Source organism: Carcharhinus amblyrhynchos, chromosome 23 (assembly GCF_965287045.1).
Source record: "Carcharhinus amblyrhynchos chromosome 23, sCarAmb.v2.hapA, whole genome shotgun sequence".
Taxonomy (NCBI): Eukaryota; Metazoa; Chordata; class Chondrichthyes; order Carcharhiniformes; family Carcharhinidae; genus Carcharhinus; species Carcharhinus amblyrhynchos.
Window position 1 is genome coordinate 12,893,057 of NC_137346.1, and position 104,203 is coordinate 12,997,259.

The 104,203-nt window shown below is 43.1% G+C and overlaps 1 protein-coding gene and 1 long non-coding RNA gene across 2 annotated transcripts; one reads left to right on the plus strand and one right to left on the minus strand.

The window, feature by feature from the left end:
* Window positions 1–1,912: 1,912 nt before the first annotated feature.
* Window positions 1,913–21,123, minus strand: LOC145357427 (uncharacterized). Its single transcript, XR_013889291.1, has 3 exons — window positions 20,732–21,123; window positions 3,703–3,850; window positions 1,913–2,513 (listed from the first exon to the last, which is right to left on the minus strand). It is a non-coding gene; the product is annotated as an uncharacterized LOC145357427 (long non-coding RNA).
* A 1,670-nt stretch (window positions 21,124–22,793) lies between these two features.
* On the plus strand, window positions 22,794–98,958 carry spata22 (spermatogenesis associated 22). The gene is made up of 10 exons (XM_080210729.1): window positions 22,794–23,039; window positions 23,888–23,969; window positions 32,276–32,407; window positions 35,570–35,729; window positions 40,626–40,724; window positions 47,315–47,404; window positions 51,430–51,724; window positions 58,029–58,158; window positions 84,388–84,485; window positions 97,967–98,958. The coding sequence occupies exons 2-10, from the start codon at window positions 23,927–23,929 to the stop codon at window positions 98,156–98,158; spliced, it is 1,239 nt and encodes a 412-aa protein (XP_080066855.1). The 5' UTR covers window positions 22,794–23,039; window positions 23,888–23,926; the 3' UTR covers window positions 98,159–98,958.
* Window positions 98,959–104,203: the final 5,245 nt, after the last annotated feature.

The window sequence follows — 104,203 nt, forward strand, 5'->3', positions numbered from 1 at the left end:
TTTCAGATCCAACTTCTAGACCTGTTCTCAGGCTATACTATACTCCCCTATACTCTCTCTGCCTGCAAAAATACCAGCAAATCCAAATTGTGCTGCAGAAGACTGTAGGTGGGGCCGAATGCATCCAAAATCCTGCAGCTCCGATTGGCGCCTCCAAATGCACATGCGTAGAAAAAAAAGAATGCGGCTTCCTTGCCACATTGTCCCGGGCCAGATAATGCTTTCCCCTGGCCCCCACAGATATTGTCCCATCCCCACAACATACTGAGTCGCTTATTCCCCCCCTTCTCCCCACTGATCTCAGGCAGAGTACAGTAAGAAGTCTCACAACACCAGATTAAAATCCAACAGGTTTATTTGGCAGCACAAGCTTTCAGAGTCTCAGGCTGCTTCATCAGGTGAGCGAAGAGCTGTGTTCACAAACCGGGCATATAAAGACACAAACTCAATTTACAAGATAATGATTGGAATGCAAATCTTTACAGGTGATCAAGTCTTTAAAGGTACCGACAAAGTGAGTGGAGAGAGGATTAAGCACAAGTTGAAGTGCTGTGTATTGTCTCCAGCCAGGACAGTTCGTGAGATTTTGCAAGCCCAGGCAAGTCGTGGGGCTTACAGATAGTGTGACATGAATCCAGGATCTCAATTGAGGCCATCCTCATGTGTGCAGAACTTGGCTATCAGTTTCTGCTCAGTGATTCTGCGTTGTCACATGTCGTGAAGGCTGCCTTGGAGAATGCTTACCCAAAGATCACAGGCTGAATGCCCATGACTGCTGAAGTGTTCCTCGACTGGTGACTGTTGAGTGATGTTCATTCATCCATTGTCGTAACATGGTCTCCCCAATGTACCATTGGGATGCCTTGGGACATCCTTTCCTGCAGTGTATCAGGAGGTAACGTTGGCTGAGTCACAAGAGTATGCACCATGTACCTGGTGGATGGTGTTCTCACATGAGATGATGGTATCCATGTCGATGATCTGGCATGTCATGCAGAGGTTGCTGTGGCAGGATTGTGTGGTGTCATGGTCTCTGTTCTCCTGAAGGCTGGGTAGTTTGCTGCAGACAACGGCCTGTTTGAGGTTGTGCGATTGTGTGAAGGCAAGAAGTGGGGTGTGGGGATGGCCTTGGTGAGATGTTTGTCTTCATCAATGACATGTTGGAAGCTCCGGAGAAGATGTCATAGTTTCTCCGGGGAAGTGCTGGATGACGAAGGGTACTCTGTGCGCTGTGTTCCGTGTTTGTCTTCTGAGGAGGTTAGATCAGTTTTTCGCTGTGGCTTCATGGCATTCAGGCAGAGTAGCAGTGGATCCCCCTTCCCCCCACTGATCTCAGGCGGAGTGGTAGTGGATCCCCCTTCATATCACTGATCTCAGGCAGAGTGGCAGCAGGCCCCCCCATCTTCCCCACCGATTTTAGGCAGAGAGCCATCGGATCACCCCTTTCTCCCCCATTGATCTCAAGTAGAGTGGCAGTGGATCTGCCTTCCCCTTACTGATCACAGGCAGAGTGGCAGCGGGCCCCTCTCCCCATCCCCTCCCCCCCAATTGATTTCAGGCAGAGTGGCAGTGGACCGAAGAAGGATGAGGGGGGATCTTATAGAGACGTATAAGACAATGAAAGGGATGGATAGGGTAGAGATAGAGAGATTCTTCCCGCTTAGAAAGGATAGCAGGACAAGAGGGCACAGCCTCAAGATAAGGGGGGGGGCAGTTTAGATCAGAGTTGAGGAGGAACTTCTTCACTCAAAGGGTGGTGAATCTCTGGAATTCTCTGCCTGTTGAAGTGGTGGAGGCTACCTCGCTAAATATATTTAAGTCACGGGTCGATAGGTTTTTGACAGACAAGGGAATTAAGGGTTATGGGGAGAGAGCTGGAAAGTGGAACTGATCCACTTCAGATCAGCCATGATCTTATTGAATGGCGGGGCAGGTTCGAAGGGCTAGATGGCCTACTCCTGCTCCTATTTCTTATGTTCTTATGATATGGTTTCTGGAGTTTTAGTTCAGTCGGGCAAGGTTTAGGGGGGATTTGAGGAAAACCATTTTTACTGAGAGAGTAGTAACAGTCTGGAATGTGCTGTCTGGAAGAGCGGTGGAGGCAGGATGCCTCACATCCTTCAAAAAGTACCTGGATGAGTACTTGGCATGCCATAACATCCAAAGCTATGGGACAAATGCTGTTAAGTGGGATTAGGTGGGCAGATCATGGCCTTTCATGTATCAGTGCAAACTCAATGGGCCAAAGGGTCTCTTCTGCACTGTGGTATTCTGTGATTCTGGGCAGAACGGTCAGTGCAGGCTTGGAGGGCCGAAGGGCCTATTCCTGTGCTGTAATTTTATTTGTTCTTTGTTCTTTTAATTACACTCGCAAAACCATGACCAAAGCACAAATTCAAACCACATGGATGGCAGTACTTTTAGAAGGTAACTCACCAGCACCTGTGCGAGTTCAATGAGGGGGGTGAGCAATAAATATGACTGGCCTTGTCAGCAACACCCGAATCCTGTGACTGAAAAAAACTGAAATTGATTGGAACGATTACGTCATAATTTTCTCTGGTGTGTTAACGAAATTATGAACAGAACAGGAAAATCTCTATGTCTGAAATGTCACACAGGAAGGCCCAGTTTCAGGGGCAGGGGACGAAAGGGAGAGAAATTCTATTTTGAGAAGGAAGAATCTATTGCTTCATTCTTTCTGTCCAGGAAGAAGGATTACTCTCAGGGTTTTCTCATCGCTGGCGTATATCCTCTGTCTCACCTTTGTTAGTGTCACAAGGGTGCCACTCAATATAAATGTGAGAAATACATATCTGCTATTAAATTTTATGTAACCAACTTTTTTATCACTTATTTTGAAATTTGTCCAATGTTATAAAGTTGTTTTTCCACTATACCTTTAAACAAATATACCTTAAGTTGGAGCATTTCGAAAGGAAACTTTAAAGATTCTTTCTCCATTGAGAACCTCTCTAAACTGAACCATTTTTGTTCATCAAGAACAATTTTTTTTGATTACACTCCAGCCTCTACTTTCTCAGGAGACTAAGGAAATTTGACATGTCAGCTACGATGCTCACTGACCTTTATAGATATACCACATAGAAAGCATTCTTTCTGGTTGTATCACAGCTTGGTATGGCTCCTGCTCTGCCCAAGACTGCAAGGAACTACAAAAGGTCGTGAACGAAGCCTAGTCCATTATGCAAACCAGTCTCCCAACCATTGCCTCTGTCTGCACTTCATACTGCCTCGGAAAAGCAGCCAGCATTATTAAGGACACCATGCACCCTGTTGTTCTCTTTTCCACCTTATTCCATCTGGAAAAAGATACAAATGTCTGAGGACATGTACCAACCGACTCAAGGACAGCCTCTTTCCTGCTGCCACCAGACTTTTGAATGGGCCTATCTCGCATTAAGTTGATCCTTCTCTACACACTAACTCTGACTGTAATACTACATTCTGCACCCTCTCCTTTCCTTCTCTATGAACAGTATGATATGTCTGTATAGCGCGCAAAATTCTGGCACAACTTCCCAAATAGCACAGTGGGTATACCTACTCCTCATGGACTGCAATGGTTCAAGATGGCAGCTCACCACTACCTTCAAGGGAAATTAGGGATGGGCAATGATTGGTGGCCCTGGACAGTGATGCCCACATCCCAAGAGTGAATAATAGAGAAGATCCACTTACCCCACATAACCTCTCAGCCTGAGTCCTGGGAGCAATAAATAAGCTTTTGCAATACGAATCTGCACTGCAGTAGCTGACTAGTTGCTCCATTGTTGACAAGTACAATTACTTGCCACAAGAGTTGCAGATGGGTTAACACAGTTGTAAGCTGTTGAATGAAACGTTATGCAATGAACGCAATGATTTACGTAACAGGAAAATGTTACAGCCCGGGAACTACAATCCTTGTTTTTGTTATTTGTTTTCTCTTAATGAACTAAATTCATTAAATTTCCGGCCAACAATCAGCTAGATGCTAGGCAAGCCTTTGTAGCTACACTGACCCACTTCTCATTTGTTTATTGTCAAAAAACTCGACATTCTATTAGTTATTGTACAATGTAGTGGTGCAGTGTCTCGAGTTAATGTTTCCTTTTAAGTGGAATTGCACATACCTTATGCATGATAAAAATATGGTACCTTAAATCTAGATACAAATAGAACACAAATGTAAAATTACTTTTCAAAATTTTAATTAAAATCATTGAATGATTGCAGCACAGGAGAAGCTTTTTGGCTTGTCATATTTAAGGAAGATGTGCGTGGGGAAGTTTCTCACGCAGAGAGTGGTGGGTGCCTGGAACGTGCTGCCAGAGGAGTTACACATTAGCAAAATTTAAGAAGCATCTTAATGGGTACACGAACAGGGAGGGAATAGAGGGATACGGACTAAGTAAGGGCAGAAGGTTTTTTTCCCTTACTTTAGTTAGAGCATCATGATTGGCACAGGCTTGGAGGGCCAAAGAGCCTGTTCCTGTGCTGTACTTTCCTTTGTCAGATCTCTTTGAGAGTCAATCATCAAGTCCTATTCTCCGTAGCTGTGCTTTTTTTTCCTTTAGGCAACTATCCAATTTTTTTTTTGAAAGCCGTGATTGAATTAGTCTCCACCGCGCTCTCAGACAGCACATTTCCAGATTCTAACCAATTATAGTGCAAATAAGACTTTTCTCATGTCACCATTGCTCCTTTTGCCAATCACCACAGCGCCTTCTGGTTCTTGATCCTTCCTCTAATGGGAGCTATTCTGTTCCAAATCAGCACGATTTTGAACACGTCTATCAAATTTTCTCTCGACCTTTTCTTCTCCTAGGAGAACTGGCCCAGCTTATCCAATCTGTACACATAACTGAAGTTCCTCATCCCTGGGACTATTCTCTAGAATCCTTTTGGCATCCTTTTTAATTTCTTCACATCCTCCCAAAAGTGGGGTGCCCACAGCTGGATATATTCCAGTTGAGGCAGTGTTTCATACAGGTTTATCGTAACCTCCTTGCTTTTTACTTGATTCCCTTTTTTTATAAAGCCAATGATCCCATTAATCACTTTTTCAACCTATTCTGCCACCTTCAGTAACTTGTGAACATACATCTCCAGGTCTCTCTGCTTCTGACCTGCACCATTTTACAATTGTACTCTTATTTTATGTTGTCACTCATCATCCTTCTTACCAAAATGAATTTTCACACTTTTCTACATTAAATGTAATCTGGCACTCGTCCACTCATTCCACCAACGTGCCTGTGTCCTCTTGGAGTGAATCCTCCTTATAGTTTATAGTACTCCATGAGTTTGATGTTACTCAGAAATGTTGAAATTATGCTTCTCATGGCCGACTTCCAGTCATTAACATACACCCAGAAAAGCCAAAGTCCTAACCCTGACCCCTGTGGAAATTCCGTTATATATCTCTTTCTAGTCTGAAAAACTATTGTTCAGCATTACTCCCTGTTTCTGCCACTCAGCCAATTTTGTGTCTATGTTTCCAACATTCCTTTTATCTCAAGAACTCAAACTTTCCTCACAAGCCTGATGTGTGGCACTTAATTGGTACATATTTGAATGATCAGTTCTTAAGTGGTATTGGTGTAAATTAGATTGAGCTCAGGGGGCAGCACGATAGCACAGTGGTTAACACTGCTGTTTCACACTGCCAGGGACCCAGGTTCGACTCCCGGCTTGAGTCAATGTCTGTGTGGAGTTTGCATGTTCTTCCCGTGTCAACATGGGTTTCTTCTGGGTACTCTGGTTTCCTCCCACATTCTGAAAGATGTGCTGATTAGGTGCATTGACCTGAACTGTGGCGGCTAGGGGAGTTTCACAGTAACTTCATTGCAGTGTGACTAATAAATAAACTTTAAACTTTATAATGCTGACTGTTTTCCATATCCAAGAATTTGCATTACTTAGGGAACAACAATACCAATTCCTTTTGCTGAATCTGTAAGGACATGCATTTCATAGAATCATAGAAACACTACACTGCAGAAGGAGGCCATTCGCACCATCGTGTTTGCACTGACAATAATCCCACCCAGGCTCTATCCCCATCACCCTACATATTTACCCCACTAATCCCTCTAACCTACACATCCTGGAACACTAAGGGACAATTTAACATGGTAGATCAACCTAACCCACACATCTTTGGAGTGTGGGGGGAAACTGGAGCACCTGGACAAAACCCACACAGACACGGGGGAGAATGTGCAAACTCCACAGAGACAGTCACTCAATACTGGGATTGAACTCGGGGTCCCTGGAGCCGTGAGGCAGCAGTACTAACCACGGTGCCACCATGCCACCCTGATCTGTTTTTCTGATGTTGATTGAGGGATGAATATTGGCCAGGATACAGGGATAAACTTCCTAGTGTCATGGGAACATTTACGTCCACAGAAGAGCAGACAGGCCCTGGGTTTAACATCTCATCTAAAACACTCTGTCAGTAGACATTTTCTCAATGATTGAATGGAGTGTTTGCTTTGAATTCTGTGTTGATGTCCTGGGGCTGAATAATAAACACCGCAATCGGGGGCATTTGCTAGTTTGTGGAACATATTGTGGGACCATGGTGACATTGCGAGCCATTCACAATGTTGTCTCACCTGTTTACAATAACACTGTATGCAAGCAGATCAGAGCCAGGAACCTGCCTGACTCTGGGGGGATGGGAGGTATCTCAGGCAGGGTCTCCCTGGCCCTGAGGTGGTCTAAGTGATTCTTTAGGCTTTTACCCTGAACTTTGAGCCTGTCAGATACTTGTCCTGTTTTCTCCATAACGATCCCAGGAACTGACCCATTTGGGACCATTCCTGAAGTTCCTTACAAGAGCCAGACCACCTGTTGCAAAATTTATTTCAGTCCTGATGGAATCAAAGTTTCTTCTTTGGTTTTCCTGTTGGATCTCCACTCTCCCTGCCAAGTTGGGAAATAATAGGCTCAATCAGTTATGAGGCTGTTGTCCCATCAGCAGCCCTGTTGGAGCAACACTGGTTGTTGTGTGTGGTGCAGTCCTGTAATTGAACAAAAGTCATGCTAGTTTAGTCTCCAGGGATGCTGCCAGTTGTTTCCTCACACCATCTTTAAAGGTTTGGCTTGCTCGTTCCGCCAGTCCATTTGACAGTGGGTGATAAGGTGCAGTCTTGACGCATCAGATACCATTCGTTAAGACCCAGGCCAGAAACTCCAAGGTGTTTTATGAAGATAGTCTAGACCCTCAGTTTTTACATTTGAATTTGGCACAGGTGTTTCACTCCAGGTATGATTCAAGTGACCCACTAAGAAACCTTTATCAAACAAAGTTTATTTAAGAACACAGTTCTTAGCTCAGCGGGCAGCACGGTGGCACAGTGGTTAACACTGCTGCCTCACAGTGCCAGGGACCTGGGTTCGATTCCCTGCTTGGGTCACTGTCTGTGTGGAGTCTGCACGTTCTCCCAGTGTCTGCGTGGGTTTCCTCCCACAGTCCAAAAGATGTGCTGGTTAAGTGCATTGGCCATGCTGAGAAAAAGTTATCCCTCTGTGTACCTGAACAGGTGCTGGAGTGTGGTGACTGGGGGATTTTCACAGTAACTCAATTGCAGTGTTAATGTGAGCCTACTTGTGACACTAATAATGAAACTTAAAAAACATTAAAATATAATGAAAAGAATTCGCATAACTTTTACCAATTACAAAATTCAGACATGATACAGTACATGATACAGTACAAACCTTAACAGCTAGCTATCTCTGTTGTTCCAAATTAAACACCATCCCAGAGACATACAACCAGACTTGGCACAAAAAAAAAGTATGCCCTTATGTGATGCTGGATTTTCAGCTTATAACGCTTGCTGTGAATTGGTCCTTTGAATGTTGGATTAAATCTCGGAGGCTTCCCTGTCCAGGGACTTGCCAGAAAGCCTCTGGAGACAGAAAGGGACACTGCCTTCTTCCAACAGCTTCCAACAACAACTAAACTGAAACAGAGAGAGGGGAAAAGCACCGTTACTGCTCTCCACTTCAGGCTACACTGAAAAGCAGAACTAAAAGCTAGACTTTTTTATGAAGCATAGCTGTACCTATTCACATGACATAAACTGCCAATCAAACTCCACTCAGCTTGAAAATCATTAAAAGCCACAGGACCCTGCATTAGGCCAGATTAAAATCAACTTGATATCAATTGTACTGCTACAGTAACAATTAGAGACACCGATCACAGATATCTCAGTGTCAATAAAATTGCTATGTCCTGCTTGAAAAATCTACAGAGAAACTTGATTAAAACACGTTTCTTAAAGGCACAGTCTTGTCACACATCAGAGAGCCCGAAATTCTGGAAATCACCACCAGTGAAGGCCATAGCGTTACCAGAAACCAGGACTTCCAGTATTCCGTGTATGCTGAAGCTTTGCTACAATTTCTCGATCATAGTCTGAATAGTCATGGAGCCCATTTGGTGCATTTGGAGTGTGGGTCCACCATGATTAAAAACATGGAACCCATAAAGGGATTTACAAAGTCCACATGCACATGCACCCATGACCTGCCAGGCCATTCCCATGGGTATTGGGAGGCGGATGGTGGGAAGTTTTGATTTCTCTGGCACATATCACATTGCTTTACCAAGTCCATGATGTCGAAATCAAGACAGGCCCACCAGATGTAACTCCTGGCCAGCATATTCATTTTTGATATTTCCAGGTCGTTCTGTTAACGTTGGATGTTATCCTGGAGGTAGAACAATTACTGGTACCCCAAAGAACGATCCCATTCTCAACAATGAAGCAGGATTTCATTTCTTTGGAAGATCTTCCTTGGAATCCACTATGGGAGGGAAGGTTGTTGACGAAGCAATTTAAGTTGGTTGGGCCTAGGACACTGTCCTGAGGAACTCCTGTTGTGATTTCCGGGGACTGAGTTGATTGACCTTGAACCACCAGAACCATCTTCCTTTATGCCAGGTACGACTCGAATGAGTGGAAAGTTTTCCCAGATTTTCACTGACTCCAGTTTTACTAAGGTGCCTTCGTGCCATGCTTGGTCAAATGCTGTCTTGACTTTAAGGGCTGTCACTCTCTCATCTCACTTCTGGAGTTCAGCTCTTTTGTCCATCCTTTGGACCAAGGTTGTAATGAGGTCAGGAGCAGAGTGGTCCCGTGTAACCTAAACTGAGCGTCAGCAACAGATTATTGCTAAGTTAATGGCACTTGACAGCACCGTCCCCTTCCATCACTATGATAATGATTCAGAGTAGACTAATGGGGCAGTAATAGGCTAGGTTGGATTTGTCCTGCCTTTTGTGGATAGGACACACATGGGTATTTTTCCATATTGCTGGCAGATACCAGCTTTACAGCCCTACTGGAACAGCTTGGCAGTGGACACAGCTAGTCCTGGAACACATGTGTTCTGTACTTTTGCTGGAATGTTATCATGGCCCACAACATTCTCTGGGCCATGATAACACGCCTTCAGCTGTTTCTTGACATCACATGGAGTGAATCGAATCGGCACAGGACTAGCACCTGTGATGTTGGGGATTTTAGGAGGAAGCCAAGACGGTTCTACTCACTTGGCACTTCTGGCTAAAGATTGTTGCAAATGCTTCAACCTTATCTTTTGCACTGATGTGCTAGGCTCCCAATCATTGAGGATGGGGATTTTTGTGGAGTCTCCTCTTCCTCCAGTGAGTTCATAGAATCCTATAGGGCAGAAGGAGGCTATCCGGCCATTGAATCTGCACTGACCGCAATCCCAGCCAGGCCTTATCCTCATAACCCGATGCATTTGCCCTAGCTAGCCCCCCAACACTAAGGGCAATTTAGCATGGCCGATCCACCTAACCTGCACATCTTTGGACTGTGAGAGGAAACTGGAGCACCCGGAGGAAACTCATGCAATCACATGGAGATCCACACAGACAGTGATCCAAGCTGGAATTGAATGCGGGTCCCTGGCACTGTGAGGCAGCAATGCTACCTACTGTGCCACCGTGCCGCCCCGCGTTTAATTGTGCACCACAATTCGCAACGGGATGTAGCAGGACTGCAGAGCTTTGATCTGATCTGTTGGTCATGGGATCACTTAGCTCTGTCTATCACATAAGAACATAAGAAGTAGGAGCAGGAGTAGGCCATCTAGCCCTTCGAGCCTGCCCCGCCATTCAATAAGATCATGGCTGATCTGAAGTGGCTGAGTTCCACTTTCCCGCTTTCTTCCCATAACCCTTAATTCCCTTGCCTACCAAAAACCTACCTACCCGTGACTTAAATATATTTAGTGAGGTAGCCTCCACCACTTCAACGGGCAGAGAATTCCAGAGATCCACCACCCTTTGAGTGAAGAAGTTCCTCCTCAACTCCGTTCTAAACTGCCCCCCACTTATCTTGAGGCTGTGCCCTCTAGCCCTGCTGTCCTTTCTGAGCGGGAAGAATCTCTCTACCTCTACCCTATCCATCCCCTTCATTATCTTATACGTCTCTATAAGATCCCCCTCATCCTTCTAAACTCCAACGAGTACAGACCCAGTCTATTTAGTCTCTCTTCACAGACCAACCCCCTCATCTCCAGTATCAGCCTAGTGAACCTCCTCTGCACTCCCTCCAAGGCCAAAATATCCTTGCGCAAGTGGGGCAACCAAAACTGCACACAGTACTCCAGCTGTGGCCTCACCAGTGCCCTGTACAGTTGCAGCAAGATCTCCCTGCTTTTATATTCTATCTCCCTCGCTTTAAAGGCCAGCATCCCATTCGCCTTCTTGATCACCTGCTGCACCTGCAGACTGGGTTTCTGCGACTCATGCACAAGGACCCTCAGGTCCCTCTGCACCATAGCATGCTGCAGCTTTTCGCCCTTTAAATAGTAATCCCTCCTACTATTATTCCTGCCAAAGTGGATAACCTCACACTTGCTAACATTATACTCCAACTGCCAGGTCCTCGCCCACTCGCTCAGCCTATCTAGATCCTCTGCAGACTTACCACACCCTCCGCACAATTTGCTTTTCCACTCATCTTTGTGTCATCAGTAAGTTTCGACACCCTACACTCAGCCCCCTCCTCCAGATCATCTATATAAATGGTAAATAGCTGAGGCCCCAGCACCGATCCTTGCGGCACTCCACTAGTTACCAACCACCAATCAGAATAGCACCCATTGATACCAACTCTCTGCCTCCTATTAGACAGCCAATCCTCTATCCACGCTAACACCTTACCCCCAACTCCATGCCCCCTAACCTTCTGAAGCAACCTTTTGTGCGGCATCTTATCAAATGCCTTCTGAAAATCGAGAAACACCACATCCACCGGTTCCCCTCTATCTACCGCACCAGTCACATCCTCATAGAATTCCAATAAATTTGTCAAACACGACTTCCCCTTAATGAATCCGTGCTGCGTCTGCTCTAACAAACAATTCTTCTCTAGGTGCCTCGCTATTTCTTCTTTGATGACGGATTCCAACATTTTTCCAACAGCAGACGTTAAACTAACTGGCCTATAATTCCCTGCCTTTTGCCTGCTACCTTTTTTAAACAGCGGCGTGACATTAGCCGTTTTCCAATCTTCCGGCACTTCCCTGGAATCCAGCGAAGTTTGGTAAATAATCACTAAGGCATCTATTATCACCTCTGCCATTTCCTTCAGAACCCTGGGATGCATTCCATCCGGTCCTGGGAACTTGTCCACCATCAGTCCCGCTAGTCGATCAAGCACTACCTCTCTAGTGACAGTAATCGCATTCAGGCCCTCAACTCCTACCATCCTTCTATCTTTAATATCTGGCAAACTATTTGCGTCCTCCTCCGTGAAGACCGAGGCAAAAACTTATTTAAGGCCTCAGCCATTTCCTCATCTCCCACCACTAAATCCCCCCTCTCATCCTCTAAGGGTCCAACATTCACTCTAGCCAGCCTCCTCCTCTTTATATATTTGTAAAAACTCTTACTGTCCTTTTTTATATTTCATGCTAGTTTAGCTTCATAGTCTATCCTTCCTTTCTTTATCAATGCTACTTTCAGTGTTTGGAATGCAAGTAGTCCTGAATTGTAGGTGCACCAGTTTGATACCTCATTTTTAGGTATGTCTTGTGTTGCTCCTGGCATTTCCTCCAGCTTTGAACCAGCATTGACCTCCTGGTTTGATGTTAATGGTAGAATGCAGGATCTGATGGGCCATGAGGTTACAGATTGTGGATACCTAGTTTTGATTTGCTAGATCTGTTTGAAATCTATCCCATTGAGTATGGTGTTAATTTTTTTTTAGTTCACATGTAGGACTTGGGCATTGCTGGCGCCAGCATTTATTGCCCATCCCTAGTTGCCCTTGAGAAGATGGTGGTGAGCGGCCTTCATGAATCGCTGCAGTCCATGTTCTGTGGGTTGACCCAAGTGCCATGAGGGACAGAATTCCAGGATTTTGACTCAGTGACTGCGAAGGAACAATAATATATTTCCAGGTCAGGATGGTGAGTGGCTTGGAGGGGAACTGGCAGATGATGGTGTTCTCATGCATCTGCTGCCCTTGTCCTTCTAGGTGAAAGTGGTCGTCGGTTGGGAAGGTGCTGTCTAAAGATCTTTGGTGAATTGCTGCAGTGCATCTTGTAGATAGTACACACTGCTACTGAACACCGGTGGTGGAGGGATTGAATGTTTGCAGATGTGGTGCCAATCAAGTGGGCTGCTTTGTCCTGGATGATGTCAAGCTTCTTGACTGTTGTTGGAGCTGCACCTATCCAGGCACGTGGGAAGTATTCCATCACACTCCTGACTTATGCCTTGTAGATGGTGGATAGGCTCTGGGGAGTTACTCGCCGCAGTACTCCTAGCTTCTGACCTGCTCTTGTAGCCATTGTGTTTATGTGGTGGGTCCAGTTGAGTTGCTGGTCAATGGTAACCCCAAGGATGTTGACAGTGGGGGAATCAGTGATGGTTACACCATTGAATGTCAAGGGGCGGTGGTTAGAATGTCTCTTAATGGTGATGGTCATTACCTGGCATTTATGTGGCACAAATGTTATTTGCCACTTGTCAGCACAAGTCTGGATATTGTCCAGATCTTGTGCCACACAATACAATGAAAGAGATCCTCAGTATGAAGCTGAGACTTTGTCTCCACAATGACTATGCAGTGGTCTGTCCCACCACTACTGTCATGGACAGCTGCATTTGCAACAGGTAGACTGGTGAGTGTCCAGTTGATTTATAACTGGACGGAATATCTCTAAATGGATCAACATCTGTAACTTTTACTTATCAAAGTTCGAGGAACAGTGTCACAGGATTAGTTTTAACAACAAGAAAATACATTTATTACACGTGAAAAAAACAGATTATAATACAATATTCCATTACTCCCCATTCGGCTTCACAAATCACATACAGGTTTTATGAATAATACAGATGTCAAAGTGTGCTTGATGCTACCATGGTCTCATTAGCACACAGTTCTCCTCAGAATCTCTCCAGATGATTGTCTTAGAGAGTTTCCAAACTCCACCCCCAAAATACACTTTAAAATCTCCTCTCGTAGCAATACTTCACTTAGTGATTTTGCAATCCAGACTCCAGTCCAGATTTTACAAATGACATTTTTAAACAAATATCAAGTGGGGGGATCAAGAGAGGTGAAGTTGAGTCATTAGTGTACCTGTGGATCCAGAGGAATGGTATTGGCACATTTACTTTATTTAATATTGTCACAAGTAGACTTACATTAACACTGCAATAAAGTTACTGTGAAAATCCCCTAGTCACTACATTCTGGCGCATGGAGGGAGAATTTAGCATGGCAATGCACCTAACCAGGAGTTAGACCATGGGAGGAAACCCGCGGAGACATGGGGATAACGTGCAAACTCCACACAGAGCCAGGAATGGAACCCGGGTCCCTGAGGCTGTGAGGCAGCAGTGCTAACCACTGCACCACCATGCCACCCGTACAGTGATGTTTATAAGATTGATGTTTGCCCTTCAAGCCCAGGGACTCTAAATTGGTGTGGTTGGTGTGATCAGATCTAGAAAGGAAAAAAATTGTTGGTTTTTCAGCTAATCTGTGTGCAACATTGGTTTAAAAAAATTTACTAATACTTGTGGGAGTGTATTTAGTCCAGTTAAATACAATCACTTTGCAACAACATCAAAGCAAATTCCATTGTTTGAACTAGTGCGCAAATGGTGCATAATAAATTAAGTGGCTGGATAACTCTGGTATCTGATATGCAAGTCATGAGTACAAAGTACCTATTTGCTGAGTAAAGTGGTTAACTTCAAGTAAACAGATCCCTTGCAATTCTTTGTGACTGAAAAAAGTAGGCATCTGGACGACACCCATGGTATGACTTTGGTAGTTTGCAGAAGAAAGATAGTGGCCATTTGACCTACTCTTTGCCAGAACAATCCAAACTAAATACTACAGCCCTGCTCTCAAAAATACTACGTCCCTTCCCAAAGCTTTGCATCTTCATTCTATCTTAATGGATACAACAGTCTCTGTTGCAACAAAAAAGGATTTTATGCTCCAACAAGTCTTAAGTGAAGAAATTTCTCTCAACATCCCTCCTTATTTCCTCAGTGACAATCTTAAATTGACGGTTCCTCATTACAGACTTCCCACACTTTCTCTGCTGGATTATATAGTGTTGCTGGTAGACACGGTTCTTCACTGGGAAATCAAGCTATTCCCCTTTGCTATAGACTCAAATTCCCTCTACACTGTTTGTTTAAATATCTGTATTACAATCTGACATTTTTTTGAACAGACTTGCCAATTTTGTGCCAATTTATGTAATATTAGGCAGTTTTTCACCATAAGCCCACATAGAGTAGAAATATGCAAAATAAATTTTATATAGGACTCATAGAATCATAGAATTCTTACAGTGCAGAAGGAGGCCATTCTGCCCATTGAGTCTACACCGACACAATCCCACCCAGGCCCTATTCTCGTAACCCCACACATTTACCCTGCTAAGCCTAACATTAAAGTCAGTTTAGCATGGCCAATCAATCTAACCCGCACATCTTTGGAGTGTGGGAGGAAATTGGAGCACCTGGAGGAAACCCACGGAGACACAAGGAGAATGTGCAAACTCCACACAGACAGAGACCCGAGGCCAGAATTGAACCCAGGTCCCTGGTTCTGTGAGGCAGCAGTGCCACCATGCTGTCCACTCTTACAGACAGGATGAAAGACTGTCTATGCTATCAGTAGGCTGGATTTTGATTTCTTAAGATTAAAGTCCAACTCAATGCCTTATCAGTGTATGGCATTTATTATTTAACTCATCATATCTGCTTCCTATAATATTCTCCTGCTCCATGCACTATTATCTTATAAAAGTCTCAATGCAGACGGAGTCCTTCATCCTATTGTACCTCCTCCAGCATTAGCTTCACATTAGAATGGTCTAATTCAGTCTCGGTGGCTTCCCTGATATAAAGGCAATTACTGCGGATGCTGGAATCTGAAACAAAAACAGAAATTGCTCGAAAATCTCAGCAGGTCCGATCCCAACTGTGGAGCTCTGAGGAAGGGTCGTCCTGACTTAAAACATTGGCTCTATTCTCTCTCCCAGGTTGCCAGACCTGCGGAGATTTCTTAGCCTTTTCTGTTTTCATAGAATCATCGAATAAAATTACTGCAGTGCAGAAGGAAGCTGTTCAGCTTATCGAGTCTGAACTGACAACAATCCCACCCAGGCCCTATCCCCGTAACCCCACATAATCCCCCCTGACACTAAGGGACAACCTCACCCAGACCAGTTCCCTGTAACCCCAAGTATTTACCCTGCTAATTCCCCCAACCTATACACCTTGGGACACTAAGGGGCAATTTATCATGGCCAATGCACCTAACCCGCACATCTTTGGAGAGTGGGGGGAAACTGGAGCACCCGGAGGAATCCCACACAGACACGAGGAGAATGTGCAAACCCCACACAGACAGTGACCCGAGGCCGGAATTGAACCCGGGTCCCTGGCACAGCAGTATTAACCACTGTGCCACCATGCTGCCCCAATTTTGTTTCGGTGGTTTCCTTGTCTACTTAAAAAAAAATTCCTCTTGAAGTATGTGTCTGATGTTGTGCTTGAACATTCCGCATTCTAATAATAGCTGTGTGGAAAAACTGTTGTCTCGTCCAGAGGACAGGAAGGAAAATATATATCTACATCAAATTTGTTATTTTATAAAATGCTTTTGTTTTACAAATGGACAAAAGGCTTTATCCTGATAGGCCTGGCTGCCCATGACTCATTCTAGCCTTCAGAAAACCAGCAAAGACCTCATTATAGTTAGAGAGGCTGTAATAGAATCCCATTCAGCCCACTGAGTACTGACCACAATCCCGCCCAGGCCCGATTCCCAGAACATCACACAATTACTTTGCTAATTCCCCTGACACTAAGGTAAATTTAGCATGGCCAATCAACCTAACCAGTGCATCTTTGGAGTGTGGGAGGAAACCGCAGCACCTGGAGGAAACCTACACAGACATGGGGTGAATGTGCAAACTCCACACAGGAATTGAATCTGGGACCCTGGTACTGTGAGGCTGCAGTGCTAACCACTGTGCCACCGTGCTGCCCTGTTAGCAGTTCTTGGTGGCTGCAGAAAATCAAAATTCAAACAAATGCATAAACATTTCTAAGGCAGAGTTCTGACCAAAAGATGGGGACCGGAATTTTACCACCTTGCTCACCATAGGAATCGGAGCAGGTGAGAAGTGGACAATGGAAATGTCCGCTGACCTTGGGCGGGATTTTATGGTTTTGGGGTGAGCGAGGCTATAAAATCCCACCCAGTAGGTCTACTGAGACAAAAGGGACCCTGACTGCTCTACTAATCAACTCAAGATTCCAGACCTAGGCGAATACACCCTCTTATATCGAACTGTTCTTGGGGCTGTGGTGGCAAGGCTAGCACTTATTGCCCTTCTCTAGTTGCCTTTGTGCAGGGTGTTGGTGAACCACCTCCTTGGACTGTTGTGGTCTATGTGGTGTTAGCATACCCACGGTGCTCTTAGGGAGGAAGTTCTAGAATTTTGATCCATCAACAGTGATAAGCGACTTGGCAGTGGACCTTGCAGTGTTCCTATGCATCTGCTGCTCCTTTTCTAATCTAGGTGGTAGAGGTTGTGGGTTTGGGATGCGCTGTACCTCTGGATTCAAGTCCAAGAAACAGGTTAGATTTTCAACACAACCAAGCTGTTGTAGAGAGGGCCCACATAGAGTTTTGGTGGAGTTGGCAAGACTGGGGTTGGGTTAGGACTGTGCAACTTATGAAATTGCACCAAACCCATTCATCAAATATCAGGTAAAGTGCCCTTGTTCTACTAAAGTATTGGGAAGCTTTTATGAATTACCTTGCTAAAAGGGCAGCATGATGGTATAGTGGTTAGCACTGCTACCTCACAGTGCCAGGGTCCCAGGTTCAATTCTGGCCTCAGGTCACTATCTGTGCAGTTTGCACTTTCTCCATGTGTCTGCAAGGGTTTCCTCCAGGTGCTCTGGTTTCCTCCCACAGTCCAAAGTTGTGCGGGTTAGGTTGATTGGCCATGGTAAATTGCATCTTAGTGTCAGGCGGAATCGGCAGGTTAAATGCGTGGGGTTATGGGAATTGGGATTGTGGTTGGTGCAGACTCGATGGGTCGAATGGCCTCCTTCTGAACTGTAAGGATTCTATGAAGATCATTGAGAATGATTTATGAGGAGCATTGACAGAGCTTAATCATTTGGTTGAGACAGACATGTAATTTGGGAGAAGAGGGAAATGGAGAAAACTATTAGTCAAACTAAATGTGTGTACTGATTCATCTAGTGAATCCGCAGCTGACCAGCCTCTTGTTTGATTCCATAGGTTTTTGAGAACAGCCAACAGTTAAACAGGCAATTCAATTTGGTCAAAGATCAACACAGATATGACTGCTGGGGATGCCATACAAGTAAAGACTGGGAAATCTTTTTTCTTTCACAGATTTATCAATAAGGGTGGATGATTTGCTGTCTAATTTGAACAATGTCACTTGACTTTAAAACTTGGTAGTGCTTAAAGTGTAGCATTTCCATCCTGATTATTTTTCACTTTAGGAGGGTTTTTTGATGCTTTTTTCATTTCATTGATGTGAGAGCAAAAAAAAACTTCTTTAAAAGAATTTCTAAAAGGCAGCTGTGCTGAAGGAAGGGTGATCCTGTTATCTGGCGGTTGTACAATTGAGTTCCTTATAATTATGTACAGCTGTCAGACGCTAATTGGAGTCACATTGCAGAGGTGTTTGAATAGAAACCAGGTGTTTCCTCTTAATGAGACCTCCCATCCCTGCCCTCACACCCCTCCTTCCCCTCACCCTCCCCCCCACCCCCATCCCCTCCCACACCCCCCTTCCCCTTCCAGCCACCTCTCCCCTTTCCCCCACAACCCGCCCCCTTCCCCCATCCCCCCACTCCTCCTCCCCACCCCTCCCACTTCCACTCCCCACGCCCCTCTACCTCCCCAAATGCAAGCACTGCTCGTCGACACACTCACCCCGCCAGCAACCCCCTTTCTCGCCCCCCACCCCTCCCACCCCCTCTGCCCATCCCCTCCCCCCAAACCCCTCCCCGCCCACCCAACCTCCCCACCACCCCCTTCCCCTCCTTCCCCCATCCCTTCCCCACCCCACCCCCTGTTAAAATAATAAGAGATTTTCCCTCCCTAACAGCACTGTGGGTGTACCTACACAACATGGCTTGGCTCTCCAGCAGCTTCTAAAGGATAGTTAGAGATGGACAATAAATACTGGCCGAGCCAGTAATGCCCATATCCAGTGGAGGTATAGAAACAAATACTGATCATGGGAATTCAGCATTCTTGGATATTATTCAGGGTCTTAACATAATTTATTTTAACCTGGCTACAACTTGACTGCACAGACTGTACCTCTTAAATTAAACCCAAAAACCTAAGAAGCGTAGTTTCGCTGTTTTAAGATAATGTCTGACTTGGCAGTGACATTTGTAATGAGGCTGATTCCCATTGTAACAGATTCTATCTGCAATGTTTGTAATTTCAGATATTAAATTGGATGCTATGCACATGTTCGAATACTGAGTTATGCTTTTTGCTTCCATCTTGTGGTCATTTTGATAACCCATTTATAGATTACAATGCCTTTCTCAGTTTATGTCTAAATTTAGTGATATATTCTAAAAAGAATGTTACTAACAAAAGATTGGAAATATTTGATCTAAGTATATTTCACTGAATTTTCCTGGTGCACAAGTGATTTAGTAGAACGAACATCGCTATTTAAAGGGTTAACAGAATGTTCATTTCCAGCCCAGCCATCTGGAACCTTGACATTTGTTCTGATTTATATCAAACCTGACAGGCATTTGAATCAAACATTCTTACTGGTCTGGATGTTGTGAAATTGCACGCCATTGAATAATTGTGATTTTAAAAAAAATTGGTGAATCTTTGCGCTCATCAAGGTTGGTGCTGGGGCATGTTCGAACATTAATCTTCAGACAACGATCATCACTCTCAAGCAATGCCAGATGAAGAATAGAACAGGCAACTGCAACCTAAAGCATGTTCTACTCTGTCCCATCAATATCCCTTAGTTGCAAAATAGAAAAAAAACATAGAAGTACATCATTTCTATTTCACGCAGCAACTATCTGAATAATAACCAGCCTTTCTGTCAAAGTCTTGCACACTTTTCAATATATGGAAAACTGACATCTTACATTCAACTTCTATCAGACTTTCAGTCAGTTGGTTTTGACCTAAGTTCCCAAAGGTAAAGATCCCTGTGTACCAACTTACTCCCTTTAAAATCCATTTGTGTGCAACCCACCCCAGCCTCCCCTCAAACCAGATTGTGCCGCTACTAACAGATGGTTGCTATGGCCCTCACTTTTTATTCCAACTAATTTGCTATGTGGAAGTGCCTGACTCTTCCTCAGTAGAGCTGGGCATTGAGGATTTGCGACGCGTCATGGGGGGATCACAAGTGTAAACACTCATCCAATACAATGGCAGACACAATACAATATGCTGCAGCATCCATAGAATCCCTACAGTAAAGGAGGCCATTCGGCACATTGAGCTTGCACCAACAACAATCCCAGCCAGGCACTATCTCTGTTACTCCATGTATTTACCCTGCTAATCTCTCTGACACTAAGGGGTCTTTGAGTGTGGCCAATCAATACAATCCGCACACATGCCCCATCTATTGAAAAATATTTTAAAGTTTAATGATTAGTGTCACAAGTACATTAACACTGCAATGAAGTTACTGTGAAAATCCCCTGGTCGCCACACTCTGGTACCTGTTTGGGTGCACTGAGGGAGAATTTAGCATGGCCAATGTACCTAACCAGCACATCTGCCAAACTATGGGAGGAAACCAGAGCACCCAGAGACATGGGGAGAATGTGCAGACTCCGCACAAACAGTGAGCCAATCCAGGAATCGAGCCTCAGTCCCAGATGCTGTGAGACAGCAGTTTGCTCTAAAAAGGCAGAATGACACCTGAAGTATTGCCACCGTATAGGTGCTGACAGACCAATTTTGAACACTTCCAGATTATTTTTGTTTTTTTGTTGTAGTTTTTCATTTGATAGTCAAGCTTTAAAACAAGTTATCGCAGGAACTATCTACAAGGGTGGCAGAGTTGTTACACAAGCCTACTCGTGACACTAATAAATACATTTTAAACTTAAATAAAGAGAGCTAACCATCAGGAAATGTTGACCTTCAGGTAGAGCTGGCCATCAGGAAGAGCTGACCATCAGGAAGAGCTGGCCATCAGGAAGAGCTGGCCATCAGGAAATGTTGACTTTCAGGCAGAACTGGCCATCAGGAAGATCTGGCCATTGGGAAATGCTGACCTTCAGGTAGAGCTGGCCATCAGGAAGAGCTGACCACCACGAAGAGCTGGCCATCAGGGGGATCTGTCCATCAAGGAAGAGCTGGCCATCAGGGGGATCTGTCCATCAAGGCAGAGCTGGCCATCAGGGGGATCTGTCCATCAAGGCAGAGCTGGCCATCAGGGGGATCTGTCCATCAAGGCAGAGCTGGCCATCAGGGGGATCTGGCCATCAGGGGGAGAATTCCAAATGCAAACATTAGCTCCGGTAGCCAAGGCACCAGCAGTTGATTGACGTCACGTTTACGTCACGCGCACGCTCAGCTGTTGTGTGACGTCATCGCGCAAGCGGGACGTCGGCTTCCCGCGCGCTGGCATCGCGCCGTTGAGCTGGGCGCCATGTTTTGCCGAGAGCCGGGAGGAGCATTCGAGGAGCCGATTCCCCTCAGCAGCCTCTGAGGCACCGAAGAGCAAACTAGCACCCCCTCACTCACACTGAAAGCGATCATTAATCAGGATTTATGCCCACATCTGTCGCAAAAAAGTAGTTTGTTGCTTCTGTACTTGGCGGCTTGGTGCCCTGCATGAAAAGGTAATTCGGGAGTGACTCAAGCAGGCCAGAGGCCATCTACTTGAAATGCTAATTAACTCTCCCTTTTTACCCTTCTGCAGATGCTACCTGACCTGCGCACCATTTTATGTCCTTTAACAATTTCTCACCTGGCCACTTACAGCGTTGCAGCAAAATGGACTTTTATTAATGTCACAAGTGGGCTTGCAATAACACTGCAATGAAGTTATTGTGAAATTCCCCTAGTCGCCACACGCAGGCACCTGTTCAGGTGCACTGAGGGGAGAATTTAACATGGCTAATGCGCCTAACCAGCACATCTTTCAGACTGTGAGAGGACCCCAGAGCACCCAGAGGAAACCCACGCAGACACAGGGAAAACATGCAGACACCACACAGACAGTGACCCAAGCCAGGAATTGAACCTGGATCCCTGGTGCCATGAGGCAGCAATGCTAACCACTGTGCCACTATGCACTTGGCCAGCTTTGGTTCCAGTTTTCAGAGTGTATTAGAATCAGAGTTATACAGCACAGAAATGGGCCCTTTGGCCCAAGTCGTCCATACCAACCTGGTTTCCTAAACTGAACTAGCCTCGTTTTCCTGTGTTTGGCCTTATCCCTCTAAACCTTTTCCATCCATGGGAAACTGATTCCAGGTAACTGACTTCACAATCCGGTTTCCCCTCTGAGGGGCAAAATTATACGTCCAGGGCTAGTAAGTGCTGCTCATGGGAAAACACAAAAAAGTGACTATATAGTGTTTGTGTTAACAGGCTTACTTCCATCTATTGGGGTTTTCCACACCATCTGATGCCCCATGCCAGGATGACAGGCTGCCCCTGAGTCTCCTCTGAAAGCTGGCTTTTCAAAGTGCTGTATGTATTCAGAAGTCAGCAGGTGATCCTCCAGGGGCACTATTCCATGCTCCAGAAGTCTGTGGTGGAGCACATTAGTGGTCTGCATTGTGATAATGAAAAGTCAATATTTCAGTTCAAGTTGAGGGTGAGCTACCCAAAAATATAGAGATAGAGCTGGTAGCCTTCTGTTTGTAACTGAAATATCTGCTATTCCACAAACTACTGCAATATCAGATAGAATTTAGTTCCCTCATGGATGTTTGCATGTTTGCCTGAAGTACAGAAACTCCAAGTAGAATGTGGACTATAAATGGAAAAAACATGACAAACACTTTATTTTGTAACCTCTGACATTGAAGGGTTATTAATTATCTCAGCTGGTTTCAAAGATGACCATGTGATCTGGACCTTGGATTTCACATAGCACGTGTCATGATCAGTGAGCAGAAGATATGTACTGACAGTGTGATTCAGTGTCTTAAGTTAATATGACCCCAGGAATAATGGGCAGAATAGTGTGACAAATAGCCCTGAAACTTTAACTGGTTACAAAATGTTTTGGATATTGTACACCTCTCCACTGCTATTTTTAACTTTGTTTTTATTTGTTCAGGGAATGTGGGCATCATTGGCGGAGCCAGCATTTACTGCCCATCCCTAATTGCCCTTAACCTGAGTGTATTTCAGGGGGCATTTAAGAGTCAACCACATTGCTGTGTGACTGGAGTCAGATGTAGGCCAGACCAGGTAAGGAAGGCAGATTTCCTTCCCTAAGGAAATTAGTGAACCAATTGTTTCACGGTTATCATTAGACTATTAATTCAAGATTTTCAAATTTCACCAATTGAATCCAGGTCTCCAGAGTATTGCCCTGGGTCTCTGGATTACTAGTTCATTGATAATACCACTATGCCACAGCCTCCCCGGGTAAGATTTTCCCAAGGGCAATATTTAGCTTGAAACTATTTGCTTTAAGTTAAGAAAATGCATCATTATTATTGATTAATATTTGTGTAGGTACCATATAAAAAGGTAATTTTGATATGTTTGAATCTTTTAGTTTCTGGATACAAATAATTCCTGCAAAACTTTATGTTAAAGTAAAGTTTATTTATTAGTCACAAGTAAGGCTTAAATTAACACTGCAATGAAGTTACTGTGAAATTCCCCTAGTCAGCACGCTCCAGCCCCTGATTGGATCAGTGCACCTAACCATCATATTTTTCAGATTGTGAGAGGAAATCAGAGCATCTGGGGTGACCTGCGTAAACATGGGGAGAACATGCAAACTCCACACAGACAGTGACCCAAGTTGAGAATCAAACCCAGATCCCTAGTGCTGTGAGGCAGCAGTGCTAACCACTGTGCCACTATGCTGCCCTGTACTCAAAACCTTGATTGTGTTTCATGACCGTTATTGAAGGAGGTCAAACTTGTAACAGTATGGTTACAAGTTAGTAATAACCTGAGTTAACTGTTAAAATTAATGTACATAAACATTTTTATTTATATTTTATTATAACTTCAAGTAAAAAAATTAATATACACAACTTTAATGTTACTATTTTCTCCTGTGTTGATTTTACATTATATAGGTTGCAAATATACTATTGAAGTGATACAGGAATTTAACCATGAAAAGGAATATTACAGAAAATTCAACACGGACTACAGCAGGTACCTTTGCCTAGAGGGGGTGCTTTTTTTTGGACAGTTATCGTATTTGATGCATTCTATTAAATTGTATGTTTTTAAATTTATTTACTAATTTCTCCAACATTAAGTTCTAATTTCCTGCCTCCATTTTTGCATCTTCCCCTTAGAATTGGCAGGGAAGTTATCGACTGTAAAGAATTTGCCAGTGATGTTCTTTGTCTAGCTATGGGAAAGTTTGTGAAGTTGTGTGCTGGTTTGTCCAGCACCCCTGTAAAGAAATAATCATCATTGACTTTTGTTCTTCTTAATTGTATGGTCAAAATTGGGAAGCAGATATGTAGCAACCCCAGTGGGAAAGCTACACTAGCACTCTTTGATACAGAACATTGGAGACTTCACTGTTACTATTAACTGTGTTTTACCACCTAAATGATATGTTTATACACACGGTTTAAGACCATTCTAATTTCACCATTAAAGCCAGGTTTACATACTCCTTAACTAAAATTACAAACAACACAACAATCAACAAATCTATGATCAATTTACTTAATTATTTCTGATTCAACTATTATTTGAAGCAATAGTTTACAAACTTTTTGATGCGGAATCCCTTGCAAATATTAACACATTCCAGAGACCTCTGTAAACATTAATATATTCCCGAGGAGCTTTATCCTAATTAATTAAAGGCAAGGATGGCATTGTGGCACAGTGGTTAGCACCAAGTTCATTTCTAGAAGGATAGAATTGGTAAGCAGGGAAGTTATATGAACAGTTCTGGTTTCCATATTATAAAACAGATGTAGAAATTGTAAATCAGTTTACTACAACAGAGACCTTATTGGGAACACACACGCATATACGAATATACGAATTAGAAGTAGGAGTAGGCCACTCAGCCCCTCGAACATGCTCCACCAATAAATTACATTTTGGCTAATCTGATTGTAACCTTAACCCCACCTTCCTGCCTACTCCTGATAACCATGCACCCATTTGTTATCAAGAACCTAGCTAACTCTGCCTTAAGAATATTCAAAGACTTTGCTTCCGCTACCTTTTGAGGAAGAAAGTTCCAAAGACTCACAACCCACTGAGAGAAAAAAAATTCTCCTCATCACTGTCTTAAGAGACAGTGAGCAACCCCTTATTTTTAAATAATGATCCCTAGTTCTAGTTTCTCCCACAAGATGAAACATTCTCTCCACATCCACCCTGTCAAGAGCCCTCAGGATCTTAAAGGTTTCAATCGAATTGCCTCTTTTTTAAACCCCAGTGGTACAAGCCTAACTTGTCCAACCTTTCCTCATTAAACAACCTGCCCATTCTTGGTATTAGTCCTGTAAACCTCTCTGAACTGCATCTGATGCATTTACATCTTGGACACCAGTGCTGTACACAGTACTCCAGACGTGGTCTCACCAATGCCCTGTACAACTGAAGCATAATCACCCTACTTTTGTAATCTGTTGGCTTTCCGAACACCACCGCCTGCAAATTCCCCTCCAAACTACTTATCGTCCTGACTTGGAAATATATTGCCATTCCTTTGCAGTTGCTGGACCAAAATCCTTGGGAGAATTTCCCTCTCTAACGGCATTGTGGGTCAATCCACAGCACATGGACTGCAGCGATTCAAAAAGGGGGCTCACCACCAGCTTCTTGAGGGCAATTAGGAATGGGCAATAAATGCTAACAAGCCAGAGACATCCATATTCCATGAATGAATTTTTTTTTAAATTTGCTGCACTAGCCTTTTATACTAGCCTTTTGTGATTGATGGACTAAGACACCAAGTCCCTGTGAATCTCAGACCTCTGAAATTTCTCACCATTTAGATAATGAAATGGAGAATTTCACATTTGTCCATCTTATATTCCGTTTGCTAGATCTTTACCTACTCACTTAAACTATCTATATTCCTTTGTAGCCTCCATATGTCCTTTTCACAATTTGCTTTCCTACCTATCTCTGAGTCTTCAGCAAATTTAGCAGCCACATCTTTGGTTCCTTCATCTAAGTCATTCATATAAGTTGTAAGAAGTTGAGGCCTCAGCACTGATCCCTGTGACACACCACTCGTTACTTCCTGCCAACTAGAAAAAGACCCATTTATGCCAACTCTTTGTTTCCATGCCAATATGTAATCCCCTACACCATGATCTTTTATTTTTTGCAGTAATCTTTGGTGTGGCAACTTATCAAATGCCTTCTGTAAATTTAAGTATAATGTATCCACTGGTTCCCCTTTGTCTGCAACATATGTGACTCTTTCAAAGAATTCCGATAAATTGGTCAAGCATGATGTCCCTTTCCCAAACCATGTTGACTGTGCCTGATTGCTTGAGTTTTGCTATATCATCTTTAATAATAGCATTTGACATTTTCCATATTACAGATGTTAGGCTAACTGGCCTGTAGTTTGTTGCTTTCTGTCTCCCTCTCTTTTTGAATAAAGGAGTTACATTTGCTATTTTTCAATCTAAAGGAGCCTTCTCTGAATCTAAGGAGTTTTGCAAAATTAAAACTAATACATCAAGTATCTCACCAACTACTTCTTTCAGGACCTTAAGGTGAAGTCCACTGAAGGGAAAGATTGAACTGGCTCCAAAAGAGAAGGCTAAGAAATGACCTGATAGGGACCTTCAAGGTTATAGAAGAGGGTAGACATAGAAAAGAAGTTACCACTTTTCGGTAAGGTCGGAAGCAAGGGTCATGACTCCACGCCGGAAACCTCAGATGAGCCTGTATTCAAGATCACCATTACAGAATCAGAGCAGCCTTCTGAAAATCAACCCACAGAAAGCGACTGGCACGGATGAGGTACCCAGACGAGCACTCAGATCCTGCGGTGGGAATAGTCACAGACATCTTCAAGCTTTCTTTATGCCAATCTGAAGTCCCTATCTGCTTCAAGAAGACGACCGTCAACCCGGCACCAAAGAAAAGCTAGGCAGCATGCCTTAATGACTATCGTCTAGTGGCTCTGAAATCAATCATTATGAAGTGCTTCGAAAAGTTAGTTATGGCAAGAATCAATTCCTCAGTTCTGGCATCCCAGATTGCCTGGATCTACTACAGTTTGCCTACCGCCACAACAGGTCCACAGCAGACACCATCTTCCAGGCCCTACACTCAATCCTAGAACACCTAGATAACAAAGACACCTATGTCAGACTTCAATTTATTGATTACAGCTCAGCCTACAACACCATTATTCTAAAAAATCATCTTCAAACTCCATGGCCTGGGGCTCGGCTCTTTGCTCTGCAACTGGATCCTAGACTTCCTAACAAATAGACCGTGATCAGTAAAGACAGGTAACAACACCCCCTTCATGATCATCCTCAACACCGGTGCCCCGGAGTTGAGGGGGTTGAGCTATGAGGAGAGGCTGAATAAACTAGGCTTGTACTCATTAGAGTTTAGAAGAATGAGGGGAGATCTCATTGAGACGTATAAGATGATGAATGGGATGGATAGGATAGAGGTGGAGAGACTCTTCCCGCTCAGAAAGGACAGTAGGACTAGGGGGCACAGCCTCAAGATAAAGGGGGGGCGGTTTAGAACGGAGTTGAGGAGGAACTTCTTCACTCAAAGGGCGGTGAATCTCTGGAATTCTCTGCCCGTTGAAGTGGTGGAGGCTGCCTCGCTAAATATTTTTACGACGCGGGTTGATAGGTTTTTGATAAGCGAGGGGATTAAGGGTTATGGGGAGAGGGCGGGAATGTGGAACTGAGCCACGACAGATCAGCCATGATCTTATTGACTGGCGGGGCAGGCTTGAAGGGCTAGATGGCCTACTCCTGCTCCTATTTCTTATGTTCTTATGTTCTTATGCCCCACAAGACTGTGTCCTCAGCCCCCTACTATACTCCTCATACACCTGTCACTGTGTGGCCAAATTCCCCTCCAATTCGATTTTCAATTTTGCTGATGAACCACCATAGTGGGTCGGATCTCAAACAATGATGGGACAGAGTACAGGAAGGAGATAGAGAATCTAGTGAACTGGTGCGACGACAATAATTTTCCCTCAATGTCATCAAAATGAAGGAGACAGTCATCGACTTCAGGAAGTGTAGTGAAGGACATGCCCCTGTCTACATTAATGGGGATGAAGTAAAAATGGTCAAGAGCTTCAAGTTTTTAGGTGTCCAGATCACCAACAACCTTTCTTGGTCCCTTCATGCTGATGCTATAGTTAAGAAAGCCGACCAACTCCTGTACTTTCTCAGGAGGCTAAGGAAATTTGGCATGTCCATGGTGACCGTCACCAACTTTTACAGATGCACCATAGAAAGTATTCTTTCTGGTTGTATCATCACTTGGTATGGCTGCTGCTCTGTCCAAGACCACAACAAACCACAAAGGGTCATGTGAACATAAGAACATAAGAAATAGGAGCAGGAGTAGGCCATCTAGCCCTTCGAGCCTGCCCCGCCATTCAATAAGATCATGGCTGATCTGTCGCGGCTCAGTTCCACCTTCCCGCCCTCTCCCCATGACCCTTAATCCCCTCTCTTATCAAAAACCCATCAACCCGCGTCTTAAAAATATTTAGCGAGGCAGCCTCCACCACTTCAACGGGCAGAGAATTCCAGAGATTCACCACCCTTTGAGTGAAGGAGTTCCTCCTCAACTCCGTTCTAAACCGCCCCCCCTTTATCTTGAGGCTGTGCCCCCTAGTCCTACTATCTTTTTTGAGCGGGGAGAGTCTCTCCACCTCTATCCTATCCATCCCATTCATCATCTTATACGTCTCAATGAGATCTCCCCTCATTCTTCTAAACTAACGAGTACAAGCCTAGTTTATTCAGCCTCTCCTCATAGCTCAACCCCCTCAACTCCGGTATCAGCCTAGTAAACCTCCTCTGCACTCCCTCCAAGGCCAAAATATCTTTGCGCAGGTGCGGTGCCCAAAACTGCACACACTACTCCAGCTGCAGCCTCACCAATGCCCTATACAGCTGCAGCAAGACCTCCCTACTTTTATATTCAATCCCCCTCGCTATGAAGGCCAGCATCCCATTCGCCTTCCTGACCACCTGCTGCACCTGCAAGCTGGGTTTTTGCGACTCATGCACAAGGACCCCGAGGTCTCTCTGCACTGTCGCCTGCTGCAGTTTTTCGCCCCGTAAGTAATAGTCCTTCCTACCATTCTTCCTACCAAAGTGTACCACCTCACACTTGCCAACATTAAATTCCATTTGCCATTTCCTGGCCCATTCACCCAGCCTATCTAGATCCTTCTGCAGACTCTCCACACCCTCCGCACAATTTGCCGTTCCTCCAATCTTGGTGTCATCAGCAAATTTCGACACCCTACACTCGGTTCCCTCCTCCAGATCATCTATATAAAAGGTAAAAAGCTGAGGCCCCAGCACCGACCCCTGGGGCACTCCACTAGTCACCATCCGCCAATCCGAATAGCACCCGTTGACCCCCACTCTCTGCCTCCTATTTGACAACCAATCCTCTATCCACGCTAACACCCTACCCCCAACTCCATGTCCCTCGACCTTCTGCAATAACCTCTTGTGAGGTACTTTGTCAAACGCCTTCTGAAAATCTAGAAAGACCACATCCACCGGCTCTCCTCTATCCACCGCCCTAGACACATCCTCATAGAACTCCAGTAAATTTGTCAGACACGACTTCCCTTTAATGAAACCGTGCTGCGTCTCCTGTATCAAGCAATTCCCTTCAAGATGCCTTGCAATTTCCTTCTTAATGACAGATTCTAACATTTTACCTACCACAGACGTTAAACTAACCGGCCTATAACTCCCCGCCTTTTGCCTGGCACCCTTCTTAAACAACGGCGTAACATTAGCCGTTTTCCAATCATCTGGCACTTCCCCGGAATCCAGCGACGTCTGGAAAATAACCACCAAGGCATCCACTATCACCTCCGCCATTTCTTTCAGAATCCTCGGATGCATTCCATCCGGTCCTGGGGACTTGTCCACAATCAGCCCCTCCAGTCTGTCGAGCACCGCCTCTCTAGTAACAGTAATGTCATTAAGACCCTCCAGTCCTACCACCTTTCCTTCGCTAACACCCGGCAAATTATTCACGTCCTCCTCCGTGAAGACAGAAACAAAAAGTTATTCAATACCTTAGCCATATCCCCATCCCCTACCACTAGGTCCCCTTTCTCATCCTCTAAAGGACCAACGTTCACCCTAGCCAGCCTCTTCCTTTTTATATATTTATAAAAACTCTTGCTATCCTTTTTTATATTAAGCGCTAGCCCAGCTTCATAGTTTCTCCTACCCTTCTTTATCAACTTCTTTGTCAATCTTTGTTGACATTTAAACCTCTCCCAATCCTCTTCTCGCCCACTACTCTTAGCTACTCTAAATTCCTCCGCTTTTAATTTAACACTTTCCTTCACCTCCTTCGTTATCCACGGCTTATTACCTCTCCTCCTACGGTCCTTTTTGACCATCGGAATAAATTTCTGCTGAGCACCAAGAAAGATCTCCTTAAAGATCCTCCACTGCTCCTCAGCAGACCCTCCCTCCAACGCGCTCCCCCAGTCCACATTCGCCAATTCTTCTCTCATCCTACCGTACTCCCCTCTATTCAAACAAAGTACGCGTGTCCGGGAACCCACTTTCTCCTCCTCCATCTGCACCAGAAACTCCACCATACAATGATCACTCTCCCCAAGAGGATCCTTCACCGCAAGGTCCCTAATTCTACCCGCCTCATTACATAGCACCAGATCCAACATAGCTCGCTCCCTCGTCGGCTCCAACACACACTGTTCGAGGAAACTATCCCGGCAGCATTCCAAGAACTCCTCCTCGAGCCCTCCGCGTCCAACATGGGTTGACCAATCAATATGCAGATTGAAATCCCCCATAACTACGGCCGTCCCATTCCTGCACGCCGCACTTATTTGCGCGTTAACAGCCCGCCCCACCTCCAGATCATTATTCGGGGGCCTATAGACGACACCCACCAGCGTCTTCCTCCCTTTGCTGTTCCTAATCTCCACCCACAACGATTCCACCCTCTGCTCCTTGGCTCCAATATCATCCCTTGCTACCACCGTGATGCTATCCTTAATCAGCAGAGCTACGCCCCCCCCTTTTCCTTCCTGCCTATCCTTCCTAAACACTTGATAGCCCTGTACATTCAGCTCCCAGTCCCTGTCACCCTGCAGCCACGTCTCTGTAATGGCCACCAGATCGTATTCATTTGTGTCGATCTGCGCCACCAGCTCATCCACTTTATTCCGAATGCTTCGTGCATTCAGATAAAGCGCTTTCATCCTAGTCCATCATCCAAACCAGCCTCCCATCCGTTGACACTGTCTACATATCCCGCTGCCTCAGAAAAGCAGCCAGCATAATCAAGGACCCCATGCATCCTGGGTACACTCTCTTCCACCTTCTCCTGACGGGAAAAAGATAATAAAGTCTGAGGACGCTTACCAACCAATTCAAGAACAGCTTCTTACCTGCTGCCATCAGATTTTTGAATGGACCTGCCTTGCATTAAATTGACCTTTGTCTACACCCTAGCTATGACTTTAACTAGACACTCTGCACTCTCTCCTTTCCTTCTCTATGTACGTTATGCTTTGTCTGTATAGAACACAAGAAACAATACTTTTCACTGTATACCAATACATGTGACAATAATAAATCAAATCAAACCAAATTAAATAACCTAGTCACCAATCCAACATGGGATTCAGGAGAAACCTCTTTACCTGGAGTCTGGTTAGAATGTGGAACTTACTACCAGCAGGAATAGTTGAGATGACAGGTAAGGATTTAGTTAAAGATTTATTTAAATAAATCTTTAAAGATTAGTCATAAAGGAATCGTGTTCGTTTTTGAGGTCATATAAAGTGTCGGAGGAGGCTTGTTTGGAGCATTCACACTGACGTGGACCTTTTGGGCTAAATGACCTGTGCTATAAAATGGCCTACGTGCTATAACTATAACATTATAGAAGGTTTTTTATTACTGGAATGTTCTATATGTTCACTTATTTGAAACCTGGAGTTGCCCTTTAACCACTTAAAGTACTTGGAAATGCTAACAGATAAAAATCTTTTTAATCCCAGAATTTCTGGAGTCTTTTCAAAATACTTTTTGTTGGCTATTAAATAACTCTTTGGGCTTGTTAATAAGTTTCTTTTGATTGATTTTTGTTCCATTCATTTTGTTCAGTAAGAACATTTTTTAAAGCTGTTTTGGCCATGTTTGAAAGGTGTCTGCCTCTAATTGAGCAGGTTGATTTTTTTTCTGGTAAATGTGATTATGGAGATACCATTATCTGCTTCAAATGGTATTTTTCAGGATGCCTTCCTGTACTGCTGTTTAATCAAAAGAAAAGAACCCGAATGCCATTGACTTCAAACCCTATGGAACATGAACCAGGCTCAAATAATCTTTTCCCTACACCAGAGAGTTTTGATTCACTGCCAGCAGGTAATCAAGATAATTCGCCTCCGCTCTTTCACCATTTTGGTACTATATTTTTTCCTCTTTTTATGCCCTATCTTCATTATGCTGTTTTCACCATTCCCCTTTTTTATTTTCTTGCATTAATGGAAACTTCTTCAACTAGGACAGTAACTGAACAATATCATACTGGCTTACAGGTCTCCATCACAGCTTCTGTAAGTTCAACTCAAGGAGAAATGTAAAATTGCTTTGAATGTCACTGCAGCATCTTTCCCTCCTATTCAGTGGGAAAATGTAAAGGTTCCTGTTATGGCTAAGTGTGAAAATTCACCAGATTAATAATCAGGGACATATTTCAACATGCTATGACATAGTTTCATGGTTTGTAAATCTCTAGTGTGCTGACAAACATTTCAGTGTTGACCATCATACAAAATATCACTGCAATATCATTTCAATTGAAAGTATTGTAGATATGGGAGGCTTTCAAAAGTCTGTTAACCAGGGTTCAGAGTAGGCACATTCCTTTTAGAGTGAAGGACAAGGCTGATAGAAGTAGGGAACCCTGGATGAATTGGGATATTGAAGTCAAAAAGAAGAAGGAGGCATATGACATGCATAGGCAGCTGGGATCAAGTGGATCCCTTTAAGAGTGTGGAGGATGTCAAAAGAAATCAGGAGGGCAAACAGGGGACATGAGATTGCTTTGGCAGATATGGCAAAAAATAATCCAAAGAACTTTTACTAATACATAAAGGACAAAAGAGTAGGAAGAGACTAGGGCCTCTTAAGGATCAATAAGATCATCTATGTGCTGATCAACAAGAGATAGGTGAGATCCTAATTTCTCATCAATATTTACTATTGAAAAGGTCAAGGATGTTAGGGAACTTGGGGAAATAAATAGTGATGTCTTGAGGAATGTACATATTACAGAGAAGGAGGTGCTGGAAATCTTAAAACGCATCAAGGTACATAAAGCCCCAGGACCTGATGAAATGTATCCCAAGACGTTGTGGGAGGCTAGGAAGGAAATTGCGGGTCCCCTGGCAGAGATATTTGAGTCATCGACAGCCGCAGGTAAGGTGCCTGAAGATTGGAGGGTAGCAACTGTTGTGTCTTTATGAAGGGCTGCAGGGAAAAGCCTGGGAACTACAGGCCGGCAAGCCTAACATCTGTAGTGGGTAAGCTGTTAGAAGATATTCTGAGAAACAGAATGTACAGGCGTTTAGAGAGGAAAGGACTGATTAGGGACAGTCAGTGTGGTTTTGTGAGTGGAAAGTCATGTCTCATGAATTTGATTGAGTTTTTTTGAAGGGTAACAAAAAGGTAGATGAGGGCAGTACAGCTGACATTCGCATGGACTTTAGAAAGGCCTTTGACAAAGTATGCATGGTAAGTTGTTGCATAAGTTAAATCTCCTGAGATCCACTGGATACAAAATTAACTTGATGACAGGGTTTTTCTTTTCAAACTGGAAGTCTGTGACCAGTAGTGTGTGTCAGGGATTGGTTTTGGGTCCACTGTTGATGACTGAAAGTCATCGACTTCAGGAAGCATAGTGGAGGGCATGCCCCTGTCTACATCATTGAAGATGAAATTGAAATGGTCGCGAGCTTTCAAGTTTCTAGATCACCAGCAACCTGGTTCCTCCACGCAAACACTATAGTTAAGAAAGCCCACCGACACCTCTTTCTCAGGAGACTAAGGAAATTTGACATATCTGCCACAACTCTCACCAATGTCTACGGATGCACCATAGAAACATTCTTTCTGGTTGTATCACAGCTTGGTATGGCTCCTATTCTGTCCAAGACTGCAAGAAACTACAAAGGGTTGTGAATGAAGCCCAGTCCATCACTCAACATTGACACTGCCTACATTTCCTGCTGCCTCAGAAAAGCAGACAGCACAATCTAGAATCCCATGCACCCTGGATATACTCTCTCCCACCTTCCTCCATTGGGAAAAAGATACAAAAGTCTGAGGTCACGTACCAACTGGCTGAAAAACAGCTTCTTCCCTGCTGCCATCAGAACTTTGAATGGACCTAACTCGCATTGTTGATCTTTCTCTACAAACTTAAGCTATGACTATAACACTATATTCCCCACTCACTCCTTTCCTTCTCTATGTATGCTATGCTTTGTCTGTATAGTGCACAAGAAACAATATTTTTCACTGTATACAATACATGTGACAATATATCAAATCAAATCAAACTGCTATTTGTTATTTTTATTAATGATTTGGATGAGAATTTAGGAGGTTAGTCAGTTTGCAGACCAAGATTAGTGACATAGTGGACAGTGAAGAAAATTATATAGGACTGCAATGGGATGTTGATAAATTGGGCCAGGGATCTGTTAAATGGCAGATGGAGTTTAATTTAGGTAAATGTGAGGTGATGCATTTTTGTAGATCGAATTGGACCGGGACCTACACAGTTAATGGTAGACCGCTGTGGAGAGTTGTAGAACAAAGAGTTCTAGAGGTACATGTTCATAGTTCCTTGAAAGTGGAGTCATGGGTGGACAGAATGGTGAAGAAGGCATTCACATGCTTGGTTTCATTGGTCAGACATTGAATTCAGGAGTTTGGACATCTTGGTGAAATTGTACAACACATTAGTAAGGTCATAACTGGAATACTGTGTAGTGTCCTGGTCACCCAATTATAGAAAGGATATTATTCAACTAGAAAGATTTACTAGGATGCTATCAGGACTTCATGGTTTGAGTCATAAGGAGAGGCTGGATTGACTGGGACTTTTTTCTCTGGATTGTAGGAGGTTTAGGGGGATCTTATAATGAGGGGCATAGATCAGCTAGATAGTCAACATCTTTTCCCAAAGGTAGAGGGAGTCTGAAACTAGAAGGCATAGGTTTAAGGTGAGAGGGGAGAGATACAAAAGGGTCCAGAGGGGCAATTTTTCTCTTAGAGTGTGTATGTGTCTGGAACGAACTGCCAGAGTTAGTATTAGAGGCAGATACAATTTTATCTTTTAAAAAAACGTTTAGAGAGTCACAAGGATAAGATGGGTACAGAGGGATATGGGCCAAATGCGGGCAATTGGGACTAAAAAAACTGGGCAGCATGGACAAGTTGGGCCGAAGGGCCTTTTTCCATGCTGTAAACCTCTATGACTCTTATTCTAAATATTCTTTGTCATTTTTACATTTTAAGGCAAGAAAGAATTAACACAAAGCAGAACACAAGGCAATCAGACGGCAGTGCAGAACAATTACAGGGCCCAGTTTCAATATCCCAATATAAGGAGTAATATGGATAACACACGTAGTGCGATGGCACCAATGTCAAATTTCACAAAATCTATGAATACTGGGTAGGTCATGCAATACTGAACAATGTGTTAATTTTGAGGTTATCTTTGTGTTTTAACCCTTTTGGATCTAAAATCTATTCAACCAAAATTTTGGAAGTATCCTGAGAAACATTTATAAGGTGTTATAAATATTTTCCAAATCTTTTGGTTTATTTCTGCTTTCATTTAAAACAAGATGCTAGGAATTTTTAAAGTTAACAAGTTTAACAGTTGAAGTTGAGATGAAAATAAAATAGCAGACAAGTAACAAGATTAACAGGTGACTAGATATGATATGCCCTGTAATAAGATGAGCAAACATCTAGAGAAATTGAATTGTGAATTGCCATTTCAGAAACATTGTTTACCAGAGATCAGTGGGGCTATACAATTGATAAGTTCTAAAGGCAAGGAAATTGAGAGTCATAGACAGCTGAATCCACAGGATGGCATATCAAAGAGGCTGAACAATATAACTGCTAGCATCCTTATGGGGAAGAAGACTAGTTTCCATTCAACAGTCAGATATGCCATCTCCATCTAATCTTCAGAGAATCTAGTTCCAACTACTAGCTGGATTTGACTAATAGGATATTGTTTGGGAAAAGGGATGTTTCAGTGGGTTCAGGGAATGTGGGTATATTTGGGAACAAGAGGTAATTTCAGATAAAACTGTAAAAATTAGTTATTAATACTAGCCCTCCTTGGAGTTTTTTTTTACTTTAATAAATACTCTATTAATTGTTTTTACAATGACTGGACTAGTTACACACTGAATTCAACATTGTTCCTCACAATATTCCAAATAAATGTGCACCACTAAGAACCAATGTTTCAAGTTACCTCTTGGAGCTTTGAGACACTCGTAAGTAACAGCAGTGGGGTTCTTAAGTGCATGTGAGACACCTTTTCTCAGACAGCATCAATTTAGTAGTTCTGTAAGTCAAATCTAATTAATAGTTACCACACATTACAGCCTAGATGACCAAATCTGGGAAAGCATCTTTTTCTAGTTCGGCAAAGGCACCAAACTGTGTCTTTTAGAGGAGAATACCTGCACAGTAGATTGCATATGTTCTTATGCAATCTACTGTGGCTGTACATGTTAAATGGAACAGGCCTCTATGTCTTTCTGATCGTAGATGAAACTGGCCAGCCTGACTGTTGGATGGAAAACTAGTCTGCTTCCCCATGAGGATGCTAGCAGTTGTATTCTTTGACATTCCACACTGTGGATTCAGCTGTCTATGTCTCTCAATATCCTTGCCTTTACAAGTTATCATTTGTATAACCCCACTGATTTCTGGTAAACAATGTTTCTGATATGGCAATTCACACCTCAGTTTCTCTGGACACTGCTAATCTCGTTACTGGGCAAATAGCATCTCATCATTCCTCTAGACATCTCCTAATCTTGTTACTTGTCTGTTATTCTGTTTTAATCTCAAATTCAACTGCTAACATTAATTTCCCAAATGCCTAACAACGAAATGTTAGAATAATTTGATTGTTTATATCATCTGGGAACACAGGTAGGCCAGCTTGGATTTACTCAGTCTGTTAACATTGTATTAGGTCCATCATAACCTTTTTGCTATATAGAAACATAATTTTCTCAGTTGTAGTGACAGATGATATTGAATATTGAATATTTAAATGTTCTTTCCAAATTACATACTGGCAAATGAGTGAGAATGTGATGGAGTGATTCACAGGGAGTATAATGGGATGATTCTCCTTATTTTCTTTTCCTCTGTAGTCTGTACCTGCTATTTTCTCTTTGTGGCATAGCTGTAATTGGGAACTTAGCAGGTTTGAACCATACACATCTTGATTTCCAAAGCACCAAAACTGTGTTAACCAAAGTCACAAATGACATTTCTGTGACAATAACGTAAGACATGATTCCACCTCAGCTATACCTGCTATCTTCTTGATCTCCTGCTCTTCTTTTCGGTGCCAAATTGGCTCCAACCCTCCTCTTTTACTATTTATTTGCCTGTAGAAGATTCTTGGATTCCCATTTTTGTTAGTTGTCATTCTCTTTTCATACTTCCTTTTTGTTTCTTCACTTCCCCTTAAACTTCCTATTTTAAGCCTGGTTCTTACATATTATCAATCTGGCATCTATCATACACACCCCTTTTTTGCTTATTCTTACTTTCTTTCACATTCATCATCCAAAGACTTTCCCTTTCTACCTTTCCCTTTGTTAGGAATGTAACCTCAAACTGTACCCAAACCATCTTTAAAGACAGTCCTTTGTTACATTACTGATTTGCTTATCAGTCTTTCATTCCAATTTATCTGGGAGAGGTCTTGTAATAGCGTACAATTGAAGCAGTGGCATGATGGGAACAATGGTCAAGTAATTGGTATAAAGGAGAGCTGACCAAGCTATTCCAAATTGCCAGACCCCTGTAAAACTGACTCTGAATAACCTAAGACATGACGAACATCAGAGAAGGTCAAGACCTGATAAAGCTGACTCCACATAACTTAGGGCCAGAGGAGTGAGGCAAGAGACGGTCAGAGTCACAGAACCTTCTATTACATCAGAAAACAAGATATGGTCAGAGATCACGGAACCTTTCTGTTCCTTCAAAGGACAAGATAATGATATTCTTGATGAGACAGAGGAGTCTCGGAGGTCACCAGATGCTAATACAATTGATGATGTATTACTGCTTGTATTACTAATTGAACATGTACACTGATAAGAAAAAGGTAGAACTATGGAACTGATTCTTGTAGCTGGTGCGGTCTTGGGATAGAATCAGCAGTTCGTAGGGACTGCGTTCTGTCTCCAAGACTCTGCCATATACTGCATGCAGTTTTGTGATAATAAAAGCTAATTGTTTTTGCAACTTTGTTTAAGTTTTACTATCACAGCTCAGAAAACAAGAAATTCTCCACTATAACAGTCTGTTTTCAACCTGCTGATATTAGCCCTTTCTTCAATTACATATTTTTTAATTGCTAATTAATTCTTAATAGCTTGATCAGGCATTCAGTATACTAAGCCAGTTGAATGAGGCATGCTCTTGGAATGCACAGGCATCCTCGCACATTCAGCTGAATCAGTTCTAAGGTATCTTTGTTTTGTTATTTTATCTGTCTTGTGTGTTGTCAGTTTTGTTCAGTGTTTCTCTCTTTAGCTCTCCTTTTTTAGGGGCTTTAGAATACAGGAGAAATCCAACAAATTAAACTTTGCACCCATCCTTGAGCTGTTCAAAAATTTGCAAAATATTGCATGCCTTTGAGTCCGTTGGCCTGGCTACACCTGAACATATAAGACAAAGTAACAGTCAGGGTTATATAAATATGCTGTGGACAAAAGCACACAAATGCAAAAGCTAGCCAAGTGGGATGCATTGTGAAACCAGTAAACTTATTTGTCCAATCAGATTGTCGGAATAGAGAGAAAGATTGCATTGGGAATTTAAACTAGAAGTAGAAAGTTCTGGATAGGATATCCATTATCATCATTCATGAGAAATAATGATGCAGAGTTTTGTTTAATTAAAGAAAAACGTTTTTAAACTGTTTATTTTTCTGACATTGTTATGTTTTTCTCCTGCACTTTCCAGCAGCTTCTTTGCCCATTTCACCATTTTTTTGGTTTGTTTTTTCTTTGCTATTCTCTTATGCCATTTTTTATAATGGGCATGGCAACTTTTTGCCTTCCAATTTGGCTTTGGTGGTCAGGTTCATTGAATTATTGCTACACCAACAACAATCCCACTCAGACCTACCCCTAACCCCATGTACTTACCCTGCTAAAAACAGGGTACAAAGAGAAGAATACCTCACAACAGAATGTGCGTGATTGTGATGTGAAGCAAATGCAGATCAAACTTTACTTGCTGATATCGTTCTGGATATTGTGGAAGATGTATATGCTAGTGTAATCTGCATATTTGTTGTTCGCTGCGTGCTTTCTTAGAAATGCCAGCATATTTTGAATGTTGTGTAGTAGCAAGCAAGTTATACAAATCATAATTGTTCAGCGCTTTCAATATTATTTGCTGGCAACTACACATCTAAATAATTTAAAAGGCAGCTAAGATGGATCACTGTGGGTTAAGGTGGGCAGCACAGTGGCACAGTGGTTAGCACTGCTGCCCCACAGCGCCAGGGACCCAGGTTCAATTCTGGCCTTCGGTGACTGTGAGGAGTTTGCATATTCTCCTCGTGTTTGGATGGGTGTCCTCCAGGTGTCCTGGTTTCCTCCCACAGCCCCAAAGATGGGCGGGTTAGGTTGATTGGCCATACTAAAATCACCCCTTAGTGTCAGGGGGATTAGCAGGGTAAATACATGGGGTTAGGGGTAGGGCTGGGTGTGATTGTTGTTGGTGTAGGCTCAATGGCCTCCTTCTGCACCATAAGGATTCTATTGTTTACAATGCAGGCAGAAATGTAGGTTTTTCTAATTAGAATCCATAACAATATATGCACATAATAAGTTTACCTTGAATGTTATCTTTAATGGCTAGAATTTTCTGGCCGTTCACGCCAGCGGAATTTTCTGGTCCTGCCAGCAGCACACCCCTGCCCACGGGTTTCCCAGTGGTGTGAGATGCCTTCAAAGGGAAATTCCATTGATAGTGACAGGACCAGAGAATCCCGCTACCAGTGAATGGCACTTTGCTTTCCACTGCCAAGAAACAAATGGCTGGGAGGTTGGAGAATCTTGCCCAATGTCTTTATAGTCTGTTGGTATTAGCAAACATTTGATGAAGAAATTTGAGTTGTCAGTTTATTTTTACAAATTTGTGTGATAGCTTAATTTACTGTATGCCTAATATTTGAAACGTTAATAATTAACTGAGGAAAAAAGGTGAATGACTTTGTGAGCCTATTCTCTCTTCTACTTTTTCCCATACTTGAATGTTAATTATTCATGTTACTTTTTAGCCAACTTCAACAACAAGTACGCCAGCATCAACAAATTCAAGAAAGTAGGAAGTTTTCTCATGGATCTAACATGGGGCAAAGCAGTAAAAACAGCTGGAAGTAAGTGAGTTAAATGTTTATGATAAAATTTGAGTGTTAAACACTGATAAGAATTTACATTTTCAGGTGTAATCAACAAACTTAGTATTGAATATGTACATCTTCCTTACAGCTTCATTATAGACCAATCTGTCATTTGGTTAGAAAATGGGCCCAGAAATGGAAATGGATTTGACTGTTTTCTGTTAATCTTTGGATTTTGTTTTTCAAACAAGAAGGAGGAGCAAGAGGGGAAGAAAAGCTCTCAACAAGAGTCTGGCATATTCAGGAAGTAGTTCTCCTACTTGCACCTCAATGACGAAGAATGTTTCATATGTCTGCTTCAGTAAGCATGTCCTCTGAAATTTGTCACCTGCTGCAATGTCAAAACAGAAAGAGGACAGCATCACCATTGTTTGTGAAGGCGACTCGTATGCGGTGCTACAGTGTTGGCTGCAGCATGACTGGTGGAAGGCTACAGGCCTTCAGTGGGGGAGACAGTCAGAAGGCCTTGGAGGTCAACTTCAAGCAGATGTGGTTATAGAAGGCCAAGCTTCAGACTGCGCCGTTACGGGATGGGTGGCAGCCGTCTGGGCTGGCAGGCTGATAGGCACAGTAAGAAGTCTCACAAACCAGGTTAAAGCCCAAGAGGTTTATTTGGTAGTAAACGCCACTAGCTTTCAGAGCGCTGCTCCTTCGTCAGGTGAGCAGGAAGTTCTATATATGCCCTGTTTGTGATCAGAATTCTCCACTCACCTGATGAAGGAGCAGCGCTTTGAAAGCTAGTGGCGTTTACTACCAAATAAACATGTTGGTCTTTAACCTGGTGTTGTGAGACTTCTTACTGTGTTTACCACAGTCCAACGCCGGCATCTCCACATCAGGCCTGTAGCCTTCCACCAGTCATGCTGCAGCCAACACTGTAGCACTGCATAGGAGTTGCCTTCACAAACAATGGCGATGTTGTCTTCTTTCTGTTTTAACATTGCAGCAGGTGACAAATTTCAAAGAGGACATGCTTACTGAAGCAGACATATGAAACATCCTTCCTCATTGAGGTGCAAGTAGGAGAACTACTTCCTGAATATGCCCGACTCTTGTTGAGAGCTTTTCTTCCCCTCTTGCTCCTCCTTCTTGATAGGCAACAGCTAAGGCCCTGATGACATGGTTCAGCAATTAGAGGATGAATGCTGACAGAGGTGACTTGACTGAAACGTAATGAACTTGAGATGTCTCCACAGGGTTGATAGGGAGAGAATGTTTCCTCATGTAGGAGTATCTAGGAGTCATATTTTAAAAATAAGGGTCACATATTTAAGACAAGTGATGAGCAGGAATCTTTTCACTCACTCTGAGGGTAATGAGTGTTTGGAACTTCCTTCCTCAAAAGGCAGTGGAAGGAGGGAATGTTTTCAAGGCAGAGTTAGATAGATTTTTGACGAACGGTGGCGGGGGTGGGGGTGAAATATTATTGGGCATAGGTGGGAGGTTACAGACAGATTGGCTTTGATCTTATTCTTGCAGGTTCAATGGGCTGAGTGGCCTATTCCTGCTCCTAGTTTTTATGTTCATATCCTGAGAGAGGGCAGCGGGTTTGTGTTCCACACAATCACTACCAATCCCTTGGGATGGTACCTCAGTAACCATAGTAATCTAAGACACCTTGCAAAGTCCTTTTGAATACATGATGGCAGTAGTATGAGCTCGCATGGGAATAGCAAGCTGATTTTGGCAGAGCAGAAGTGTGAGCACCCTTTGAAGCACATAGTCATTGAGTGACTTCCACTGGTGCTGCAATGGAAACTGAAATGTTGGCCATCAGATGCTGCATCCACAAGTATGGTAAAGGAGTTAGACACTGCTTTAAATCTGAAAAAGCCAGGCTCTAAATTTTGCACAGAGCTGTGTGAAAAGTTAGTACTGGACTCCTCTATGCTCCTTAACATTGTATATCAGCTTTCTGGCAGATCCGCCAATGCATCAAGTTTTTCATTGTTTAGCTGCATCAGCCTTCTACTGTAGCCTGCTCTGTTGGAGTGCTCATCTGAAGACTCCTCAGCAGAACATGTGTGCAACTTCGTGCACTGGGGAGCTGGAAGATATGCTACTCTTGCTGTTTGCCCGGGCTGCAGACGACTCATGTCTTACTACATGTTCATACTATCTGTAAGCGGTCCACTAAATCAACTACCATGTCAGTGTCTGAGCTGGTGGCTGCAAGTGTGAGATCAAGTGATGATGATTCTTCATCCTGACTGTCCTCTTACTCTTCCACCGTTATTTCTCCCACCATTATCTGGTCTGGATACAGGGATAAATGAAAAGAAAAGGGAACTAGTCTAAGGTTGTGGTGAAGTCGGGGGGGGAAGGGAGGAAGTAAAAAGTGCATGCATGCTCTATTTGCAGCTTCTGAATCAGAAGCAATTTATAAGTGGAATGTGAGAGAAAGATTAGGTAATACCATTATCTTCCATGGTTTCAACCGTGCCTCTGGACACAGCCTCAGCAATTACACTCTAACAATGGGGAGCATAATCTCCCCAATGGGAGGAGGGTGTGGCTGCATATCTGTGTCTTGCTGGTTAGTACCTCCTGCTTCCAATTGTATGCACTTTGTCTTGCAAGAAAGAAGGAAGTGTACCAGTGAGTATAGTGCAACCAACCCAGTATTGGCAATCCAATACTTTTCATAACCTATTGAATGTGCAGCTTAAATCAGATAAACTTTTCAGGAGCTCTGTGAATGCTTTGAATGTTGCAAGTTTTGACACATGGTGGAACCTCTGGGTTGACACCAATATCAACAACAAAGATCTGATGAGTGGTCTGACAGTAGAGCATCCAGGATTCAATTGCCCTCAAGAACAGTACATTCAGCAGGATTTGCACAAAGACATGGGGGACAGAATTCTCTCAAAAGAATTCTAACTGTTGAATTTACAGGAAAACTGGAGTAATTCATGCTTTTTTTCCAGTGGGAGTTCACACTAGAATCTCCCACACTTTGTTTAATGCAGAGGCCGCCAGTGTGAATATCATTAAATTTGCACAATGGCCCCGAACTGTCAGCCTTCCGTTTGCTGGCCAGCTCAGTCGCTGGTCAGCCTAGGAACTCCACAGTGCTGCCCCCCCAAATCCCACCCTGGTCCAATTGCGGTTTCCACAACCCATTCCTGGGCCAGCTTCGACCCCCACCCATCCCAGACTGCCCTGATCTTCAGCACCCCTCACCCGCAGTGCCAATCCCCCCAACCGCCCCTCCCTCTTGCCCCCTGCAGTGCAGATACCCCCGCAGGTTGCCCGCCCTGATCGCTGGCCTCCCTCCTGCTGCCATCCATTCCAATGGCAGTGGCAGTGGGATCTTTCACTGCCACCAATTGCCCCCTATATGTCCTGCCCCATAACACTACCCCATGCCCAGTGGAGAGTGCCAAGGTGCCCCCAGGCATGGGCACTGTGGCCGTTGGGCAGTGCTGAGGGCACAGACTGGCACTGCTGGGTGCCCATGCCCTGGGGCATCACCTCACTGCCATCCAACCCTCAGGGGGGCCCTGATTGCTCCCCTTTCACTCCAGCAGAATCAGGTCACCAGCTCCCCAAAAATGGGGAGCTAATCTAAACCCCACTGGAGTGAAACACTTTGGTGAGGTGGGAGAGGCTAGTGGGCCCAGATAATTCAGTCCTGGGCCTACTAATAGCTTTTAAATGATATTAGTGGTGCGCGAACGCTTGCGGGAACCCTGTGCATCACCCCCACGCGATTTTCCCAGCCTGCTGCGTTTTTTTTAGCACAGTGGGATGGGAGAATCTCGCCCCACATCTCCAAAAATTGAATTTCAAACCCAGCATGTGACTGAGATTACTCATTCAGACAGTTCACTACATTGTGAATGATTTGGTGCAGGAATCAAGGCAATACACCCAACAACACTGCTATGATTTGGCTATCCTACTTGGACTTAAATTTTTATAGCTGCAAAATATCATTGGTAAGAAGAATTCGTTCGACTAACGTCGCTTTCATAGCTGGCAGAGTGCAAACTGTGTTATGTGGGCAGTCACTGACTTTGACCATTCATGTGAGGTCATTGATCTTTTTGGTCCTTGGGGCTTGACTCTTTACATTGGCTGTACCAGTCAGTTGATACCACGGTCTTCTATGGGTTTATCTGGACAGCCTCCTGGCCATTTGCAGATAGAATTCATCTCTCTTTCTCTGTACCTGCTTGACCAAGATTTCTCAATGCAGTGTTGGAAAATCTTGGAGCTGTTCTCCCCTATGTTGCACTTTTTGGTCAAAATTAGTCGTAGAAATATTCCCAATAACCTTGATTTAAGTAGTGCATGCTCATTAACTGGTACTAACCTCTTATGATTTCAGGCTGCCCGATTAAAACATGAAGTTATCTTAATGGGAAGCAACAGGAGTAGACTAATTTAGCTTTGCAATTCCTGCTATTGAATTTTACCCCGGATCTTTTGATAGGTGGAATGACACTCAACGATTACTTTTTGGATGGCTTTATTTCACTTGATTTAATAACAGAGCTAAACCTAGCTCTTGTTCCTTTTGGAGTGTGTTATAAAATGGGCCATGACAAAGGGCCTATATTTTCCTATTGGCTTTGGGACCAATTGAGGGTTTCAAGCCCACACATGCTGACAGTGCACCTGTCAGTGCACTCTTATCAGAGGTGGCCTCATAATTAGCCCCCTGTGCAATAGTTGTCCTATTAAGGGCAGCAAGTGGGCTGTTGATGCTGCCAGCCTAATCAGAGGGCTGGCAGCTTTGGAGCCTCAGCAGCACAGTAGTTGACTGTGAGAGTGCCTCAACATGGAGGCATGCTCAAAGGCATGGAGGCAAATTTTCATGTGGCTAAAGCTGTTGGGTCTCACTGGACAGAGAGGTTACCCCCTCCTCCCCTCCCCCAAATGAATCTTTTGGCTTTCTTGCTTACGGCCATGTCACCGGGGCTCAGCAAGGCCACCTTCACTTTCAGTGAATTGTGGCTTCTGCATGAGGCAGGGGGGTTGCCTTGCAGGTGATAAAATGCCAGTGTGGCAGTCAAATCACCCCCATCTGGTGCCTTAATGAAGTTAATTGACTGCCTGCTATGACAAAATAGGTAGCTGATCCTAATCCTAGCCTGCTCCTGTGAAAAATCCCTGGTGGCAGGAATGTGTTGGGGAAATGTCCTCATGTGGCTCTCTATTTTTCTGGCCTTCCTATCTCCATGCCTACTGCGTTGGGAAAATTCAACCTAAAAGCTCATGCTGCTCTATTATATGATGCTCACTGGTTGCCACTTTTACTTGTTTTGTTCTTGCAATTACGTGTATCTCCATGGGATTGGAAACTGTTAGAATGGCGCTACTTGACATGAATGCTAATTGAGCAGCCTACATGACGTAAACAGTAGAAGGGTGTTAAATTGCTTGTGCAACAGATGGTGGACATTCTTTCTGTCAGTATCATGTGGCAGCAATATAGGGTGGAATTTTATGGCCCGGTCACGGGTGGGGGTAGAGGTGGAGCGGGGCTGGAAAATGCACTGAGCCGTTCAAAAGTTCACTGACTTTGGCAGCAGAGGGCGTAAAATTCCACACACACAGTTTTCCTGAAAAATTTTATTTCCTGTTCTACTGTTTGTTCTTGGATTTAGATTACATTGCAATAATGGCATCTGAGAAAGCACATAGCATGAAATGCGTTACACAATAGTAACCAACTTGGTGGGTTAAAATGGTATATAATGCAAAAGAAATTTTGCATTAGTTTCTGAAATGTGAGATGCAGTGATGCCTTGGAAAAATATGAGTATGATATTCTAAATAACATGCAAACATAAGTACTTCTGCAAGTTTTCAGTTCCTTGGTCGTAAGGTAGATTATGACAGATAGCAAACATTCCCTTCTGAATGTTTCAGTTGAACCGACCTCTACCATATTCTCTGGCAGAACCTTCCAGACCTTAACCACACACTGCTTGAAAAAGTTTCTCCTCATATCACTATTGATTCTTCTACTGTGCCCTCTCATTTTTGATTCTTTCACAGTGGGAGTGCTTTCTCGACATCTATTCTATCCATATCATTCATTGATACCTCTATCAAATCCCTTTTTTTCTGAAAGGAAAATAGTCTTAACTTCTGCAATCTATCTGGCTAAACATGAGATTTATAAAATGGTGACTGCAGGACTATTTCAGCTGATATAGAAGTATATCATAGCTTAAAGCACGGTGGCACAGCGGTTCGCACTGCTGCCTGACAAGGACCCGAGTTCAATTCCAGCCTTGGGTGACTGTGTGGAATTTGCACATCCTCCCTGTGTCTGCATGGGTTTCCTCCGAGTGCTCTGGTTTTATTCCACAGTCCAAAGGTGTGCACGTTAGATTGATTGGTCATGTTAAAGTTCCCCTTAATGCCCCAAGATGTGTAGATTAGAGGGATCGTAGGACAAGTACCTAAGGTTAAGGGGACAGGGGCTGGGTGGGATAGTCTGTTGGCGAGTCAGTGCAGACTTAGTGGGCCGAATGGCCTCCTTCTGCACTGTAGGGATTCTATGATTCTATGATACAGAGATAATGTACAAAATGCTTATTTTACAGTCGACAAGTACCTACAGCACAACAAAGTCAGGGACACAGACCGTTTTCTGGATCCAGTACCATGGGACAAAGTGAAAAAGCAGGTTGGAAGTAAGTGGATTGAATAATATTCAACTATTTTAGTCACTTTTCTGTGATTCCATTCACATTTAGTTACCTTGTAATGTCAATGAAGGCTTATAGATTACAGATCCTTTTCACTCAATGAAAGTAATGTTCTGAGGGTCTACCAACTGGCAGTGTCCATAATGATAACTAAAAGTCTCTGTTTTTTCCAAGATTTGTAGGATCCTACTCTGCATCTCTTCTGAGAAGTAATTGAACTCAATAGACTAAAAATGGGCTTACTTTGTTTTGTGGATAAGAGGGTTGCGATTCACCCTCAAGGGCCATGCTTAGAAGGGAATGGGAACAGTTGGTCAAAGAGTTTAGCTCCCAAATTTGTCTCAGCGGATTTGTAAACAGTGCCATGAGAAGCCGAATGAGCTCAGGGCCAGAGAATGCATGTTTAAGTGACATCTCTGGCCTACCACATCAACTTCTCATGTTGTTCAATGCACCACATCTGCCTGCACTGCCTGGCATCAGGATTCATGCATATTATCCAGATATTCCACCTCTCCTTTGCACATCTACCAGTGCTTTCTGGCTCACACACTCCACTCACTGCCTCCACATACCTTCAGCTATTCAGCTGTGGCTAGCACCAGTCGACACCCAAATAAGTACAATCACTGGCAGTCCGCCCTCTTGCAGGATGAGGTGACATATTAAAAGGAGGCAGAAGCAGCAATTAATCCAGACATCTGTATATCCTAAACTGAGGGGAGGAGATGACACTCAACATCATTGGGCTGACTGTTACAGAGCTCAACACCTGCTGTTGCTGAGAACACTGAGAATATCAGTTTGTTTCTGCCTTACGACCCTTTTTAACTCAATCTCACGCTCAGCCTGAGATCTCGCGTGATGAGCAAGCTGGAAGTGCTGAACCATGTACTTTGTGTTCCCACCCATCCCTCTTCCCTTGCACCAGCTTCCTGATTTTCTGCTTTGAGGCACCTAACAACTGAAACTTGTCCAGCCATACCAGCCCAAAGAGGAACTGAGAGAGCAGAAGAATAGTCCTGATGAAGAGGCCCCATTACTTGATCTGACACCCAATCACTTGGACATTATTATAGAGCTGGAATTAACCACATGGTTAATTAACCAACCAAGTGAAGGTTAAGGGATGTTTTCTTGCTAATCACCTGAGAGTAAGTTCGCAGACAAGTTCTGCTAGGATTCACCACAAAACCTCCAAAAACACTCCAGAGTATTTTTGGACATTTGAAAAAACAGGGATTTTCCTGCAAGTTGAATGCCTGGTCCTTTAACTTGCACTGGTGCAGTGTCTGTCATGGAGCTTAGTGCTTGATCATGGTAAAATGACATGTGAATTTATTCAATGGACCCCTGTGATCCAGCTCAGAAGTCTGGTGTTATATCAGCTTGTAAGGCTGCTTGACATCAGGAAAATGCAGACTTAGTTGATTCCAGTACATGCAAGGGCATGCCAGAAGCACTTGGTTGTGCAGTGTCCCCCGCAAAAGGATGAAATGCTATCAAATCCATGGCCAAATTGCTGTTTCATTATCTATCATTTTGGGTAATTATATTTTTATGTCATGTAAGAAAAGTTAGAGTTTAAAGTTTATTCATTAATCACAAGTAAGGCTTACATTAACACTGAAATGAAATTGCTGTGAAATTCCCCTAGTTGCTAATACTCTGTCACCTGTTTGGGTCAATGCACCTAATCAGCATGGCTTTCAGACTGTGGGAGGATACCGGAGCACCAGGAGGGAACCCACGTAGACAGGGGAGAACATGCAAACTCCACACAGACAGTGACCCAAACCTGGAATCGAAACCAGATCCCTGAGGCTGTGAGGCAGCAGTGTTAACCACATTGGTTATCAACCACAGGCCATCAACTTGAAAAGCAGTGCTGAATTTTATGAGAGGCATCAGAACCCTGTTGTCAGGGTATAAAGTATGACCTGACTTCCAAACCGGCAGTTGTTGGGAGCATGACATGCTCAACAGTTTTGTGAGTGAAACTTGTCCAGCCATATCAACCCAAAGAGGAACTGAGAGAGCCAAAGAATAGCACTGACGAAGAGGCCCCATTACTTGATCTGACACCTAATCACCAGCTCAGATATTGGCACTGCATTTTTCTTGGAGCGTATTATAGAACTGGGATTAATGACAAGTGCCTGGTCATTAAGAATGGCAGGCAGACTTTCCATGTTACTGGCCTAAATGCAGGGCTGGTAGCTCTGAACTCTCAGCAGTACAAATGGGAGATGTCTACTGCTGAGGAATGCAAGAGACCTTAGATTTGCAGCGTGTAGGTGAAGAAAAAGGTCACAAGGTCGCATATTGGAGGGTAAACCCCTCTAGGAAGGAAATTGTGGCTGCAGTTGCTGTTTTTCCTGCCTGTGACTTTGGCCCATGGCGGATGGAAGACATCTGTCTGGATTTTACTGGAAAGCTGACTCCATTTAGCTGGTACGTTCTCCAAAAGGCAGTGAGTCTTCCCGCTGTTGGCAAAGGCCCTAATTGAACCTTTACATGTGCAAATCATCTGCCACTCTCCTTGGGGTGGGCAGCACCGTTTATCCAGTCCCATTGTCATAAAATTCCCTGAGTGCGGGACCATATCTCTTATCCTGCTCCTGGGATTCAGTAATATCATGGCTGTTAACTCTGTTCCTGTCTTTACAGATGCTACCAGACCTCTGTTGCACATTTCCAGCATCTCTGTTTTTTATTTTAGATTTCCAGTACTTGCAATATTTTGCTTTTGAAAATTTTCAAAGATTTGTGTAGGTGCACCTTTATGTCTCTGCACCCCATTTTTACATGTTTGTCCAAAGGCATGCAAAACAGAAATCTAAATGTCATTAGAAATTAATATTTCTCTAATAATTCAGTTAAATGGAAGTGAAAATCTAAGAAGAGTGTACATTTAGTTCAGAGTACTAAGAACGTCTGGTGATGGTCTTTCATTCCATAGGGCTGTTCTGGATGAGAACATTTCTACCTATCCTGAAATGGCCCTATGTCAATGAGCAAGAGTTGTGATTTTGGAATGATGTGAGAACTACCCTTGAATGGTTTTCACTGGGAAAAATAGAACGCTTAACTCCCAGTCTGCTTTCCCTCATTAGGCGGCACCATCATGGCTCTCAGGTTGCTCTGCCATCTCTGCTTTGGAAATGTCTCTGCCCCAGCTTTTCAGATAGGGTGACTCCATTTGAGGTAATCCATGCTGGTCAGAAATAAGCGCCTGTTTTTGAAAAAGGTCAATCAAAATTCCCCAAAGGTAGTATATTTTATAATAAGGCAAGTTTGAGCATGAAGGCCTCAGCTTTTCCTTTCACTGCAAGTGATAAGATCCAAAGTTCAGTATAATAGCATGCCACAGGATTGCAGGATATAGTTAATAGATGTGATCCCCTCCTTTTAAAAGGATGATGAGACAATTACCTTTAGAAAGGGGAGAAAAATGAAATGGTTGCTCTTATGCATAATTGTTGGGCTGGCCACAGAGCAGAATTTGAGCAATATATCTAAGAACTGTATGTGGCATGGGGGAACAAGAAAGAGAGGGAGAGAAATATGTGAACAGGAAATATGATTTAGAAAACTGCTGTTTTTATCACTCTGGCACTGGAAAGGAGCTAGTGGGAGTGTGATACTTCAAGCAGTTGGCTTGTTTATTTCTACCTCCCTCATAAGAGTGCTGTTACATTTATCATACTTTGGACTTGAGGCTTGAACTTTGCCTATTTTGCTTCAGATTTATTCTTGGCTGGTTTGTTACATTGTGTAATCTTCTAGTTAGTCAATAGTTCCTCTGTTTGTTTATTTAGTATTCTGTGTGAGGCAAATTCCATTGATTTTGTCTGTAAGGGCACACAAAGATTGCATTGAGATGTGACTGAAATCTTCTCAAGATAATATTTTCCCCTCTAGCAAATTTAAATTTGATCACATTTTACTGCAAATGTATTTGCAATACTCATGTTGCGCTCTATTAACTTGAGTTGTTTAAATTTTAGCACAGGCATTAGACAACAGTCTGGAAATACTTGGAAAGAAAATACTAGGCCTGTCGTGAATGAAAAGAAAGAATTTTCTTCTACTATTGGGAATAATCGTACTCAAACGAAAATCACAGGCACTTTCAGATCATGTGTGCCATCTGAATCTTACAAAGCACAGGCAAAATCTCAGCAAACACATCAGTGGCCCAAGAGTTCATCTCAAAATTCAACAAGCAATGAACGCATTGGTCAACCAAATCAATTTTTTGAAATCCAATCTGAAAGTAATCCAAGTGATGGTGTGGATCAGGTACATTCATAAGTGCTGTTTTAAAACGAGTTAGTCTTTGTTGAATTTGGACTTTGGATATTTTATTTTACCTTGTTTGATAAGAAGACAAATTAAAATGTAACTTGAATTCATACAGGATCAGTTACCACACAGGAGAAATGTAGAGTTGAATAATGATCTAGAATTTATTTTTGCTACAGAAACTGTGAAGTAGATTAGAATAGTGGTTCTCAAATTGGGGTCCATGGAGAATTTCCATGGGGTATTCAAGTAAGCAAATGAGTCGTGGTCGGAGGTTGGCTTGTTATGAGGTGGGAGTGGAGTGCAACTGCCACATATGCAGTGCAGAAAGGCTTAGCTGTCGGTAGGAGTGGACCGCACATGGAGAAGTGCGGAGAAAAGTAGATCCCGAAATAAATCCACAGCTATCAAGGCTGCTAGTGGGTAGCAGGTGAATTCAGCCTTATTCAGGGAGGGAAGTTTTAAAAAATATGTAAGTAAGCTCATCCATATCACTGATACCTGCAATCAAGTACTCAATTTCTTAAAATCTTCATTAAAATGCACTTTACATGTAGTATTTTCGTATTATGAGTTTCATATAGAATAATAATTTAGAAGGGAGTAAGTCCATGATTAATAATTCATTTTAAAATGATCCTTCAACCAAAACGTTTGCAAACTATTGGATTGGACAATATATGTGTTCTCAGTTTAGCTCTTGTGCACCTTCTAATGGCTGATTAGAAATTAGCATTGGCAGCAGCGCAGGGTTCATTCTTTGATCTGCTAATATGCAGGGCCTGGGAGAGAAATCATGGGCCCTGGTGCTTCATTTGTTTCTGTGGCCCTTATTCCTCCCCAGCTTTAAAGGTTTGCCTTGTATCTTGCAAGTGCCTAGAATTGTGAACCAAAGTAACAGTGGGTAGAAATTTCTTATCTACGTTTAGCAAAACATCTTGGCTTTTATAATCTGATGGGCTTTAGAAATAGAAGCAAGGCTCAGATTTCCGTATGTTACAGTTTACAACCATGGTTTTGTCAGATAGTTACACACAATTTGGTAGTTCTGCAGTCAGTTCCACTTCTTTTAACCTGGCCTGATGCAATATCCAACAGACTTGAATATCAAGCACTGCTAACAACAATCCTACGTACAAATGAGAGTATCTTGAACTGACTATGGCATATTCTGTTAGTACATGACTTCACTTCCAAATTTAAAAATGACAAAACCTTGTAGTGAATTAGCACCAACCAATTCACTTGCAATAATGTGATATTTCTATCCACACAGTGGGCTTTGTTAGAATAATGCATTTTGCATTGAGTGATAAATATTTTCTCATTTGAAGTTGAAACTAGCCACACTTAGAAAAATGCTCAGCATGGCATGTATAATAGGAAAGTAAGATACTGCAGAGGCTAGAAATCTGAAATATAAACTGAAAATGTTGGGAAAACTCAACAGGTCAGGCAACATCTGTGGAGAGAGAAACAGTGTCAGTGCTTCAGGTTCATGATTTGCATTAGTTATGACGAAGGGTCACTGACCTCTCTCTCTGCACTGCATGATGTGCTGACCATTTCAAACACTTCCCTTTTCTATTGGAACAAAAATAACTCCAATATTTTTTGATTTCTCCATCAGCCAACTGATACAGTCTATAGCTACCAACTATTTGAAACATGGGCTATCTACATCAGGGCAGATCTTAGTTTGCAACTTGGTTGATTTATTTCACAAAATCACATTACTGAAGGGACTTTCGGCTGCAGTATTAGAATCATAGAATTTCTACAATGCAGAAGGAGGCCATTCGGCCATTGAGCCTGCACTGGCAACTCCGTAACCCCTGCAGGGTAAACATATTTTCCCTGCTAATCCTCTCAAAACTAGGGTCAGTTTAGCATGGCTGATCAACCTAACCCGCACATCTTTGGACGTTGGGAGGAAGCTGGAGGGAGCAGACACAGGGAGAATGTGCAAGCTCTACACTGACAGTGACCCAAACCAGGAATTGAACCTGGGTCCCTAGTACTGTGAGGCAGCAGCATTACCCACTGTGCCACCGTGTTCATCACTATAGCACCCATATAGAACATGCCTCAATTAATCATTGGTGAATTCTGCCCTCCCCCCGCCATAGTCAATTAGGAATTTAGTCAATATCCCCAATCAGGTCCCTATCCATTTTTTCCATGATTTTATCCACAATTACCCTTTTGCCTTCGCCGTGTATTACTGTGGACAGATGGAATTATGTCTATGAAATTTGAAATGAAAATGCTCTGTGTCCTTGTCTAGCACCCTTAAATCTGCAGCTACTATTTCATTAAAGATGGTGCTAATAGGAGACTTGCAACAGGCCGTGATGATGTCCTCCAATTTTTGGTACATGTATCACATTTTTCACTAATCTCTTCAGTAAGCTTTGTGTATTCACCATGCTGCATTCTATATCCAGATTTTTAATCTATGACAAGACGGATGAGTAAATCATCAACATAACTTGATGAAAATCTTTTCTGTCAAATTCTTATTACCTGATGTCATTAAAACGTCTTTAGCATTCTGTTTAGAGTACTAGGTTTTGATCAAGGATGTAATAATGTCCTGTTTGGGTAAATTGCAAATCTGTTGACCTTTCAAAGACAGTGGCCGGAACTTTCCGGCTGTTCACATTGACAGGATCTTCCTATCCTGCCGATGGTGCACCCTTTCCAGGTGTCATGGCAGCGAAGGGTGCAGGGGAAACCGTTTTGACAATGGCGGGGCCAGAAGATCCCGCCACCGCCAATGGTGGGCCTCCTCCTGCCCCTGCATAACATGCGGTGGGTTGCGTGGTGAATTCCACCCAATTACTTCATCATGTTCTATACGGGCTTTAGATTGGTTTCACAGGTTGGTGCAACATCGAGGGCCGAAGGGCGTGTACTGCAGTTTAATGTTCTGTGTCTAATTTCCTTTGTGCCATTTTCATGGATGACCTACACAGCAGCAAGGATATCTCACTAGATTTACATCTGTAATAATAAAGTAGCTTACACTGGAATCACAGTTCTTTTCAGCAGTTTTAATGTGTCGTGATCCTTGAACCTAAAGGAAGTAAAATTTTCATACTCCTTGACCTTATTTCAGTCCTTACTACTAAGTGAATCCAAATAACATTTCAATCAATCAATTCCACATACTGTGGATGTGCAACCAGTGTCCAACAGGGCACAATTAAATATATCAATGGTAAGTACACTCATTACCAAACTGAAACTTCTTGTGACCAGTACAATTTCCAGACATTGATTAAAATTGTCATCTTCCCTTCCAAGCTTTCCATGTTTTGTGTCACCTCAAAAACCCTATTGTCCCATTTCAGACAATATACCATATAATGATATTTCCAATCCCATCTGGAACACTTGTTCATAATACTGTGGGCATTCCTGGGTTCATTCTTCTGTTGTTACTATTCCATTTTTGTCAACCGAGGAGAACCAGTGGATGTGGTTTATTTAGACTTTCAGAAGGCTTTCAACAAGGTCTCACGTAACAGACTACTATGTAAAGTTAAAGCACATGGGATTGTAGGTAATGTCCTGAGATGGATAGAAAGCTGATTAGCATATAGGAAGCAAAGAGTTGGCATAAATGGGTCTTTTTTCTGATTGACAGTCAGTGACTAGTGGAGTTCCACAGGGATCCTCCAACTGTTCACACTATAACTGAATGATTTGGAATTCAATGTATTATCTCCAGATTTGATGATGATACAAAGTTGGATGGGAGGGTGAGTTGTGAGAAGGGTGCAGAGATGCTTCAGCATGATTTGGACAGGCTGAGTGTGTGGGCATCTGCTTGGCAGATGCTATATAACGTGGATAAATGTGAGATTATCCACTTTGATAGCAATAATAGGAAGACAGATTATTACTTGAATGGATGTAAATTGAGAGAGGTGGAGACTCAGTTAGACTTTGGAGTCCTCATGCGGCAGTCATTGAAAGTAAGTGTGCAGGTGCAGCAGGCAGTAAAGAAGGAATCTGGTATGTTGGCCTTCATAGCGAGAGGATTTGAGTATAGGGATAGCGATGTTTTGCTGCAATTGTATAGGGTATTGGTGAGGCCACATCTGGAGTACTGTGTGCAGTTTTGGTGTCCTTCTCTGAGAAGGATGTCCTTACTACAGAGGAAGTACAGCGAAGATTTACTAGGTTGATTCCTGGGATGGCAGGTCTGTTATGTGAGGAGAGGCTAAGTCGGTTAGGATTATATTCACTGGAGTTTGGAAGAGTGAGAGGGGATCTCACAGAAACTTCTAAAATTCTAACAGGTTTGGACAGGGTAGATTTAGAAAGAATGTTCCCATTGGTGGGGGAGTCAAGAACTAGGGGTCATAGCTTGAGGATAAGAGGTAAACCTTTTAGGACTGTGGTGAGGAGAAATTTCTTCACTCAGAGGGTGGTTAATGTATGGAATTCTCTACCACAGGAAGTCGTTAAGGCCAAAATGTTGCCTGATTTCAGGAAAAAAATTAGATATAGCTCTTGGGGCTAAAGGGATCAAGGGATATGGTGGGGAAGCGGGGATCAGAATATTGAATTCAGTGATCAGCCGTGATCAAAATGAATGGCGGAGCAGGCTCCAGGGGCTGAATACTCCTCTTCTAGTTTCTATGTTATCTGCCAGACCTGCTTAAAAAATGGCTTCCGCCCTTGTTTCTTTTATCTATTGTGCCTCTGTTGTATTAATGCTTGCACCCCATATCTGAACATTCTCAAAAAGCTGCAAACATCGAATCCTCCATCTTTTGTGACACCTCCCAATGTCCCATTTGTGCCATAGTGGTCACAGGAAATGACTGCACTCCCAGGAATTTTTTAAAGCCTCAGGCATCTAATCCAAAAATGGGTCTCTTCCTGAGAATTTAGCTCCAGTTAAGATCAGTAACCTGTCCACAAGCAACACTTTAGTACAATCCAATGATTTGAAAGCAAGCAATTTCCAAATAGGATTTCTGCGATCTTGAAAAAGCCTGTCAAATTCCAAGATATATTCTTCTGTGGAGTTATCAGCTGTCTTTCTAAATTTATCAAAGCCTGACCATGCCTTAGATGAATCTGATAGGTCATTCTTCTCATAAATTTTATCCTTAAAGCTTCATAGATAATCCAAGTATTCCTCAGTGTCCACCTTACAAACCTGTGGTCCAATTATCTACTTCATTTTCCATTGGTCATAATGTTCAGAGAACATGAATGGGAAATCATACCCTGAGACTTTACATTTGGTTTCAGCAATTCTTCTCAAATGTAACTCCAATTATAACCTTCTTTCTGAAGAATATCCTTAGATTCCAATCTTCACCTTTAGGCAACAATTCTCTCCCATCATATTAAGTGGATCCAAACCAGATTGTAAAGTACAAAAAAGGCCACAAATCTTTCCCTTGTTGGTAGTTTTATTCACAGGATGCAACAATACCGATCTCTGCCTTCTAACTTCTACCCAAATGTCCCAGTTAATGATCTTTATCTGTCTTCTCAATCCTTATCAGAAAAATGCCCATTCTCTGTGTACCTTTGACAACATAACTATCAACATCTAACCTCAAAGACCTGGCAACAGTGCTGCAAGAATGTCAATCACCTCACCAAGTCATCAAGTCAGTGTACGATTCTTCAAAGAATATCTTATTAATCACCACACCACCAAGCCTGCATGATGGTCAGTGCACAAAGCTATCAGTCATCTGCTGCATATCACCTTTGCATGACTCAGAATCAATTTCCATTGCTAATATTTAAGTGAATTGTCTTGTCCTGTTTTATTATGTTAATTGAACTATAGAAATGTGGGTTCATCACATTTGCAAATCATCCATTCATGATTATAGGTAATGGAGTGGGGCGGCACAATGGCACAGTGGTTAGCATTGCCACTTCACAGCGCCAGGGATCTAGGTTAAATTCCGGCCTTTGGTGACTGTCTGTGTGGAGCTCGCACATTCTCCCCATGTCTGCGTGGGTTTCCTCCGGGTGCTCTGGTTTCTCTCACACTCCAAAGATGTGCAGGTTCGGTTGATTGGCCATGTTAAATTGCTCCTTAGTGTCAGGGAGAGTAGAAAGGTAAATATGTGGAGTTACAGGGAAGGGACTTAGGTGAGATTGTTGTCAGTGCGGACTCAGTGGGCCAAATGGCCTCCTTCTGCTCAATAGATTCTATAATAGAAAATCAAATTGCAATAAGTTTGTTTCATTTTGCATGAGTGAATATTTTGTGCTGATGGATATGCTGAACCTTTACCTTGTTTCGCATAAATAGAAGTCAAAACCACTTCAGATGAAAATCATGCAACCGGATAATTCATTACGTATTGTGACAACAACTATAGAAGGCATGAAACGTTGGACTCAGTATAACCAGAGATGTGCATTGCTATTTGAGGTCTTTGGTACGTACACAGATTTAGATTTCACTCTTGGTAAATGAGTGATTAATTTATGTATAAATATTATATAATATCTGAATTTCTATAAATGCCTAACAAAAACAGAAGATTTGCAATTTTTTCCACCACAAACTAGTTAATTAACCATTCAGAAATGTAATCTGAACTCACCAGAAAGGATGACAAAAGTGTATCATAAAAAATATAATCAGACTTCTAAAATAAGGTGCGATTTACTGAGTTTTTAAGCTGTGAAACATTTTGCACTTGAAACAAGGTCATAGCTCTGTTCTGAGACTTGGAATTTATTGCACCTTGAGTGAATTAAATGAATAATGCTTTGTCTGGTGATGGCAATAGATTTTGAGGAGTATCTGTTCATCCTTAATGCTACATACATTAAATTGAATGCACAACAGAAACTAGACTTCAGGAACCAAACAATTCAAAGATTTGGAGCCATTTCCACCATACTCTTTATTACTGTCATGGTCTCATTCAGGTTGATATATTTCCATGGATGTTTCCAGAAATTCACCTGAACATCAATGAAAGTAGATTTGAATTTACTATAACTCGAAGTTAAACATTTTAGAAATTAACCCATATGCTGTAAAATAAATTTAACGTCAAGATGGGCAGTTGATTATACAGACAAGCTATGAGATAGAAGCATAAAGTAAGCACTCAAGTTCTGCTTGATTGTTATCTTGAAGTGTTCTTGGACTGCTGAATCTGGTCCTAATTTTTATGAATTTTTAAGTTTATTCAAATAGCTTCCATGCAGTCTGTCCTAATCAACTAAGGGGAATGCCCATTTTTCCCTTTTGGGCCGAGTGTGTATTGAAGTATAAAATTCTTTCAGATAAAGGCCGCTCCTCTGTGCGAGGCTCCTGCTAACTAGATGCTACCCAATTAGAAGCTAGATTTTTTGAAGAATAGAAATAGGCGTTCTTTTAAGCTGATTAACTTGCTTGGGGGATGATTTATGATTTATGGGGGAAGAGATTGGATAAAGATTTAAACCAAGAATCTTTGGGTTAAAAAATGAAACATATAAATACTGAATCAAACATTCCTTACAGATAATATGGTCTGCCTAACACCACCAACCTCCCCAAACGTGTGTTTATTTTTTAAATGTCAGAATTAAGGAAGTCTCAAAATTTTTGCAGAAAGATAACAAATTAGGAAACTAGTTGTGGCAATAACTACAATTTATCATCCCAATAAATGAGAAACAGGCTATTGCTTTATAGAATCATAGAAACCCTACAGAGTAGAAGGAGGCCATCCGGCTCATCAAGTCTGCACTGACAGTGATCCCATCCTGGGTCCTATCCCCACAGTCCCACCACACATTTAGCCTGCTAATCCCTCTAACCTACACATCCTCGGACACTAGAATCAATTTAACTTGGCCAATCAACCTATAATGCAATCGCCTGTTTCTCATTTATTGGGATGATAAATTGTAGTTATTGCCACAACTAGTTTCCTAATTTGTTATCTTTTTGCCAAAAATATGAAACTTTCTTAATTCTGACACCTTAAAAAACAAACACACATGTTTGGGGGGTTGGTGATGATCAGCAGTCCATATTATCTGTAAGGAATGTTTGATTCAGTGTTTATATGTTTCATTTTTCAACCCAAAGACTCATAGTTTAAATCTTTATCCAATCTCTTCCCCCATAAATCATAAATTATCCCCCAAGGAAGTTAATTAGCATAAAAGAACTCCTATTTCTATTCTTCAAAAAATCTATCTTTTAACTGGGTGGCATCTAGTTAGCAGGAGCCTTGCACAGTGGAGTGGCCTTCAGCTGAAAGAATTTCACAGTCCAATACACACTAGGCCCAAAAAGGGAAAATGGGCATTCCTCTTAGTTGATTAAGGCAGACTGTATAGAAGTTATTTGAATGAACTTACAAATGCATAAAAATTAGCACTAGATCCAGCAGTTCAAGTGCATTTCAAGATAACAATCAAACAGAACTTGAGTTCTTACTTTATGCTTCTATCTCATAGCTTGCCTGCATAATCAACTGCCCATCTTGACTTTAAATTTATTTTACAGCATATGGGTTAATTACAAAAATGTTTAACTTCAAGTTATAATATCTTTGGACTGTAGTTGGAAACCGGAGCATCTGGAGGAAACCCACGCAGACTTGAGGAAAATGTTCAAACTCAACACAGATAATGACCCAAGCCGGGAATCAAACCCAGGTCCCTGGAGCTGTGAGGTAGCCGTGCTAAACACTGTGCCGTCCATGGACATAATTGTATTAAACCTATATGATTTTTAATCTTATGGATATTCCCATCATTAATTAAATGTGATTTGCAGAAATTGTAGACTTTCCTACTTCAGTAATTTTTGAAGTCTCTTGACCATTAAACTGCACATAGGAATGTTCTTGGTGCTCTCTTGAGGCTGTTTCCCAATACCATCACCAAAAAACTACAACTTACATAGATAAAGTAATTTTAAAATAGTGAAATGACTCTTGGTGCTTAACAAAAGTCAGTGAAAACATTTTTGACACAGCCACAGAAGTGAGGACAGATGACCTCTGTGACAATCCTCAGTGAGAGGATTAAGGAATATCTTGAATGTGGAGAGAAAGGTAGGGTGACAGAGAGGATTAAGGACAATTTTAAATGTGACAATTATTTGAAGTCCCATGTTCAATCCTTGGTTGGTGCTGTTATCTGATCTCAACAATCATAGTTGTGGTAGCACAGCATTTGGCATTAGTGTCAGATTAGGGAGGAATGATAGATAAAGAAAATCAGATAATAACTTCCACTCCTGATTGGCTAGTGATCCCTGCTGGAATATATAGGCGTGCAGAAAATATTCAAGGGAAGGAATGGGTTCGGCCTGATATCCAAAATTGTTTAATTCAATGTGAACTGGCAGCTGAAGAATGCTATTTGTAGGCTTTCACTGATCAGGGAATTGCACTGTGGCACAAGTTATCAGTAAGCAAGAATGGAAGAATATTGAGGAGCAAATGTATAATATCTTCAAACAACCATATAACCAGAAAAAAGTAATAGGCGGGATTTTCTGGCCGTACGCGCCCCAAGACCAAAAAATCCCATCTGAGGTCTATGGATCTTTGCATGGTCCATGTCCCACCCGCTATGATTCCAGTGGCAGGCGGGACAGGAAGATTCCGCCCAATATGTGCGTTATTGCTACTGAGAATGGCTTTGAGTACTATTGGACAGAATCACACTTTAGAATCCATTATAAGGCTATTCCCCATGAATGTTCTTATCAGTTAGTGCTGTTCATCAGGACATTGTGTGATTTTGAATTGATTTATTATTGTCACATGTATTAGCATACAGTGAAAAGCATTGTTTCTTGTGCGCTATACAGACAAAGCATACCATACATAGAGAAGGAAAGAAGAGGGTGCAGAGTGCTGTGTTATAATCATAGTTAGGGAGCACAAGAAGATCGACTTAATGAGATAAGTCCATTCAAAAGTCTGATGGCAGCAGGGAAGAAGCTATCTGGGCAAAATTGCTTCTGATTTTCAGCCTGATCGTTGAAGCAGCCGATAAGTAAGTCAATGTAAAATTATAATAAAGTAAATTCAGACTAAGAACTGCTGTCTCTCTTCATGTAGCACCTTTAAGACCTGAGGGTTGCTAATCATGATTCCATTATGCCATGACATTATATTGAGGAAAGAAATCAGGCAGGCCCCAAGAAATACTTCAGTAGGTACAGTGACTGAATGTGCATCATTTGTATTATTGAACATACACTCTAACTGAGCTAATTGGGCCTCTTCGATTAGCTAGCTACTTTCTGCTTTAATGCCAATGAAACAATCCCCAACCAGATTCAAAAAGGATACAAGAAAATAATTATTATTCAACAGTAGATGGCGTAATAATCCTAGCTATGGTGCATGCACACAGTGACAGCAGAGAATCACTGACAATGAAAGATATAATACTGTACTGACACAATTAAATAAGGAAAGGATAAATGGAGACATTGTCAAGGTACTCAATAGGTAAATGATCAACTATGCCTCTTTGTACTTTGTTCCTGGCAGATTAGTAAATGTAATGCTGTATGCGAACACAGCAGTATCATTATTCGCTGGTTTGAGGTTGACAGCACAATATGTTATGGAGACTCAAGCTAACTGAGTATTGCCTGTAAAATTATTTGAATGGAAAATCTGCAGCCTGTAGCAGTAGTTGGCTTTATTAGCTATCAAAACGCAAACAATTTTGAACTGCTCCCAACTACCTGGCAGAGGTTCTTTGTTGGCTGCTACTTGTTAACAAATATAAAACAAACCCTGCACCCTACACTGTTTAAAGTTTATTAGCAGTCAGAAACTATGTACACTTGAACTTACTGATTTGGAGATTACAGATACCAGAACTGAAGGGACAAACGTAGTGGATTAATGAGATTGGATTAATGTGAATAGCATATTTGATGGCTAGTATCATGCAAAACCACAAAAAGATCCAAAACATTTTTGATTGCAACAATGTGAAAAGCTTTTATTAATTTATTTTGTGCTTTGTTTGGTGATGTCATTTGAAAATATATCACAGCAATTCTGTTTCATTGCTATGTTGTTCATAAAATATACTCATTGACGGTAATGTTGGCCGCAATTCTCCCAAAAGTGCAGAATTGTTGGGAAAAATGTTCTAGTTCCCCACAGAAAGGAAACACTCCTGCCTGGTAATTGTTGAGCGGTGTCCATTCATCCATTGACATAGCATCTGCATGGTCTCTCCCATGTACCATGCTTTGCGACATTCTTTCCTGCAGCGTATCAGGTAGCCAATGTTGGCTGATCGCAAGAATATATATTGTGCACCTGGTGGATGGTGTTTGCACGTGAGATGATGGCACCTGTATTGATGATCCGGCACTTCTTGCAGAGGTTGCTGTGGCAGGGTTTTGTGATGTTGTGCTCACTGTTCTCCTGAAGACTGGGTAGTTTGCTGCGTAAACACAGTAAAAAGTCTGACAACACCAGGTTTTAGTCCAACCGATTTATTTGATAATAGACTCACAAGCTTTCGGGTTAGTCCCTTCGTCAGGTGAATGGAGAGTTCTGGCCTCAGACAGAGCATATAAAGCACAGACAGTTTAGAGATTACTGATTAGAATGCGAATCCTTACACCGAACCTGCTGTTCAAGACCTGAAGTGGCTGACAATGTGAGTGGAAGGAGCACTGATCACAGGTTACAGAGATGTGTATTGTCTCCAGACAGTACAGTAAGTGAGGTTTTGCAAACCCAGGCAAGTCACGGGGGTTACAGATAGTGCGACATGAACCCAAGATCCCTGTTGAGACCGTCCTCATGTGTGCGGAACTTGGCTATCAGTCTCTGTTCAGCGACTCTGCGCTGTCGTGTGTCGTGAAGGCCACCTTGGAGAATGCTTACCCGAAGGCCAGAGGCTGAATGCCCGTGACCACTGAAGTGTTCGCCAACAGGAAGGGAACAGTCTTGCCTGGTGATTGTCGCGCGAACAGTGGTCTGTGTGAGGTTGCGCAGTTGTTTGAAGACAAGTAGTGGGGATGTGGGGATGGCCTTGGCAAGATGTTTGTCTTCATCAATGACATGTTGAAGGCTACAGAGAAGATGTCATAGCTTCTCTGCTCCAGGGAAGTACTGGACAATGAAGGGTAGTCTGTCCACTGCGTCCCGTGTTTGACTTCTGAGGAGGTCGGAACGGTTATTTTTGCTGTAGCACATCAGAACTGTTGTTCGATGAGTCGAGTGCCATATCCTGTTCTTACAAGGGCGTCTTTCAGCGTCTGTAGGTGTCTGTTGCGATCCTCCTCATTTAAGCAGATCCTGTGTGTAGAGGGCTTGTCCGTAGGAGATGGCTTCTTTAAATGTTTATGGTGGAAGCTGGAGAAGTGGAGCATCATGAGGTTATCCATGGACTTGCGGGGCAGTGAAGTGCTAAAGTGACCATCATTGATATAGATGCATATGTCCAAGAATGCAACCGATTCTGGAGAGTAATTCTTGGTGAGTCTGATGGTGGGATAGAACTTGTTGATGTCATCATGTAGTTGTTTCAGTGATTGTTTGCCTTGAGTCCAAAGGAAGAAGATGTCATCGATGTATTGGTTGAAGGTCTTGTCCAGTGAAAAAGTCTTGTTTGAACCTGTGCGTGAAGATGTTGGCACACTGAGGTACGAGTATGGTCCCCATGTCTACAATAGCTCGTGCCTACAGAAATAATGTACAGAATTTCTCTTTATTGATTTTTGTTGCCTGAAAAGAGTATAAATTAAACAAATTGGAGGGATGACAGCCCCTGGTGGGGCACTTTAACTAAAACAAAATGTCAAAGGAAACTTAACTAATTTAATCAAAATATAATTTCCAAGGATATGACACTTCAGGCCTGTTGTGTACCGGTAGACATTACATGAATTTCCATTTATATGCGCTCAAGATATTTAATCAGTGTTCTTTAACAGTACATTCTTAACCTTCTTGATGCACCATTGACAAGCAATTATCCTCTTTCTAAAATCACTGACACTATATTGGGTAGAGTAAACTATATCTGATTTGTATGCTAATTTAGTGGCCACTTTCATTTTTAGACAATTTTACTTGTAGTTTTGAATTTGGGAGTGTGTCATGGTAACTTTTTTCTCGTGGTGCAGACATGAGAGAACAGCATGTATGTTGTCAGTTACACTTATCCAGCATAGAATCCACTTTTGGGGAAACAAAGCAAATGATAGACCTGAAGTTCAATCTGCCCAAGATGTATAACTTAATTATATAACAATTGTGATCGGTTGTATACAGGTTGTTGGAATTAACAGGGGATTCATTGTGTCCCTATAAATAGGCACATCGGTTGTTTGTTTTGTTCAAAAGAGTATTAATAGAGGCAGGCTGAAATTCGTTGTTGGGTTAGGAGATATACACTGGAATGGTAAATAAAGGCTTATAAAAGATTGGCTCCAGTTCTATCCTTCACCAGCTGGCTTTCAGAAATCTAACAATAATATTTCAGTAACAGTAATGTTTCATAGTGAAACCAAAGAAGATATCATATGTTGTATTTTGGTATATGTCAGCCTGAAAGCTCACTAAGATGAGCCTTAATGAAACCGATATGAGCACCTGGAACAACATGTTATTAAGAACAAGATACATTATGGGCGGATTTTCCCACATATTTTCAAAGTATTTGACTCTGATTGAAAACTGATGTTTAGTTCTTCAGCTGCACAGCTGAGTTTTTACTCCAGATCTTGAGCCTCTCAGAGCTAATAAAAATCAGTACGTGGGGTTTATTCTGGCAGGGCAGGGCTTGATAGAGCAGCAAGACCGATCCCACAGAGATCATCTTTAAAGGACGTCCTGAACACTGAAACTGAATGGCTTCCAGCTCCCCTGATATACATGTTAGAACCCCATTCACAAGCATTGGGGCTGCCCCCAGCACCTCGACAGGGCCCAACCCTCACACAACACCAACATCGGGGCACCCTCCCTTTGCAGGCATTGGGTCAACCCGCTCTCACTCACGTTGCAGGCATTGAGGTGACCCCCCCTCCTCAGACCTCTACTCTCCCTTGCAGGCATCAGGGCAACTGCCCTTCCCAGGACACATAAGGTGAATCCCTCCCATTGGGTTGCCCAGAGGGTCCACCCCTGGCACTGCCTCTGGCATAGGTTGCAACTGCTAGCTTGTCACTGCCCACGAGGGGCAATGATCCTCCCCCCCATATTAGCATGAACCTATGATGTCACCAGTGATTGCACTAGCTAGAGTCACATTTCCCAATTTTCGCCTTATTTTACACCCATGTCGGCATTCCCATGGACCACAACATGTGTAGAAAATCACTCTGGAGATTGTATTTCCATAATGTATCTTTTCTACCCCTTTTATATGAATATGTTAGGGTACCAGGTCAGAAATCCCAAGATATGTTATGAAGTCAGACTAGACCCCAACAATTTTTCTATTTTGGCATTAATGTAAAGATAGAATTTTTTATTCCAGGTGTGATTCTACTGAAAAACTAGGCTGCTTTTATCAAAACAAGCTTTATTTAACAATATAGCTTAACTATAACAAATGAATTGGCATAATCTTTAACAATTGAACAATACTTATACTTGACAAGAAGAGGTGATGGACTAGTGATATTATCGCTGACTGTTAATCCAGAAACTCAGCAAATGTTCTGGGCACCCAAGTTTGAAACCTACCATGTAAGATAGTAGAATTTGAATTCAATAAAAAATATGTCTGGAGTTAAGAATCTACTGATGACCGTGAACCCATTGTCAATTGTCAGAAAAATCCATCTGGTTCACCAATGTCCTTTAGGGAATGAAATCTTCTATCCATACCTGGTCTGGTTTACATGTGACTCCATAGCAATGTGGTTGACTCTCAGCTTTCTTCTGGCAACCAGGATGGGCAATAAATGCTGGCCGGCTACTGATGCCCTTGTCACACAAATGAATTAAAAAATTCTCAACTGTTAACCTTCACTATTAGTTCCATTCAAGCAGTATTTCTCTTATAGACTTAAACCCGTCTTCTAAATTAGTTAGCAAAACTCAGGCATACTTTCTTTAACTTAGGTTAACAGACTTGGAGCTTTCAGAAAGCCTCTGCAGAGAGAGAGAGAGACAGACAGACAGGGAGATACTTCTTTTTTCTACCAGCTCCAGGCAGTAACTGCACTTAATTAAAAATGAAAACAAAACTGTTTTTGCCTGCAAGCTTAGCTATTCTCATTAACCACGTCACTCTGTCTCTGTCAATCAATGTAATCAAGTCTCACATGATTCTGCATACCTAATGTAAAGTCCCAGAAGAACTTGTGAAATTGGTACAGTTACATTTCCAGCCTAAACCATTAATCATACTCCAGAAATTCAAGTTTAATTCAAGGGGAAAAGTCCCAGGTAAAATGATTGCAACTTATATCACTAAATCGAAGCAAGTATCAGAGTATTGTGATTTGGAGCCATCATGGATGATATGTTATGAGACAGATTAGTCTGTGAAGTGATGTAAATTTTAAATGAGTAATGAAGATAGCACTGGCAATGAAAAGTGTTAAAAAAGGAGCACAAGAGTCAGAGAGTGCACAAAATTGTGCCATTCACACTTAGGGCACGAACCTGCAGTCAGCAGAGGTGCCAAAATCAAAGACGTAGCTGCAGGGCAGGAAATGAGTTTGGCCACAAATAAAAGAAGAATACTTAGAAGAGACAATGAATCAGCAAAGTTTGAAGCAGAATGTTACCAATGTGGAGGTAACCATTCCCCTAAATCCTGCAGGAGACAATTTTTTTTGTCATAGGAGAGACCATTTAAGGCATAGATGCAGAGCCAAGTCAAGTCTACTGAGTAGCTGATTAAATAATACGTACCAGTATACAAAGTGGAAGAGTCTAGCACCAACAATTTAAATATTTACTCACTGTTTAATATAAAAATGGGCAAGATAGTCCCTATGACTGTAATGCTCCGGGCAAGTGGAAGCCTCTTAAGATGGAAGTTGATACAGGGGCTTCAGCTATTGTGACAGGTCAGCATACATATCAATACTTGAATTTGAAGAGTACTGCGGTCAGGTTAACAACTTACACTGCAGAAATGATAATAATAATGGGCACTGAAATGCCCTGTAAGCGATAGACAACCATCTGCCCCACTGTTAGTGATCATAGCAACAAGCTGTGACATGCTTAAGTTGGACCAATTTTCAAATTGTGAGAAGGAAGACTGCGTGAAATAATGAAGAAATATGAGAACAGCTTCAAGGATGAATTAGACAAAATAGAAGACCAGCAAGCAAAGATCCATGTGGACCCAGAGGTGACCCCACGATTCTTTAGAGCAAGACCAGTCCCATATGCTTTACCAGATAAAGTAGATACTGAATTAAAGTGATTGGAAGAATTGGGTATCATCTAACCAGTTCAGTTCTCAGAATGTGCAGCACCCATAGTTCCCATATTGAAATGGGACAACACTGTCCACATTTGTTGTGATTGCAAGTTAATTGGGCTATTAATAGGGCATTGGTGAGGCCGCAGCTGGAGTACTGTGTGCAATTTTGGGCGCCGCACCTGCGCAAGGATATTTTGGCCCTGGAGGGAGTGCAGAGGAGGTTTACTAGGCTGATACCGGAGTTGAGGGGATTGAGCTATGAGGAGAGGCTGAATAAACTAGGCTTGTACTCGTTAGAGTTTAGAAGAATGAGGGGAGATCTCATTGAGACGTATAAGATGATGAATGGGATGGATAGGATAGAGGTGGAGAGACTCTTCCTGCTCAAAAAAGACAGTAGGACTAGGGGGCACAGCCTCAAGATAAAGGGGAGGCGGTTTAGAACGGAGTTGAGGAGGAACTTCTTCACTCAAAGGGTGGTGAATCTCTGGAATTCTCTGCCCGTTGAAGTGGTGGAGGCTGCCTCGCTAAATATTTTTAAGAAGCGGGTTGATGGGTTCTTGATAAGAGAGGGGATTAAGGGTTATGGGGAGAGGGCGGGAAAGTGGAACTGAGCCACAACAGATCAGCCATGATCTTATTGAATGGCGGGGCAGGCTCGAAGGGCTAGATGGCCTACTCCTGCTCCTATTTCTTATGTTCTTATGTTCTTAAATTGGGTAAATATCTAATCCCAATTAATTGTGACCTGTATGCAAAGCCGGCTGGAAGTAAATCTTATATGAAGCTGGATATGAGTTGCGCACATCAGCAACTCGAATTAGACAATGTTTTCTGAGGTTATGTCACAATAAAAACACACAAAGTGTTGTTTCAATACACATACTTGCCTTTTGATGTGTATTCAGCATATGCAATTTTCCAGAGGACAATGGAGAGAGTGTTGCAGGGGCTGCCATGTGTTGTGGTATACTATGATGACGTTCACGTAGCTGGATTGATAGAAGCTGAGCATCTAGCAAACTTAGAGGAGGTGCTGAGGAGATTTCAGGAGGCTGGAGTTCACCTCATGAGGAAAATGTACTTCTCAAGCCACTGAAGTAACTTACCTGGGGTACCATTTAAATGCACAGGATTACACCTGATGGAAAACATGGTCAGAACTATAAATGAGGCATCTGAGTTCAAGTCATTTTTGGGAATGGTAAGTTACTTTGGGCTTTATTTTCACCAAACCTGTCACTCTTATTGGCCTCCTTGCATATTCTACTTAAGAAACACCAGCGTTGGTCTTGGGAGGCTCCCCAGAAAGAAGCTTTCGGCAGAGTAATACAATTGCTGCATTCTTCAAACTCCTTAGTACATTTCAACCCATCTAAGAAACTGGTGTTGATCTGCGATTCATCTCCACATGGCATCAGTGTGGTGTTGTCCCATGAGATGGAAGATGGATCTGAAAGGCCAATGGACTATGTCTCAAGAATTCTCTCATAAATTGAGAAAGGAAGATTATGAATACTTTCTGTTGTCAAGAAATTCCACCAGTACTTATAAAGTAGGCACTTTACCATAGTTCCTGACCACAAACTGCTCTTGAGTCTTTTTAAAGAAGACAAGGCCATTCTGGCAATCAGATCAGCAAGAATTCAATGTTGAGTGTTAATTCTATCTACCTATGAATATATATTCAAGCGCCGACTGGAACATACATAGTGAACGCAGATGCATTTAGCTGCCTACCTTTACAAGAAAGTGTTACAGCTGTTCCAGTACCCCAGGAAATTGTCATGTTGAGATCCGCTTCTGTCCAAAGTGAGACACAAGATACTTAAAGGTTGGGCCAATAGGCCAGTTTCTGAATAAATGAAACCAAAAATCCCATGAAAGAATAAAGAAAAATTCTATTTCTTAAGCCTGCTCCTTTACATTGTGAGGATGCAATTTGGAGAGGCCAGTGGCAGGATGAAAAGAAGAAATAAAATGATCTAGAAAGCAAATTTGTACGTGTGCCATTAAACCTTTAGCACTTCGTGACTAAGTTACCCGTACTTCATTAGTATTTAATTAGGTTTGTTCTCATCAGTAGCTTTAGTTTTACATAATGAAGATAGATGAAAGGAATTAAGTAAAATGGTAATTGAACTATTAACCGTACAGCTTTAAATTTGTTTGGAAGGAAAGAATTAAACTCAACAGAGAATTGCTGAATAAAAATGTAATCAGCGAATGTCTGCTAAGTGGAACTGCTATTATTTGACAAATTTACAGATGGTTATATTTTTAATGAGGGAAAACAAATGGGTGAAATAGAATAACAAAAAAAGTAAAAACTCTTCATCAAGCTGGTTATACATGGCCAAAGATAGTGCAATGGTGGCAATTAAGAATCATAAATAGCTCAAAGTACTATATAGGTAAGATATTGCCTTGGGTTACTTTGAGCTTTGTTTTCTTGTAGTTTGTGATTTTAAGGTTGCCTACAACCTTCAGTTTCTTGACTTTTTTTCCCCAGTGAGTATCTATAATGACTCTTAACTCTGTACAGCTTTTACTGTATACCATTGGGATTGGTGAGGGATACATTTCACTGTAAGAAATAGAGTGAATTAGTTCCAAAGAACAGTAATTTTTGACAGAAGTATATTGATTTAGGCCATAATCTCTGCATTTGCCTGCTCCTTAAATAGAGAAACCATCTGCAGTCTGTCATAGGATCATGGCCTGAAGTTCCAGAATTTTAGCACGTAAACTCAGGCACTTTAGTACATAAACTCATAAAAATCAGGGAGGCACAGTGTCACAGGAATCGGCGTTCAATTCCAGCCTCGGGTGACTGTCTATGTGGAGTTTACACATTCTCCCTATGTGTGAGTGGGTTTCCTGTGGATGCTCTGATTTCCTCACACACTGCAAAGATGTGCAGGTTAGGTTGATTGACCATGCTAAATTGCTCTTTAGTGTCAGGGGGATTTGTAGGGCAGATAAGTAAGGTTGCGAGGATCCCATCCCAGGCCCTATGGTGCAGACTCGATGGGCTGAATGGTCTCCTTCTGCACTGTATGATTGTATGATTTTATGATTCAAAACTGGGTTGGTACATTACAGCAATCCTTAAGGAGTCTCACATTGTCAGAGATTCTGACCGTGATTCACCTGAATTGGATCAAGTGCCCATGCCAGCAGGAGAACCGAAGCATTTCCCTCTGGCATTAGCAGCGTCTGATTCACTAACCTGATAGATGAAAACTCATGCATCGTGGGAAACACAAAGATTAACCCCAGTTTCTGATAACAGGGCGCTGAAGTGCTGTTCCTGCTAGGGAAGCGGGTGCATTGTAGGAGGCCACTGAATCGTGCTTCTAGCCCACTAATGAAATGCAAATCAGCACATCTTGAGAACTTGATGGGGGCCGGCAGGCCAGGCTGGGTGAATGGCAACAGTTTCGCCGCCCTGCGGCAATCACGTTTTAGCCCTGACACCCAGTTCAGTAAGGTGTCAGGATTGCCACCAACAGCAAACAGGGCCAGTGAATCTTTCCACTGTCTTTCAGATTAAATGTTAAACAGAGTTAGACAGCTTCTGCTCTCTCAGCTGGAAGTAAACAATTCTATCACACTATTAAAAGAACAGATTGGAGCTCTCCCAGTATTCTGGACAGCATTTATCTCTTAACAGGCTTCACCAAATAGATGAACTCATCTCATTGCTGTTTCAGAGATCTTACTGTGTAGAAATTGACGATCTCATATGCAAATGTAACAAAGTGACAGAAGTTATTCGTTGGCTGTGAAATGTTTGGGATAACCTGTGGAGGTAAAATGTGCTAGATAAATCCATATTTATTTATTCCATCCATCCTATTCATGTCTTGCTATGACTTGCTTCTAGAATAGCTGTGAAAAGTAACATTCTGTATCTGCTCTAACAAACTGCATTGTGAAATGCCACATTATGTAACATTATGGGAAAAGTATAGAATTATTCTGGCAGTGACTTTATCCGTAAGAGACCCTTAAAATTCTTCCTCAGGTTTTCTTACAGAATCTCAACCGGTTACTGTATTTATAATTGTAATTAGGCTGTAAATCATTCTCATATCTGGGTATCATTTCTGTTCTCATTTCCAATTTGGATTGTTCCAAAAGCATGGTGTGATGGTGTGACATTGAGTAGGCAAACTGGAAAGTTAAATTACTTTGCTTATGTTTGTGCTTCCTGAATTTTGTCAACAATGCCAGTGTAGTCTGGTATGGTGGTGATAACTGCTATTTTTATATTCTTCAATGGTAAGTGCCCAGAAGTGTCCCTGGACAATATTATGTGATAATATTACAAGTTTTGTGATTTTGTATTTCTTCAACAACCATAGATAGATGAACACAGCGGTGAGAGGTGAAATAGTACGATAGCAACATGTGAACATGTCTGTTTACAGCAAATATATGTGCTTGAGTGAGCAGATGATTGATGCACACCTTAAGCTGAAATAAAAATAGAAAATGCTGGAAATTTGCAACACGTTAGGTGGACGTCTTTGGGTGTTATCCTCATCCGAGTTGGCATGGAAATGTCCATGAGACAAACTAATGCAGAGTGGATTGAAACATTGAAGAAAATATGGAGGTTAAGGATTCAAAGATAACAGAAGAAAGGGCAGCACTGACAATGAACTGAGCAAAAGAAACAAGCAGCACAGAGAACTAAATCTCTTCTGAGACAAGGAACCAGATCTTTCTGTTCTAGGCAGGGTTTGGAAAACGGGACAGGTTGTGGCTTGCATTCCCACCTTTGTTGTCGGCCTGCTGGGAGGTGGGATTTTTACATGGCCGGGTCCTAAGGGCTTTAGAAATGGGTTGGTTGCCCAATTAGTAGACGGGGTCAGGGAAGAATAGAAACGGCACATAAAAGAAGCAGGCCACATTCTAGCCAAAATCAACTATCTGCACGTGGTGTTAATGAGAGAGTGTTCCTCTTTAAAATACCAGTGCAAAGGAGGATTGGGACCTGGGAAAGATTGATTATCAAAGTTTCATTGCTGTTCAGTTTTTTTTTGTCCAGGTGTTCATTTTTTCCTTCAAATTAAATTATTTCAATGCTGCTGCCTCTGTTCCTGCCAGACTGTAGCTGATCTGTTTCACAGACTCCCAATCGTCATCTGTTGCCTTAATTTCAACACGGACAATTAATAAGGCAAGGGACTTTACGTTGACATCTCAGAGACAAGCATCGAGGAGGTATCACAACTGTCCCCTCAACTTCCACCAGTGTAGATGCACACACTTCATTGAGACTAACTAGTAGGCAGGAACTGCAAAGGTAGAGTTGCAAGCATCGGGAAGGGATGTCAACATTCCTTCTCGCAATGCAAAGCTGACTGGAGGAGTCTCAACACCTTCTGTTAAGGGGATGCTGCCATAACTTCTACACAACAAAGACAACACTGAGAGCATGGCATCCTCAGTGAAAACCTTGGCACAGGGTATGCACTCCATGGCGGGGGATGTCCAATCAATGGTTGAGCTCATGACCTCCATGGCTGAGGGAATGAGCTCCATGGTGCAGAGCTTCAACCGCAAGGTGGAAGCACGAGTGGAATTCCATGACTGTCAGCACTGGAGGCTAGGAAAGTGTTTATCTGGAGTAAGGGGAAATCTGAAGCCATCAGGCAGGAAATTAGACAAGTAAATTGGAAGGAGATGTTCTTGGGGAAAAGTACCGAAGGAAGGTGGCGGATTTTCAAGGAATGTTTGTCTGAAGCTCTGCACGACAACGTTCCGATGATACAGGGAGATTTTGGTAGGTTATGGGAACCGTGGTGCACGAAGGCTGTAATGAACCTAGTCAGAAAGAAAAGAAAGGCGTACAGAAGGTTCAGAGAGCTAGGCAATGTTAAGGATCTAGAGGAATATACGGGTTGTAGGAAGGAACTTAGAAAGGAAATTAGGAAAGCCAGAAGGAGTATGAGAAGGCCTTGGCGGGTAAGATTAAGGAGAACCCCAAGGCATTCTACAAATATATGAAGAGTAAAAGGATGAGATGTGAAGGAATAGGACCTATAAAAGGTGAAGGGGGAAAAGTTTGTGCGGACCCGTAGAAATGGCAGAGGTGCTTAATGAATACTTCGGTATTCACGGTGGAAAATGATCTGGGTGGTTGTACTGCAGGTTTGCAGTGGACTGAAAAGATTGAGTATGTGGACGTTATGAAAGAGGATGTGTTGGAACTTTTAAATTGCATCAAGATAGATAAGTCACTGGGACCAGATGGGATGTACCCCAGGTTACTGTGGAGGTGAGGGAAGAGATTGCAGAGCCTCTGGCAATGATCTTTGCGTCGTCGATGGAGACAGGAGAGTTTCCAGAGGATTGGAGGATTGTGGATGTGGTTCCTATTTTCAAGAAAGGGAACAGGGATAGCCCAGGAAATTACCGACCGGTGAGTCTGACCTCAGTGGTTGGCGAGTTGATGGAGAGGATCCTGAGGGACAGGATTTATGAACATTTAGAGAAGTTTAGTATGATCAAAAGTAGTCAGCACGGCTTTGTCAAGGGCAGGTTGTGCCTTACGAGCCTAGTTGAGTTCTTTGAAAACGTGTTCTTTGAAAATGAAGGAAGAGCGGTGGATGTGGTTTATATGGACTTCAGCAAGGCATTCAATAAGGTCCCCCATGCAAGACTTCTTGAGAAAGTGGGAGGGCATGGGATCCAAGGGGCTGTTGCCTTGTGGATCCAGAACTGGCTTGCCTGCAGAAGGCAGAGAGTGGTTGTGGATGGGTCTTTTTCTGCATGGAGGTTGGTCACCAGTGGAGAGACCCAGGGATCTGTTCTGGGACCCTTGCTGTTTGTAATTTTCATAAATGACCTGGATGAGGAAGTGGAAGGATGGGTTGGTAAGTTTGCCGACGACACGAGGGTTGGTGGTGTTGTGGATAGTCTGCAGGGATGTCAGAAGTTACAGTGAGACATAGATAGGATGCAAGACTGGACAGAGAAGTGGCAGATGGACTTCAACATGGATAAATGTGTAGCGGTCCATTTGGGCAGGTTCAGTGGGATGAAGGAGTATAATATCAAGGGTAGGACTCTTAGCAGTGTAGAGGATCAGAGGGACCTTGGGGTCCGGGTCCATAGGACTCTTAAATCAGCCTCGCAGGTGGAGGATGTGGTCAAGAAGGCGTATGGTGTACTAGCCTTCATTAATTGAGGGATTGAGTTTAGGAGTTGGGAGACTTTATAAGACCCTTGTCAGACCCCACTTGGAGTACTGTGCGCAGTTCTGGTTACCTCACTACAAGAAGGATGTGGAAGCTATTGAAAGGGTGCAGAGGAGATCTACAAGGATGTTGCCTGGATTGGGTGGCATGCCTTATGAGGATAGGTTGAGGGAGCTCAGTCTTTTCTCCCTGGAGAGACGAAGGGTGACCTGATAGAGGTTTATAAGATGTTGAGAGGTGTAGATAGGGTGGATTCTCAGAGGCTATTTCCCAGGGCTGAAATGGTCACTATGAGAGGACACAGGTTTAAGGTGCTGGGGAGTAGGTACAGAGGAGATGTCAGGGGTAAGTTTTTCACTCAGAGGGTGGTGGGTGAGTGGAATCGGCTGCTGTCGGTGGTGGTGGTGGAGGCGAACTTGTTGGGGTCTTTTAAGAGACTTCTGGATGAGTACATGGGATTTAATGGGATTGAGGGTTATAGATAGGCGTGGTAGGTAGGGATATGATCGGCGCAACTTGTGGGCCAAAGAGCCTGTTTGTGCTGTAGTGTTCTATGTTCTATGTTCTGGATCTCACTCCATCTGATTCTTTATCCCATGGAGGATCAGGGTCCCTTGGGTACCTGAAGGGAAGAGGATTGGCAGGAACGCAGTCTGGGGCTTTCCACACAGGAAAGCACTATGTTCCCTCCTACCTCCCACACTGATGATGCAATAAAGATGCGTTACCCTGGCACAGGCCCCTCACAACTCGGCACCCCAAACCCCCATCCATGGAAGGTTAACCCGCCTCCCCAAACATCAATGCTCAGGCCTCTCATGTCTGCCAGTGTTCTCTAGAGTCTGTCAGCCTCATAAGTAGGTGGAGAGAAACACCAGGACCTTTGACCTCAGAGGAGGCAGTAGCAGCTGTGATTTGTCATTCAACGTGTCTGGGTCCTATGATAATCCATTCATTGGCAGGTTGCTTTCGGCCATGCAGTTGTTAGACATATCGCTGTGGATGAGAGGCATTGCTCTGTCCTCACTTCAAGTCATCATCATTCTCCTGCAATATCCAACCAATTGCTTTAGTGCTCTGCCCATGAATTTAGCCACCAATACACTCACCTGACCCCATGGTGGGGGAGGTGTTCACATCAAAATCTTGGCCTGTCACCAAACTGAGAATCAATGAGGACGTCCCTAGCCTTGCACCCCATGCAGGCCTTGACCATCATTCAAAGTCCTCCCTTCTCAATGCCCTTTTCAAAATCCTGCTTACCCATGACAATGTGGCGCTTCTCCATTTCCTCCTGATCGTGCTGTTCTCTCCATTGTGCCAGGTTGCACAGAGCACAGAAGACCACTATCTTGTGGGACATCTTCTGGGGCCTGGAGACCACTGTCTTGTGGGACATCTTCTGGGGTCTGGAGGTCTTTCCCCGACCACTTCAGGCACCAGAACCTTGTCTTGAACAGCCCAATTGCCCGTTCAATCATTGACACATGAGCCTTATAGCAAGCCTCAGCTGGTGTTTGTTCTGGTGGCTGGTGCACTGGTGTCATCACCCACCTCCTGAGTGGGTACCTTTTTGACCCTAAGGACCAATCCCTACAGCCGCTGCTCTCCCTCAAAAATGGCTGGGATCTGTGAGCACCCCAAGGTGTTACTATCATGGACACTTCCAGGGAAACAGGCACGCATACCTGCATGATAATACACACCACATGGTTACAGATGATCTGGACATTGAGGGAATGATATCACTTGTAGTTCAAAACTGGCACCCCATATTGCAGAGCCACGTGGGTGCAGCCAATGGCACCTTGGACCTGGATCATGCCCATATGTCAGTGGGCCTGTAGCCCTGGTGTCCTGGCTCGCCTGGTCCCAGTCCAACTTGCTGCACTTGTAAATAGTGCATCTGTGACCTCCCTCATGCAGTTGTGCAGCTATTGACTGGGATATGCCGCACAGGCCACCCTTGCAGTTCTGAAACAAGCTTCTGCCATGGAAGTTCAGAGTGGCAGTAACTTTCAGGGCCACAGGCAATGGGTGACCTCCCAATCTAGGCAGTGATTGCATCACCTGGCAGAGATGGTCCACCATCCCTGGGACGGACTCAGTCTTCTCCAGCACTGAACTTGTGACATCTGGAGATAGGAAGCTTCAGGTTGGAATACCCATAGCTGGTAGTGTCTTCTCTGAGGCTAAGTCATCTGTGGCCCTGCTACTGGAAACTCCATAGGTCCTGCCTCCCCTCCTCTGTAGAGCATTGTTCCTGGCCATATGCAGTGACATGTCAATGTCACTGCTGCTGGTTGATCTCAGTGAAAAGAACTGCCAGCTTGACTGGCTCCGTGATTCTCCAGAATCAAAAACTGAGAGGAAGAGAATATCAAAATGAGTGATGAGGACTCCTGACAATGCCCTGACCCACAGCCCTGTCAGAACCTGGGACCTCCAGTCATGCACATCCCTTATGTCAGCACATTTCGACTGAGCCTCACTACTTTCCCTGCCACACATTAGCCACTTTCTCACAGTTACCTCTCTCAACTGCATCTGAATGAAGCTAGGCAGTGATTCAGCTCTTGTGAGCCTCAGCAGTCCACCTAGACCCCCTGCCCCCTCAATGGTAAGGAGTTAGGTTAGTTGAATGCATCAACGGACCTGTGTTCTAATGTCATGGGGGACAAGATACTGCCCCCCCATCTTCTCTTGAACGAGGTGACAGATGAACGACTTCACTATAATGCCTTGCAGTGGGGGCCACATCTGTGTTACCTCTCTGTCATGTAAACACGATATATGCCTTGGAGTTCCGTACATGGGGCCTTCTTGTATTGCTTACCATGCCATTTCTCATCACGCCAAAGGTTACGCAAATTTCTGGCTGTACAAAGACCACAGCATTTACCCATGATGGTAGACTTGGCAAAAAGACCAGTGCCAACCTGGCTAACAAAAGTTAATAATTGGGTGCCAATCAGTGGAGCACTCATGCATTGCTACGCTGACTAAATTGGTGCAATGACTCATGAAGGAAGTGTCAGGGAGCTGATTAGACAACTGGCTTCCCCTTGTGGTAGGCAAGGCACACCTGATGCATATGAAGACTGCAATTTGCAGTTAACTTCATCCTTAGAGGGCAGTCTAATTCTCCCAGCTCTCAAGAACTGCAGATTAAACAAGCCTTCTGACTTTGCCACACAGTGACAGCCTGGCCTCCATAACCAGTAACACAGCTCATGCCCTCTGGCTCCACAGCACTGCCTGAGTGTGGGGGTCCATTCCCACTGTAGTCATCTTCCCCGCTGTGTCGGGCCTCCTGAGACTGGAAAACACTCCTTGTCAGAGTCCCTGACTCTGCCCGTGTAGCCTGACCTCTTATGGAACCCCACCCAAGAACTTCACAGTGACCCACTTTGCTGAGCCTATGGATTCACCTGCTCCCAACTACTTCCCAGCTGCCACTCTGGAGGGGCAATCCCTCAATGGTTAAATCACCACAAGCCCAGCAAGGAGGACACGGGAAGCACTGCCTACACAGCAGCCACCAGGCCTCTTTAAACCTTTTCACTCATGAAGGGCCACTAAGGCTTGCAAGCAACCCCACCAATATACGACAGCTGTATAGTAACAAGGACTTGGCAACTTCACCTCCAAATGGGTTACTGGAGTTGAGCATTCAGGTCGGTATTACCCTCAGGGTGCCAGTTACAGAGGAGGCCACAGATACTTATCTGGATCCTCCATGCTCTCTCCATTGACCCCTCTACATCTGGCACCCTGAAGGGTAATGAGGACCTAAGTGTTCACCTCTGATACCCCTTCAGAGGTGGGGGTGCCAGTTTCTCATTTCCATACAGCTGTTGTAAATCGCTCTAGCAACAGATAAATATTCAGTGAAGGGGGAAGTCTCGGTAGGAGGACTAGCTAATAATATTATAATGCACTTAAATGAGGTTCCCAGCCCTCCATGACAGAATTCTCATTATGACACTGGCAAGAGGGACCTGGAAAATGCAATCTTGCCAGCGTGAATCGCATTTCCCAATTCCCACCATATTTTTTGCTCTTTTGCTATTCTTGCTGTTAGCTTACATGGACTCAGAATTCTGCCCATTGTTTGAGGAAAAACATTGCCTTAAACAAAAACAGAAAATGCTGGAGGATCTCAGCAGGTCTGACAGCATTTGTGGAGAGAGAATAGAATCAACGTTTCGAATCAGGATGAACCTTTATCAGAGCTGTCTTAAAGCTGAGACAACGTGTGTGATTAGCTAAAAATCAATGGGCTAATTCTTATTTCATTATTGACAAGTTATAGACCAATTGGCTATTTTTCCAACAATTGGCTAAAGTGGGCTTTCAATATTTTAAGGTATAAGAAAGGGTTGCAAGATGTCAGATTGGGTAAGGACAGGCAGAGACTGAGAGACTTTTGATTTGAATTGATTTATTATTGTCATGTATCAGTATACAGTGAAAAATATTGTTTCTTGTGCGCTATACAGATAATGCATACCCATTCACAGAGAAGGAAAGGAGCAAGTGCAGAATATAGTGTTCCAGTCATAGCTAGGGTGTAGAGAAAAATCAACCTTGGTGCGAGGTAGGTTCATTCAAAAGTCTGATGGCAGCAGGGAAGAAGCTGTTCATGAGTCGGTTGGTACGTGACCTCAGAAATCGGGCAAAGGCAGAGATGTGAAGCGAGATGTAAAGAGAAAGATGTAGATAGTGAGGGAAGAGAGATGTTTATGAGAGACAGAAGGAGAGTGAGAATAGAGATGTTTATGGAGAGGTGCTGAGAGCTGTTTTCAACAGTATTACTTCACGACATGGTCTTAGAAGGATGATGAGAAGTCTGCTCAATTGATAAAGTTTAGCTTTTTCCCCTTACTGTTAATTACTGCTTGTTATTGTTAATTGATACTTTACTTTTTATCTTTCTGACTTGTTACCCGTTTAATGGCTAATAAACTTCCTGAATTCATCACTTAAAGTGCTCTGTCTTGCCATATGGTTAAGTTTCTAGAACCTTATGTGATTTATGATTACCATAAGATCATAAGATATAGAAGCAGAATTAGGCCATTTGGCCCATCGAGTCTGCTCTACCATTCAATCATGGCTGATATGATTCTCATCCCCATTCTCCTGCCTTCTCCCTGTAACCCTTGATCTTCTTATTGGTCAGGAATCTATCCATCTCTGTCTTAAAGACACTCACTAACTTGGCCTTCACAGCTCTCTGTGGCAATGAGCTCCACAGACTCAGCACCCTCTGGCTGAAACATTACTCCTCATCTCAGTTTTAAAGGAATGTCCCTTCACTCCAAGGTTGTGCCCTTGAGTTCTAGCCTGTCCCACTGGTGGAAACATCCTTTCCATGTCCACTCTATCTAGGCCTCTCAGTATTCTGTACTTTTCAATTAGAGCCCCCCCTCACCCTTCTAAACTTCATTGAGTATAGCCCAGATTCCTCAATTGCTCCTCATATGACAAACCCACAAACCCTTCATTCATGGGATCATTCTAGTGAACCTCTTCTAAATCCCCTCCAAGGCCAGCATATCTTTCCTTAGGTATGGGGCCCAAAACTGCTCACAATATTCCAAATGGGATTTGACCGGAGCCTTATACAGCCTCAGCAGTACATCCCTGCCCCTGTATTCTAGCCCTTTAGAAATGAACACTAACATTAAATTTGCTTTCCTAACTGCCAGCTGAACTTGCACATTAATCTTAAAGAGAGTTCTGAACCAGGACTCCCAAGTCCCTTTGTGCTTCAGATTTCCAAAGCCTTTCCCCATTTAGAAAATGGCCTATGCCTCTACTCTAACTACCAGAGTACATAATCTCACACTTTGCCACGTTATATACCATGTGCTACTTCTTTGCCCACTTCCTAGCCTGTCCAAGTCCTTCTGCAGCCTCTCCACTTCTTCAACACTATGTATTCCTCGACATATCTTTGTGTCATCCACAAATTTAGCCACCATGCCCTCAGTTCCATCTTCCAAATCATTAATGTATATAGTCAAAAGTTGTGGTCCCAACACTGACCCTGTGGAATACCGCTTGTCACCAGTTGCCATCCTTATCCCCACTTCTGCCTTCTGTCTGTCAGCCAATCTTTCATCCATGCCAGTACCTTGCCTCTAACACCATTGACACTTAGCTTACTCAGCAGCCTTCTGTAAGATATTTTGGCCTTGGAGGGAGTGCAGAGGAGGTTTACTAGGCTGATTCCGGAGTTGAGGGGGTTGAGCTATGAGGAGAGGCGGAATGAACTAGGCTTGTACTCGTTGGAGTTTAGAAGAATGAGGGGAGATCTCATTGAGACGTATAAGATGATGAATGGGATGGATAGGATGGAGGTGGAGAGACTCTTCCCGCTCAAAAAAGACAGTAGGACTAGGGGGCACAGCCTCAAGATAAAGGGGGGGCGTTTTAGAACAGAGTTGAGGAGGAACTTCTTCACTCAAAGGGTGGTGAATCTCTGGAATTCTCTACCCGTTGAAGTGGTGGAGGCTGCCTCGCTAAATATTTTCAAGAAGCGGGTTGATGGGTTTTTGATAAGAGAGGGGATTAAGGGTTATGGGGAGAGGGCCGGAAAGTGGAACTGAGCCACGACAGATCAGCCATGATCTTATTGAATGGCGGGGCAGGCTCGAAGGGCCAGATGGCCTACTCCTGCTCCTATTTCTTATGTTCTTATGTAAGGCTTTCTGGAAATCCAAATAAATCACGTCCACTGGCTCTCCTTTGTCTAACTTCTTCATTATCTCCTCAAAGAATTCTAACAGATTTGTCAAACATGACTTCCCTTTGACAAAGCGGTGCTGACTCAGCCCTATTTTACCATGCATTTCCAAATATTCCACAATTTCTCCCTTAATAATGGACTGCATGATCTTACCAACGACCGAGGTCAGGCTAACTGGCACATAATTTCCCATCTTCTGCCTCCCTCCCTTCTTAAACAGGGGTGTTACATTAGCCTTTTTCCAATCCTCTGGGACCTTCCGTGACTCCTGATTCCTGAAAGATCGCCACCAATTGCCTCCACAATCTCCGAGGCTATCTCCTTCAGAACCCTGGGATGTAGTCCATTCGGTCTGGGTGATTTATCCACCTTCAGACCTTTCAGCTTCCCTAGCACCTTCTCCTAAATGAAGGCCATTACATTCACCTTTGCCCCTGACTCTCTTGAAGTTCTGGCATGTTACTGTTGTCTTCCACTGTGATGACTGATACAAAGCACCATTCAGTTTCTCTGCCATTTCTTTGTTTCCCATTACTACTTCTTCATCCTCATTTTCAAGCCATCCAATGGCCATTCTTGCCTCTCTCTTACCTTTTTAAAAAAACTTCTGCAATCTTCTTGTATATTACTAGCTAGCTTATCCTTATATTTCATCTTCTCCACTTTTTTTTCAGTTGTCGCCAGCTTGCTTTTAAAGGCTTCCCAATCCTCTGGCTTCCTCACCTTACAATATGCTCTTTCCCTTGGCTTTTATGCTATCCCTGACTTCCCTTGTCACCATGGTTGTCTTATCCTCCCCTTAATATGTTTCCTGTTCCTTGGAATGAATTTATCGTGTGCTTTCTGAGTTATCCCCAAAATCCCCTGCCACTGTTGTTCCACAGTCTTTCCTGCTAGGCTCCCTTTCCAATCAAATCTGGCCACGTTCTCCCTCATGGCCATGTAGTTTTCTTTACTCATTTGTAGCACCATTGTATCTGATTCCTACGTCTCTCTCTCAAGCTGCAAGGTGAATTCTATCATATTGTGGTCACAGCCCCCTAGAGGTTCCTTCATCTTCTGTTCCCTGATTAAGTCTGCCTCATTATACATCACCAGATCCAGAAGTGCCTGTTCCCTTGTAGGCTCTAACACAAACTGCTCCAAAAAACCGTTCTGTAGAAATTCCACAAATTCTTTATCTTGGGATCCACTACCAACTTGATTTTCCCAGTCCACCTGCATATTGAAATCCCCCATAATTACTGTAATATTGCCTTTCTAACATGCCTTTTCAATTTCCTGATTTATTTTCTGTCCAACATCCTAATTACTGCTAGGGGGCCTCCCATCAGATCTTTTCCCCTTTGTGATTCCTCAACTTTACCCAGACAGATTCTATACCGTCCGATCGTATATCACTTCTTGTTAATGATTTAATTGTGTTTCTTACCAAAAAGGCAACCCCTCCTCCTCTACCCATCTGCCTGTCCTTTTGATAGGACATATGTCCTTGGATATTCAGATCCTCCCTCTGATCTCCTTGCAGCCACATTTCTGTGATGCCCACAGCATTGTACCCTCCACTTATAATATGTGGTTCCAGCTCATTTACCTTGTTCCCTGTACTGCGTGCATATCGGTACAGCACCCTCAGTGCTGTGTTGACAGCCCTCCTTCCCATTGTTGTCTCTTTATCTGTAATGCCTGAAGTATTATTCCTGCCAGTTTCCATACTCTATACTCTATGATTAGTTCTGGAAAGTTTACTAGCTTCTACTGAGTTCTGCCCACCATTAACTATTTGAAAGTCCTTGTGACTTTCCTGTTTAGCCTTTCCACTGTAGGCCTGGTCCCAGATCGATTCAGGTGGAGCCTGTCCCATTGGTACAGTTCTCTCTTGCTCCAATACTGATGCCAGTGCCCCACAAAATGGAGCCCCTGTTTCCCACACCACTTCTTTAGCCATGTGTTTACCTCTCTAATCTCTCTTTGCCAATTCACACATGGTTTGGGTAATAATTCAGAGATTATAACCCTTGAGGACCAGTTCTTAAATTTGGTCCTTAGTTCTTGATATTTCCCAAACAGGTCCTGCAGCCTATTCCTGCCTATGTTGTTTGTCCCAATGTGGACTACAACAACTGGATACTCCCACTCTAACATTCTTTCAAACAAGTGAACGCCATAAATCTTAGTTCCTAAATCAAAAACAACTTATACTATTAAGTACTTTCCATTTAAGAATTAAAAAAATGAATGAATGCAAAATAAACATTTTCCTATTTAAATCTATACAATCTTTTATTTTACAGCTCCCTTAGATTCTGCTGTCAGAGCAGGGGAACAAAGTGCGAAAGAATTTCTTCTGAGAGATAGAAAGGATTCAGTTCCATCTGTGTTTTATGAAACAGTAAGTACGGTATTCCATAATGTTAACTCACATTGAAACGTTGCCAACACAGAATTTCTTCATGGTCATAAATCACTTCTGGCCCACTGATGTGGCAGCTGCTCCAAAGGGTTCCTGCAAAGTTTCTTTTTAAATCGATAAACCGTGGGGCATCGATATGCCAAAGAAGTCAAAATCCATCTGAGGTAAAGCATAAGGATTACAGATTGCCTGTGAAGTTTCAATGAATTATGTAAAAGTAAATGGACCTGGAAAACCAGAATGATCAATAACTTCAGATGTTTTCTTAAATGGGACCCAGATTTAGAAGGATAGCACCCAAGAAATGAAAAACGCAAAGGAAAAAAACTAAGATGAAAGAGAACTCCTGTGGAGTAGCTAAAAAAGCGATGAGGAGTGGTCCAAACTAGTTGTGGAAGGGAAGCAGAAATAAGTCAAATTAAACGATAACATATACCAGATGCATGGCAACACTCACCGACACTCCTTCAATAGCACCTTCCAAACCTATCTCTACCAACTGGAAGAACAAGGGCAGCAGGCATATGGGAATACCAAGTTCCCCTCCAAGTCACACACTGTTCTTTCTCAAAATAGATCATTGTTTCTTCACAGGTATTAGCTATGTTAAAATCCTGGAGCTCCCTCACTACTAGTGCACCACAATGATTTCAGTATTTCAAGAAATTGGCTCATTGCCACATTCCCAAGGGCAGTTAGGGATGGGCAATAAATGTGGGCCGTGCCAGTGATGCCGACAACCCATGAATGAATTAAATAAAAATGCTCAAAAGAAGGAGAGGCAAATTGCGCACACTAGGAAGCCAAAAGTAAAGGAATGGGTCTCAAAAAAATCAAGTGAGAGCAGCTGGAAACAAAATAATCAAACTATATGTAAACAGGAAACATAACAAGTAAAAACAGGGGTGAAAGGAAAACTAGAGATGTATTTGCTGTGGATGTTCACAAATGAGAAACAAAACTTGCATTTATGTAGCACTTTTAAGGTAGCAGAATGTCCCAAGGAGCCTTAAAGGAGCGGTAAAGTTTTTCTATTAATGTCACAAGTCAGCTTACATTAACACTGCAATGAAGTTATTGTGAAAATCCCTTAGTCGCCACACTCCAGCACCTGTTTGAGTATACTGAGGGAGAATTTAGTATGGCCAATGCACCTAACCAACATGTCTTTTGGATCATGGGAGAAAACTGGAGCATCTGGAGGAAACCCATGCAGACACAGGGAGAATGCGCAAACTCCTCACAGATAGTTACCCAAGCCGTGAATTGAACCCGTGTTCCTGGCGCTGTGAGGGAGTAGTGCTAACCACTGTGCCACCATGCCGCCTATTAGACAAATTGTGACAGAGCCACAAACAAGTTTTAAGGACTATCTTAGAGGAGAAAGTTAAAAAGTCGTTGAGATTTAGTTGCATCTGACTAAGCACCCCTAAACCAAACTTGTTAATTCCCAAATTAACAAGCTCAGACTAACTGAATGTAACATAAATGGAACAGCAAATGAAAACTGTGATGAAGAGAAAAAATGGCATGAACACACCCTGCAGAAAGAAAGGAATAGTGGCCTAGAAAATTGCTGCAATGTATTACAAATGGATGCAGAGAGGGAAAAAAAGATTTGGAAAGAAATGAAAGCAGCTAGGGCTCAACTAAGGATGAACACAAATTAGTAAATATTCTGAATAAAACCTTCTCATAAAATATATGAGCAACAAGCCTGCTCCAAAAAAAGACATCCCAAGTAAAATCAATGATTTAGTTATAAATGAGATGGAAGTCCTCGACAGGTTAATCAGGTTTTAAACAAATAAATCCCATGGGATAGATGGTAGAGTTCTGAAAGAGACTAGAGAAGAGATTTGTGAAGCACCGTGAATCATAATGAGGGAATAATTGGCCACTGGGGAGGTATCAAAATGTTGGAAATAGGTTAATGTGTCCACACAAAAGGTGAAATAACAGACACATGCAACTACAGCATATTAGTTTTCCATTTCTTATAAAATAATATAATTTATTGTTAGGAAATATGGATTCAGAAAGGGATGATCTTGCCCAACCAACCTCCTCAGTTTCTTTGAGGAAGTAAAAATCCAAGTGGACAGTGATAGGTCCTGAATAAAACCTCGCTGAGGGGAAGAGGGTCATCTCTGGCACTGCCCAGGCAATGCCAAGGGGCAGTACCAGGGTTAGTTCCCAGGCAGTGTCAGTGGGAGGTTTCTGGGCAGTGTCAAGGAGAAGTGCTGGGGGGTGTGTTGCATTTTTAATTTTTTGTAAAATTAATTTTTTCAAATTAAAAATCTAAGTTTCTGGCGAAATGGACTCGCCCTGCCTGCATAACCTCATGGGACCTGGGACGTGCCCCTTGCAGTTCATTTTTCAGTGTGCCACACGATACTGTACAAAGAACAAAGAACAACCTAGCACGGGAAACATTTTCCTACACCTACCTTGCCCCGTGCGTATGTAGAGAACAGTGCCATTGGAGCTAGTTGCTTGAATGCTGCTTTTTTTTACCTGCTGCAACACTGCATATTTTAGGGAAAATTCTACCCTATATCTCCACCCCTTCGTTGTTATTAGGTCAAAATCCTGAAAATCGCTTCCCAACAGCTCGGTGTGTGTATTAAAAACACATGAGCTGCAGCAGTTCAAGAGGGCGGCTCACCACCTCCCTCTTGAGGGCAGTTAAGGATGGGCAATAAAATGCTAGCCGAGCCAGTGACCCCCAAGTCCTGTGAAAGAACAATAAAAAAGGAGGGACACTCGAGCTTTGGAGACAGTAGAGAAAGGCAAGTAGGCTAATCCCCAGTGTGAAAGGTATGAATTCAGAGAGGGCTGGAGAATCTTGGCTTTTCAATATGGAAATGAGACATCTGAGAGATGATCTTTATCGCTTCTCGGCCTTTTGGCTATGAGCAAGTGTATGGACATGCTGCACTTGGTTGAAGTCATTAGGTTACATTTTAGCTTCACTTGAAGCAATTTTTAAAAGTGGCATCTGGGCCTTTTGGCTAAGATGCAAATGAAATCAAGCCTTGGAGGAGGAGCTATGCCTACACCAATCAGCTTGGATCATGTAGATCAAGCCCAAGACAGGAGGTGAGAGCCCTGTCTTATCAGCTTGGATTGGGAATGTCTCAACTTGTTGAGACTCTGAATTGGACCTTGATTGGATTGAATTGGATATATAAACAAAAAAAAATGGAAAACGTGAACCTGATATATTACTTTTAATTGTGCTCTGGGTGTAGAACTTGAGAAAAATTGCCAAACAAGACAAGGATACTTCTTAGGACTGATTTCAAGAAAATATTCCTCTCATACCCATTAATTTAAATGTGGAATAAATTTCTATATAGGGTAGTGGAGGGAAAAATACCTGGAATTATTTATAAAACAATTGAATCCTAAAATGGGTTTTAGATCTTTAGAACTTCTCTGAATTAGGTTAGTTAAATGACTATCTTCATCCATAAGTATCTTCATAGAATTGTAGAATTCTGTAGTGCACCAACCACAATCCCACCTAGGCCTTATCCCTATAACCCCATGCATTTACCTTAGCTAACTCCCCTGACACTAAAAGGCAATTTAGCATGGCCAATCCACCTAACCCACACATCTTTGGACATCCAAATACATTGCAAGAGAGTGGTTGCTTGCAGTATGTGTAGAAGTTGTAATTTTTCAGCTGGACCACAGGGTGGAGCATCATACTGTAGAGAAAAACCTTGTCATCTTTATATTTGCCATACAGAGGATTTTGGCTTTTTGATATAAGCACATCTACAGTCTGCTCCATATAAATTAATGTCAGTAATGCAGAATGGGTCCGCAGTTCCATTTGATTAACTTAAGTAACTCTTCCTTAGTGGCAAATCTTGTGTTCATTAAGGCAGGGAATAAAGATTATGGTTATAAATCATGTATCTTCTTTAGTCTATCTCAGCATCAAATATTTCTATGAAACATATGTCCCAGGCATGCTCACAATAAGGTTCCAGTGGACAGGATTTCTAGCTTCTTGCAACAATTACAAATGAGGTTTGAGCAGCCATGTCAAATTTTGGGGCCTTTCATAGGCACTAGCTATTATTACTTTTGTCATTCTATAGAGTTGCGGAAGGAATCAATAAATGGAGGAATTGGACATGTTAAAGGGTTGCTGCTAGTTGCTTCTTTTGCATCCATTAACCTAATGTGCTCAAGTTTATCCCTATCCCTTTCTCAGCCAAAATTTCTTCAAGGAGTGCTGAAGATTTATCCAGGGACAAATTCGAAAATAAATCTATAAAATTAAAGCCTTTATTTGTCTGTAAAAATAAAACCAGATTATAAATTCACTTGAAGCTACATAATGCTTTGGGGAAGTACCAAAATAACAGACATCACCGAGTAAGAACTTACACTGCTACATGGAGAACTAATTTACAAATGATAAAAAAAGTGCCAACAAATTATGCATGTTAAATTAGACTAAAGTCAACTTCCAAAATAATTTGCTGAACAAATTTACCAATGCTTAGGTTCAATAATTTTCTGCCTGTTATCTTATATTCTGCTTAGTTTCATATATAGGTCATCCACCTGTCTAATCGGTGTAAAGTTTGGTTCTGTGGTTCTGAGGTGCATAACACATTATTCACGATAACTTGTAGAGAAAACCCTTCACTAATTTTACTCCCAACTTTACCGCAGCTGTGATAGATATTTTCTCAAAAAGCGACCTGTTGTTGTTTTCAATTCAGCATCACATGTCTCTGGTTAGTAAGGTAAAATATAGTATAGTTTTGAAACAGCTTTATTATTTTCCCATAGGGTTCAAATCTCTTGTGTTGGCAACACATGCTGTGGTTTTGTTGTTCTCCAAAAGATACCTAGTTACTAAGCAAAACTTGTCTAATTTGAATTTTCATGTGATGTATTCTTTGAGCTTAGGAAAAAGAAATTATCAATAACAATAAAGATTAAGTAAGAAGTCTCACAACACTGGGTTAAAGTCCAACAGGTTTATTTGGTATCACGAGCTTTTGAAGCGCTGCCCCCAGGAACTTCCCGAAGCTGTGCTCAGAAAGCTCCGAAATACCAAATAAACCTGTTGGATTCAGCCTGGTGTTGTGAGACTTCTTATTGTGCCCACCCCAGTCCAACACCGGCATCTACACACAATAAAGATTAATATACTGTTGGTGATGTTAGTTGATGAAAAGTTATTATGCTCAATGTCATTCTTCTGTGTGGCACTTTAGTAGAGGCATTTGCCTACTCCCTATATTAAAATAGAACACACAATAGTCATAACATGTAAGAGTTTATCAGGTAATATCACTGACTGTAACCTATATCCTCATCCTTATATTACAAACCTTGAATATGACACACATTTCCTGTCCACAGAACTTACTTCCATTTATTACTATTTTTGATTGTACTTTACAGTCAGCACTTATTATAAACTATGATGTCTCCATTTCCCATTCAATTTTGATATGTCACCTATCATCATGCAGCTATGGGCTCTGGCAAACAACTAATTCTGTGCATTGAGTTTCTGAAAGCTCTTTTCCAATTCTGTTGCAGCCTTATATGTAAATAATTTTATATTATCAACTGACTATGGATAGTACAATGGGAAGCCTAGATATTTAAATAAAAGGAATTTGAAAAATTCCTTCGCTTAATCGCAAAAACATTTATTCTTCTGCTGCTCATCCAGCCATGGTCAAATATGGAAGAAGCAGGCAAAATCACAGAGTCCTCTAAGATGATAAATTCCTGTATTTCAGTAGCTGACAATTTGGTTTCTACTTACATAATCTTTGGAGAATTATTTTCCTAACCATGTGATCTATGCTTCCATGAAAAATATGGCAGCTTCACTTGACCTACAATTGCTAAAGTTAAGAGGAACTGCAGTTTTATGCTGAATATGTTTGAATGAGTTATATAGCACCAATGTCAGTGTTCTTGTTCAGGCCAACATCCCAGAATCCTCCTTAATCGCCTTTTTCATGTAGCTGAATAGCTCCTCCCAGTGTAGATTCCGGTCACTAAGGGCGCAACAGATAGGATCCTCACCACGCAGCAACTACAAGAGAAATGCAGGGAACAGCACCAATCCTTGTACATGGCTTCCTTTGACCTCACAAAGGCCTCCAACATTCAACCATGAGGAATTGTGGCGTGTCCTCCATTTCAGCTGCCCCCAAAGTTTGTTATCATCTTCCACCTGCTCTACAATAATATACAAGCTGTGATCCTTACCATAGATACACGATGGATACACCACAGACCAATTCACATTTGGACTGGGGTCAAGCAAGGCTGTGTCACTGCACTGACACTCCTCTTAATCTTCCTTGTTGCAATGCTCCATCTCACGCTCAGCAAGCTCCCTGCTGGAATGGAGCTACTGAACAAATGGAAATCCATTCAACCTCCACTGCCTGCAGGCCAGATCTAAGGTTGTCCAACCTCTGTAATTGAACTACAGCATGCAGACGATCCTGGCATCTACAGAAACTTGGAGGCTGAGTTCCAAGCCATCATCAACATCTTCACTGAGACGTATGAGAGCACTGGCATTACGCTAAATATTTATATCCTCTACACTTGCCCCCACCATACAGCACTACCCCCGATTATCAAAATCCACAACAAGGCCTTGGACAACATGGATCACTTTCCTTACCTTGGGATGTTACTGTCAGCAAGGACAGACATCAACGATGAGGTTCAACGCCGCCTTCAGTGTGCCAGGGCAGTTTTTGGTTGCCTGCGGAAGAGTGTTTGAAGACTAGAACCTCAGACTGGGCACCAACCTCATGGCTTACAGTGCAGTAGTGAGACCAACCCTTCTATATGGCTCAGAGGTATAGAAGCAGGTTTACCGTCCAATCCACCGTCTCTGCAGAAGTAAGTACTTCAGCACATAGTGATCAGCAACTCCACCAGCCGAGATGAAGATGCAAACTGAGAGACAAGTGAAGCTATGTTTAATTTACTTTTCAAAAAGGCACAGCTCCCCACCCATGATCCTAGATAGGCAACTCCTTCTAGGAACAGTAGCAACTGCAGCAATGGCCCTTTGACCATGATGGGTCCACTGTGAGTGGGGCAAAGTCCTTCGCATGATCTGTTCAGGCCCTGCTCTGTGCCGTTGAAATTGGTGTGGAGATGCCAGCGTTGGACGGGGGTAAACAAGTAAGAAGTCTCACAACACCAGATTAAAGTCCAACAGGTTTACTTGGTAGTAAACGCCACTAGCTTTCGGAGCGTTGCTCCTTCGTCCAAACGATTGTGGGCAGCCCACATTGTTGATTGACAGTTGTATGGGAACAGCTCTGAAATTAAATTTAATTGACTAGAATTAGCTGCCCACTGCTTCCTGGTGGTCAGCTGAATGACCCCAAGTGGCCCTCATACAAAATGGCTTGAGCTTGGGATCAAGGCAGGAAACCATATGGAGGCCAGTAGCATCAAATTGTATGCCTGCCTGCCCACCTCTGATCCAGACCTCATATCCTTTTAAAAATTCATGCCTATGTCTTACTTCATGCCACTTTTTAAGAGCACAAACAGAGATGAGAATTAATCATGAGTTACTACAGATGTAAATAGATGTTAAACCATCCTGAAACATCATGGAATCAAAAAGACGCTGCGGATCTTTAGAATTGGCAGAAGGTAAAAAGAGATGTTCTGCCAGCATTCCCAACAGATCTAATTTTTTTGCTGGTAGGGAACATGATACTTGAAATCAGCAGGGACATTTGAACTCAGTGCTGAGTTCAAACAGACTACATGTTGACTAGTATCTTAACTCACAAATTGATGGAGTAGACCTAAACATCTTGGAGGGTGAATAAAGTCTGTTTAAGTACCATAATCTCAAGTTTTTTAAATGCCTCGCTCTTTAAACATTAGAAAAAAAAGGCTGAAGCTGTCATTGGGAGTTAAAATTAACCCTTTGCTGGATTGCTTGATTGACAAGGCACTTAATGTAGGTTAGTGTCTAGTTGTGAAGTTTTATAGAATTTTTTGCTGACCTTTTCCCAGGAGCTATTATTCTACCATTATGAAAAATGCACTGAGTTTCAAAACTTACACTTATCTCAGTGGATGTTCTGAGCTCAGAGTTTGATTCATAGTTTAATGAACCTATTATACAATTAGCTACCTTTGATGTGGAGTCTGAATAGAACATAAAAAATAGGAGCTGAAGGAGACCATTCAGCACTTTGGGCCTACTCCATTTTTCAATTAGAACATGGCTGATCTTCAACTTCAACATCATTTTCCTGCATGATCCCTATTTCCCTTGATGTTTTGAAAACTATCAATCTCAGTCTTGAACATACAGAGAATTCCAAAGATTCACCACCCTCTGAGTGAAGAAATCCTCCCTCATCTCTTTTCTAAATGATGCCCCTTTTTCTGAGTGTGTCCCCTGGTTCTAGACAACACTCATCCCCTCACCTCCAGCCAGGGAAAACATCCTTGTTCTTGCATGTACCCTGTCAAGCCCTCTAAGAATTTAAATAGTTGACTGAGGTCACTGCTCATTCTTCTAAACTCCATAGAACAAAGGTGTAGTATATTTAATGTTTCCTTATAGGACAATTCTACCACCCCAGGAATTAGTTTGGTAAACCTTCATTGCACTTCCTCTATGGCAAGTATATATTTCCTTAGGTAGGGAGACCAAAACTGCATATAGTACTTCAGGTATGGTTTCACCAAAGCTCTATGTAATTGCAGTAAGACATTTTTATTCCTATGTTCAGATTCTGTTGTAATAATTGCCAACATATCATTTGCCTACTTAATTGCTCTCTGTACCTGCATGTTGGCTTTCAGTGACTCATGAATAAGGACACCCAAGCTCCTTTGATGTTCAACACTTCCTTACCCCTCGCAATTTAAGAATTACGCTGGGGATGGAATCTTACCAATAACTGTGTCAGGATCTGACAGAAAACTGGCATGTTTCTTTCCATAGAAGCGGGCAGGTTTTTCACCAGATCTTATGGCACTTTGTCAAAGAAAAGAGGACCGTGTTTCATGCTTTCATTTTCAAGGGCGGGTCCGAAACATGCCGGTAAAGCCGTCCGCACGAAATCATGGCACCAATTTTAAAGACCAACAAATAGCTTCCCCCCCACCCCAACACGGAGGTGTCAGAGTTCCCCCGCAATTAACGTCAGCATTTCACCTCCTCCTTCTCCCCACCATCAAAGCCAGCATCTCTCTTCCTCACCGCACACTCCCCCTCCCAGCCCATATGAATATCGGCATCCCTCCCCCTGCCCATTAACACTGGCATCTCCCTGTCCCATTAACAATGCTGGCATCCCTAACCCCCCATCAATGTCAACATTTCCCTGCCCCCCCACCGCGCCACCTCCCCCCCCCCCCCCCCCCCCCCCACCCCCCAATCAATGCTAGCATCATTTCTTCCCCTCCACTCTACCCATTAATGCTGGTATCTCTTTCCCCCCCATCAGCACCAGCATCTCATCCCCCCAACTTCCCATCAATGTCGGCATCTCGCTCTCTGTCCCCTTACAGTAATCATCAGAATCTCTCGCTCTTCCTATCCAACCCCCAACAGTCATTGCCAGTATTTCCCCCCCACTTCATTGAACATTCTCTCCCTCCACCACTACACATACATGCCCCCCTCATGACGCTCCCACTAGAGTATATCCCTGGCATTGTCCTCAGTACAGGTTGGCACAGTGCGAACCTGGCAGTGTCAGCCTTTATCAGGGGGCAGTATTATGTCCCTCCCCTCCAGGGCTGACACTCACCTTTGTGCACTTTTAGGATTACCACAACAGGTTGACGTCTGGGTGAACATGTTGTAAACCTTGCTGATACGACATCATAATACAAAGATTTAGCGAAGGGGGAAGGTCTGGCGAGGGAGTGTTTAATAACATTCAAATCTATTTAAATAGATGTAAATTGTGCCCATTATGGACATGAACTGATTATGTCGCTGATGAGGGACTGCTGAAATCGTGATCTTGCCAGCAGGATTTGCTGTTTCTGGGTTTTACTGGATCTTGAGCCCCAGCCGCCGATTCTGTGGACGGCGAATGCGGGCTCAAGATCACCCCAGAATTTCTGTCTTTCCTACCAAAGTGGATAAGGGGATTGTACTCCAGTTGCCAAATTTTTGCTCACTCGTTCAGCCTCTCTAAACCTTCTTGAACCCTCATGACTCACACTTCCATCTAGATCTGTGGTATCTGCAAAATTGGAAATATTACAGTTGCGCCCCCACCCATTCCCTCTCCATATTCAAATCATTGATATAGATTGTGAATAGCTGGGGCTCAAACACTGATCCCACTAATCACAGGCTCCCAACCTGAAACTGACTGCTCTCCATTTTGTGTCCATTAACAGTTCCTAATCCATACCAGTATATTTCCCCCACAATCACATGTGCTCTCATTGTGTTACTAACCTCTTGTGTGAGACCATACCAGAAGCTCCTGAAAATCTAAATAGAAGTTTGTTTTTATAAACAATTGACCACTTAAAAGCTTTGAATGGACTTCATGATTGGGAGTTTTTTCACTATCAAGTCCATATCAGTGAGAATTGATTCGATTTGATTTGATTTAGATTGAAATGTCTATTAGATTTAGCTGTTTATTTTTCATCTCACATGGCTCCTGAGGTCACCTCATGGTGAATACAGGGGGATGCGAGGGGGCAAGGAATGGGTTGGTTGAATGAGAGAATTGAGTTGGCATGAGGACTATGAGGGGCTATGGGCAGTGGGTAGGACTATGAAGGGGCATGGGTATGTGGGTGAAAGGGTGAGGGCTGGAGGACCTAAGAGCTTCTAAAATAACTGGGATGAAGTTGTGGAGAACTGATGTGGACCTTTTAACCACCCTGTGTTCTTTCTCAACCCTCGCCCGTTTACATGGCTGCATAAGCTCTATTTTTAAGGCTGATGGGCCTGACTCCTCTACCAACACTGCCTCCCACCCCCACCCGCTCCACCCCACAACCACCACTCAAGAGGCAATTGTGTGCATTTGGCACTTTTCACCGGGAGGGGTACAGTGAGTCGGAAAATCTCCCGACTCGAGGTATCTGCCTCCGTAGTGAAGGCACAACCCAATGTCTTGGTACATTGTCATGTTAGGGATCTAAAGGAGTATACAGCTTGTAGGAAGGAACTTAAGAAGGAAATTAGGAGAGCCAGAAGGGGTAATGAGAAGGCCTTGGCAGGTAAGATTAAGGAAAACCCTAAGGCGTTCTACAAGTACGTGAAGAGCAAAAGGATGAGATGTGAAGGAATAGGACCTATAAAATGTGATGGTGGGAAAGTTTGTACAGAGCCAGTAGAAATAGCAGAGGTGCTCAATGAATACTTTACTCCAGTATTCACGGTAGAAAAGGATCTTGGTGGTTGTAGTGCAGGCTTGCAGCGGGCTGAAAAACTTGAGTATGTGGACATTGAGAAAGAGGACGTGTTGGAGCTTTTGAAAAGCATCAAGTTAGATAAGTCGCTGGGACCAGATGGGATGTACCCCAGGTTACTGTGGGAGATGAGGGAACAGATTGCAGAGCCTCTGGTGATGATCTTTTTGTCATCAGTGGAGACGGGAGAGGTTCCGGAGGATTGCAGGATTGCGGATGTGGTTCCTCTATTCAAGAAAGGGAGTAGAGATAACCCAGGAAATTATCGACCGGTGAGTTTAACCTCAGTGGTTGGTAAGTTGACGGAGAAGATCCTGAGAGACAGGATTTATGAACATTTGGAGAAATATAGTATGATCAAAAATAGTCAGCACGGCTTTGTCAAAGGCAGATCATGCCTTATGAGCCTGGTTGAGTTTTTTAACGATGTGACTAAACACATCGATGAAGGAAGAGCGGTAGATGTGGTATATATGGACTTCTGCAAGGTGTTCGATAAGGTTCCCCATGCAAGGCTTATTGAAAAAGTGAGGGGGCATGGGATCCAAGGGGACGTTGCTTTGTGGATCCAGAACTGGCTTGCCCGCAGAAGGCGAAGAGTGGTTATAGATGGGTCTTTTTCTGCATGGAGGTCGGTCACCAGTGGAGTGCTCCAGGGATCTGTTCTGGGACCCTTTCTGTTTGTGATTTTTATAAATGACCTGGATGAGGAAGTGGAGGGATGGGTTGGTAAGTTTGCTGATGACACGAAGGTTGGAGGTGTTGTGGATAGTGTGGAGGGATGTCAGCAGTTGCAGCGAGACATAGATAGGATGCAAGACTGGCGGAGAAGTGGCAGATGGACTTCAACCCGGATAGGTGTGTGGTGGTTCATTTTGGCAGGTCAAATGGGATGAAGGAATATAATATTAAGGGTAAGACTCTTAGCAGTGTGGAAGATCAGAAGGATCTTGGGGTCTGGGTTCATGGGACTCTCAAATCGGCTTCGCAGGTAGAGGATGTGGTTAAGAAGGTGTATGGTGTACTGGCCTTCATCAATCAAGGAATTGAGTTTCGGAGTCAGGAGATAATGCTGCAGCTGCATAAGACTCTGGTCAGACCCCACTTGGAGTACTGTGCTCAGTTCTGGTCACCTCATTCCAGGAAGGATGTGGAAGCCAATGAAAGGGTGCAGAGGAGATTTACAAGGATGTTGCCTGGATTGGGTGGCATGCCTTATGAGGATAGGTTGAGAGAGCTCGGTCTTTTCTCCTTGGAGAGAAGAAGGATGAGAGGTGACCTGATAGAAGTGTATAAGATGATGAGCGGTGTTGATCGGATGGATTCTCAGAGGCTTTTTCCCAGGGCTGAAATGGTTGCCACAAGGGGACACAGGTTTAGGGTGCTGGGGAGTAGGTACAGAGGAGATGTCAGGGGTAAGATTTTCACTCAGAGGGTGGTGGGTGTGTGGAATCAGCTGCCGGCGGTGGTGGTGGAGGCGGACTTGATAGAGTCTTTTAAGAGACTTCTGGATGAGTATATGGAACTTAGTAGGATTGAAGGTTATAGGTAAGCCTAATAGGTAGAGATGTTCGGCACAACTTGTGGGCCGTAGGGCCTGCTTGTGCTGTAGTTTTTCTATGTTCTATGTTCTACATTCTTGCATTGCACCTTCACTTGTTATTTATATAAAAAGCAACTTCAGACTGCATTGACAGACTAATTGCTGCTCAATTCAGAAATAGGTTTTGTAATCATTGTTAAAATCTGTACCTTCTTGATTGTTTCATTTTATAGCTGTGTTCTGCCAACTCAGTCTTTCTAAATTTTATTTAATCTTGGCATGGGTTCTAATGAATAAATTATAGTGTTTGGCAGCAATTTCTATTTTGTATTTGGCCCAATGTAACTATTATATTAGCATTTAGTGCTGGTGAGATTTGTAGTGTACCAAATGTTTTGAATCTTTTTCCCACTGAATACTAATGCACTGGTTGATATGTCAAGCCTGTCTTTGCTATTTCCAACAGGACCGTGACCTTCCACGGCTAATCAGAGGACAGGTACACAGATGCATGGGGACCTATGACCAGAGAAGAAACCTTTTTAAATGTGTGTCTGTTAGATCTGCCTCAGCTGTAGAACAGAAAACCTTTGCTGAATTTGTTAGCATAGCAGATGCTGAAATGACACAGTTTGTTAAGACATTAAATGAAGTCTGAATACTTCTCAATAACCAATGTCAAAAATATGGCATTTACTTTTGTTATGTGGGAGGTTGAAAGAAAGGGCACTGTAAAATGCAGTTTGAACATGGATTTCATATTGTTTCAAATCTTTAATTTTAAAATTACTCCTATTGATCGGATAAATGTATTTTCTGAAAATACTTTTTTATTGAATCTTTAAATCCTATGTTTTAATATTGAATTTATGTTTGTATTACGGATTTGTTTTAGAGTGCTTGTTAAGGCACAAAGATTCCATTGCAGGGTTCTTTTGAAAATGGGATTCAGACTGCTAACCTGTGATGCCTCTTATGAACGTACAGAAACTTATTTTGTATCCAAATACATCTTTTGTTTACCAGCAGTTTTTTAAAGTTCTCTCTGTATCATTTACTGACGTTCTGTATTTAAGAGTGCAATTTAAAGGGAGAGCTTTCCTCTCATTGGTTGCAAGTCAGCACCCAATGAAGAAGTTTAGATAAACCCAATGTAACTATTAGCATTTAGTGCTGGTGAGATTTGTAGTGTACCAAATGTTTTGAATCTTTTTCCCACTGAATACTAATACACTGGTTGATATGTTCAATAAAGAACAATCATCTAAACTTTGAGATTTGTTTCAATTTTATACCAATATTTTTAAAATTTACTCCTCTCTTGTCTTACTGTGGACATTGCCTGTCAGTGAGCATTGTACTTGATGTGTCCTGATGATCACAGAAGAGGATTTATAATTGTAACATCATTGTTACAGGGTTATTGAGAAGTAATCAACATTGATTACAAGAAAATGTTATGTTATCCCACAAACATCAATAACAAATTTTGCATATTGTGCCACAATCTAATACATTTTAAATGTTTTTATTAATGTTTTTTGTCATTGCATTTTTTGAGTTGTTACTTGGTTGTAACAAAATTCTAAGGGGGGAGGCGATTGTACTGGCTTATCGCATGGATCTGTTAAGATCCCGAGAGAGGTGGAAAACCAGGCCATGCCCAGTTTCTTGTCTCTCGCAATCTTATTGGATCTGGATTGCTGGTGGGCAAGAAGCTGACTTTAATATTTAAAACTTTGTTTAAATATTATTAGTGAATCCTGGATGCAATCGTCTTAACGGCCTCACTGGTGGAGGTCCTCACTGGCAAGGATCATGTATGGTCCCTGTCAATGGGGACCAGACATGATGGCCTTGCCAGTGGGACTGGAGGCCATTGAGGCCCTGGGTTGGTTATGGGCAGTGCTCCTAGGGCAGTAAAAGCCTGGCACTGCCAACCTGGGATCCTGGCAGTGCCAATTTGGCACCCTGGCCCTGAGGAGGGGCAGTGTCAAGGGGTGGGACCATGATTGGGGACAGGAGGTAGAGGTAGTGGGGCCATGAATGGGGCAGGAACTAAGGGGCTGCGGGAATAGCTACACACTCAGGGATCAGATAGGGTAGCATTTGACCAGGCTGTGGGGAGTGGGGAGTGGGAAGTGATTGGCCATGTCAGCGGATCGGCTGGGGTGAGTGTTGGTAAGGCAATTGGCCAAAGGTGGGGTGATACCAGGGTAATATCCAGGGGGAGGGGGGGGACTTACAAAGAACAAAAACAGCCCGGGAAACATGCCCTTTGGCCCAATGAGCCCGCGCCGCCATTTTAATATTACCAGTCCCCCCCTCCACCCATGATCCTTATCTATTGTTTTTATGGCAATCCACATTGAGGGAAACTAATTTAGGGACAATTTATTACTTCCAATCAGCCTAATAGCACATTTCTGGGGTGTGGGAGGAAACCGGAGCACCCGGAGAAAACCCACGCAAGCACAGGGAGAATGCGCAAACTCCCACGGACACTGGTCCAAATCCATGTGTCTGCACAGCAAACAGTGATAGTCACTGAGCTGTCGTGTTGCCCAGCATCCAGTTTAAGCGTACACTAATGACATGAAGCACTAGGCCAATCTCGAACATTCAAGAGCAGCCCAAGTACGACCCATCGCGTGTATGCCCCTCGTTGGACAACAAGGTGGACCGACTTAAAACCTGTGAATTGAAAGAGAAAAAAACATTATTATCATACCATATCCATTTACCTTACCAGGGACGTCCCACAGCTAATGAACTTTATTTAAAACAATCTCCTATATCCTCCCATCTCCAACCCACTCATGTGCCTGTCTAAGTTACCTGTAAACAACTCCAGCGTGCCTGCCTCCACCACCTTACTTGGCAGAGCATTCCATACCCCCACTACCCTCTGTGTGAAAAACCTCCCTCTAATATCTGTGTTATGCCTCTCCCCCCTCACCTTAAGCCCGTGGCCCCTCGTACTGTATGTCTCTAACATAGGAAATAGCTTACCTCTGTTTATCTATACCCTTCATAATCTCATATACCTCTATTAGATACCCCCTCAGTCGCCGTCTTTCAAGAGAAAACAGCCCCAATTTGCTCAATCTTTCCTCATAACCCAGTCCTTCCATACCAGGCAACATCCTGGTAAACGTCCTCTGCACTCTCTCCAGAGTCTCCACGTCCTTCCGGTAGTAAGGCGACCAGAACTGGACGCAGTACTCTAAATGTGGCCTAACCAACATTCTATACAACTGCAACATTAGACTCCAGCTCTTATATTCTATACCCCTTCCTATAAAGGCTAACATACCATAGGCTTTCTTCACAACCTTCTCCACTTGTACTGCCACCTTCAAAGACTTGTGCAGTTGCACCCCCAGATCTCACTGCATTTCTATACTCCTTATGGGCTTACCGTTTATCATATAACTCCCTCCTACATTATTCCGGCCAAAATGCATCACCTCACATTTATCCGGATTAAACTCCATTTGCCATGTATCTGTCCAATATACCAGCCTATCAATATCCCGTTGTATTGCCAGACACTGCTCCTCACTGCCCGCCAATCCAGCCATCTTGGTGTCATCAGCAAATTTGCTGATCACACCACTTACTCCCTCTTCCAAGTCATTTATATACACGACAAAGAGAAGAGGTCCCAGTACTGAGCCCTGCGGCACACCGCTAGTGACAGACCTCCAGCTAGAAAAGCACCCCTCCACTACTACTCTCTGTCTCCTCTTAGCAAGCCAGTTCTCCACCCATCTAGATACCTGGCCTCGTATCCCATGAGCCTTAATCTTTTCTACCAACCTACCATGAGGGACTTCGTCAAACACCTTACTGAAATCCAGATAGACGACATTAACGGCTCGTCCTTCGTCGACTGTTTTTGTCACCTCAAAAAATTCTACCAGATTCGTAAGGCAAGACTTCCCCTTTACAAAGCCGTGTTGCGTATCCTTAATCAGATCGCAACGCTCTAAGTGCTCATACATCCTATCCCTAAGAATCCTCTCCATCAACTTGCCTACCACTGACGTCAAACTCACCGGCCTATAGTTACCCGGGTTATCCCTCCTACCCTTTTTAAACAACGGTACCACATTCGCTATCCTCCAGTCCTCTGGGACCTCACCTGTGTCCAAAGAAGAGACAAAGATTTGCATCAGAGGCCCAGCAATTTCATCTCTCGCCTCCCTAAGCAGCCTAGGATAAATGCCATCAGGGCCTGGAGATTTATCAGTTTTAATGCTACTTAAAAGCCCTAACACTTCTTCCCTCGTAATCGATAGTTCCTTCAATTGGTCTACAGCTCCCTCGATGACCGTACTAGACATCAAGCCCCTCTCCTTCGTGAATACTGACGCAAAGTATTCATTCAGGATCTCCCCCATTCCCTCAGACTCTAAGCACAATTCCCCTCGTCTGTCCCTGAGGGGACCGATTTTTCCCCTGGCCACCCTTTTGATCCTAACATGGGAGTAAAACGCCTTTGGATTTTCCTTAATCCTACGTGCCAAAGCCATTTCATGCCCCCTTTTTACCCTCCTAACTCCCCTTTTGAGAACCCTCCTACTCTCTCTGTACTCCTCCAACGCTCTCTCCATTCCCAGTTGCTTAGACCTGACATACGCCTCTCGTTTCTTCCTGACCAGGTCCTCTATATCTCTAGTAATCCACGGCTCTCTAATCCTACCTTTCCCATCCTTCCTCCTAACCAGCACATGCCTTTCCTGCACCCATTTCAGTTTTCCCTTGAAAGACTCCCACATGTCTAACATGGACTTGCCCTCCAACAGCCTATCCCAGTCTGTATCCCTAAGTTCCTGCCTAATCCGGCTGTATCTAGCCCTCCCCCAATTTAGCACCCTCTCCTTAGGACAGCACTCATCTTTTTCCATTCGTATCCTAAAGTAGACAGAGTTGTGGTCACTATTAGCCACATGTTCACCTACCGCAACCTCAACCACCTGACCTGGCTCATTGCCCAGAACTAAATCCAGTATAGCCCCCTCTCTAGTCGGGCTATCTACATACTGCTGCAAGGACCCTTCCAATACACATCTTATGAATTCTTCCCCATCCGAACCCTCAGCTCTAGGCACCTTCCAATCCACCCCAGGGAGATTAAAATCTCCCACTACAACAACCCTGTTCTTCCTACACTTATCCAAAATGTCTCTACATATACCCTCTTCCACTGTCCACGGGCTGTCAGGCGGCCTGTAGTACACCCCTAGCATAGTAATGGCTCCCTTCCTATTCCTCAACTCCACCCACAGAGACTCAATTTCTAACCCCTCTATGTTATCCTCCCTCTGCACCGCTGTGATGTGCTCCCTAGCAGCGCCACTCCCCCTCCTCTTTTTGACCCTCCCCGTCATGCCTAAAACACTTATACCCAGGAATATTTAGCTGCCAGTCCTGCCCTTCCTTTAACCATGTCTCTGTCACTGCCACCACATCTAAATTCCTCGCGAACATCAAGGCCTTAAGTTCATCCGTCTTACCCGTCACACTCCTCGCATTAAAACAGATGCACTGAAGACCCTCAGGCCCCTCGGATCCTTCTTCTCCTGGGAGGTTTTCCTCTTATCTAGACTTACCCTGTCACCCAACTCACTCCCACTCCCAGTGCCTACTGAGCTATCTGTCTCCTCCCCACCCCCCTCCATATTAGTTTAAACCCTGCCGAAACACTCCAGCTAACCTCCCAGCTAAAATATGTGTACCCTTCCCATTTAAATGTTCCCCATCCCACTTGTACAGGTGCCCTTCCCTCACAAAGACTTCCCAATGGTCTACAAAACTAAAACCCTCTATCTTGCACCAACCCCTCAGCCACACATTCAGCTGTAGGAGCTCATTATTTTTATCCCTGCTATTACTGGGCACTGGCAGCAGCCCAGAGAATGCCACCCTGGAGGCCCTGAACTTCAGCCTGGCCCCCAACTCCCTGAACTGCCTACGCATATCCCTCTGAGGCATTCTGGTCTTCCTCTCTTGCCCTTTGTACCCCAGTTGTCGCTTTACCCCTGATATCTTTGGAGACTACCTCTGGGGTAGCCTTTGGACCACGACTCCTCTTCTTTTTCCCCTTCCTAACCGTAACCCACCCATCCACACACACACATCCCCCCACCCCCCAGGCTCTGGGATCTCCACGTGACCGTGGCTCCTATTCATTATCGCCTCATTCTCCCTGACTAAAAATAAATCCTCCAGCCTCAGCTCCAATTGCCTAACCCGAGCCCTCAAGCGCTGCAACTCCAGACATTTGGTGCAGATGTGGACTTTCCAGAGATGTGGTGTCTCCAGGAACTCCCACATATTGCACCTAACGCAGCTGACGCGTCTCCCTAAGGACCCTGCCATTTATTTGACCACCTTTAGAATTATGGACACAGAAGGAAAAATTGGACCAGTAACTCACCTTGCCTAAGCCTGCTCTTGCCTAAGCCCTGTGAGCCAAAGCCCTTGCAGCACTCACTCTGCACCCACTCACTCCGCTGCCCGCTCCCGACGCTGCCCGCTGTCTATTGCGGCCTTCTTTTTGTACTCCTGTGCTCCCTTCCTGACTGCCCCCGCGCCTAGGTCCCGCTACGGAAAGCAAAAACAAATAAAAACCCCGCGAACCAGCAATACACTAAAGAATTAAAGTTAAATCGCAATTTCAAGACTCTCCAAAAGA

Coding starts and splice junctions, on each gene's coding strand:
- spata22 (XM_080210729.1), top strand. CDS start 23,927: ATGAAAAGGAATATTACAGAAAATTCAACACGGACTACAGCAG. Junction 23,970..32,275: donor TTCAACACGGACTACAGCAG/GTACCTTTGCCT, acceptor GGTATTTTTCAG/GATGCCTTCCTGTACTGCTG. Junction 84,486..97,966: donor CATCTGTGTTTTATGAAACA/GTAAGTACGGTA, acceptor TATTTCCAACAG/GACCGTGACCTTCCACGGCT.